The sequence below is a fragment of the Mytilus edulis genome, chromosome 13, assembly GCF_963676685.1.
Source record: "Mytilus edulis chromosome 13, xbMytEdul2.2, whole genome shotgun sequence".
NCBI classification, from domain to species: Eukaryota; Metazoa; Mollusca; class Bivalvia; order Mytilida; family Mytilidae; genus Mytilus; species Mytilus edulis.
Window position 1 is genome coordinate 68876407 of NC_092356.1, and position 144179 is coordinate 69020585.

The 144179-nt window shown below is 32.4% G+C and overlaps 6 protein-coding genes across 8 annotated transcripts in view; all 6 read right to left on the reverse strand.

Annotated features, from left to right (window-relative positions):
• Nucleotides 1-18641: 18641 nt before the first annotated feature.
• LOC139501189 (putative ferric-chelate reductase 1) lies at nt 18642-27949 on the reverse strand. Its single transcript, XM_071290180.1, has 5 exons — nt 27830-27949; nt 24240-24457; nt 21497-21627; nt 19627-19721; nt 18642-18809 (listed from the first exon to the last, which is right to left on the reverse strand). The coding sequence occupies exons 2-5, from the start codon at nt 24433-24435 to the stop codon at nt 18656-18658; spliced, it is 576 nt and encodes a 191-aa protein (XP_071146281.1). The 5' UTR covers nt 24436-24457; nt 27830-27949; the 3' UTR covers nt 18642-18655.
• An 8136-nt stretch (nt 27950-36085) lies between these two features.
• LOC139501191 (putative ferric-chelate reductase 1) lies at nt 36086-42668 on the reverse strand. Of its 2 annotated transcripts, none has more exons than XM_071290184.1 (5): nt 42641-42668; nt 39097-39319; nt 37895-38022; nt 37451-37545; nt 36086-36520 (listed from the first exon to the last, which is right to left on the reverse strand). In XM_071290184.1, the coding sequence occupies exons 2-5, from the start codon at nt 39290-39292 to the stop codon at nt 36361-36363; spliced, it is 579 nt and encodes a 192-aa protein (XP_071146285.1). In that variant the 5' UTR covers nt 39293-39319; nt 42641-42668; the 3' UTR covers nt 36086-36360. The 2 variants fall into 2 exon arrangements, with proteins under 2 accessions (XP_071146285.1, XP_071146284.1); XM_071290183.1 differs by lacking the exon at nt 42641-42668 and adding an exon at nt 40844-40954.
• A 1666-nt stretch (nt 42669-44334) lies between these two features.
• LOC139501326 (putative ferric-chelate reductase 1) lies at nt 44335-50402 on the reverse strand. The gene is made up of 4 exons (XM_071290360.1): nt 49960-50402; nt 48928-49055; nt 45326-45420; nt 44335-44596 (listed from the first exon to the last, which is right to left on the reverse strand). The coding sequence occupies exons 1-4, from the start codon at nt 50153-50155 to the stop codon at nt 44446-44448; spliced, it is 570 nt and encodes a 189-aa protein (XP_071146461.1). The 5' UTR covers nt 50156-50402; the 3' UTR covers nt 44335-44445.
• Nucleotides 50403-57913: 7511 nt separating this feature from the next.
• Nucleotides 57914-70524, reverse strand: LOC139501194 (putative defense protein 3). 2 transcript variants are annotated; one of them, XM_071290187.1, is made up of 6 exons: nt 70394-70501; nt 66695-66769; nt 65274-65493; nt 63631-63758; nt 60069-60163; nt 57914-58708 (listed from the first exon to the last, which is right to left on the reverse strand). In XM_071290187.1, the coding sequence occupies exons 3-6, from the start codon at nt 65464-65466 to the stop codon at nt 58555-58557; spliced, it is 570 nt and encodes a 189-aa protein (XP_071146288.1). In that variant the 5' UTR covers nt 65467-65493; nt 66695-66769; nt 70394-70501; the 3' UTR covers nt 57914-58554. The 2 variants fall into 2 exon arrangements, with proteins under 2 accessions (XP_071146288.1, XP_071146287.1); XM_071290186.1 differs by lacking the exon at nt 66695-66769 and having other exon boundaries at nt 70394-70524.
• Nucleotides 70525-75089: 4565 nt separating this feature from the next.
• On the reverse strand, nt 75090-79807 carry LOC139501196 (G-protein coupled receptor 157-like). Its single transcript, XM_071290188.1, has 3 exons — nt 79314-79807; nt 77154-77359; nt 75090-75776 (listed from the first exon to the last, which is right to left on the reverse strand). The coding sequence occupies exons 1-3, from the start codon at nt 79729-79731 to the stop codon at nt 75306-75308; spliced, it is 1095 nt and encodes a 364-aa protein (XP_071146289.1). The 5' UTR covers nt 79732-79807; the 3' UTR covers nt 75090-75305.
• A 56668-nt stretch (nt 79808-136475) lies between these two features.
• Nucleotides 136476-144179, reverse strand: part of LOC139500979 (uncharacterized) — a 25535-nt gene continuing 17831 nt past the window's right edge. Inside the window, exons 2-7 of the mRNA XM_071289916.1 lie at nt 143827-144101; nt 142922-143354; nt 141910-142077; nt 141231-141329; nt 137708-137799; nt 136476-137259 (exon numbers count right to left, since the gene is read on the reverse strand). Of these exons, the coding sequence (XP_071146017.1) occupies nt 137176-137259; nt 137708-137799; nt 141231-141329; nt 141910-142077; nt 142922-143354; nt 143827-144101 (1151 nt within the window). The 3' untranslated portion in view covers nt 136476-137175. The remainder of the gene's footprint in view (nt 137260-137707; nt 137800-141230; nt 141330-141909; nt 142078-142921; nt 143355-143826; nt 144102-144179) is intronic.

Consider the following 144179-nt stretch of genomic DNA (forward strand, 5'->3'; position numbering starts at 1 on the left):
ATCAACCCAACAATGTTAGATCTGTAAATTTGCTTTCACAAATTTTTGGTTCTTCCATCGCCGGGATTCGAACCCATGCTACTGTGATATCGTGACACCAAATCGCCTGCACTGCAGCCGTCCCGCTAGACCACATGACCACCTGGGCTCTCAAAAAAGAGCTTTCGGTGGGCATGTGTTACCTTTCCACGTCAGTTTTAATCTAGCGGCGTACTGCAGTACATGATATATAAGGCATGAAGATGTTATTGTTACAGATCAGCTAAATTATCTATAGTAAAGGATCCTACAAATTAATGTAAGATACAGTCACAGAAAATAATTATATTCATAAGTACGTCTGAGTCAGTGACAACCCTACAACAGATGTATCCATCGGATCGCCATCAATGATGGTGATACATGGCTGTGTACATAATGTATATACAACTCGTCTAAACATCAACCCAACAATGTTAGATCTGTAAATTTGCTTTCGCAAATTTTTGGTTCTTCCCTCGCCGGGATTCGAACCCATGCTACTATGATATCGTGACACCAAATCGCCTGCACTGCAGCCGTCCCGCTAGACCACACGACCACCTGGGCTCTCAAAATAGAGCTTTCGGTGGGCATGTGTTACCTTTCCACGTCAGTTTTAATCTAGCGGCGTACTGCAGTACATGATATATAAGGCATGAAGATGTTATTGTTACAGATCAGCTAAATTATCTATAGTAAAGGATCCTACAAATTAATGTAAGATACAGTCACAGAAAATAATTATATTCATAAGTACGTCTGAGTCAGTGACAACCCTACAACAGATGTATCCATCGGATCGCCATCAATGATGGTGATACATGGCTGTGTACATAATGTATATACAACTCGTCTAAACATCAACCCAACAATGTTAGATCTGTAAATTTGCTTTCGCAAATTTTTGGTTCTTCCCTCGCCGGGATTCGAACCCATGCTACTGTGATATCGTGACACCTAATCGCCTGCACTGCAGCCGTCCCGCTAGACCACACGACCACCTGGGCTCTCAAAAAAGAGCTTTCGGTGTGCATGTGTTACCTTTCCACGTCAGTTTTAATCTAGCGGCGTACTGCAGTACATGATATATAAGGCATGAAGATGTTATTGTTACAGATCAGCTAAATTATCTATAGTAAAGGATCCTACAAATTAATGTAAGATACAGTCACAGAAAATAATTATATTCATAAGTACGTCTGAGTCAGTGACAACCTTACAACAGATGTATCCATCGGATCGCCATCAATGATGGTGATACATGGCTGTGTACATAATGTATATACAACTCGTCTAAACATCAACCCAACAATGTTAGATCTGTAAATTTGCTTTCGCAAATTTTTGGTTCTTCCCTCGCCGGGATTCGAACCCTGCTACTGTGATATCGTGACACCAAATCGCCTGCACTGCAGCCGTCCCGCTAGACCACACGACCACCTGGGCTCTCAAAAAAGAGCTTTCGGTGGGCATGTGTTACCTTTCCACGTCAGTTTTAATCTAGCGGCGTACTGCAGTACATGATATATAAGGCATGAAGATGTTATTGTTACAGATCAGCTAAATTATCTATAGTAAAGGATCCTACAAATTAATGTAAGATACAGTCACAGAAAATAATTATATTCATAAGTACGTCTGAGTCAGTGACAACCCTACAACAGATGTATCCATCGGATCGCCATCAATGATGGTGATACATGGCTGTGTACATAATGTATGTACAACTCGTCTAAACATCAACCCAACAATGTTAGATCTGTAAATTTGCTTTTGCAAATTTTTGGTTCTTCCCTCGCCGGGATTCGAACCCATGCTACTGTGATATCGTGACACCAAATCGCCTGCACTGCAGCCGTCCCGCTAGACTACACGACCACCTGGGCTCTCAAAAAAGAGCTTTCGGTGGGCATGTGTTACCTTTCCACGTCAGTTTTAATCTAGCGGCGTACTGCAGTACATGATATATAAGGCATGAAGATGTTATTGTTACAGATCAGCTAAATTATTTATAGTAAAGGATCCTACAAATTAATGTAAGATACAGTCACAGAAAATAATTATATTCATAAGTACGTCTGAGTATATATATATAAAAAGAAGATATGACCATTTATGTTATTCAAGAACTTTTATACCATAACACGTATCTTCTACTGTGTCAAACGCTTTTTCAAGATCAACAAACGCACAAAACATGTTTTATTTTTTAAATTTCAAATTTCAAAGAAAGAATGCAGAATAAATATGCAAACTTCTGTTAAATATACACTTCTAAATCCAAATTGATTTTCATCGGATTTTTTTTTATAATCGTTGAAAAAGGATCGAAGTGAATAATTTCCCAACACAACTGACAATTTTGAAAGGTCAATAGTGCATTGGATCAAATTTGTTTCCCTTACTCTTATGAAATGGCTTCATCACCCAAAAGTCTGGTATAATCACAGTTATATTTGCCTATAATAGATTAGACGCGTTGGTTTTCCTGTTTGGATGGTTTTTCACTAGTTAATTTTTTGGAGGACTTACCTTGTTTGTATTGGATACATAAACTTCACAAAATTAAGTTAAAACAACGGTACATTGCAAGCTCATCTCAATGATCCACAAAAGAATTGTCCATTAGATTGACTAAAATTCTGTCTGCTGTGAAAGACGGTCTTCAGAAATACTATGAAATTGTTTACTCGCGTAGTAGTATTAACCATATGTGGATTCTTAAAAATTCCAAAGAACTTCTGGATAGTTTTATATCACGGTCTTTTTCTGATTTAAAAACCCTGTATACCACCATTCTTAATGCAGAATTATAATTTTGAAAATATTTTAAACGACAAAATTATTTTATTTTTATTCCTGTGTGACGTTTAAATTCTGACGTGAAACACGCCATTATACTAGACTTGATTTGAATGCAGTCACAGGACTTCTAATACTTCAATTCCTTTATGGGTCGATTTATATTATATATATATAAGTAAGCAATGACTGTTTTTGTTAGATTTAATGGATGCTTTTTGTGCTTCTTTGTAAAATATTAGTTTGTTTTTCTTCTAATTGATATTGTGACACAGTGATGACTGCTGTACCACATATTTTGACAATTTACCTATTATGTTTTTTTTATTTACGCATCGTTGGTTGTAAATATAATAGAATTTGATGCGACTGTCATACAAGTGAGAGGTTTGGCGCTATAAAACCAGGTCCAATCCATCATTTTCAACATTTGAATATGCCTGTACCAAGTCAGGAACATGAGAGTTGGTGTCCATTCGTTTAATATGTTAATCATTTTTGTGATTTTTTATTTTTATTTTTTATAGCTTGCAGTTCGATGTGAGCCAAGACTCCATGTTAAAGACCGTACTTTGACCGTACTTTAACCTTTATTGATTTACTTTTACAAATTGGGACTTGGATAGATAATTGTCTCATTGGCATTCATAAGATATCTTTTTAAATCCAAGTGAATTTGAGATTGCTTATTGTGAAAGTTCATGTTATTACTCCATATCATTTTTTGAAAACGTAAATGTATAGGGTGTTTTGACGGGAAAAATAGTCTTTGACTGTGCTGTGTCATGATTTTCTATGTCATGTATGTCGGCTTACTTTGACTGTATATTTAAACACATGATAATCAATTTACTGATGTTCCTCAGCAAAAACAATTAGATTTTACTTCCAATATAACCTATGGCGACATGGTCAATTTCTTGTTTAAATATCCCGAGATAATTTAGTTAGTGATTTTCCCATACATTAATTAATTTAGGCAAGTATTAATCATCAACATGTTAAGATTGGTTCTGAGAATATAACTGATTACACAATATTTCCAACGGCTATTATTTACTATTTATCAACAAGTTGAATATAAAATAATTGTAAACACTAATGATATGGTTGTTGATCTTACAATTAATGGTTATTGACAGCTTAAAGTTTGATCCGGTATTTGAAAATAAAATCCACAGGACCATAACAGTAACATCATAGGACAACACTAACAAGTCAATGAATATTAACTGCCGAACTAAATTTTCCTTGTAGTATTTGTTCAAGGCAACGGAAATGAAATAACAGAATATTTCTTCCACTTCAAAAAATGTCTCGTCCTTTTTCTAAAAAAAAGCATTGGGAGGTACCAGGACATTGTTGATAAGATTCACTATTCAGTATCAACGTAACAAATAATAAACGATGTTCTAACAGTATATATTCGAAGTACTGACGTTCTTTATCAAAACAGTAATGAGTTTAATTAATCTTTTATTTGTCTTTTTGAATATTGAATGGATAACAACTGTTAATATACATTTCATTAAATTTTATGGAAAAATGTAACTCGGAATTATATTACAGGAGAAAGAAGAACAAACTTTACATATGAGTTGACATAGTGCCATTGGAAATCGAATGTATAGTTGGTGCCAATTTTTTACTTTTCGTCCGTCGTTCACACACAAAGACCCCTGCAAAAGTTGTTATAATTGTGTTCCTTAAATTTTCACTCATAATCAGATACACTACCAAGTTTAACGAAAACCCAACTTGTCTACTTAATAAACAATACGAGTCACAGGCCCCCTCTAATAGTTCATTATAGGTTGGAAGCAGTCTTGAGGAATTAATAGTTGTTAAGATATTCAATATCTCCGAGAGTACGAATAAAATTGATATTAGTAGGATTAGCATAGCGGATCTTTGCGCTCTCGCGTTAGCAGTTGTATTTCTAATTCTGTGACTATATTTTGTATTTTTAAGAAGTTTAAAACTCAGATAAACAGTGCATAATACTATGACTATCACGGAAGCTAGCAGGAAAATATTCAATCCAGTATTGAATAGATCGATATCATCTTCTTCATATATATCACTGAAGCAGCAAACATTATTTCTTCCATTATAGAACATTTTATTGTCTATAACTATTTTCCATGAGAACACGCCGGTAAAAAGGACGGAAATTAGACACATCAAAAACATATTTGACTTGTTTTGTTTCCGCTGCAAGCTCCATAACGGAAATCGTAAAGCAATTACCTTTTGAATGCACAATGTAACCGTTATACTTATAGATATACAGTGAAATGCAGATGAAATATTTATCACATACATCCAAGCGTTACAATCTGGAAAATGTTCAAACCAAATCCATCCACCAAAATATTCACTACTTTCCTCGAGATCATCAGTGTAAAACACAAACCCAGCAAGTTTTGGTATTGACGCCAGGATCGCTGCTATGCTGTCTGATGCAGCTAACAATGAAAGTAAAACAGTTGATGGTGTCCGGTTTTTGGGACGATTAAATACAATTATCACAACTAGATTGACTACAACAGTTTCTGCAGCCAAACACATCAAGGTGACGGTGACCCATGTTGCTGGAATATATATTTCACTTTGTTCACATGTGTCTTCATCTTCATAACTTCCATTGGTATAGGAATCATAATGTCCGTTAGATAACATTTTCAGGTGTGTCTGTTTGGGTTGATCGTATTCTTTGTTACCTGATTAAAAATAAAATCAAAAGAAAAATACTTAAATTTTAGTTCAGTTTTGAAATAATTTGATAAATAACTCAATATAATACAGTGGTCAAAAAATACAAGCCAACTCTTTATTTTATCAACAAATCATGATATGAAGAAAACTATCCAAAGAACACGTGTGTTAAAAAGTTTGGAAATCGGGAGATATGCCATTCGGTATCGTTTTACCTTAAGCTGGGGTCACACATTCACGATTTTTACTGCCGTCCTTGACAGGACCATTCCCGATTAACATTTTTCAAAAGTCTGATCAAGATCCTGTGAATCGTGGATGGAAATTCGATTTGTATCTTTCGCCAGGTAAAATTCGACCGAGTCTGTCACGACTGCGTCCCGATTCTACCGAATGTAATCCGACAGAGATCAGATAGTGACAAGACAGTGAACCGACGCTGACGGAAGTTATCCGTTCGAAAACTGTCGGCATAATTGGGATGATTAGGTACTGTCGGAACGTAATCCTATCATGGTCCGCTCTATCGCATTGCAAACGGCTTTGTCTGGTCTCAGTCGTATTGTATTCTGTTATTGTCGGGACTTCTCCAGATCATTCCCGTTCCACAGGACACCGTCCCGAATACACAGATTATTGTTAGGAATTCGATCCGATACAGCAGAATCTGTCACGACATAGGCACGATTGTAATCCGACTAGACAAAATCGGCTGAGTTTCCCCGAATGTTACGGGACGCACCTAACTGGTGGGGTGCTTTGCCGAACTATTCGGACCCTTCCCGACCAGTAGGAATCTGTTACGAACTAACACGACTGCGTTCAGACAATAATAGGACATTCCAGATAATTGAGGATACTAATCCGACTTTTTCACTTTTCGTGTCGTATCGCTGTCTGATCTCAAACGGGAGCAATAATCGGCAATGTGTGAACCCCGCATTAAATGAGCCCCATTGCTTCATATTTTATTCAGATGAGTAAGCCTTCTCATAGGGCTTTTGATTATTTTTTTTGGCGGTTCTAAGTGATCATTTGATTACCGGACCAACTATTTCATTATTATCTTTCTAAAACTTCATTTGTTTTTATAATCTTATTATAAGATTAAAACACATTTAAAACCTAACTTTATACTTACATTAACAAGCAATGCATTAATAATTAGTCACTCCACATGAAAACGTAGTTTAAGAACATCAGAAACACCTGGTTGTCCTACACACACTTCTAATAATTAATACGATTTCTAATAGCTACTAACGTATCGGCATTCGCGGCAATGGATCTATATCATATTAATCAAATATCTCATTAAACTACCTCATTAATATCTAAAGTAAAATATCAACATATTTATATATATCTTCATTCTGTCAAACCTTTGCAATTGCCATGGTATACCGATACTACATGACACCAACACATACAGACATAAATACACAGATCAAAATATGTACACTATTTACAATTATATGTCAAAATAGTTATAATAATTTAATGTCTTTGAACTTGCAAACAAGTTTGAAAACAATGTTTGTTGAAACTGATCTTGAAGTGATTAAATTATTTTATTTTTTTTAACAAAAATGTGACAAACACATGTTTGAGATAACCACACCAAAAATAATCCCGTTTGAAATTCATAAAAAAACCTAACATTTCACATGATTTAACCAACTAAAATTTATATCATTTTCATTTGAAAACTTATACTGTAGTTTACAAGTGGTAGCTGCTTATTAAGTCGATAAACCAAATACTGATTTCATCCAAAGTAATAATCATATAGACTGTAAAATCTAAATTGATGGGTTATTGCCCAAGTTCACCATATAAGTGGAATTTATGTAGTAATCCCGCCATTAGCACAGTATCGTCTGCATATAGAGTTGCAACATCTTTAACATGAATATCTATTTTTTTCTTGTACACATTAATAGTGTTCTCACCAACTAAGTTTCGTTGATGATTTTTTTTTATAAAAATGTAAGAAAAGTGAGAACATTGAAATATCCAATTCTAAATCCAAATAGTTTTATAACCGTTTACATTAAATCGAACTGAAAAATGTCCCAACACAATATTTCATTGGATCAAATTTGTTTCCCATATTCTCCCATAAAAAAAAACAACAATGTGTCCCAAGTACACGGATGCCCCATCCGCACTATCATTTTCTATTTTCAGAGGACTATGAAAATGGGATAAAATCTCTAATATGGCATTACAATTAAAAATATCATATCATAGGGAACATGTTTACTAGGTTTCAAGTTGATTGAACTTCAACTTCACCAAAAACTACCTTGACCAAAAAATTTAACCAAAAAATTCTCACACTATCATTTACTATGTTCAGTGGACCCTGAAAATTGGATAAAATCTCTAATTTGGCATTAAAATTAGAAAGATCATATGATAGCAAACATGTTTACGAAGTTAGATGGTACAAGTGAATTTGAGGTTGCTTATAATAAAAGTTTCATGTGATAACTAGTACCTCATGTCTTTTTTTGAAGATTTATAAGTTTTGAAATGTAAATGTATGAGCGGGAAAATAATGTATTGTCTTTGACTTTGCTGTGTCTAACAGACTTTCTATTCATCTATGTCGGCTTATTTTAAATGTATATACATTAACATATTGTAATGAATTTACAGATACTTGTTCTCAGCAATAACACTTATAAATTTTATTTTCAAAATAATCTATGGTGACATGATCAATTGCTTGTTGGCATATCCCGAGATAATTCAGTCCTAAATGATTTTCCCATATATTAATTTATCCCCAATTAATTAAGTCATGTATCAATCATAAGCATGTAAAGATTGGTTCTGAGAATTACAAATAATTGCAAAATGTATCTTAGGGCTAGCTAGTGTTAACTATCTATCAACACGTTGAATATTGTAAACACTAATGATAAGGTTGTTGTTCTTATAATTTATGGTTTTTGGCTGCTTTATGTTAGACCGGGAGATGGAAAATAAAATCCACTAAACCATCAAAGTAACATCATAGGACAACACTAAACACTAATGAATATTTACAGACGAACAAAAGTTTCCTTGTAACATTTGTTCCAGACACCGAAAATGAAATAACAGAATATTTTGTCCCCTCCAAAAAAACGTATCGTCCTTTTTTTTTTAAAAATCATCGGAAGGTACCATGAATAAAGGTAACAGTAGTATATATACCGATGTTCAAAACGCACAAATCGATAGAAAAAAAACAAATCTGGGTCATAAACTAAAACGAGGGAAACGCATTAAATACAAGAAAATGACGACACAACATTAAAATATAACACACACAGAAACGAACTAAGCATTAGACAAAATCCGATGCGAATAACATATATATCATCAAAACTAAATGCATGAATTTGGGATAAAAAAGTACCGTGACATGTCTTATAATAATGTGAATTCACACTCAAATATAAGAGGAAACAAACGACACAAAAGAAACACAACGTTAAAATGTAACACACACAGAAACGAACTATAATATAACAATGACCATATTCCTGACTTGGTACAGGACATTTATTTAAAGAAAAAAATGGTGATTTGAACCTGGTTTTGTGGCATGCCAAACCTCCCTCTTTTATGGCCATGTGAAATATAACATTAAAATGACAACACAACATTACAGGACTACAATACAAATAAATAGGAAACACAATTGACAAAGAAACACACGAATAATAGCTAACAAAAGGCAACATGTTTAAAATTTGATACGCCAGAAGTGCATTTTGTCCAAACAAGACTTACTAGTGACGTCAAGATACAAAAGTTTGAAAGCCGAAACAAGTACAAAGTTGAACAGCATCGATGACCAAAAGTTCAAAAAAGTTGTGCCAAAAACATTGTACATTGTTGATAAGATAGTTATCAAAAGGTACCAGGATTATAATTAAGTACGCCAGACGCGCGTTTCGTCTACATAAGACTCATCAGTGACGCTCATATCAAAATAGTTATAAAGCCAAACAAATACAAAGTTGAAGAGCATTGATGATCCAAAATTCCAAAATGTTGTGCCAAATACGACTAAGGTAATCTATGCCTGGAATAAGAAAATCCTTAGTTTTTCAAAAAGTTCAAAGTTTTGTATACAGGAAATTTATAAAAATGACCACATTATTGATATTCATGTCAACACCGAAGTGTTGACTACTGGGCTGGTGATACCCTCGGGGACGAAACGTCCACCAGCAGTGGCATCGACCCAGTGGTGTAAATAGTTATCAAAATGTACCAGGATTATAATTAAGTACGCCAGACGCGCGTTTCGTCTACATAAGACTCATCAGTGACGCTCATATCAAAATAGTTATAAAGCCAAACAAATACAAAGTTGAAGAGCATTGATGATCCAAAATTCCAAAATGTTGTGCCAAATACGACTAAGGTAATCTATGCCTGGAATAAGAAAATCCTTAGTTTTTCAAAAAGTTCAAAGTTTTGTATACAGGAAATTTATAAAAATGACCACATTATTGATATTCATGTCAACACCGAAGTGTTGACTACTGGGCTGGTGATACCCTCGGGGACGAAACGTCCACCAGCAGTGGCATCGACCCAGTGGTGTAAATAGTTATCAAAATGTACCAGGATTATAATTAAGTACGCCAGACGCGCGTTTCGTCTACATAAGACTCATCAGTGACGCTCATATCAAAATAGTTATAAAGCCAAACAAATACAAAGTTGAAGAGCATTGATGATCCAAAATTCCAAAATGTTGTGCCAAATACGACTAAGGTAATCTATGCCTGGAATAAGAAAATCCTTAGTTTTTCAAAAAGTTCAAAGTTTTGTATACAGGAAATTTATAAAAATGACCACATTATAAGAAACACTATTCCGTATCAACTTTACAAATAATACACGATGGTCTATCAGTATATATTCTAAGTACGGACCGTCTTTATCATAACGTGTTTGATTATTCTTGTATTTGTCTTTTTGAATATTAATTTTACTGTTCAGCCTAATTTTGGTAATGTCCATTTGACATGGCTCGATACTAGCTTGTACATCCCGTTATTATATAAGTTGTGTGCTATCAATAATTTTTATATACCTGTCTTTCACTTTGGCTTAAGTGCTTTGTCTTGATGCCTTGTTTTTCTTTATTGCATATTTCTTTTTTTTAATTGTGATTAAGATTATATCACAATGTTGACTGTTGTACCCTTTTTTTGACATTTTTATCTATTATGTCGTTTTGTTGTTGTCACTTTAATTTGATGCAACTGTCATACAAGTGAGAAGATTAGCTAGAAATAACACCAGGTTTAATTTACCATTTTTGTTTACATGAGAAAATGCTTGCACAAAGTCAGGTACTGACAGTTGTTATTTATATTTGTGCTATGTATTTGAGCTTTTGATTTTGCCATTTTATACACTGTAAGAGACTTTCCGTTTTGAATTTTACTCCGAGTTCGGTTGTTTGTGATGTAACTTTCTGTTACTTATGTTATGCAGATACTCTTTTGTCACAAACCGGTACATTACAAACAAGAATTGTTTTCTCCGAAGATTGATGATTCAAGATACAGACTTTAGAAAGATGATTTTCACAACGAAACCTAGCTAGAATTTAAAATAATATTAGAACAGTATTTTATAGACAACAATAAAATTGAGAATGGAAATGGGGAATGTGTCAAAGCAACAACAACCTGACCATAGAAAATGACAACAGCCGACGGTCACCAATGGGTCTTTTATTTGGCGAGAAACTCCCGCACTCGGAAGCACGTCCTTCAGCTAGCTCCTAAAAAGTATAAGCTCCTGTTGCCTTTCTAAACGCTATTATCGCGATTCAGCACTAAATCACACGTGTCTCGTCACAGCTGTAAAGACTTGCAAGGGCTTTAAGGCAAATATCTTATTTAACCTTTAGTATCAATCAGATTGAACGAAGTTACTAGTAATAAAACAATTTCAGCTATAAACAAAGACCGATCGGGATAAGCTATACTAATTAATCTGAATACTATCTGCCTTAAAAAGCTTTCCCCATAATAAACTCCTATTTGGATCCATGACTAATGCATGCTATTTATGGAATATTCGTTATACAGATGATATCGGATGTGTTCCTCGTGTCATAACTACAATCCCTTTCCCTTTTCACAAATGTGACCTAACGAATTAGACTTTTTACCAGCTTTCTAACAACACGAACAACACGACGGGTCCCACATGTGGAGCAGGATCTGCTTCCCCGTCCGGAGCAAATGAAATCATCCTTAGTTTTTGGTGGGGTCCGTGTTGTTTTTGTACCCCTATTTGTGACATTTTGTTCACTCCTCACTGTCAATATAATGGAAAGAGATGCGACTGTCGTACAAGTAAGAGGTTTAGCTCTATAAAATCAAGTTTTTGAAAATGCCTTTACCAAGTCAGGAATATGACAGTTTTCGCCCATTCGTTTGATGTGTTTTATCATTTGATTTATGTCCACAAGAACCTTAAAAGAATAACCAAACCCAAAAGAGGGACGAAAGATACCAAAGGGACAGTCAAACTCATAAATCTAAAACAAACTGACAACGCCATGGCTAAAAATAAAAAAGACAAACAGAAAAACAATAGTACACACGACACAACATAGAAAACTAAAGAATAAACAACACGAACCCCACCAAAAACTAGGGGTGATCTCAGGTGCTCCGGAAGGGTAAGCAGATCCTGCTTCACATGTGGCACCCGTCGTGCTGCTTAAGTGATTACAAATCCGGTAAATAGTCTAATTCGGTAGGTCATATTCATGAAAGGGAAGGGGATTGTAGTTACGACGTAAGGAACATATCCGATATCATTTGTGAAACGGTTATTCCATAACGGTCAACCAACTCGTGATGGCGTCCGTAAAATTTACGAAGGGATGATTTCAACTTCACCATTTGGAACTCTTGGTTTAATAGCTTCCTTGTGAGCAGCAAACCTCTATCAAGAAAATCATGATAGGAAATGCAAGCACGGGAATATCGTATCAATTGGGAGATATATACCCCGTATGCAGGTGCTGCTGGAATGTTGCTACTTAGAAATGGAAAGTTCACAATTGGAAAGCTGAAATCATCTCTTTTGTCGTAAAGTTTTGTTTTCAACCGACCCTCATTGTCAATTTCTAGATGTAAGTCAAGATATGAAGCCGACTTAACTGTATCTGTAGTATCCTTTATCTCTAGTTCGATTGGATAGATGCGTTCCACATAGTCACCAAATTTTGAATTGTTTAGTGAAAGAACATCATCTATATAGCGGAAAGTAGAGTTAAAGGATATTGCTAACTTCTTATCTTTCTTCCTCCTAAGAAGTTCCTGCATGAAGTCAGCCTCATAATAATAAAGAAACAAGTCGGCGAGTAGAGGGGCACAGTTTGTTCCCATTGGAATGCCGACAGTCTGTTAAAAAACACGTCCTCCGAACGTAACAAATATGTTGTCAATCAAGAAATCAAGCATCTTGATAATATCAGTTTCAGAGAATTTTTTGTTTGAATCAGAGTGATTCTTTACAAAGTAGGATTTATCCCTCCCTAAGACAAGATACTTGTATCTACGTTGGCCATTCTTTTTTATGAAGCAAAGTAATATCAACTCTTTCAATTTGTCTTTTAGTTTGGAATGTGGAATACTTGTGTACAGGGTAGAAAAGTCAAATGTTTTAATACTGTTACAAGATGAAAGAGAGTTAGATTGTATGTACTCTAAAAGATCTTTTGAATTTTTAAGTATCCACATCTGATTCACGCCACCTCTAGAATAGGCAGTTTCACAATAACTTTGAAGCCCGTCTTTGATTGCTGATAAAATAGATGTTAATAATTTAGAAAGAGGTTTCGTGGAGCACTTGGAAGACCCAGCAATATACCGTTGTTTGTAAGGACACTTATGTAGTTTAGGTATCCAATACAGTGATGGAAGATCCAGTTCTTCATCTTTGGTTGAAATTCCAAAGGAACATAGAACAGACCTATGATTATCCAGGATTTCCTCTTTGGTAAGTGTCGTGAGGGTATATGTTGAGTTACCAAGTGAATTGTCAATACCTAATTCGTTTATCAAGCAGTTGATGTAGTGACTTTTACACACAAAAACGATGTTATTTGGGGCTTTATCTGCAGGGACAACAACATATTTGTCATGGAGGTCGGATAGGTGTTTTGCAACATTTGGGTCTTTAAAGATTGACGTAGCATGGGCATTGATGGACCCATTCAGTTTCTTAATTCTGATTTGTATCAACGACCTCACTGCCTTAATCCATTCGGAAAGAGTGTCTACGTCTTCCTTCTCGCGCTTAGCCCATTGCCTGGCATAATCCTCGACTGAATCCATCAAAATTTTTAAGTTGTATTTCCAATTGATGGATTTAGGCTCACGATATTTGGGACCTTTCGATAACACATTTCGTAGAGAAGTGTTATTAACAATGTTAAGGTCACCGGTAATAACGTGGCCAGCAGGATTATATGTGAATTTGGAACTAGCACAAGTGCAATCAGGAGGTTTAGACTTGAAGTCGTCAATATCGAGATCCTGCAAAACGCGTTTGTAATTGAAAATTTTAGTTGCAATAGGTTTGGTATAGGTATAAGAAATTATTGGTACTGACTGGTCTTTGAAATAAGGAGGTATTTTCGATTGCACTAATTTATGATGAAGGATATTGCCTAGGTTGACGCCATCGAGACCTTTGTTGGCAAAGGAAAGATTAAGAAAAGATCTTTTCTCTTTTTCATCTTTTCCAATGCGAACTGGCTTGAAAAGTCTGTGACTTGCAATATCCGAAATTATTGCTTCAAGTTTGTATTGGTTTGAATGAGGGTTTGTAACAGTGGATTCCAAACATAAATTGAACAGAGAATGAAGTTTCGAAAGGGGTAATGAATAAAGTTTCGTGCGAATGTGATGAATACCTAACGGCTTTTGTATGAATGGCAGCAAGTCATTAATAGAGACATCATGCAGAGAAGGTGATGTATAATGACGATGACCATGACTGCGTCTACGTCGAGGAGTCGAGTTGAAAATATTCATCACATTCACCGAGTTACACGAAGGACTAGATAGAATACCTATACCATCAATTTTGTCATTGCAGCCATAAGGTGTTGCAGTTCCCAATTGTCTAATCCAGTAGTCTTCTTTTTGTCTACGGAGAGTCGTTGAAAGATTAGGATTGTTAGAGCTTAGTTTAACTCTGCCTGCGTTAGTTATTCATATTATATAAAATTTCCATCACAATGACCATACTTGGACATATCGTTATTGATAATTGCTAGTGACAGCAGCGGAAGACAAACCGCTTTTTTATTCGAGTGTCACTGGTGAGTCTTTTGTATACAAAATACGCATCTGGCACAAATTTAAAAAATTTAATCCGGGTTTCTTTGATGAGTTTATTACCACTTTTAGAACCATATGTGTTAATTACTTTATCTTTGAAGTTTTCATCAATAATGTTTTGTGAACAATATTATATAATGTCTGTCTTTGTTTTGGCGGAAACCATTTGATTTTGTTATGATTACTAATGCTTTTAACCTCCAAATGTTTCTCTTGCATTGTTTTGATGTCGATTAGATATTAGGATTTAATATCAGAAATATTGTTTACTTATAAAATTGGAACCCTTAAACCGTAAAAAATAAAGATCTAAGGTCTTTTGATTTGAGGTCCTTTGTTGATCAAACTGAAATGAAGGTCAAAAGGAAGATGTGGTATAATGTCCAATGAGACAATTATCCAACAAAGTTCAACATAAGAGTATGCAAGACATTATTTGCAAACATACGACCTTCAACAATATGAAGAAAAAACACTATTGATTGTAAAAAAAGGATGTGATATGATTGACAATGAGAAAACTCACTACAAGAAACAAAATGACACAGAAAGCTTGAGTTTTCTATTATTTGACACTGGAAGTGACATTTGCTATACCTGAAATGATTGAATAAAAAAGCATTCCGAAAAAATATGCATGGCATCAGTGTGAGGTAAGATATCTCCTGACATTAAACTACTAACTTTTGTCAAATCATTGATAACAGATTAAATAAATTTTGATTGAAAAACCTTCAATATTTGTGCTCTGAACCATTTTTTTTTTATTGTTTAATTTTTTCAGAGATCATGTCTTTCAAAAAATCGTTTTATCTAAAGGTTAATCTAGGATTTGCAGCGGTGCAACAACGAAAACAAGTACTTTTTAACGGATTATAGGCGATTATCCTACTCAAATTTATAAATCAATCAATCATAATATCGGATTTTGTGTGTTGGCTTTTAAATATTTTGATATGAGCGTCACTGATGAGTCTTATGTAGACGAAACGCGCATCTGGCGTACTAAATTATAATCCTGGTACCTTTGATAACTATTCTTAAACTCATGCAGTACTGCTAGAACGAGGTAATTAGAAGTTATATGACTTTGGTATGCATCTTTGCCGAATGAAGTTTCCGAAATGACAAAAAAACGTCAGATAACAAAACAACACTAACGAAGTTCCTGATTTTATGCAGGTACATGAACAGGTGGGATACAAATAGTTTATTACAACCCTAACCGTCTCGCACACTGGAATAAGAAATGTACCAATTAACATTTTAATATATGTATATATTTTTTAGGGATGCCGTCACGAGTTAATTCACCGTTATAAAATACCTGTTTCACAGAGGATAACGGATATGTTCCTTATGTCATAACTTCAGACCCGTTCCCTTTTCCTGAACGCGACTTACTGAATGACACTTATATATAAGGGGTTTGTACTAGGAAGAGCAATACGACGGGTTATCTATCGTTTGGAGCACATGCGATCGCCCTCAGTTTAAAAAAGTTTTGATAGCTAGGGTTATTGTTCCTCAGTTTCTATGTTGTATTTTATGTACTACTGTCTATCTGTCTGTCTGTTTGTCTGTCTGTATGTTTAGTTTTTTAGTCATGACGTTGTCAGTTTATTTACAATTTATCAGTTCCAATATCCCTTTGGTATATTTTGCATCACTCACAAGCTACTAACAATAACTAATAATTTTATTTTATCCGTTTAAACGAGTTTACTTGAAGGTATGTTTTCATGAAAAAATACTATGTAAATGAAATTCTAATATGACGTTCTTCTTTAGCTTTGGGTACAAAGTCATGTTCTAATTCGAATATAATATAGGCTGCACGTAATTGACGTCGCAATTGAAATTGTAACGTCAGATGAATTTTGAACAACGCCAGAGATCAAAATGGACATTTCGTTGATGTGCTCATTAGGAAAATAAATAAAAAACTTTCTAAAATAAAGTTTAAATGTTTCTGTTCTTTTTTTATTGATAAACTGTTGATTTTTCTATAACGTTTTTGTTCATCAAATCAAAATGGCGACATTTCGAGCGTCTACTATAGGTCCGCTTGAAGGTACAAAAATTCAAAATATTCCTATTAGAATCGAAATTATTCTATCATGCCATGCTCTATGCTCATTTTAACTAGGGTAGGCATTATATCTGTAAACATTTAATACCTTGATAATGCTCGGTATTAAGATATTAACAAATATAATGCCTACCCATGTTAAAATGAGCATAAAGCATGGCATGAAAGAATTATTTCTTAAATTATCATGTTAAACTACTCTAATTAAATGACTTACTAAAGGTAGTTTCAATAGAGGAGAATTCAGAAAATATTGTCTCAATAAACTATTATAATTGCCTCTAACATAAGCCTAGTCCCACTAGACCACGATCGCACTACGCTCACCGCGATCTAAAATAAATTCAGATCGTGGTGAGGTCGCGGTATGCGCGGCATGAAAATGTACATTTTCGTTGCTTTCACGATGCTTCTACGTCCTCATTACGCTTCTACAACGATCCCGCTACGATTATACCACGTTCTCGTAGCGCTTATTCTGCGACCTCACTACGCTTATCAAGATCTTTCTACGCTCATCACTTTCTCACTACGACCATACCACGAGTTATTCGATTGCAACACGATCTAACCACGCTTCTACGGCGATTATAGTACGTTGTTACCACGATTATACTATGTTCATAACGTGATCTTACTACGTTATCAGTAATAACGTCAACATTGTGTCCCATATCAGTACAATTCCATTCCTTCTTTTTCTAATTAATACATAGATTTCTCGGAAACAATACAGTCATGCCACAAAAATCTTCTAGTACACGTAGAGGCAGAGAAAGCTCTGACAGTAACGAATCCTGATCAAGCAGAGATTTCGAACCGACCAATCAAACCCAAATTACAACCTTTTGCGGGTCCATAAAGCTCAAATGACGATATTTCAGTGAACGATTGCAGAGATGTGTTAATACTAAATAGATATAGGGAGATGTGGTATGAGTGTCAATGAGACAACTCTCCTTTCAAGTAACAATTTATAAACCATTATAGGCCAAGGAACGGCCTTCAACACGGAGCATTGGCTCACACCGAACAGCAAACTATAAAGGGCCCCGAAAATAACGTCTAGTGTATAACCATTCAAACGGGAAAACTAACGATATAATCTATATAAACGAGAAGCATGGTTGAGTCGTTAGAGAAAATGGACAAGAACTTCATACAGACAAACAAACCTGGAGATATATAATATATTTTATGTGAAAATGACAATGAGAATAATGGTCGTAGTATGAACGTAGTCAGGTCGTAAGAAGAGCGTGATGAGGACGGCAAGGGCGTGTTAGAATCGTACTATGGTCTTGAACAGCGTAGTGGAAACGTGGTAAAGTCGAAGTGGAAGCGTAGTTTGGTCGCGGTGAGAACGTGATGGTCGTAGTGAGGTCGTAATAACGACCGCACCACGATTGTTTTGAACATGTTCAAAGTTGGCCACGCTCATCACGATCTTGTAGACCTCACCACGACCGTGATACGACCTTACTGCGATCTACACGATTGCACTACGATCATTAAAATTTGCATTTTTTTCACAGATCGTAGTGCGATTGTGGCCTAGTGAGACTGCGGTATTATGATGTGTGTAAGATACCTCGACGCTTACACCATACTACACATTGAATGTCAATTGTTAATACTTGGAAAGATTTAAACAGACACCAGCAACAATAACTGCTACAACATTTGGTAAGATCGCAGGAGAAGCACCGGTAGGTGCCATGTCAACAATAGTTTCCGACTGAATCTTCACCCAAAAAGTGTCTTTGTTTTCCACAGCTGTCGCGCTGAAATCAGAGATACAAAAATCATATATTCTAATATCTGTTGGTATAGTATTTTCTCAGTACGTTTTCGATAAGGAATTTTTCGAAATGTTTGTTTTGCTAAGATCGCATATGGTAAAACAATAAAATGCTAAGAAACTTTAAGTTAAACAAAAGAGTCAAATATCTCTTTGTGTGCCTTTTGTGATAACAATATTATAAAGATAGGCGCCATTTCTGAAATATGATTTTACACCCTATTTGTTTTGTTTGTTATTCTTCTGCTCGAAATGAAAATTATCAAAACATAATATCAGTTGACCATGTGACATACCGAATTAGACCTTTTAACGTGTTTGTAAGTACACGAAAAACACAACGAGTGCCACATCTGGAGTAGGATCTGCCTTCTATTCATGATCACCTGAGATCACACTTAGTTTTTGATAGGGTTCATGTTGCTCAGTCTTCAGTTTATTTTTGTGTACAATTGTTTGTCTATAAGAAGTCCTTTTCTTTTGTAGACGTTTTCTGCTTTTTTTCGACATATGAGTTTGAAGATTTTGAAACGATTTAGCGCCAATGAAGAGGTATATAAAAGCAACAGTAGTATACCGCTGTTTGAAAGTCATAAATCGATTGCATGAGAGAAAACAAATCCTGATTACAAACTGATAGAGTGGGAAACACATCAACTAACAGACATTTGGTTGTTGTTGTCAAAAGTAATGTATTGACCCCTAGAAGTATTTTCTCTAGTTATAATGCGTTAATTGACGTATTTCTTATTGTTGTAATTCCCAGATCTTATTATTTATATTACTAATTAAATGCTTACAAAATTGTTATATTCCCTCTAGATGTGACCGGAGCAGTGAAGTTAAAAGTAACACTGTCTTTTGGAGAAGGTTCTGTGTGTGTAACGGCATCATTCTAAAATATGAAAATGAAATATTTTATTATCCTTTGGACATCATTCGGAGCAGAAAATATGGACCGATACAATAAATCAATTTAGGAAAAGAATGTAAAATTGACATAGTAGATCATGCTCTTAGAATTTCTGCCGTTTCTGTGATTGAAAAGAAACTAGGTGAAATTATATATTTTTTCTTTTGTGTACTTTAAGACACTCAAAATTTTCAATCCTCATATAAACATGTTAAACTGCAGCTGCAATTTTGATTAAAACTGGCCTCAATATGGCAATGAAAATCATTAAGATGTATTTTGTGATTGTTATAATAACAAATGCATATACAATATAAAGTCAACAGTAATATACCGCTGTTCAATAGTTACAAATCGATTAAGCAAAGACAAACCCGGGTTTCAAACAACAACCGAGGGAAGTAAATAAACTATAAGAGGAAAACAACGGAACAACAGAAACACTGAACTGCATAAAAAAAAAAACGCAAACAAAATATTCGACTACCATATTCCTGACTTTGTTCAGGACATTATAAGAAACAATTGGAGTATTGAACCTGACTTTTTGGCTAGCTCCCGCGTATATGGCAGTGGTAAAATACCGTTTAACTATTTTCTGTTCTTGATGTACTTCTGTCTGTAATTTATTTCTACTGATAAAAGTTTGAATTTTCACGAATAACGTAATATAATTACATAGACTTGTTTGAAAAACACATCCTTTGTTTATACGATATGACACATCAAATCCTAACTTATCTCCATTTAATCAAAATCATAAAATCGATCTATATTCATGTGTACAAATCTGTAATATCAGTTGGAATAATACTATATCATCATAAACATTTAGACATTGACCTGAAAAGTTGATCGAAGAAAGTGACATGTAAACATAAACATGACTGCATAATTTCCTTAAGGTGGTACATAACACTACAGGGAGATCACTCTGTGATAGAGTTGTTGGTTCAAATTTTAGAAATTTTTACATTTTAGTCAATGGGTCAAAGTAAACATTTTGTGAAAATTAAACAAGCCAAATTAATTTTAGTCACAGTGTTGGGTACCACCTTAAAGTAAAAGAATGGGCCCATGCCATAAACGAATATATACCATTTTTATAATTTAAAAGTAAAATCACAAAAATACTGAACTCAGAGGAAAATCTAATCGGAAAGTCCATAAACACAAGGCAAAATAAAATTACAAAACACATCAAAAACGAAAGGACAAGAACTGCCATATTCCTGACTTGGTACAGGCATTTTCAAAATTAGAAAATGGTGGATTGAACCTGGTTTTATAGGAGATAGGATATGATTGCCAACGAGACAACCATACACTTTAGTCTTAATTACGTCGATAATATAGACCACAGTATGACATTGAATAAAGAAGGGCAACAGTAATTAATAAATCGGTGTTCAAAAGCAAGCAATCGAAAGAGAAAAAACAAATCCGGATAGTAAACTTAAACCGACAGAAACACATCACTATAAGAGGAAAATAACAAAACAACAGAAACACTGAAGTGCAATAAAAACAAATGCCAACATACATAGCATCTGACTATTTGATAACAACAGCCATGTTCCTGGCTTGTTACAGGATATTTTAAGACATTTCGTGATTTTGTCATGGTAACATGGCTAGCCAAACCTTCGTCTTATTTGGCAATGTTAAACAATATAACTAAAATGACAACACCACGTGAAAGAACTATAGGTCACAAAACAACACACACAGTAACAATGAGCAAACACCCCACTTACTAGATTATTAGAACATTGCAGGAAGGTAGAATTCTGTATCAGTTCAAAGCCTGGAATTTTTGTTCCATCCTGATTTCTGGCTTGAATTAAAAATCCTTTAAACTGGTTTGTTGAGGTTTGCACTAAGGTTACTAAGAAAGAAGACAATTATAATTGATTAAAACAAAACCATAAATGACTCTCTATAATTTACATGCGATTACTACATTCTTAAGAGTTCAACATAAAAAATTTTATTCATCCATTGGACAAATCAGAGATCCTGAACAATCATTTTGCTGATATAGCTAATATTGATATAGAACCAGAAATTCCTGATAATAATGAGCCTCCTCCATGTCATTTAAACAAATTTGTCATCACTGAGAAAGAAATTTTAGACCAGTTAAAAATTTTGAATGTTAATAAACCAGCTGGACCTGATAGTATCAGTCCTAGAATTTTAAAAGAGGTTGCTAGCTTTATTTCTAAACCATTAACTAAGTTATTTAATATGTCTCTATCAGTTAAACAGGTTCCACTGTTATGGAAAATTGCACATGTTAATCCTATTTTTAAAGGGAAAGGTAGCCCACATTCAGCTCTAAACTATCGTCCAATATCTGTTACTAGTATTGTTTGTAAGATTATGGAAAAAGTTTTATTTAAACATTTGTATAATTATATGAGGAGTAATAACCTTTTGTCAAAGTTTCAATCTGGATTCCAACCAGGTGATTCTACTGTTAATCAGTTAATTGAAATATATCATAAAATTATTAGTAATATGGATAGTGGTAGGGATGTAAGGTTTGTATTTTGTGATGTATCTAGAGCTTTCGATAAAGTTTGGCATAAAGGACTTTTATTTAAACTTAAACAATCTGGCTTAAATGACCAGCTTTTATCTTGGATAGAAAGTTATCTTTCGGATCGTCAACAAAAGGTAGTTTCAGAAGGCTTTTCGTCAACTCTAAGAAGTATACATGCAGGTGTCCCCCAGGGATCAGTTTTGGGACCCTTTCTGTTTCTTATTTATATAAATGATATAGTACATTGCTAATGATATTAGACTTTTTGCAGATGACACCTCTTTATTTGTCATAGTAGATGATGATCATGCTGTAGCGGCTGCTTCTTTGACTGATGACTTGGATGTTATCTCAAATTGGGCAAAATCATGGGCTGTTCAATTTAATTCTAAGAAAACTAAAAATATTGTATTTACTAGAAGGGAACGGGAGCATCCACCTGTATTTTTTGGGATAAATGGTGAAGAGGTTGAGAAAATAAATATTCACTGTCATCTTGGGATAACATTTCAGTCATCAGCTTCATGGCACACGCATATTGATATTATTTATAAAAATGCATGCTCTCGTCTTTCTGTGCTTCGTCAAGTTAAACACTTATTAGATAGGAGTTCACTTATACGTATTTATTATGCTTTTATTAGACCTATATTAGAATATGGTGATGTTATTTGGGGCAATTGCTCCCAGCATGAGACTGAGCTTCTTGAAAATATTCAGATAGAAGCTGCTAGAATTATTACAGGATTACGACGAAATTCCTCCAGACAAAAACTTTATATTGAATTAGGTTTAGAAACTCTGGAGAATAGACGTAATAAACATAAGCTTATACTATTCTACAAAATATTAAATGGGATGACACCTGCATACTTATATGAGTTAGTTCAGCCATATCTTCCCAGACAAACCCCTTATACTTTGAGGAATGAAAATAACACTTTTCACCCGCCTCTTGCTAGAACTAGCTCTTATTTTAATAGTTTCATTCCTTCCACTATAAGACTTTGGAATAGTCTTCCTTTGAGTTTACAAAAATCACCAAGTTTGGGTATATTTAGAAGTGGACTAGATAAGTTTTATAGGACTGATGATATATTTAAACCTTTCAACTATGGGATAAGGAAACTAAATATAAGTCATTGTCAACTCAGAAATAATGCTAGCAACCTTAAATCTCATTTGTTTAATCAGTTCTTATCCGAGAACACTTTTTGCACAAACTGTAACCAACCTGTTGAGGATAACCAACATTTCTTTTTTATTTGCCCTAAGTATAATGATGTAAGACAGATCCTTCTTGATTCCATTTACTCCATTGTTGATAATGTTGACATAAATATTGAATTACTACTTTTTGGAAACAGATTATTTTCATATGATATGAATATTGCTATTTTTAAATCTGTTCAGAAATATATCAGTGACACTCAACGTTTTGTTTGAAACTTACTTTAATTTTTGTTTCATCTATTTTTATTTTTTATTTTTTTTCTACTCCAACATTAATTCATTTATTCCACTAAGCAAGCTTAGTGTCTCTTTCAAGCCATATATATATTTCTAATGACTTATAAAGGATATTTGCATGTTTCAAGGTACTTTAAATAACTGATGATTAATTGCCTATATATTTAAATATATTTTGCATTTAGTAAGTAACACTGTTAACATATATTTGCTCGTGTGTGCTCACAAGTAGCATGCATGTTCCACTATATTGCATTATTTTAAATACAGTTGTTGTGATTGAATTATACCTTGTACATGTAATATGGAGAGAGCTTTTATAGGCTGTGCCTGTTGCTCAATCCTTTTCATATCTTAATGAATAAAATATGTTTAAAATCAAATTATTCGACACAAATAGTCATATATTTGTTATAGATTGATGTTTTTTAAATGTAATTTAACATGACTATTTAAATTAATTTTCTTTGTAGATCAAATACCTGCAATTACATCACTTCCATTGTAGCTAGTCTTATCTAAAGTTACTTCGAATGGGGCTGTATTAATGTTCTGAGCTTGAACCGAATGTACAGGAACCATACTATCACAGGAGTCTTTCAAAGCACCCTTTGATGTTCCATATACAAAGTAGCAACATGAGAACAGTAAGAAAAGGTGACGGCTTAATACTTCCATTGTACTGCTGTTAATATATGTTCTGTAAAAGAAAGTGTTTTAAGATGTTGTACAGCAGTTTCGTATGAGTAGTATAGAAAAAAAAAGATAGGAATTATTAAATGAAACATGAGACAGAAACAATGCATTCATGTCCAGTGCAGGATGTTCATTCAATATTGTCGACATCGCGATATCTACAATGTTAACACTATATCGTGTCAACATTGTATACATTGTTTGAACCCTTATATAATGCTTACATCGTTGACATCGCGATGTATACAATGTTAAAACGATGTTGTGTCAACATCGTTTACATTGTTTGAACCCTTATATATTGTTTACATCGTTTACATCGTTAACATCGTGATGTTTACAATGTTAACACGATGTCGTGTCAACATCGTTTACTTTGTTTGAACCCTTATATATTGTTTACATCGTTGACATCGTTAACATTGCGATATATACAATGTAAACACGATGTCGTGACAACATCGTTGACATTGTTTGAACTTTTATATATTGTTGACATCGTTGACATCGTTAACATCGCGATGTTTACAATGTTAATACGATGTTGTTTTAACATCGTTGACGTTGTTTGAACTCTTATATATTGTTTACATCGTTGACATCGTTAACATCGCGATGTACATAATGTTAAACCGATATCGTGTCAACTGCGTTAACATTGTTTGAACTCTTATATATTGTTTACATCGTTGACATCGTTAACATAGTGATGTATACATATAAAAAGATGCGGTATAAGTTCAATTGAGACAACTGTTTATTTGAGTTACACGTTTTATAAGTAAACCACTATAGGTCAAAGTATTGTCATTAACACGGACTTTTGGTTTTTATCAAGTATCTATAAAAGGCACAAAAACACTAGTGTAAAACTATTTAAACAGGAAAAATAACGGTCTAATACATGTAAAAAACAGGAAACCAGAAACACGTATAAACAATTCAACAAACGACAACTACTGAACAACAGATTCCTGACTAAGGACAGGTGCAAACAAACGCAGTTAGGTTAGCGTGTATATACGTACCATAGACTCAATCTAAAATATAAACACGATTTTGACACAATATTGTTACATTGCTATGTGAACAATTTAAACAGAAAGGTATATTTAAAAAGGAGAGGTGGTATGATTGCAAATATTTCCAGATCATACATACTAAATGGCACATTTATAGATAACCGTATGGCCTTTAACATTGAGCAAAGTATATATCGCATAGTTAACAATAAAAGACGGCGACATGACAAGTGGAAAATAATTTAAACTATATAACTAACTGCTTAACTTATTAAAAAAATGTATACGATGTGAACGATGTAAACAGAGAGGTATAGACTCTATATATACAATATAAACACAATGTTGACACAATATTGTCAACATCGTGATGTATACGATGTGAACGATGTAAACAGAAAGGTATAGACTTTATATGTATATATACAATATAAACACGATGTTGACACGATATTGTCAACATCGTGATGTATACGATGTGAACGATGTAAACATAAAGGTATAGACTCTATATATACAATATAAACACGATGTTGAAACGATGTTGTCAACATCGCGATGTATACGATGTGAACGATGTAAACAGAAAGATATAGACTCTATATATACAATCTTAACACAATGTTGACACGATATTGTTAACATTGCGATGTAGGCGATGTGAACGATGTAAACAGAAAAGTATAGACTCTATATATACAATATAAACACGATGTTGACACAATATTGTCAACATCGCGATGTATACGATGTGAACAATGTAAACAGAAAGGTATAGACTTTATATATACAATATAAATACGATGTTGACATGATATTGTTAACATTGCGATGTACACGATGTGAACGATGTAAACAGAAAGGTATAGACTCTACATACACTATATAAACACGATGTTGACACGATATTGTAAACATTACGATGTATGCGATGTGAACGATGTAAACAGAAAGGTATAGAACATATTGATAGGATACAATGTAAACACAATAACGACACTATAAAGTTGACATTGCGATGTTGACAATATCGACAAAACATCGTGCATTGGACATAGTTCAAACAATGACCTAATATCCTAAATCTAAGACGATATCAAAATCTGCTAAAAACTCACAAGCAGTTTCAGGTATTTTAAAAAAATATCAATAAAAATATTTCATAGGATATGGTAAAATTTCTCATTGCTATAACAATAGGCTGTTTATATCATAAGAGTTACCAACATATTTTGTCTTTAAAAGACCTCTCAGTGGCGCCAAAAATGAAAACAGTTCCGTTTACTGTTAATTTGTTAATCCGAAGTGTATGAGGTCATCGTTTTTTATTTGGTTCCTCCGTTCATCAGTTCATGCATAAAGTGCTCTATCCATATCGTTCATATTTATACCAAATTTCAAAACTGGTTTCTATGATGCGTTTATCATAAACTACTCTGTATACATCTTTTTCTCGATTTAAGTAAATCAATGCAAGTATCAAAACATTTTATAGCTTGGAATATATGTGAATGACTAACACACCTCTATTTTCATTGACGAGGGCCACCGAGATTATTTGTAGTATATACACAAAAAAGTACCTGCAGTGCAGTGATGTTTAAACAAACAACATTTAAATAGACATTCTTTAGATATTAAAAATGATTACATTTCAGTCATAGGGATGGTATATTAATGCATGAATTCAGAGATTGTATTTACTTGAGTTAAGGCTAAGTAGTAACTATTGTTGTAATGATTGTACAAAAAGCGATCACCAAATATATGCACACCCTCTTAAATCGAAAAGGTACAAATACATTAATGTCGAAATGCGCAATTGGTGCATAAAAATTGTTATTCTACTGAACAATGATAAGACAGAGCCTCGAATGAGGACTCATTATGCATTTGATGGCGTACCCAATCAATTTGTATTATTTGTTAGTGTCATACTAATATACTCAGCTTTGTCCTAAAACCAACACGGAAAACAAATATCTTTGAAATTCAAGTTAACGAAATAACAGTTCGGAAAAGACACGCTGACCATCATTGGCGCTGTATCCTTTATTCGAGCCGCTTTGCATCGCGAAGAAAAAGGGAGAAAATCCAGGTAAAATTGAATTTCCCCCAGTTTTAGTTTGTATTTTATGAGTTTCGAACAGCGGTATACTACTGGTGCCTTTATTGCTTAAACGGTCTGCTGAAGGTACATGTACACTCGCTCGAGTCTAATTTTAAAATCCAGTTAAAACATTCTTAGCATAAAAGGTTATGTAATTTTTATCAAACAGAGCAATAAACCATGTGAAATTTTATCAAAAATGTTCTCCGTCGAAAATCACTTATATTTAAGTTAAAGGTCTTACCGTGTTCTTGATTTTCACTAGAATAGCATAAACAAATAGATAATATATGAGTGTGTGCGTGTACAATGACTAGATACTTTTTTTACTACGTAATACAGACTTCTTCCGCATATATAAAACACATTGTATACAACATGCAACACTGTAATTTAATAATACATCGTTTATTTTAGTGTCATCCTTCACAATAGACTATTTTCATATTACCGACTTTACACTCCGATATAATATTTCGAAATTTAACCTGCTCTATTGTTAGACATTATGGTAATCAGTCATGGAGAGCATTTGAAAAAGCAAACAATTTGTGCAATGTATGGTGAAAATAATATTCTTGTATGTTTTTGTCATGTATATGAATCTTTAAACAGATGATACTGTTGAAGAACCACATTCTTGAGAATGAATTGATACATCTGTAGGATCAATTCTCTCACAAAAAGACCGTTTTTATACAGTTTTCAAATCTTTTATTTGAATACCACATTTCACCTGCTTCATATATTTGTTTTGAGCGTTTAACAATAGTATGTATCTTAGCTTCATGCCTAACAAAATAGAAGACCACACAAAACTGCAAATCTGATGGATAGTCTAAATTTTGTAAGTTTAAAACAAAAATCAATTATATCATATTGCCAGAATCTCTTCTTCAAATTTTAATGAACCCCAATGTTTTGACTTGATTATAGAAATAAGTTTAATCTTGGACCACTCCGGCAGCGCAACTCATTCTGTGGTTTTTGTGTCTGATTTATAGGTCCGAACGTAATGATCACGTTAAATTCGATGCCTCATAAAGGAAAAGTACCACGAAATCTGCATGTTCCTTCGCTGCAAGTCAATGTTTCTTCCGCTATCTAGATTACTCTCATTTCCAGTGGTAGTCAACATAAACCGTCCATCTTACCGGTTGGTCGCCATAAAATGTTTTGTTAGCTTTTGAGGTGAATGCCGACATTTTTGTGTTTATTCTGTAAAAATGGGATTTGAAATACCTGAACGTATAAGATGTCTGCATGTTGATTGACATCTACAAATGATGTACCGAAGATAAAATTTAGTAAATGTTCCAACTAGTTTGTGATATCGAGTACCCTGGTGTTATATTTTTTAGTATTTCATGCAGGGGTTTATTTAGTAAATAAATACACGTCATCAGGGATCGCCCATTTGGGGGAGAGCTTTCTGTATAAAACTGAAGTCATGTTCTCTTCTTATTGGAAGATAATGTTTGTCATCAATATTTTTTGGTAAATAGGGATGCTGAATGTACTATTTGTTTAACTACAGGGTTGAAAAGTTTTTGGGGTCAGTATAGGAATCTACATTGTTTGTAAACAATGCCATGTGAATACCCAAAAATGCCGCATGACCCTATGTGTTCATTGTTGCAAAAGATAGGGCTACATTTGTACTTTCGTGAATGATATATGAAAGTTTCTAATTTGTAAATGTAAATCAGGTATAAATTTAATTCGATACATAGATTAGCATTAAAGTCAAAGATACTTTTTACGAAATTTACCCCCATAGGAAAATATGCACTCTTTTAGTGTACTTGTCCATGTCCACACAAGAATTACAAAACTCATTTCCTGTAAAATGTTAATGTAATGGAAGGATTTTGGAATTATTATAAGTTGTTTTTTTACACAAATTTCTATCTTTAACTGCGGCTAAACAGGATGCACTTAGTGTACTGTGAGAGGAAGCATGGGGTATATGATATTGATAAAAATCAGTGTTTGTGTCCAGATTGAGAGAATCAATAGAATTTACACTTGAGAGTTATGATATCGATGAAAGGCATAAATATTCTCCCCACTTACATCACATTTTGCACACATTTCTCCTCATAATGTATAAAATCATATGAAAAAAATGGATTAGCTCCCTTTGACATAGTGGTTTTTTTAAGCTGTGTTCCCCATGTTTAGTTGTAAAACAAGTGGTTTTAATAAGCACTTTTTTAGTATTTTAACACTCAAGTAATCTGACCGCATGAAGGTATTCATTTATTTTTACATTACTCATTATAATTGGATTATTATGTTAAATAATTGCTTTTAAATATTCTAAATTGTTACTTTAATTTTCCAAATGCAAAGTTTGGTCATAACTAGTTTTATTTTTTCATATTTGGCACTTTTTTCTACTTCCGTTCTGGCAGTCTAGTTTTGGCTTAGAACCCATCCCTGTGTTTGGGTAAATGATATTTTGTGAACCCTACTAGTAATTAAAATACAGATTCAGTATAATGAAACATATTTGTTGTTTTATTTGGTATGAAACTGCTTAAAAACGCCTTTGAAAAGTCTTTTTTGTGGTCTTTTCATGGTATTTAATCAAATGCGTCCATATAAGGAAAAAATTAACTAAGAGTACACCAGGACTTTAGTTTCTAGATGTACTGGCAATACTGGTCAAAGCAAACACAGAAAACAATTCATATTTATTAAACATGGTATTTTACATCGTTCTTTTAAAAACAGTCAAACTTTATGTACCAAATATACATTGGCCGCAGGATGGACTGTAGTATAGATTTTGCTCAATCTTTACAAGTTTAGCATTTATGAATGTTGTATATATATTGAAACTGGAACTTGAAAATTGGATACATTACATGTTTATAACAAAAAAAATGAAACAGTCCCTTATAGGGGAAAATTCAGTAAATAAAAATACGTCATCAGGGACCGCACATTTGGGGAGAGCTTTCTGTATAAAACTGAAGTCATGTGCTCTTCTAATCGGTAGATAAATTTTTTCATCAATATTGTTTGGTAGATGGATCAAAACAAGAGTTGAAAAAAAAATAAGGATGCTGAATGTATAATTTTTTTACTACAGTCCTAGGGTTGAAAAGTTTTCGGGGTCAGTATAGGAATGCAGTGCGAATCTACATTGTTTGTAAACAAGGCCATGTGAATGCCAAAAATGCCGCATGACCCTATGTGTTTATTATTGCAAAAGATAGGGCTACATTTGTTATTTCATGAACGATATATGAAAGTTTCTAATTATTTGCAGAGGTAAATCAGGTATAAATGTTATTTCATACATAGATTAGCAATAAAGTAAATGTAAGATTTTTTACTAAATTTACCCTCTGCGGAGCCTACCTATTACATGTTTTGTTTATAATGTCTTCGTCTGGATATTTATGAAATAATTATCACTGGCAACAATCCATTATCTATCTCATGTAAGATTAAACAACCAAATTGAATGTAAATCTTTCATGGCAATAATCATTATGTTTATAGGTATATATAAATATTAGGGGCTAAATAATTTGTTCAACATTTCCTTGAATATGAATTTTTAAACTTCCTAATGGATAAATGTAACATTGTAATATTTTGATGCGAATGTCGCTACTGCCACTTTTTCAATAGCATTTATATAGTATTACATACAAAAATGTATCTTCTTCCTAATTTGACTGGATAAATATCGAAGTATCATACTCCAGGGGTTCGATTACTCTGTTTTGACTAAATCGAAACAAGGATTGATATTCGATGTGTCTGTTTATGTGACCTTTTTTTTTTATCCAAGGCATTTTTTTTAAGTCATAAAAGCAATACTTTTTCTTTCTTTATGTATCTGTACAACAGTTGTTTTTATGTATTTTGTAGAATTCCTTATTTATCGTCACCTGCAGTCGTAAATCTAGGAAAACGGTACTCTTACATTTTCCCAGCACTATGTTGGCCTTTTGTGAAGGAAGTCAACTTAGAAGCACTGTGATTGGATTTAATTAAGGGTGCAATATATTTTTTGATTTTCTATGAATAACGGTAGAGTGTATATTTACAATATAAATGTTGAAACCTATTGATATATTTACTACAGTCTTATTCGAAAAGACTTCCAAATTTCATAAATTTGGTGTGAAATGACGATGAGCATGGATAGCACAAACAAGCTCCGTTAGAAGTTGGTCATGATTGTATTTGGCTTCAATTGTTTTTTTTAGCTTAGCCATATTTGGCACAACTTTTTGGAATTTTGGATCGTCAATGCTCTTCAACTTTGAACTTGTTTGGCTTTGTAAATATTTTAACATGAGCGTCAGTGATGAGTCTTAAGTAGACGAAATGCGCGTCTGGCGTACTAAATTATAATCCTGGTACTATTGATAACTATTTTTAACAGACTAACAAAGTACTTGCAATACACATAATTGTTTTATCCAGGTTTTTATGAAAAAAAGTGTTAAATTTAGATGATGGTAGTGTTGTCGCCTATTGCAGAATAAATAGTACCATTTTCCCTCTATAAGTTGCACTTGGAAAATACAGCTGTTTCTCAAAACCTTTCATTCGAGGTAGTGGTAGTTAAGATTATTAGTGTTAGTTTAAACTCTGAGAAGTTCAGGGCATATAAACGTTGAAAATATGCTGCACAGTCCTATATTTGGACCTTTGAAAAAAATTGTGGTGCATTTGAACTTTCAATTCTAGGTTAAAAAAAAATTCAAAACTTCAACGTAAAAGTGGTACATTTTTAGCCGTAAAAGGAGTTCAATATTTTCAGAAATGCAACCTCTAAGGGTTATCCTAGGTATATCAAAATCTCATTATATCATATTAATCGGTCACCTAAGAATCGACTGTGACATCTCGTGTTTTGGAATATTTGTTAGTGTTTTGGGCTTTGGTTTGTCTTTTTGGCATTATTGCGTGTAGTATTCGTGTAAACTGTTATACTGTCATTTGTACTCCAATTGATAATTTAATTGACGCCATTGGTATTGTTTTTCTTAAAACGTTCTGGACCAAGTAAGAAATATGGCAGTTGTTATCTTATAGTTCGTTTCTGTGTGTGTTGCATTGTCGTTTTTTTGTTGTTGCACGTTAATGTTACTTTTGTTTCGTTGTTTTCCTTTATATTTGATGTGTTTACCTCAGTTTTAGTTTATAACCCGAATTTGTTTTCTCTCAATCGATTTATGACTTTCAAATAGCGGTATTATACTGTTGCCTTTATTTTGCTGCTAAAGACAACGTGCGATCGATAAATATAAGTTATGGACCAAAGTAAACTATCCGATAAAGATGATCTCATAATATTATTTTGATAACAACCTTTTTCAACGTCAATTGTCATGAATATGAACGAATAACTGTTACAAATACACATAGCATTGGCTGACATAACTGGTGTAAAAGAAGGTCGAAAGTTACCCGAGGGAAAAAACCTGAAGATTAAGCAACACGGACCCCAAGAAAAAACTGGAGGGATCTAATAATATACTGCTACTATTTGTTTTACAATGATACAAGTATTTATCATGTCTAACCGTTTACGGAACCAAAAACCCTTATGTCCATTTGTGAGAGAGATCACCACACCGGCTTAAATTTTACACTGAACATATACACGGGGGTCATTCGGTTTAACGAGAGTAAAGATCGTGAAAGAATATCTAACGGGGTCAAGTATTGCAAGGCGATCGTGAAAGCTCTGGTACCGGATCGTGAAAGAATTTTAATGTAAATTCTAGTTCAGAATCTGTGAAAAAAAATCGCTTAATTTTCAAAACGCGGAACACATTCGAACAAAAAAATATGTTTGACAAAATGGTTCAATTTCCTTAACATAACTATGCAATAAGATAAAAAAAAAATGCAGTACTTTACGAAAAAACCCAAAGGGCAAAATGCATGTCTATGGAATTAATTTAAAAAAAAGCCATTTGTACCTAAAGTGGTCACATTTCAATATATAATGATATATTTGAAATTTAATCTTTGGTGTATCTGATAGTGCAGTAAAACAAAAGTATTCTATTCCCTTAAAAGCGTTAATTTGTTTAGGAAAACCTTGAATTTGTGAATTTTCATCAATTCTGATCGTGAAAGATCAGGCAACGCATTATTTTGATCGTGAAAGATAATGCGTGACCAGACTTAATACTATTAATCAGAAATCAATATTTCTTTGACTATTTGATATACCTGCAACTGGTTAAAGCCTGTTACTATTTTGATAAGAATGAACATTAAAGCTATCATTTTTTAATTGATCACTGTACCTCGAAAGTTAAATAAAAAACACAACTAAAAACGTGTCTAAATCATTGTGAAAAATTCAGCTCTGAGAATTGGTCTAGTAAAATTCATACAGAACGCCATCATTTAACCAATAATATTGGTGTGAAACGTTTAAAACAAACTGTTAACCATCAAACAAAAACTTATAGCAAAAACATCATCTTTCTGAATAATTTGAGATTGAACGATAACCAACATTTTGTGCAACAATTCTATGTCAAGGTCAGATGTACCATGCCAAGCATCCCGTACACAAAATATAGGTGTTCCGATCCTTACAGTATCGTAGAAACTGACAAATGTTAAAGTTATGTTTGGGCAATTAATTTGGAACATAAGGCCGAAATTGATATATGAACCCTGACCGACAGCCAGACATAGACAATTTACTATCACTCAATATATTAAATAAAATTGACGTCATATATGAAACATGCTGACAGACATGTACACAATACACCAAATCCCGTGGCGCTATAGCATACAGGTAAAATGTACTTAAGCTAAAGGCCAAACAACATAAAACGAACATTGCCAAATGATGCATGATAATGAGGTCAATGTTATTTGAAACCTTGCAGAAGTCGAAAATGTACACCTTACAATCATAACAACAGACAGTTATCCTCAAGCTTAACGAATCCGTGATACGGACTTGACCAAAAACCAAAATATTCATTAATGAAATCAGGCAAGTCGAGGTCAAATGAACGGACACGTAGATTATAGGATCAAATATACAAAATTTAGTTATCCTATAACTCGTGATAAGTGAGTACTTCACATGACAATAAAAACCTTCATCCTACAATGCTACAATCAGCCAACTATTATTCAAATAACATGCTCACGAATTCACAAATACTAATTTGTTTCTGAAAATATTAATACTTTGAAATGCTTAAATTTAATGGGGATCTTGGCCAATCCCGTTTTTTCTCAATAGCAATAACAAATATAAATTATCATATAATGAAGAATAATTCATGTTTGTTTACATATTTTATGTCATTGAAATGTCGAGAAGGAATCTGGCTTTTGTTGTTTTATAAAAAACTATGTACTTTTAAAACTGGATTTTCTCACATAAAAACATGATAAACCATTTTGACAGACAGTTTTACTTTGTTGTAAGATTATTTGCTGACCTTTCATATGTCTTCTCGATTAAATTTCTTTCACGATCCGTTACCAGAGCTTTCACGATCGCCTCGCAATACTTGACCCCCGTTAGATAATCTTTCACGATCATTTCTCTCGTTAAACCGCATGACATCCGTGATATAGTATAATTATCCAACGAATTCCCCCACTCCCAAATAATGTTATATAAATTGTTGATTATTTCATGTTTTAAGTATTTGATATCTACAGCAGCTGTCTGTTTCATAGTAAAAATACTTATCATATACTTAGACTAAATAACATATGAATTTTACCGTATGATAATAGCATTAAATTAACGTATATTTCATATTTTTTCCAATTAGTGCTTAGCGGGCTGATATGAAAAGTTTATCACATGCTTCGATTGTTATCACATGCCTTTCCGTAACGTTATCACATGGCATTCCGGTGATACTCGGCAAATTCCGGAAAATACACCTCAATACTACGTTTTCAGTGAAAAACATTACAAAGTAGTGTACAAAACAATTATTTGGATACTGGAAAATATATATTGTGTAAAATAATAATAAAAAAAAAAAATATTTATTTAATAAATGCATTTTTTAAAAGTTTCAAACATAATTTAGAAAGTTATTTTAAAAAAGGTTGACTTTTCCAAACAATGTTCATTATGTATATTGTTGAATTATTTTTTTTTTTATCGATTCGTCCATGTTAAAATGGGTTTTTTTCTCTGTTGAGGCATATGTTAGAAAGACTCATATCGAATCCCACGGTACCAAAATTTGGGTCCGACGTCCCTGAACTTTTCACTCTTTGAACTTCTTTTCTAAAAGGATCATTATATGAATCTGTTATTTTTCTTTACTGTTGTAGCATATGATAAAAAGATCATAACATGTCATTTTTCATATCGCATGTATTATCAGCCCTCGGTCAATATCAGCCCTCGAGCCATGCGGCTCTTGGGCTGATATTGAACCTAGGGCTGATAATACATGCGATATGAAAAATGCCATGTAATAATCTGATAATATATAAAAAAATAAAAAAAACATCATTGAAATCTTTTATGGTATTTATTGTAGAAAATATTACATTGATGACGTAAGACAATGTTATGTATGAATAATGAAATACATACTGAGTGTGCTTAAAGTTAAGAAGCGCGATACTTATGAGATTGTATTGTGACAACTTATATTTCTTTGTCCTTTTCAAATATTTCAAACTGTACTGACATTAAGACAATGCTAAAATTTATCCTTATTAATGATAGAATTACAGGAAAAAATTTCGGCGATTACTTCCTTAAAATAGCGAATGACATTTCTATTGTTGAAAAAGATATATGTAGAGTACAGTCACAGTAACTACAACAAAGTTTGGTAGGATCGTAGAGGAAGCTCCAGTCGGTGCCGGTGCCAGGTCAACAATCGTTTCCGAGGGAATCCTCACCCAGAAAGTGTTGAAAGACTCCACGGCTGTCGCTCTGAAAATAAATATACAAAACATTTGATTTTTTTTAGTTTAAAAATTAATAATTTTTGTTTTAGGCACACATGTAAAAAAAACTGTAAATTGTTTAGAAACTGAATTGTTAACAGAAATTTCAGAGAAAAAAGATAATGATAAAAATAAGATTTGCAATTTCTTAGTACATAGTACCAAAATTCATTTGAAATTAAGGTTATCAAAGTGGTTCGTGACACAAATGATCTTTCACATTGTAAGATTTACGTTTATCGCTATTTAGTGCTTTTTTGTGATATTTTTCATATAATGTTACTCACTTGAGATGGAAAATTATCGCTAGAAACTAAACAGGCACGTGGCGTTGCTAATGAAATTGACACGTCGTCATAGGTAAAATAGCAATAAACAGATTATCATTGGTAATCTCAACTCAATTGCTTTTCTCGCTTTCGCCCTACCGGCTCAAGCGAGAAAATCAATCTCGTTGAGATAATCAAAGATAATCTATAATTTCCCAAAAAGCTGAAGTCATTTTTAAACAGAATAAGACCCAAATACACAAACAATTTTATAGGTTAATACAAGGAGGTGCACATGTCAAAATAAGTGGCACCTGCTCCTAGGAGTACAAGTTTATTATTTTAATTCAATTTTATAGCAGCAATATATGATTGCTAATAGACAATCTTACAACCAAATCAAGTATTAATCATATTAGATATAAGCTAAGATGTTGGCGTGTATAGATTTAATATATGTTATTTAAAAGTGGTAAAAAAATCAGCAACTTTGATGTACAGTGATGTAATGTCAAATATTAATTAAGTGAAAACTTTGATGAGTTGACTATATATTCTCTTATTTTGTTTTGTTATGTGTTGATTGGATGTCAAATTAATATCATGGAACCAAAACTTTCAATCAACTATATAAAGTGTATACTTACACAATTGTTATATTCCCTCTGGATGTGGTTGGTGCGGTAAACTGAAAAGTAACACTGTCTTTTGGAGAAGGTTCTGTATGTGTAACGGCATCATTCTGCAAATATAAAAATGGTGGTTATTTCATATCATTTATGCATATGAATATTTTTTTACTGCTTGCGGAACAATCGAGTAAAAGAAGTTGTCATCAATTTTTTATGAATTTGTAGAAAATCATGACAGTATAAGAAAATATATATGACGCTTGAATCTTATATACTTGTATCTGTAATTAATTAACGGCTTATTCATTGGCCATCATACCACATCTCCTTATTATATAAAATAACTATCTATATTAAAATTTTATTTGTACATACCCGTAAATGATTTGGTTTGCAAACTGCTATATGAAATAGCCTATTCAGGATAAAGTTAATTCGATTTAATATCTAGTAACTTACCGGAGTATCACACTGTAGGAATTTAGAGTTCTGTATCAGTGTAAAGCCTGGAATTTTAGTTCCATCCTGATTTCTGGCTTGAATAAAAAATCCTTTGAACTGGTTTGTCGCGGTTCTGGATAAGTTTACTAAAAAACAAAATAAATTTCAGTCCATAAAACAACCCTAAAATTGATAGATTTAAAAAAAAAACCATATATACACCTTTCAAATAAACCCACAATGCGTTAAAACTTCCCGAATATTGGCCGACCTATCACATTTCGAAACATGTTATAAGTTATTTCCAGATGTCATATTTCTATGGAACTTGTCCATATTTAATTTGTTTATAAACCGAATTTATGATAAAGAAATTATTCTTTTTAATTATCAATTTTTGTCAACAAAACGCTAACTTTTTAAGTAATCCAGCATATAAGTTTAATCTTTTTTGTACTGTTATAAATAACTGTAAATTTGGTTGTTGGTATATACAAATCAATCGTTTTAAAATCTGGCGTTTTGATAAGTTTATGGTGGAAATTACGGTATTTCACATATGACTCTTAAGGTTCAGAATAAAATCACAGAAACAAATGATAGATGAGTTAACAGTTACAATGTATGCTTTACCATTGGTGAATTTACATGCACACATATATATAAATACACGTAGGCCACATTTGCTTATCTACACTGCAGCAGAGAGTGTTAAAAAATTTTCTCAAGAATATATTCTCCGAAAGGGCCATTTTCAAAATGTAATAGCTCTTCACAGTTCTAAATGCGTAATCAGGTGTACTTCCTAATTCGAAGAACATCAAATAATAATCTACGAAAGATAGCTAAACACTGGCAATTAGGAAGATTTGGTTAACTTTATTTGTGACTATTCATAAACCATTTACCAATGTAATGTATCATTTATTTTTCTGGTAAATTTTCTGTACATTGCATATTTCAAAGGCATATCAAATACTATTGTTTGTACTAAACCGACAGTGAAATTAAAAAAAAAATGGCTTTTTTTGTATGTTGCTCTTTGTGTCGACCCGAGACTGTGAGAGTTCAAACCCCATTATTCGACACTTTTAAAATAGTCCGAAACAAGAATAGGTATTACCCTCAATTAACTATTAACAATGTTATGAGTGTCTGCTGTTAATAAAACGATAGTTTCTTAACATGAATTATGTAAATTATAAAAGTCAATTAAATACCTGTTATAACATCACCTCCTTCGTAAATTGTCTTATCTACCGTTATTTGGAATGGCGGTGCACTGGACTGAGGGCTGTTACCCGAATGTTGTGGGGTCATATCATTACATGCTCCTCTCAATGCTCCTTGTGATGTTCCATCTACATACGAACACCATGACAATAACAAAAGAATACTCAGACATGATAATTCCATTGTGGTGCAACTTTGTTGAGAAAGTATCTGTAAAATAAAACCGTTGACATAATATTTAAACAATACTCTCCAACAGATTAGGTATACCGGGCTAGTTGTCAGTGGTTGTCGTTTGTTTATGTGTTACATATTTGTTTTTCGTTCATTTTTTTACATAAATAAGGCCGTTAGTTTTCTCGTTTGAATTGTTTTACATTGTCTTATCGGGGCCTATTATACCTGACTATGCGGTATGGGCTTTGCTCATTGTTGAAGGCCGTACGGTGACCTATAGTTGTTAATGTCTGTGTCATTTTGGTCTTTTGTGGATAGTTGTCTCATTGGCAATTATACCACATCTTCTTTTTTATTTTTTTATAGCATCATTTGCTGTAATTGGCAAATCTTTAGGAATGTTTTGTCCTCAATGCTCTCCAACTCCGCCCTTTATTTGACCTCTGTAACTTGTTTTGATTCGGGTGTCACTGATGAGTCTTTTGTGGACGAAATGCGCGTCTGGCGCAAATACAAGTTGTCAATCCTTGTATCTATGATAAGTTTATTTCGATGTATTACATTGCTACTTTAGAACTTTTTTAAATGAAGAACGGGTCGCTATTTCTTGCTATCAGAAAATGAAATAAGATTAAAAAAATATGTTATTTACATATAATGATTAGGAATTAACCTTTTATTTATATTTTGTTCAACAAACAAGTTCACAATGATTATCATATTACAGGGATAGTCAATTTTGTCAGCTACATGTACCTTTACACGATAAACTTAAGAATCTACACTGCCATCTTTGATTGTAAAAACAGAGAACCTAAGGTCCAGATTTTTAATTAAGTTAGCAAAATGTGATGCAGGATTGCAGATAACTAATGTTAATGTTCATTTAAAAGATCAAATGTATACAATTATAACTTTTAAATATTACTATTGGCAAAAGTGAAGATAATTTTTACTTGATTTTTATTTTTTTGAAATTTGCATTATAAGGGGAGGTAACACTAAAATAGTGCATTAATTTTTCTGAATGAATCTACAGGGAATTTTGCAATTTTGTATTCTTGCCAGAAAAAAAAACGTACGGTGACCCTGTCATTTATTTTGATATGCTCAAAGCATTTAGCTATCTCTCATATTTTATTTTACAATTCTATCATTTAGTTACGCTTTTAATCACATACTGATGTTTTTTCCTGTATAATCCATACAAAATGTGTCATTTTGTCAAAACCTGTAGCTTGTGAAAATGCGCGGTGACCTATCATTGTTATTATATTTTTGAACAAAGATCAATAAAAACTACATGTTGGCAAAGTATGAACAATGTCTATCATTTTTAATTTAGACACCCATACCACCTTAAATCGAAATAAATTAATCTTTATTTATTACATTAAACTATATTCTAAAACACAAACACATTTCACAGTTATTTTCGTGATAAATGGATAGTAAATTTTGTGTATGACTTTTGGTAAAAAAAAAGATTACATAAGAATCTACACCTCCATCATTAATTAATTTACATTTAAATTAAGAAAAAATGTCTGAACAAACCTTTATGAATCTGTATGTTAGCACAAGTACCTAACACTAACTAAGCTTGGAGTGTTATTGATACACTTAACGGGAGATTGTATGATTGGGCATATTCATAAGGATATACACATGATTATAAGATGATCAAAACGGAATTCAAACTTTAAATTATATCCCTACACATAAACGATTGTTTCCTACGTCAAAGATTAGTCTTAGTCATATACTTGAACATCTTAATTAACATGACCCTTGTGTCCTTATAAATGTAGTAAATTATTTGAAAACGAAAATTAATCAGTCGATTGTTCGAAAAGCTTGTAATATAAAAACAAGGCGATGTGATAAGTTAAACTAAGAGTCCAGATGACATAGATGTACACAACTGTTGGTCACCGCATAAGTAAGCTATAAACAATCCGGACACAACAAAATAGGAACTTGTGCATGTTGTGTTTGTACCTGTCCCAAGTCAGAAACCTGGTGTTCAGTAATTGTCGTTTCTCGTTTTATTTTGTACATAAATTAGACCGTAACGCTTGGTTTTCCTGTTTGAATGATTTTACAAAATGTAATTTTTGTGCCCTTTATGTTTAGCTTGTTGTTCGGTGTGAGCCAAGGTTGAAGGCCGTAAAGACCTATAATGGTTTACTGTTACCAATTGTGAATTGAATGGAGAGTTGTTTTCATTTGCACTCATACCACATCTTCTTTTATCTATTAACAATATTTATCAGTCGAATAAAAAAAATTGCAATATAAAAAAAGGCGATGTGGTATGTTTACATATTCGACAACTATCTTTGTATACACTTTTGACCATTTTTTTCACGAAATGACGAGGATTTAAACAACTAGAGGTCACTGCATGGCCTTCAACAATGTGCATACCGTATATAGTTAATTATAAAAAGACCGACATAACAAATATTAACTTTTAAAGGTCATGACTGGAGTATGTGTGAAATATTAATAGTGACTGCTAGACAGTAAACATTTGCAACTTTTTAGTCATATTAAACTTCTTAATTCTGATAACAAATTCCTTTTGTAACATGTGTAAATCTATTTCGATTATGATATTTCTAGCTTAATTGATTTTTATTGCATGCACATCGTAAATGTATATACTAAATTGATGTCAAAGTTTTTAACATTAGTGTACAGTAACTACAAATTCAGAAATTATTGTGTGCATTTATTATTACTATTTTTGAAAAATAGACATACATGTACATTTGTACATGCGAGATTATAATTAATGAGATTTCAGGCTTTAATAAGCTAAGCCTGTTGTTTACAGGATGTGGACTAAAAATTAAAAAGTTTTTGTAGTAAATGAATCCCGCTCCCCTTTCCAGGTGTTCAACCTACCTAGTTACAGTTACCACCGGGCTTCGACATAAGTAACAAGACGGATTCCCAAGTAGATCAGTTTCTGCTTTCACTTCCGGAGTACCAACCGTCCCAATTTTTGGTGGTGTTCGTGTTGCTCATTCTTTAGTTTTCTATGGTTTTTTTTGTGTCTTTTGTTTTCTAGCCATGGCGTCGTTAGTTTATTTTTGACTTATTGATTGATTGGGTGTTGGTTGCTTGGTGTCAAGAGACAAGTATTTCATAAAATTAGTAAAACCAAAAGTTAAAAAAAGAAGGAATGACTATCGTATATAGAACACGATAAAACGATTTGAAAGGATTATACATTGTTACTGTAGCTATTCTGCTGATAAGGGTTGTTGTAACATTCTCGTTGCGTTTTGTTGTTAATTTTGAGAATATAGATATGAGAGACATATTTAGCACAATAATACTTACGTGTTTGAAACACCTGCTGGAATGTCGTCACTCAAAATCAATTATTGTTTAACAGTACGATATTAATGTATATATCGATTGTTTTTTATTACATGGATATATAGTTTTATAATATGATGCATAATTGATTTGAATTGAATATGATACATGTATAAAAAAGCTCTTATTGCATCAAAGTACATTTTCAATTTCTTAAACTTATTACTTACTTGTTATGCTTGAAGTGACACATCAAGAATATCAGCTATATGTGTTTCAGACGCACATGCTTCTGTGATTCCCTATATAATCAACCAAATTTTACCCGTGACGAAATGGGAGGGGGGCAGTCCCCCCTGGATCCGCCTATGCTGTCATCAAAGTTAAGACCGAAAGATTATGATTGCATTATTACTAGATTGTAAAGAGATCTCCAGAGAAATGATTTAATGGGCCCGGTTCAAAAGAATAGGCCGAATAGGGTGATTTGTCTTCTTGTGGACTTTTCCTTTTTCATTGCGGAAGGCTGTACCAGTCAAACTATAATTTTTTTTTTAACTCTGGTGAATATTTGTCTCATTAGAAACCATACCCAATCTCCTTATTTTTTATTTTTATAAAACACTTATAAATCTGTGTAGGCCTATTCCAAAGAACCATGTAATGTACAGAGGAGGATAAACTCATCTCTAATAACATCTTCTTTAATGTATCTATTTAATCAATATAATTTACAGAAAATATTTTCACGAAATAACAACACAGTTAGACTAAATATAATAGAAATTATAGTCAGGGAACACAGTTATCGTCCTTCGATTTTCGTTGACAAATATATAGTCCATTGTGTGGAGTGTGTTACTTGTAATTTTTTATGTCCTTTTCAAATTAATTTCTCATGTTTTATGCCTCAAAAAGAAAGCAGTGGGATGAAATTAAACTAAAAAATTGGGTCATGAATTTAAGTAAAGTAGTGTTTTTTTTCTAGCTGAAAAAGGTTGAAAACTAGTATTTTGGAAGCTGTCAAAGGATTTCAAGACCCCCTTGACAAGAGATTTTCCCATTTTTCGAGTTAGAGCTGATAAAGTTTTCTATAATTTTGATATAATCTGTACCAAAGTAGTACACAACATTGTAAAATGTTATTGAGAAAGCGATTGATGGATTATTTTTAGATTTCATTTATTGTCTGAAAGAAATGAACTACGAAATAACTGTGGTCTCGGAACTTCTATAGCATTTAAATGGGGGGAAAACTAGCTCCAAATCTAATGTTAGATTAAGGTTGTTTGCTCCTCTACTTTTTGAATTTTTGCCAGATTTTCGGAATCCTCTGGTTTTATCCATGTATTAACATTAAAATAATTTGCCCACTAACCCCTACTTTTCTTTTCATATTTTTATTACATATTATTTAAAAAGCCATATCTCAAAATCTTTTGAAATCCTTGTTATTTTTTCATAGTTTTTTGAACAAAAAAGGTGCCAATGTTAAGTGAAAGAAAAATCTAGAGAGAATTATTTCCCGCCAAATTTTCAATGGCTTATATCTAGAAAACAAGCACAGGGACCGGACCCTCCATTTTTTCTGCTTTTCTAGTTTCTATATTTATATACTTTCAATTTATAACAGTCTTTTAAAAAGCTTGTTATTTTTAAACAGAGTAGCGAACATCCTTAACATTCACCAACAATTATGCTTCATATACTCATTGTAAGTTAAGAATTTTTAATTTTGGCTAAAAGAGTGTAAACTTTATTTTCTAGATCTAAGTATGAGGTAGATAATACATTTGATAAAATAAATTGAATTTTAACGTCTGTTTTCAATATACGTATGTCCTTATGAACACAGCCGTAACGACAGCCAAAGTGTTTGGTAAGAATGTTGATGACGCTCCTGATGTGACTCTGTCGATTATCAGCTCGGACTGAATCTTTACCCAGTAAGTCTCGAAATTATGTACCACAGTTGCACTGAAACAAAAAAAAAGTATTCGTTGAATTTAAGACAGTTGGATAGTAGCATATTCTTATTCATCTTCGATACATCTTCTTATATCTATCTAGTTGTCACCTTTTAGATGTGATTTTATTTAAAAAAAAAAAATAATAACAGAGATATCGAACTCCAAATAAAACTCAAAATCGAAAGCCTCTTATCAAATGGCGAAGTCAGAAGCCTAAACACATCACACGAATTTATAACAACTGTCATATTCCCGACTTGGTACTTATTTACTTTTCTTATGTAGATATAGTTAGCTAAACCTCTTACTTGTAACGAGTTTATTGTTGCATATGCGTGCTTGGATTGAAATAATCTTTTTAATTTTTCTTGAAAAAGTTAAATATTTGTAATAATCTCTAATCGATATCTCAATCGTGCCTATATAATAAATATTTGTAAGAGGCTGACAAAAAAGAAAGAAAGACAAATGTATGCTTAACATTGTTCAGATCTAGTAGGTACTATTCATAGTCTTATTATATTTGATAATGACTACAATTGTCTCGCTGTGTTAAAGACCCATTGGTGGCCTTCTGCTGTTGTATGCTATTTGATTGGGTTGTTGTCTCTTTGACACATTCCCCATTGTCATTCCCAATTCTAATGTACCATATTACACAAATTAAACAATGAGCGTATAAGAAAACTGATCAGCGTCTGCCAAGAAAGGAAATAAAAGTAAATTATAAACTCACAAAATAGCTATATCCCCTTGTGACGTATTGGGTGCAATGAACACCGCCATGTAACTTTGTTTTGCTGAGGCCTCTGTGTGGGTAACAGTATCATTCTGCCAAAACAAAGTTAAATCTAATTATAACATTGGTTGCAATGAATTACATTGATTTCACAGATAATTTCACATGTGAAATAAACATGGTTATTTCACTCTCTGACGTCGTACAACAATAGGCGTTGTCAAAACAAATTGTGAATGCGTAGAAAAAAGATATAGTCCCTTACGTGTTTTACACTAATTTCTATTAAAAAAAAGCCATTTGCCAATGTAATAACAAGAATAACTAATTAAAGAATTCAAATATCGAAAAATATTCAACTCGTGACCGAAGAACACTGATATTCGTGAATTAATGTGGTGTTCGGTCACTCGTTGAATATTTTTTCTTTATTTGAATAATTCTATTAGTAACTGTTATACTCTAAACAACAACCATAATATTATGATAATTATTCCATTTCCCAACGTTCCTTACTCATGGTTGAACATTCATGTAGTACTACCGAAAGTTGACAAGGCAAACATTTAGAAGATTGTTGTTCAATGCGAGTCATACGCTTGCTATCAGCTTATAGTTAATTCAGTCACACCGACCTATTCAGACACAATTTTATAGAATTATGGCAATGTGGTAAATGTATGATTGCAAAAGGAGACACTCGTATCCACTAGAATTCAAATGATATAGATGTACAGGCTTTCCATATGGTGAAAGACATGCTTCATGTAAGCACACGTAGCTCTTCAGTCATTAGTTAACCCGTACCATCTATGTGTTTCTATTTTTCATTGATCGGTTGCTGTCTCTGTTTAGATTTTTAACCATTTGTTTAATGTTTTATTATCTATATTTCATATATGCCTTATTTCTTCTTTTTTTTTAATCATTTTTATGTAATGCAATAAGCAAACGTGTCAAAAACAAATGAAATCAGCAAATAATTAGATACACATAAACGTTTCATGTCTTTTGGAGCTAGCGTTTATATATAATCAATACACATTTTGGTAAGCGGGTTGCTGTATTTTGTTTTTCACATATAACCCCTAACTATTTGTATTCACTAGTATGTCAACACCGAGTTTGCTCTTTGTAATCACTAGTATGTCAACACTGAGTTTGCTCTTTGTATTCACTAGTATGTCAACACTGAGTTTGCTCTTTGTAATCACTAGTATGTCAACATTGAGTTTGCTCTTTGTATTCACTAGTATGTCAACACTGAGTTTGCTCTTTGTATTCACTAGTATGTCAACACCGAGTTTGCTCTTTGTATTCACTAGTATGTCAACACCGAGTTTGCTCTTTGTATTCACTAGTATGTCATCACCGAGTTTGCTCTTTGTATTCACTAGTATGGCAACACGGAGTTTGCTCTTTGTAATCACTTGTATGTCAACACTGAGTTTGCTCTTTGAATTCACTAAAATGTCAACACCGAGTTTGCTCTTTGTATTCACTAGTATGTCAACACCGAGTTTGCACTTTGTATTCACTAGTATGTCAACACCGATTTTGCTCTTTGTATTCACTAGTATGTCAACACTGAGTTTGCTCTTTGTATTCACTAGTATGTCAACACTGAGTTTGCTCTTTGTAATCACTAGTATGTCAACATTGAGTTTGCTCTTTGTATTCACTAGTATGTCAACACTGAGTTTGCTCTTTGAATTCACTAGTATGTCAACACCGAGTTTGCTCTTTGTATTCACTAGTATGGCAACACCGAGTTTGCTCTTTGTAATCACTAGTATGTCAACACTGAGTTTGCTCTTTGTATTCACTAGTATGGCAACACCGAGTTTGCTCTTTGTATTCACTAGTATATCAACACCGAGTTTGCTCTTTGTAATCACTAGTATGTCAACACTGAGTTTGCTCTTTGTATTCACTAGTATGTCAACACCGAGTTTGCTCTTTGTATTCACTAGTATGTCAACACAGAGTTTGCTCTTTGTAATCACTAGTATGTCAACACTGTGTTTGCTCTTTGTATTCACTAGTATGGCAACACCGAGTCTGCTCTTTGTATTCACTAGTATGTCAACACCGAGTTTGCTCTTTGAATTCACTAGTATGTCAACACCGAGTTTGCTCTTTGTATTCACCAGTATGTCAACACCGAGTTTGCTCTTTATATTCACCAGTATGTCAACACCGAGTTTGCTCTTTATATTCACTAGTATGTCAACACTGTGTTTGCTCTTTGTATTCATTAGTATGTCAACACTGAGTTTGCTCTTTGTATTCACTAGTATGTCAACACTGAGTTTGCTCTTTGTATTCACTAGTATGTCAACACCGAGTTTGTTCTTTGTATTCACTAGTATGTCAACACTGTGTTTGCTCTTTGTATTCACTAGTATGTCAACACTGAGTTTGCTATTTGTATTCACTAGTTTATCAACACTGAGTTTGCTATTTGTATTCACTAGTATGTCAACACTGAGTTTGCTCTTTGTATTCACTAGTATGTCAACACTGAGTTTGTTCTTTGTATTCACTAGTATGTCAACACTGAGTTTGCTCTTTGTATTCACTAGTATGTCAACACCGAGTTTGCTCTTTGTATTCACTAGTATGTCAACACCGAGTTTGCTCTTTGTATTCACTAGTATGTCAACACTGAGTTTGCTCTTTGTATTCACTAGTATGTCAACACTGAGTTTGTTCTTTGTATTCACTAGTGTTTGTTCTTTGTATTCACTAGTATGTCAACACTGAGTTTGCTCTTTGTATTCACTAGTATGTCAACACCGAGTTTGCTCTTTGTATTCACTAGTATGTCAACACCGAGTTTGCTCTTTGTATTCACTAGTATGTCAACACTGAGTTTGTTCTTTATATTCACTAGTATGTCAACACTGAGTTTGTTCTTTATATTCACTAGTATGTCAACACTGAGTTTGCTCTTTGTATTCACTAGTATGTCAACACTGAGTTTGTTCTTTGTATTCACTAGTATGTCAACACTGAGTTTGCTCTTTGTATTCACTAGTATGTCAACACTGAGTTTGCTCTTTGTATTCACTAGTATGTCAACACAGAGTTTGCTCTTTGTATTCACTAGTATGTCAACACAGAGTTTGCTCTTTGTATTCACTAGTATGTCAACACTGAGTTTGCTCTTTGTATTCACTAGTATGTCAACACTGAGTTTGCTCTTTGTATTCACTAGTATGTCAACACCGAGTTTGCTCTTTGTATTCATTAGTATGTCAACACTGTGTTTGCTCTTTGTATTCACTAGTATGTCAACACTGATTTTGAATCTCCATAGCGGCAGATGCACTCGACTCACTGAAACCTTTATTGACTATGATTGTCACTTTTCTTATGTTAGGTTTTTGGTTCTCTCTGTCACTCCGGCTTCCTCCACCAATATAAACTGACATCCAAAAAAAAATGTACAATAGTTAACCACCAATTAATCAATCAATCATCTTTGTTTTCAGATGTATGAACATGAAGTATTCCTGTTTACATGTACTTACTGCATCGAACAAATTATTTAAATTATACATTGTTCATATTAACAACAAATTTGTTTTACTTACTGGACTATCGCACTGAAGAAATTTGGATTGAGCCGAAAGTCTGAAGCCTTCTATCTTTTTTCCAGCCTCGTTTCTAGCCTGGATTAAAAATCCTTTGAACGATGTGTTTGATGTTTTTGACAATTTGACTAATAAATGAAAGAAAAATAACAAATTTTAAGATTACGAAAATATTTCCAGTGTTGGTTAAACATTGATAAGCAAACACACTCTTGCTCACATAAGATAATTCGTATGTTTGGCGATTTTATTTTTACTGCGATAAAAATCAAACATATGATCGTAAGTTTGTAAATTTTGTAAGTTCTACCTGGAGACATTTATGATAACAGTGGCTTTTTTTTTATTGTAAAAAACAGAGAGAACGTACGTGTTTTCGTGTCGAAATGTCCTATTGTAATGTTTATTTGTGTATTTCTCCTCCGTAATGTTCTTGCATTAATTTGACCTGTAGTCCTGTCATGTAATGTTATCATTTAAGTGTTATATCTAATAAATGCCATAGAAGCGGGAGGTTTGGCTAGCCGCAAAACCAGGTTCAACCCACTATTTTTTTATTAAAATGTCCTGTACCAAATCAGGAAAATGGCAGTTGTTATCGTATAGTTCGTTTCTGTGTGTGTTGCATTGTCGTTTTTTGTTTGTTTGTTGCAGTTCACTGTTTCGGTTGTTTCATTGATTTCCTCTTATAGTTAATGTGTGTACCTCAGTATAAGTTTGTAAGCCAGATTTGTCTTCTCTCAATCGATTTCCTCTTATAGTTAATGTGTGTACTTCAGTATAAGTTTGTTAGCCGGATTTGTCTTCTCTCAATCGATTTCCTCTTATATTTAATGTGTGTACCTCAGTATAAGTTTGTAAACCGGATTTGTTTTCTCTCAATCGATTTATGACTTTCAAACACAGGTATACTACTGTTGTCTTTTTTCACTAATTTACAGGATCATGTCATATTTCAATATTTCGTTATAGTTTTAACCGGCAAACAATATATAATAGACCCATTGCTGCCTCAATATTTTTACGATGTACCTATAATGGTTTCGTCTCCTCTGTACTCAGTTTTATCTACTGTTAAACGAAATGGTGCTGCTACAGTTTGAGCCTTGACTCCATAATGATGTGGCGTCATGTTGTCACATGCTTTCGGTAATGCTCCTTGTGAAGTTCCGTATACATAGGAGAAACACACCAACAAGAAAACGCACTGAAGACATACCGGCGTCATTCCTATATAATAAAACAAAAAATTGTGGACACAAAATCATAAACCTTCAATGACTGTTGCTGTAATTTTCGTCGATGTCAATTAACAAAAATAGCCACCGTGATAAAAAGCAAATAGTGGTCAACTATATATATAACATTTAAAAACTAGAGGCTCTAAAGAGCCTGTGTCGCTCACCTTGGTCTATGTGAATATTAAACAAAGGACACAGATGGATTCATGACAAAATTGTGTTTTGGTGATGGTGATGTGTTTGTAGATCTAACTTAACTAAACATTCTTGCTGTTTACAATTATCTCAATCTATAATGAACTTGGACTAGTAGTTTCAGTGGAAATTGTTAGTGAAAATCTACAAATTTTATGAAAATTGTTAAAAATTGACTATGAAGGGCAATAACTCCTTAGGGAGTCAATTGACCATTTTTTTCATGTTGACTTATTTTTAGGTCTTACTTTGCTGTACATTATTGCTGTTTACAGTTTATCTCTATCTATAATAATAATCAAGATAATAAAAAACAGCAAAATTTCCTTGAAATTACCAATTCAGGGGCAGCAACCTAACAACCGGTTTTACGATTCATCTGAAAATTCCAGGGCAGATAGTTTTTGACCTGATCAACAATTTCACACAAGTCAGATTTGCTCTAAATACTTTGGTTTTTGAGTTATAAGCCAAAAACTGCACTTTACCCCTATGTTCTATTTTTAGCCATGGCGGCCTTCCTGGTCGGTTGGCCGAGTTATTTGACACTTTTTTTTTAAAAATATACCCCAATGATGATTGTGGCCAAGTTTGATTCAGAGGAGAAGATTTTTCTAAAAGATTACTGAGATTTACGAAAAATGGTTAAAAATTGTCTATAAAGGGCAATAACTCCCAAAGGGGTCAACTGACCATTTTGGTCATGTTGACTTATTTGTAAATCTTACTTTGCTGAACATTATTGCTGTTAACAGTTTATCTTTATCTATAATAATATTCAAGATAATAACCAAAAACAGCAAAATTTCCTTAAAATTATCAATTCATCTGAAAATTTCAGGGCACATAGATCTTGACCTGATAAACAATAATACCTCTGTCAGATTTGCTCTAAATGCTTTGGTTTTTGAGTTATAAGCCAAAAACTGCATTTCACACCTATTTTCTGTTTTTAGCTATGGCGACCATCTTGGTTAGTTGGCCAGGTCACCGGACACATTTTTTAAACAAGATACCCCAATAATGATTGTGGCAAAGTTTGGTTAAATTTGGCCCAGTAGTTTCAGAGGAGAAGATTTTTGTAAAAGTTAATGACGACGACGGACGACGACGGACGCCAAGTGATGAGAAAGCTCACTTGGCCCTTTGGGCCAGGTGAGCTAAAAAGCAAAAATACAGCAGTTAAAGAGCATATAAAGGTGAACAAAATTCTTTGAAAACTCTTTGGAAATTCAGTTAACCCGTTTTAGAGTTTTGATCCCGAATTTATTATTATTTTTTTTTTTTTTTTATCTCAAACTTGTTTTGCAGTTCGTGACATTATGTTGAAATTTATTACAGACAAAAGCTAGGTAAAATGTGTTAATTGCAAAACATTTTCAGCATGGGGGGTTCTATATCCCAGAAAAGTTCAAAAGCTGCTAGTACATCTAGACTTTGCTTAAATGTAATGTGTATCATGCTATTTTGAATATACAACGGAGAAAAATGACAACAAGCTGCTTTGAAAGCTACATGTACATCTGCGAAAACTTATATGAGTTGTCTTCCTTATATAAGTCTGATTTTTATCAATGAATAATTGTATACCTAAAAATACTATAATTTAATAATAACATAAACTTAAAGCTTTGTAAAAACAAAATAATTGACTGCTTTATTTATTGTAAACGTCTTACTCGTTTTAAAGATGGGGCGAAAGAATAAAAACTTATTGTCAGAAAAAAAATAAATTATTGTCCATATTTTAATATTTAAAGCAAACGGAGTAAATCGGAGAACAAATTAAAAGGTCACAGTTCATCTTAATCACCTTCGACCTTCTGTCAAATTTCTTAATCACCATCGACCTTCTGTCAAATTTCTTAATCAATAACCTGAAGTACAACCAAGGTTTTCATAATTTGGTTGAATATGAAATGATAAAAATGAAATGCATTATCTGGAAAAATATATTTGTTTGTGCTTTGTACACAAAACAGCCCGTTGGTTTTCTTTGTATTATGATTATTTTACAGTTTTTCTTGTAGGAACCTTACATTACGGTATGTGTTTACTAACTTAACGGAGGCCGTTCAATGACCTACAGTTACTTATGTCTACATCATTAGGACTATGGTGAATGGATGTCTCATTGGCATGAATATCACATCTTATTTGTATATAGTAAATGAAACATTTCATCGTTTAACGACAAAAAGTAAACGAGCCAACATTTTTAATCTAACAAACACGCACTACCTATATAAAGTCTACAATGCTAACCTATCAACATCTCTATAATTTATTCAATATCAATTTTATAAATGGGTAGTAGAAAGATAAATATGCAATACAATTTAACAATCTGGTCATAACACCGCAATAAGGTGAAATGATCCGTGATTCGGTACATGAACTCGTGATGATAAATGCAGATTATTAACATATTATTTGTATGAATTTAATTTGAGAGTATAGTTGGATTGTATATTAACGGACGAATGATAGAACTTCTTTGACACATTGAAATGTAAATTGTAAATTCTTTATTGCTCGGCTACACGATTAACACGAAACAATACTTTTCTCGTATACGTGTATAAAATGAGAATTTATAATTGACATATCTTATTGAAGATATTTTATAGACGCATTATTTTGACCTCGAGTTTCTTGAAAGTTCCTTACGTGACTGCAGATTATAATTATTATGATCACGTGGTTGTACTTCCAAATTACTACTATACAAAACTTAAATTATTGTTCGTATATATAACTATAAAAAAAGAAGATGTGGTATGATTGTCAATGAGACCACTGTCTACAAGAGACCAAAATGACACAGACATTAACAACTATAGGTCATCATACGGCCTTCAACAATGAGCAAAGCCCCTACCGCATAGTAAGCTATAAAAGGCCCCGATATGACAATGTAAAACAATTCAAACGAGAAAACTAACGGCCTTATTTATATGTAAAAAAAATAGGTGACATATGTTTTTGTATTACTCGAATAGAAAGGTCAATAGCGGAATCAACTTTACCAGGTCCGAAAGCGAACGACATTCAACAATTAATAAAACCCATACCTTACAGTCGGCTATGAAAGCCACAACATGGCAACAAGCGAACCAAATTAAAACGAAAAAATCCCAACGACCTGTAATCAGTTTCACAAAATGATCTTACGACTAAAGTTGATCGCACATGAATTGTTCATGACGACCAAATTAAGACGTAATTAAGATTATTTTGTCACATATATTTGACATTTTATAAACGAAAAAAAAAATATAATAAATACCAGTCATTAACACACAGCCATGACTGAATAACAGATTCCCGCCTTTAGACATAAGCAGAAGACATAAGCAGAAGGCATAAGCAGAAGCAATATTGCGGTTCTGAACCCGATTTTAACCAAGTACAGCGGTGTTGTAGAACACCTTTCGAACAAACGAATAAATCAATGGCTTGCATTGGCCCGTTTAATAATTACCACGAAGTACAGAAAAAAAACCACTGCCTCTAAGAGTAGATATAAATGACACCAAGAGTCTATAAAGGAAACCTCACATTTACTAAGAGCTAGCTCAAAGCAAAACGCAACTAATGAATATAATTATCATGATTTCATTATAAGATTTGCTTTTAATACAGAATGTGTATACATGAAAAATTAAATGGCTTACATAAGATTATACATACTTTGAACTTTTTCTGTTTGCGTATACCTAGTCTGCAGATACAGCTATATATATATATATGTTACGAGTCACAGTGAAATATAAAGCAGAAGAATACAACTTTTTAAATAGTATTCTAATGAAATTAAACGTGCTCCCTTGACAGGAATGTGGACACAAATATTTGGCAAAGGTTAAACAACACCACTAAGTATTAATAAAATGTGCTGCTCTTGTAGTGATCGAAATTTGAATTTGTAAAATTAAATCAAACTTTTAATTATTACATCCCCGGATATTAACGTCATTATATTCACTATTGGTTAACACAACAGCAGTAAAAGGGGTAATAATACGGTGCTAACATCGGTGCAGTCTACTTTATTTACAGTAACAAAATATTTATAGTAAAATGTCGCATTAAATAAACATATGATATGTAAATAGCCATGTTAAATGTATATTTCATCATATATATCTAGTTTTAAAACTGCATAATTTTTCACAAAAAGACATACTGCTTCTTTATACGCTAGTGATGTTAACGTTTTCTTTTTAAAGCTCCATTAATAAATAAAATTGGCTTTTTTCAATAGATCATGGAAAATCGAAAGGATCCAATTTGATATATTGATGCAGTTTTAAAAAGAAACCCGTTTCAATTTATGCGTTGAATCACAAGACCATTCATAAGCAAACTGTCTATATAGGAACAATTATTGTTCAAAACAAGCTTATAAGATATGATTTCTAAATATTGTCCTTCTTTTCAATGTCACATGGTTTTTTTTTCTATTCCAAGCACAATATAATATTCTTCCGCGGTATTTTTATAAATTGCACATTGCCTGCAAATTTTATGAATGTATGCGTCAAATCACTAGCATATACATATAATTACATTAGATGTAGGTTTTAATATAATACGTTATTCTGATTGACTAACTGCACATCACGTGTTATTCCTTAAGCAATTGCATTACTCGATAAAACTTTTCATTTATTATAACACGAGGTCCCACAATAAAGTGCACAGGTGGATTAAATAAAGAATTGATAAAATTCGTGTTTTCATGATCCTATAGCTATTATAAAATGTAATTATAAGTATTGATTGTTTTTTTTTGTAACTTCATAGGTTTGTAAAAACGTTAACCGTGAGCACATTTTTAGAAGGAAGCGCTTGCGCGGCATTGGAGGCCCCAAGACCCCTCGTCATTTTTTTTTTTTTTTTTTTTTTTTTTTTTTAACTGCATTCACGGTCATCTCAAGATGTCGGATGAAAAATTAGGTCAGTATTTGTATTGTCTGTTTAAGTGTTTCTATATCATTTTCTTTACAAAGCATTGGTAAAGAAAATGATTGGTACGATGTAAAGTTATAAAACATTCACAAGGAAATCACAAATTACTACCAAGAAATGTGTATTAAACAGGAAATTGGATTTGAAAAAATCGCTAAGATGACCGGAAATCATAATCGAGATGACCGTAACAGGATCAACAATTCATAACAAGGGTGACCGTAATTGGTTAAAAGATGACCGTAATTTGTAAAGGATGACCGTAACTTTTAAAGGATAACCGTCTATTCTAAAAAAATATCCATATATTCATAGCTTTGTGATGAGTTTGTCTCAATAGGGGCTCGGTTAGCGGATATAAATATAATTACTCAACTTCTTTTAACTATTTGCCGTATTTTGAGTTTATAACAATGATAGTAGATTGCATATTTCTCGTAAATAATTAAATATTTATTGATAACGACATTAAAATTTGAATACAAATTGACAGCGATACGACGAAAATTTGAAGAAATAAAAAACATATTTTAATATATCATATGAATATCCAGTAATCGACTGGTATATGGTTCCAGAGGAGGCACAATAAAATTTTAACATCTGACAAAAAAAAATAAACATTCCCTTGACTACACCGGATCCGATGGAACTGCAAAATTTATTCTGGATTCAGTTGGTTTTACTGGTATGTTTTCAGCTGATAGTCCTTTAGCTTTATAACCCTGAAAAATAACCCTCTTACCCTTGAACAGTTTCTTGATAGTAATCCAGAATGCCAGCGTTTCTGGAACATATCTTGTAGAGTATATTGTTGACTGGTAATAAAACCTTCCGACATCCAGTAACCAATGAAAAGCAACATGTTCAGTAAATATTCCATTAGATATGGATTTCAATACGGAAATGGTCTTCGTATCGCCCTATCTCTTTTAGTTTTGCTTCTATATTTGGCAATAGTTCATAAATATGAAAAAAAGAAGATGTGGTATGAATGCCGATGAGACAACTCTCCACAAGAAACCAAAACGACACAGAAATTTACAACTATAATAAGTCACCGTACGGCCTTCAACAAAGAGCAAAGTCCATACCGCACAGTCAGCTATAAAAGGCCCTAAATGTAAAACAATTCAAATGAGAAAACTAACTACCTAATAAAGTTCATTTTTTAATTCCATTCGACACCCTTCTTCTACCGATGATAATCGCCACCGACTTTCAAATTTGAGGAGCATCTTTTGAATGATATAGTTTGTTCTTCTACATTTATGTTTGGCGTATAACCGAAATGTCCAGACCGATATGGAGAATGACCAGTGTTATCATTCAAAACTTTCTTTCTAAAACTAAATGTTTGTGGACAAACATGATTGTCTTTGGTGTATCAAAATGCTGTCTACATTAAATGACGTGAATTTGCAGGTAGTAATGATAAGACATGTACTTATCTCAAATAAAGAACACTTGCAATGGAAGTTGAAACGACATATTGTCGATGGGTGTAAATGTTTTGGCATTTTTAAAAGGAAGTATTTATTATATGATATTAATAGGAATCCCTGAAATATAAAAAAAACAACTTTTGGCGTGTTCTTGGAGGCTACATATGGTGAACTGTATTTTCTTCTACCTATAGGATAATGCAGTCTTATACGTACGTTTTATTCAAACACGATTTACTATTTGATTCAAAAAAGGTAATACAAATACGGATATTTCTTTGAATTGATGGTTATGCTTTAAAAGAGAGACGAAAGATATCAAAGGGACAGTCAAACTCATAAATCGAAAACAAACTGCCAACGCCATGCCTAAAAATGAAAAAGACAAACAGACAAATACTAGTACACATGACACAACATAGAAAACTAAAGAATAAACAACACGAACCCCACCAAAAAACTATGGGTGATCTCAGGTGCTCCGGAAGGGTAAGCAGAAATTGCTCCACATGTGGCACCCGTCGTGTTGATCAATGCTCGACCATCCCTACAACCGAGATCTAGTCGAGATCAGGCTGATATCGAGTATAGTTGATTTGGTCTTGTTAGTCGAGTGAAGATCGTGTAGAGTTCGTGGATTGGTCGGAATTATCTAATATTTGATCAATTAGGGGTAGGGTTGGGTCGTGATGGAGTCTTGAAGGGTCGAGTTAAGGTCATGTACATTCGGATAGCAGTCTGATATGAGTCGTAAACAGGCCCGATCAAAAATTTGGTTACGCTTGGTCGTGGAAATTTGAACAATCGGGATCATCGAGTTGATCTGATCGGCAGTGTGAAATGGTGCGTCGTGTGTTTAGTGGAGAAGCAGCATGTTACAGTATTTGGTTTGATTCTGTCTGATTTCTAACCCACGATCTTCTCGTAACGAATACGCTACAATGAAGAGACCACAGAAAACAACAAGAACTAATTTTGTTTATTAACATTGGCTGGAATACCAATTCACTAGACTCTTTTTATGAATAAAAAAGTCAAAATTGTCTACCGAAATGCGTATACTATTGGTTTCTATATACCGGTTTTGTATACTCAAACTCAGCATACCAAATAATTAAAACAATAATAACATAAATTTGATGGATTTAATTTTGTCTATAAGTGTTATGATCGATGAAGAAACATAAACATAACATATTAATGTACATACATGATTGATTGATTATTGTTTGCTTTACGTTCAGTGGCAAACATGTCACGCATCTTGAAACCATTTAGATACAAAAGATGGACTTGTGAGTTTGTACAAGAATTTGTAAATGTGCTATAACTGTCTTTTTGTGTAACTTTAAGTTGCAACCTTATTTATAAAAAGGACAAGTATGATAAAAAGTATTTGGAATAAAAAAAATGAATAAATAAAAAAAAGCACAATGAAAACAAACATTTGTGTCAATAGTTTAAAATCTTTAAGTCCAAATCTGTTTCACATTATATCAATATATGAAATACGTTAATCATAATCATATTCTTCATTCAATTTTAGCGTAAAATCAACAATCCATTATATAAAAAACGTGATAAACATTCTTTCTTTATGTAAAAATATTTTATACAAAACTAGCTTAAAACGGGAGATAACTCTAAATGGACATTACTCTTGTAACAACCCTTGTCACGTGAGGACATGGTTACAAATCAAATCAGACTACAAAGTTATTTCTCAGTCTTTGAATGCGTCAAAAATTCCCTTCTGAACTTTTCTGCTTTCTTCAGTGTCGGTTCAGGTAAAAACAACACAGAGCAACGACAACTAGAACACAACTAGGAAGCAATCTTGATGAGACACCAGTGGCTGCTGAGTCTATTATTGTATCCGACTTCATCATCACCCAGTACGTATTGTAATTTTCAACGGCAGTTGTACTGAAATAAAAACAAACAAATTCTGACATGTATTTTTACAATTCAACTAGCTTGATAATACGGACTCTTTTATGAGCATTTCCGGTTATAAGAACCATTTAACTACCGGGTACATTTTTATACAATTAGCTATAAAATGATGTAACATATCACTGCAGTGCCAATGTAACGATACGCATTGATGTGTCAGATATACGCCACTTCAACGTAAAGATCGTCACTCGGATGTGGCAGGTAGATGCTATTCCAGTATCAATAAGCACTGGCGTTGCAGATAAACGCCATTATAATGTATTAACCATAAAACAAACTGAGGTGTCAGATTTACACCATCCAATGTATCGGTAAACACTGACGCGTCAGTTATAACCCGTTCAATGTAGCGATAATCGCTGACGTGTCAGCCATATACACAATCCAATGTAACGATAAACATTGACGCGTAAGTTATACACCATCCAATGTAACGATAAACATTGACGCGTTAGTTATACAACATCCAATGTAACGATAAACACTGACGCGTCAGTTATACACAATCCAATGTAACGATAAACACTGACGCGTCAGTTGTACACCATTCAATGTAGCCATAATCACTGAGGTGTCAGATATATATAATCCAATGGAACGATAAACACTGACGTGTGACTGTTATGTATACACCATATTAATGTAATTGTAAGCACTAACGTTTCAATTATACACCATTCACTGAAGTGCCAGATATAAGCCATTCTAATGCAACAACGTTTGTAACGTTCAATTTGATTGGATAACGTCACTTTCTTACATGACATCAATTGACAATTGATGCTATCGGATGTACGCGCAAGCGCAGACGGCACATGGCAGATTTTAAATACATGTTTTAACGTTGTTTTCTGTCAGTTTCATTGGAATGGAGATAACAATATTGTATTTTAAGCTCTGACGGCATCAATTTGGGATTTGATGGTCGCAAATACCCGTTTACTGTCTCCGCTAACGCGTCGCCAGTAAACTTAATTTGCGACCATCAAATCCCCAATTGATGCCGTCGGAGCTTAAAATACAATACAGTTATCTCCTAATTCCAATGTAACGATAAACACTGACGCGTCAGGTATACACCATACAATGCAACGACTAGCACTTACTTGTCAGTTACTATTACACGCCATTTCAATCAAACATTGCAGTTTCATTTTGACCTTGTACTTTGGTGTACGTGTGAAGATGATGTTTGAAAAGTGCAAACGTGTGTATTTTCGAACTATTTCAATGGCAGAGAAAATGTTCAGACTGTCAACAAATCGCTAGTCTGAATAGATGTTTGATTAGTGTTGCACTATATGTATTCTTTAAAAAATATACTTACAAGATTGTAATATTTCCCTGTGATGTTTGTGGGGCTGTAAATTGAAAAGTAACGCTGTCTTTATCCGAGGCTTCTGTGTGTGTAACGGCATCTCTCTGTTGATAGTAAGTATGTTATTCACGTTAATGGTGTGGTTTTAAATAATCATACATGTATGACATATTTAATAACAGGTTGTACAAAGTTTCCCGACTAAAGTACGAAATAGTTCGTATGACTTTGGCCAAAGACTGCGGAACAGGGGACAGGATAACAAATGTTGACACTCTAAAAGTCATAAATTAAACCATTTAAGTTATAAAGATGAAGAGCCGTTAGTGATGTTGGGCTATTTTTTGCTCTTATGGATGGTTTGTTGTCTCCTTGACACATTAAACGATTCCGTTCGCAATCGTATATCGACTATGTAACACATCTGTGTTTTTTTTTTATCGCTTTTTATCTTTTGCCATGCCATTTGTCTTTTGCCATGGCATTATCAGTTTGTTCATACTTATGTGTTTGAAAACCAGTCCTCTTTGCATCTTGTGCCTCTCTTCACATGGCAAACGTAGATGTCGAAAATCAAACAAGGGCTGTATTTTGTAACTATAACGGCCACCATTACTAACACAGTTATTGACTACATGTTTTTTGTAAAGTTTTATTAACTTGTTGTTTTAAATTTTGGTGAGACATTTTTTATTGACTGTTTATTGATTGTTTGGTGCTTAGGGTCCAATGACAAATAAATCAGGACGAGAACAAATATATAATGAATGCAATAGTTAGGACCTGCAAAAGTGAAAGTCCGGGATGAAAATTCGGTAAATTTTGACCATTGGTATATGAATGAATATTGGATGAAGACAAACATTTGCCATGCAACATGCCACCTATATAGCTATATATACGGACTCAAATTAACTTACTTCCTGTTTATATTATTAAGATGTGGTTAAAAAAATAAGATAGATGTGTAAGTGACAATAAAACAATATCTAAAATGTGAAATGTCTCAAATTGTCACGTTTCTCAAATTAAAAGTGCATATGATTGATCACGTGGTCATAGATCCGGGATGTAAAATATATGTCATTAAATATGAGATGTATATTTTGAATTGTGTGACAGGTGTTGGAGTCATACATAAGTTGTTAACCTTGCTTAAGCCTTGTCCTAGATCTTTGGTTGATATTTGTCTTAAGGGTGGTCTTAGCATACAACAGTAACATGTATATCTTCATATAAACTTAAGGTTTCTAATACTTGTTGAATTAAGTGACCTAGGAACTTCAAATGATAATTTCTTAATTATTTGAAAATGCTGAATTGCATCTCGGATACTTCCGACATTACTCGTTACCTGTTTGTATGCAAATTTATCGTTTGTATTTTAATTTCCCTTGATTGGTTGATAGAAATATCTGTTCACTTCTGGCAAATTTCATATATTATTATTTCAATTAGGTTACTGGTCAATTCAACAAGTTTAGAGTGCGCTTCTTTCTAACAAAAGTAGAAAAAAAATACATTGTTTAATCAGTGTTTACTGACCATGTTTGAACTTTCAATAATGCTTGCACATGTTGCTGGTAAACACACTTTTTGACAAATGTAGAAACAAATACATATAGAAACAAATGTAGCGTTTGTACTAACAAACGATGAACGACAAACTGTAGACACATTTCTAGCGATAGCATAGTTTGTCAAAGTTTACGTAAACTTTGCAAACGTATGAGAGAAACAAAAGACCAAAACGGCATGTGCGCGCTTAGTCGTTTGCATCGTCTGTGTTATAAAGAAATGCATCTCGATTTATACAACCTCCAGCCCATTTGTTTTTGTATTACTTGAATATTTTTTAATCCTGCAGTTAGTCAAATATTGTACAAATAACAGGTATACCAATAATCTTTTGCTTTATGTGTACTTGTACAAATAAAGTCTCCTGTTACCCCACTTCCGTGTTGAGCAAACGGTAATATAAATAGTTCTGTTTCCAGACTAGTTCATTTAGGGGTCCTCTTCGCGGTCCGCGTTTCAACTTTGAGAAATCAGACAAAGATTAATATTTTAATAACTAAATGTTCAAGTATTGGGAGTAATTTCAGGATAAACGGAATATATGTTCATTGTCGACACATATAAATTGTATTTGTACTCGCTGCGAAACAGGAGAAAAGCTCAGCAGAGCCTCGCTTTTCGTCATGTTTCTAAAGCTCATACATATACAAATCAAATTTATATTTTCCGACAACATACATATATTGTATCTGTACATGCGTTATACCTTATTAAATCGAATATATTAGTCATTTTCAAATAATCCAGATTGATGAATTTGATGTCTGTTTCGGAAGTGACTGGTGCATTTATATATTTGGGAAGTTTTTATAATTAATATGGACTTTTAATTATATGAAAAATATTCATGACATATATATGATGGCAAATGCTCAGGCCTTGCAGTCATAAAACTTTCGAGTCAGTTTTTTGTACTCGTACTCGAAAATCAACCAATGAAAATGCTGGATTTCATGTTTCGAGCATGATTTTTGTGCTCCAAGCACTGAGCAAAGTTTTATGACTTTAACCCCAGGTATGCAAAAATATGATAATCATTACTTATGTGCTGAGTTTCGTTTTACAACATCGAAATGGGAGTGGAGGGAAGTACTGTTCTAGTGTGTTGGTCTAGTACAAAGAGTGGAGGGAAGTCCTGTTCTAGTGTGTTGGTCCAGTACAAAGAGTGGAGGGAAGTCCTGTTCTAGTGTGTTGGTCCAGTACAAAGAGTGGAGGGAAGTCCTGTTCTAGTGTGTTGGTCCAGTACAAAGAGTGGAGGGAAGTCCTGTTCTAGTGTGTTGGTCCAGTACAAAGAGTGGAGGGAAGTCCTGTTCTAGTGTGTTGGTCCAGTACAAAGAGTGGAGGGAAGTCCTGTTCTAGTGTGTTGGTCTAGTACAAAGAGTGGAGGGAAGTCCTGTTCTAGTGTGTTGGTCCAGTACAAAGAGTGGAGGGAAGTACTGTTCTAGTGTGTTGGTCCAGTACAAAGAGTGGAGGAAAGTCCTGTTCTAGTGTGTTGGTCCAGTACAAAGAGTGGAGGGAAGTACTGTTCTAGTGTGTTGGTCCAGTACAAAGAGTGGAGGGAAGTACTGTTCTAGTGTGTTGGTCTAGTACAAAGAGTGGAGGGAAGTCCTGTTCTAGTGTGTTGGTCCAGTACAAAGAGTGGAGGGAAGTCCTGTTCTGGTGTGTTAGTCTAGGGATTCAAACCTAAAGCACGTCAACATTGTTCGAATCTAAAAAGCATAGAATATTTGTCCCTAAGCGTATAACCCATCTATCTATAAAAAAGAAGATGTGGTATGATTGCCAATGAGACATCTCTCCACAAGAGACCGAAATGACAGAGAAATTAACAACTAAAGGTCATCGTACGGCCTTCAACAATGACAAGGCCATATCTATCTATCATTTTTTGTTGTTTTCATGGATTAATGTTCATTCGATGTCTTCAATTATTCATTTAAATACAATCAATACTATTATTACAATGTATAACTTCATTTATAAAGTAACTTACTGGGCTATCACACTGCAGATATTTGGAATTCGCTATAAGGTTAAAACCAGCTATTTTTTTCCCGGCTTGATTCCTGGCCTGCATCAGATATCCCCTGAACTGATTTGAAGCAGTTTTTTGTAGTGTTACTTAAAAAAAAGAACACATACAATTGTTACATCAAGTAATTAGCTACATTGTAGATAATATTTTTTGTTTTTTTTTGTTTACCGATACAGCTGTAGTTTTTTTTTAATTTTGTTTGAAATTTTTCACATTTTGACACGACTGGACCTATACAGCTGACTATAATACTGTATTCCTATTGCTCATTACTGATAAAATTATCTAGAAAAAAAATATCTAGAAAAAAACTTTGTATAAAGTACGATGACCTTCAGTTGCTTTAAATCCACTTTATTTTGTGCTCTACAAATTTCTTTTCATTTTTGTCTCATTGCAATCATACCACAACACATTATGTCATAGCATAGCTAATGGCCCGAGAACAAAGTTAAATCGTAGTGCATTTTATTTAGAAGATAAATTCAAATTAAAAAAAGACACTTGCTCTATCTCAAAAAGATTTTAACAGTAAAGTTTACTACTATTGGGACAAATAATGTCAAAAATTATAGAAAAGTCTACCAGCTCTAACTTCTATGTTGAGGGGGGTCTAAATTTCAGTTTGACAGTTTCAAACATACTATTTTTTTACTTTTGTTTTTGACTAGACCAAATCATAACTTAACATAAAGATTCTGCACCAAACATTTTAAAACATGTAATTTCATCACCTTACTTAATATTTCATGCATGAAATATCAAGAAATAAATTAGGAAAGTGTAAAAAACAAAAATGTAAGTTATACACTGTTTACATTAGGGAATAAATCACATGGAGCATCTTAAAAGTTTCGCATTTGTATAAAATCAATTTAATACAGTTCAATATATTGAATTAGTAAGATAAGTATTTATATACTACGCTGTTTTATACAAGCACTGTCAAGTTCGTGTTTTTAATATCAAGTTTGACTTCTTAGACTAAATGAATGATATATCGGAACTCGATGTAAATTATATGTACCCTAATTGATATTTAATAGGATTTTTTTGTTTAGCTAATGTTGTCCGATTGACACACATATCTTGCTATGCGGCATAGAGTTTGCTCATTATTGAAGGCTGTACGATGACTTATGGTTAGTACGTCATTTTAACTCTTGTGGATAGACAGATGTCTATGGAAGCCGGCCAGTGTCAGGGTGGTCCTGGAGTTTTATTTTTAGGTCGTTATAAAGTCATAGCTAACTTGTTATAACGACTTAACTTACTTGTGAAAACGACTTAGCTAAGTTGTTATAACGATTATCTAAGTTGTTATAACGAGTTAGATAAGTTAAGTCGTTTTAACGACTTAAAAATAAAAACTCAATCCTGACACTTACTGGCTTCCGAAGGTGTCTCATTGCCAATCATAATACATCTCCTAATTATCTATAATATTACAAATTCGATAAAACTAGTTTAAACTTCAAGTTACAATTAAGGATGATTTTTGAATAAGTGTGCTGTTGTACATTGTAAATAGCATCCAAACTTATGTAAAGATTAGACTTTTAAAAATCCCTCTTTTCCAACATGTAAAACGTTGATTATACCTGAGATAGTGTCTCCTCCAGTATACTTGGTTTTGCCTACTACCACTCGGTAAGGCGCAGGACTAGTCTGTGCAGTACCTGCATGTCCTGGCGTCATATTGTCACATGATGATTGCAACGCTCCGGATTTTTTCCCATGTACATTAGAACAATACAGTAAAATAACAACACACTGTAGATAAATCATTCCCATTTTTGAATCTTTTTTTGAGGAAGGAATCTACAAGAAAAACGGTTTGAATAAAAATAGTGTCACTCAAAGGAGGAGCTCACCCAAAACATATAACAGCTCTTCATTGTTTTCGATACATACACAAACTTGGCTCTCAAAGATTTGGCTTTGAACATTACAGATGAAGAGTAGTTTTTTGTCTGTTTGTGTTGTTCTTTTTCGTTGTTTATTTTTGACTTGCGAGGTGAGTGTCCCAGGCTCTAGTATCCTTCGCAGCTCTTGTAAAACATACTTCGGATTCATAATATTTTTAAGAAGTAGTTTTGTTTTTTGTTTTTAGCTCAATACAATGTTTGTAGTTAGTTTGTGTTTGTGCAACTCACGAATTGTCATTAACGGTGTATTCAGGATAAAATAAGATAGCAATGCAAGGAGCCGCCACAAACAAAGGTCATAAAGACATCCGATAAAACCTTGGCCGAAAGAAAAAAAAACATCCATTACAAATCAAATGCTGTTAATTCTTTTGCGGAAATCTATGGTGTGTATCTTTCACAATTTGTACTGTTTCTTGATGCATGATTGATTGAACCTTGTTGTTTAACACTACCATTATGACTATTGCCTATATCGAGAGAGTTAGTTACAATTTGTAATTGAGATGGAGACGAGAGTGTCTGGATATAACGACGATCAGTTTCTATTGGGAGCGGAAGCTAGAATGACCAGAGAACAACCGACCTTTACTAGGTAAACTGATGATCCTTGACAATTAAGATTGGAGTTGAAAACACCTGACAGGATTTAACTTGCAACGTTCTTCAATATTTATAGGTTATTTACTAGTATATACCAATGTAATGTAAACTAACTACTTACATCTCTCGTCACCGAGACCCCCTTTTCTAAAAATCTGAAAGGTAGCCTTTTAAAATAAAAAAACTGCAAATAGATCATGACTTAAGGGTTAAATATTCTCTAAGGCAATGAGAAATGTCAATGCTTTAGAAATTGGTTTGCTTAAATTGATAGCCTGTTATCTCCCTTTACTCAGCTTTTAGTGTACATATAAAGCGGTTTATATAGTGATAACAATATCATTGACTAAAGAAAGCTTTAAAAACAATGGACGAATCCGTAAAATAATTGATAATTTGTCAGACCTAAATAACGGTGCTAATCTATGTATTCAACTTCAAAATTTTTCACACTGAAATCAACTTAAAATTGTGACTAATGAAAGACTCACCTAAAGTGCAAAAAGACAGTCACTCCAGAAAAATGAAACCTTGTTTATTGTCAAAATCCAGTAAAAATACTTGTACTATATGTAAACGGAACAAAATGTCAATTAAATATATTTTGTATAACAATATCAATGAAAAGATCAGTAGGTTGACGATGTTCGTGTACATAAAGACAAAATGACCGGAGGGAAGAAAATATGATCAGTATATCGTTAAATAATATCATTACTGGTGTATACCATTCTTTGTGTGAGTGTACTATGGTACATGTATAGCAATGTTTTAGGGCTTAGATTTGTCTAACATTTAAATTTTGATATCAATTTAGCTGGGTTTTTCATTCCGTCAAATGTGAATTTCTTTAGGTGCGAGAATGCTCTGGTAAAACATGGATTTTATTACGTACTGCATAGATATAAGAAGATGTGGTATAAATGTCTATGAGATAACTCTCTACCCAAGTCATACCTTGTACATGCTTATAATTGTGTAAAATAACTAATTTTAAAAACGAAATTAGTCAGTCAATTCTGTTACTTTCTTATATATTTAAGGAGATGTGGTGTAACTGACAATGATACAACCATTAACCAGCTCCAGAGATCAAATAAAATGAATATAATTTGTTTGTAAAGGTGCTTACTAGAAAGAAGGTTTATTGACAGGATGACTGTCGACGGATAAGGGTAGGCATATGGGTCATTTTCAAAAAATGTCGAATTTTGAAATTGAAAAATTTATTAAAAGTTACTTATTCAAACAACCCTCTACATAAGCAAATCAAAACAAACAGTACGTTAAGAACAACATATTAAAAGATGCATTCTTAATGATGTCATACAAGAATATCTTGAAACATTTTTTGATCGGTGGTACAATATTTTGTCTATCCTGTTACCATTTTCAAAAGAAATTTTGGGTTATTAAGAAAAAGTTTAGATAAAATGTTAAGCTTGTTTTACGTTACCAATTAGATGGTTTTCAAGAGAATAAACTTCTATATATATTCATTCTGTAAAATAATAGATTATTTGCCAATTTTCTAGGTTGTACAGAAAAATGGCTCTAAAAATTGGTTTTCAAAGGTTGTAAAAATTACCAACAGTAATGCAAGTCTAGTAAGATAGCAATTTATATTGTTCGGCCTTTTTTCACCCTTTCAAATAAACCCAACATCAAGTAAATCCCTCATAAGTTAATTTACTTTTCTCTTTATTTCGTTGGTAACAGGAACGTACGTTTCTGATATATCACTATATATATAAAAGTCTATCCTGTTACCTTTTTGTCTATCCTGTTACCAATATCAGTATTGCACCTGCAAATGCTTAATTGGGAAGATTAAGACGTTATAACCTTAAGATGAGTTCAAACAATGAAATATTTCATTCGTTTTCCACCTACATGTTAAGATAAAAAAATTAACGACGTTTTTGTCTTAATTGTCTATCCTGTTACTGTAACCATAGCAACAATAGTAACAGGATAGACATAACAGGATAGACAAATTTCTTCGTTTTTGATTGCTGTTGTGAAATAACTACTCCCTTTGGTGAAGTGATTATGGTTTTCTATTGTGAATTTGGTTTCCAACACGTTATTGCACTTTTTACAACCATACTGTTAGTGTAATTAATCAAAATGGTTGGTAACAGCATGGACATAAAAAAAAGTACGCTCTATTTTTTTCACTAAATGTCTTGAATTTCTTTTCTCTACACTGTCGTTCAAGAAACGAGGCGTTTAAATGTAAAGATTAATTTGCACTGACTGATTCAATATTCATAGGGATAATAATTTAACAACTGATTTAAGTAGCGGTAACAGGATAGACATGAACCTTCTGTACACTGATTGAATTTAATTTGTAGATAATCTGTTACATACAATGATAAAGAAGCTACGATTTTTCTTTAGAATTATAATTAACGTTCTTAAAAAGTCCCTTTTGCAGATATCAAGGCGATCAGAAAATCGGAAAAAAATCATTTGAAATGTGTTTTTCTGACAATGTACGCACACAAATACCCCCAAAATCGGACTTAAATGCAGTTTAATCTTATCAAAATAGATGTAAGGTGTGTTTATTATTGATGTTCTGAATCACAAATCCGACAAGCTTTCATTTAAACCATTACAACTGAAATTTCCATAAGAAATAAAAATTTTAGCATGGGTGTACTGAAAATTCGACATTTTTTTTTAAATGACCCATATATGGTCCGGACAGGCAAAATCTTCATTGTGCATTTAACAGTAAACAGTAAATTATGCATCGGTTTATGACTTTCTATGTTGTGTTTTGTATACACTGGTGTATGACTTTTTTTTTGCCATGGCATTGTCACATTATCTTTGACATGAATCTGAATGTTCTTTTGCCAACAATAGCAATTAAACGAATATGTTAATATCGGATATGTTCCTTACGTCGTAACTACAATCCCCTTCCCTTTCATGTTACCATAAGCAATTAAACGAAAAAGAAACCCACCAAATATGACAGAAACGAACCAACACCCCAACTGAACTACAGGCTTCTAGGCGAAAGGTTGACCAGAAAGCTCAAAGGCGGAAACTTCATGTATGCATCCTATATAATAGTACTTTTTTCTGAATAATTTTACTGATTTACGCCACCACTATAATGGCCTTAGAACACATTATGGTATACGTTATCAACATTTAACGGATAAAGGTTAGTTTACTTTATTATACTTCACTAGATGTAATTTTGTACTTGTAATTATATTCATTTGACATAAATTATTTAAAAAAAAAATATCGCTGAAATTATTAAGATAAATTTACAGAAAAAAAAATGACAATAAAGAAATTCAATAACATGGGACAATATATACTAATATTATTAATTCGTATATTTTAACAAATTTGATTCGTTTAGGGATAGTCACATGTTAAACTATATTTTCGAAGGTAGAGAGAAAACGGCGGATAGCAAAAAGCATATTGACCGGGAAAAAGCATATCGCACGGTTATTTTTAGAATATCTAAAAACCGATATACTTTGTGACGTCATGTAATGAATTTCAGGATATTGTTAAACGTTTTGAAACACATGACATCTGTGATCGATTATTTGACGAAAAAAATCTTCAAATACATAAGATGTCCAAAAAAAGAAGTAAATGAAATAACAACTAATATGTTGTTATTGTCAAGGAGACAATGTAATATCTATAAAATCCCAACAAACCTAAATGACGATTTTGATACAAATATGGTCGGAAATTAATAATATAACAAATATAGCCTTTGTATGAGGTCAATACAGGATATATCGACCCAAAGAAGTATATCGACCTCGGACTTCGTCCTCAGTCAATATACTTCTTTCAGGTCAATATATCCTTGTATCGACCTCATACAAAGGCTATATTTGTATAATATCATGAATACTTTTAGAGAAAGACAGTTGAAAGAGAGGGCGGTCAAGTTTTTTTCCCTGTTCATTCTTATACCGTGTAAGTATATTTTTCATGTTCAACAATTTAATGGCACTAACTTTCAATAAAAAAAAAATCTTTTTCCCTTCCATGACCAAATTCTTAATATCATTATTTTTAGAAAGAAACAATAACCCATCTTGTTCAATGTTTAATGTTCAGTCTCTAATTTGAAATTATAATGTAAATATTATTTTTGAAATAATTTTAAAGGTTAATATTATAATACTTACATTTCGTTGCATCCAAGCTAAATTATAATACATGTATGCTTTCACAAATCCCATGTGATAATTAGGATTTAGGTGTTTCACGGTTGGGGAAATAATGCATAATGAGTTGCAAGTAAAATTGTAGTCACGAATTATATTGAATATGCTAATGTCTAAAATAGACGTTCTTTCTACTGTGGTAAATAAAGCGTGATTCACCTAGGTGATGGAATCTGAATCATATTCTTTTTTAGTGTGAACTATGTTTAACATATTATAGTGTATTGATCATCAAAATAAACAGGTACACCTTTTTGTTTGTCATGTTCAAATAGGATACTATTTTACATTGTACATGTTACATTAAAAACAGAAACATAAGCTACACTCAACTTCTGATATCAACTTTTTAACAATGTTTTAAGAAGAAACACACTGTAAGACCTGTGACACAATCTATTAAAATTTTCGACGGTAGTCTAAACTATTTGCTATCGTTTTCATGCTGGACCACTAAAACACGTCTCTAAATCATAAACACAAACTGTAGAATTTTTTTTGTACATAAATTAGGCCGTTAGTTTTCTCGTTCGAATTGTTTTACATTTGTCATTTCAGGGCCTTTTATAATTGACAATGTGGTATGGAACTTGCTCATTGTTGAAGGCCGTACAGTGACCTGTTTTTGTTATAATTTATGTGTCATTTGGTCTCTTGTGAAGAGTTGTCTGCTTGACAATTAATCCACATCTTTTTTTTTTTTTTTTTTTTTTTATATATACACAACTTTTTCAAATCACACTTGATGAACTGTGTGACATTTTAAATTTGTGTCGCTGAGTGTAACTCTTACGAATGATAACTGAGATACATTATAGTTCGAAACGCACCAATACGTCAGGAAAATATCGCACGTAGCTGCAGCTGCTGGTTCAAAACTCCCACTAATTAAAAATTACACTTTTGTATCCTCAATCTAATTAAAAAACAATCTCAAATCTCGACGGGTTTTTAATTAAATTGATGTATCCTTACAGGTTCAATGAAGTGTATAATATTATCGAAAGCGTAAATTGATATGTACAGTATTTGAAAGAGAAGACTACGTTTTAGCTAAAGGTTGCACTTTATAAATACAACTGCTTCTCAAACCACGCCCCCTTTGGAGAGATTTTGAATATTCGTAGCGTAGATAATTAATTTTATTTACATACTGATTTTCAGTTCTGATTTGTAGGTTGTATCTCATAGAGACATAAGTTGGGAATGTAACCAGTAAATATACATGTGAATATTGTTTATATCAAAATCTATGGTAACCGTACAGTCGAGATAGGGTAGTTAAGAAATTTAGTGTTAGTTTATACTCTTAGAAGTTTGAGGCATTTAAATGTTGAAAATATGCACAGCCCTATGTTTTGACCTTTGAAAAAAATAGTAGTGCATATGAACTTTCAGTTCTAGGACTGATTTGATTTTTTTCAAAACTTCATAGTAAAAGTCGTACAGTTTTAGTCGTAAAGTAAGTTCCTATGGGAATATGCATTGTCAATATTTACAGAAATGCAACCTATATGATTGACTCGACAGACTCGCATTGAAGATCCCTTTCCTACTACAAAAGTAAGATGCAATACGAAAGATCGACAAAACTTCATTAGTTATTTCTGTGTAATATCTTTTAAGCAACACCTGTATATTGAGAACATGTCTTCCAGTTGTGGCGATATCCCAGATTAAGAGCTTGTGTTTTCTATCATGATTTCCTGAATAAAAGGTTGCAGCTTACAAGGCAGCTTTTGGTCGTCATGAAGTATTATCCGAGTGACCATGAATACTGTCTAATTGTTGTAATGACACTCATCTTGGCCTCGTTTCCTCGTTTCCTAAATTTTAACTTGAATCGGTTTTAGAGAAATTTATCGAATTTACACTAAGCATGAACTATATACAAAGGATGCCACATGTAGAGTAGGATACATTTCGATGTATCTGAGATTCATAATCCTCAGATTTTGATGGAGCTCGTATAGTAGCGGAAAAATAACGATGAGATGTTTTTGTAGCATTTAGAAGCTGGATATTGAACAAATCACTCGTATGCATTATTGAAAGCCGATGAATTCTTTAGTAATGTCTCTCCATTGCCTAATCTTTACATGTATACTTCTAGAGGATGATTTTTTGTATTGCATCATTCTAGATAGTTAGTTGGTTGTTTACGCTCACTGATGATAGGGTTTATAAGTAGACTATTAATTAAACAGGACACCACAACAATAGTTTAAACAAAATACGCAAAGAAATAAGCTTTATATGTTTTAAAGGCACGTGATGCAAATGTCAGGTCAGTCAGAATATGTAATGTCCCGTTTTACAAGTCAATATTCGTAATGAATTAAAAAAGTTATTTGTCAACGCGTATTTATATATTAAGTGACATATTCTTATACACATGAGTTTGTATTCGTTTACTTGGTATTTTTCTATAAAATCAAATCTGTAAACAAATAATCAAACTAGATAACCATAAAAAATAATGACATTCTTATAATATATATTCTTTGGTATAATGAAGATAAACGTAAACAAACAATATTTCATGATATAATGTCCATGTTTCCACATCACGTATAACATTTCTGTCATTTTACTGTTCCAAAGGTGTCAACAGAAACAATCCCTGCCTCATTGTAAGAGAAGTTGATACCAATTAAAACTTCGCGTTCACTGAAGTAAAATAAGTTAACATCATCTTATAACGAAGGGCAGTACGGTGACATATAGTTGTTTTAAATTTCAGTGTCATTTGGTCTCTAGTGGAGAATTGTGTCGTTGACAATCAAACATAGGCTGTCAGTTTTCTCAATTGAATTGTTTCATATTTTTCATGTCGGAGCTTTTTATAGCCAATAATACGGATTGTTAGTTTTTCATTGTTTTAGGCCAAACGGTAGCCTTTAATTGCTGACATCCACTTCATTTGAACTTGATGAATAGCTGTCTCAGTGGCAATCGGACCATGTACTAGTAATCTCCTTTCGTACACCACAGATTCTTATTTATATTTGACTTATCTCCCCTTTTACCTATATAAAATATCGACGAATGGAAATGAATTCATGTCTCATACTTGACTGATTAGTAAAATGATGTCGCTACATTGTACTTCATTAAACAGTCCAAAGATTCAAATTCAAGTCAATGAATGTTTGCTTGGACAAAAGATTAAAAAAAAAATCAGATTAATCTATTATATATTTAGGCAGCACAAACAAAAATTGTTTCAACCACAATCAGACGACCTTCAATGAATGTCTTAAAGACAAGTTGAACCCTCAAGTTTATGAATGAATAAGTGTTATTTCTCAATAGTTATGATTTTACTGTTTCATGATTTTTACATTATAATTATTATCTAAAAACATTCCTTAATTGCAATGTACACCTTTGATTAGTTTTTTGTGATCTATAGCTTCAACAAACTATTTTATAGATTTTTATTTAAAACCTGATCAGTAAAATTGTGTCGCTTCTTCATAAACAATTTCAAATTAGACATGGAAAGGCACCTGCTTAGGAGCTAATTCCATTAAAAAAACCTACATGTTACTAACAAAAAATGAATTATGCGTTAAAGGCGTGTTTTTGTCCTTGTATTTCATATGATAAATTGTATGCTCCCCCCCCCCCCCCCCCCAAAAAAAAAAAAATTCCTAACAACACAATTGATGTTATAACAAACTAGAGTTCGCATCATAATCGGGCTAAATAGTGACCTTAAACAGGTCATTATTTCAAGCCTTGAAGTTATTTTTATTGTAACTAGTTAACGCCTGGGTATTTATTTAAAATAATGACATATCGTCCCAAAAGGACATAACTCCATATATGTATATACGTTCTGGACAGATACTAGACGAGGCTTATGCACACTTATAATAACTGGGTTTATCCTCCACATTGTGTACAAAGTCGAGGAATCTGAATCATGTGTTGTTGTTTGTTTGTATATCTATTCGGATGGCTTTGATATTCGTGATCGGTTGTTTTACCGTCCACCCCATTTTGTAATTTTTGATTTGTCAGTACAAATGTATTATATATGTCTTTTTGACATTTTATTATATTTTGTTTATTGATATTGCCAATAACGTAACACTATTTGAATATTAAATGCTACAGAAAACGAGGTATGTACAGTAAGATATATCGAATTAATTAATTTGTCAGGACTTTGACAGTTTTTATCCATTCTTTTGATGTGTATGAGCTTTTGATTTTGCCATTTGATTAGGGACTTTCCGTTTTAATTTCCTCGGAGTTCAGTATTTTTGTGATTTTACTTTTTACAATAACTACTTTTTACTGTTCCATTATTATGATATATGTTATCATGCACTGCAATATCATAACTGGTTTTATATGCATTGTATTATTATTATTATTATTATTATTATTATTATTATTATTATTATTATTATTATTATTATTATTATTATTATTATTATTATTATTATTATTATTATTATTATTATTATTATTATTATTATTATTATTATTATTATTATTATTATTGAAGGGAAAGAAATATGATAAAACGATAACATGTTTAAAAACAACTTCTTATTTAATGTATTTAATACTGTCAATTTTATCCAGAGGTATGACAGCACACATATTTGTCAACATTTATTAGAGGATTAATAGTTGATATAAAACAGACCTTGATATTTATTGTTACCTGTAAACAATGATTAGATAAGTTCATTATCTGATCATAAAGCGGAAGATAGATAAAAACGAACAGTACCCGTTTCACACGTGATATTTGTCAAGCCATAAAAAATAAAAATATATTATTCATTTAATTAAAAGGTATAAAAAAAAATAATGAACTACTCGCCTTTAGTCTATATACCATATTATAAATCTAGACAGAGGTTGTTAAGTTTTTGTGTGAATGAGCAACACTATGAGTAAGTTTCCTGCTGTGTAACAGTGGTTGTTGTTCATTGTCTTTCTGTAAATTGGTGTTTGTATTTTCCTGGGGATTGGAATGAATATCAGCACTATCAGTAGATACTTTTTTATGATTGTTCAAGGGAATCAAATTATCTAAACTAAACGAACGTACAGTGTTATCACAAACACAAAATAAAATGAAATTCCAAAAAGCTTGAGCACTATCTCCATATGATTGAAGAAACAATAATGCCACTTTGAATTTTTCAACATGCGCGTTTTTTATATGATTGCCATCCTCAATAATATCTATGACAAATCTTATCGTTCCCCATACCCTGAGACAATAAAGGATCAACCAAGTGAAACAAAAAAGTTCGTCCTCTCTACGAAGTCCGTTGCTGACTTGATTCCAAAGATATGAATTGTGGCGTCCTCTCTGAAATGAAATATAAAAAAATCATTTTGAATGTATATGAGTTTGATTGTGGATATTTTTTATTTCAAAGTATATCATATTATGCCTTTTATTGAACAGTTATATGTTCTACTAAATACTGGCCCGATTCATATTGATTCCTTGAATAGAATATTGAACGACTTCTATAAAATCAATAGTTTTAATTTTATGGTGACTGTCATAAAAGTGAGTGGTTTAGCGCTATAAAACCAGGTTCAATCCAATCCACCGTTTACTACATTTGCAAATGACTGTACCAAGTCAGGAATATGACCGTTGTCCATTCGTTTGATGTGTTTTATCCTTTGATTTTGCCATTTGATTAAGGACTTTCCGTTTTGAATTTGCGTCGGAGTTCAGTATTTTTTTTATTCAACTGTTTACTATACTTTGCAGAGCTCGTTCTAAGATTTAATGTTTTGAAGCCTTATAAACGCGATTTGAAAATGATTGGTTTTGAACATGAAAATATATTTAAATACAGATATAGAAAGATGTGGTATGAGTGCCAACAGGACAACTCTCCATCTTAGTAATAATGTATAAAAGTAAACCATTATATGTCAAGGTACGGCCTTTAACACGGATCCTTGGCTCCCACCGAACAGCAAGCTATAAAAGGCCCCCAAAATAACTAAAGTAAAATTATTCAAACTGAAAACAAACGATCTAATCTACATAAAAAACAAGAAACGAGTACCACGTATGAACTACACAAACAGACGGCAAGCACTGTACATGCCTTTTTTTTGCAGCACATTAAACTAAGTTCATTGTGATATATGGAGTAAGGTACATATTATAGCTTGCAAGGTGTACTCGATCGACAGCATTACGTCATTTATATGTGTTTTACATATAACATGTCATTGTTAAACAATGCAGTAATAAAACAAGGCAATATATCTTTAGTAGCCACCATGACAATTCACCTTCTATTATTTTTAGCTTTTCAAAATTTAGACGTTATGGTTACCTTGACCAGAAATCGTATTTATAGAAAATAAGTCTTCACCAAGTATGCCGCAAAACAAAAAATCCTTATAATCAAATATGGTAATCATTGAAATCAAAAACCGAACGCCTTCTTAAATAATCATAGCGTTTGCACGTTAATAAGTCGTAACCTCAGTTTTATAAATACTGGTATACGTTTCTACATATATTGATTGATTGATTTGTTTTTAACGTCATGTTCCATACTATAGTGCTATTTTATGGAGGTCAGATTTTAATTGTGGAAAATGACGGAGTTCCTGGAAAGAACCACCAACCTTCAAAGAAAAGGGAGACATAACAATTCAGTAATGCCAATAGCCGAGCAAAACGAATGGAAAACATGATTTACTGACATACCTTTAAAAATGTTCTTATTTTTAATGATGTATATAGCGAGGCTGTAATCAGGTAAGTGAGTATTTCCCAGCCTTTTCCTGTAAGTAACATCCAATGTAGGCCGTACTTGTCTGCAAATGTTTTATCAAGCCAACACCACACTCCGTTTAAAGCAAAGCCATTATTTCCGAGAACTCCATAAAGTAATGCTACTGATGTTATAACTCCTGTAAACATTTTAGGTAAAACATGTATTCATTTATATAGATAAACTATCATTGCCTTATTTGCCACAACTCTTAATAAGGGGAACGACTAGACAATAAAACAAGATATAAATTCTTTGTATAAGACATTCAAGAATGTTAAGTCTGAGATACCGGTATTTTATGCTTCATTCGGTATTTTTTTCAAATATGTTTTGTTTCTACCAAGTCAGTTACAAGACAACTACAAACTTAAGGTGGTTATCAAATAATAAGATACAAACACTGATCCATCATCCAAATTCTGAACGATGAAAAGATTTGTTTCGGAGTAGAGATGGGTTTAATCTAACCTCAATCTAACGCAAAAACTCTTTTATACTGATTTTAAGAGCAAACCATCATAATACGGAATCATTTACAGAATTATGATTTAATGATATCTTACTTTCGTTGCTATATGAAATTTTTTATTTTGGCATAAAGTTGCAATAGATAGTTTTCGAAAAAAATAGTATTTTGTCTCATAGTTATTATTTTAAGAGAAGTTGTTGTCACTCAATATCATGCCTTTAACACGTCAATCAATAGGTCGTTTATTTAACGCAAAAGCTTTCTACATCATCTAATACAAAATTATATTATATCGTTTGTTTTCTCGTTTGAATTGTTTTACATTGTCTTATCGGGGCATTTTATAGCTCACTTTGCGGTATGGGCTTTGCTCATTGTTGAAGGCCGTACGGTGACCTATAGTTGTTAATTTCTGTGTCATTTAGATATTTTGTGGATAGTTGTCTCTTTGGCAATTATACCACATCTTCTTTTTTATATTGCAGGATGATCACAAAAAAAAGATACCATCTGTACACAGGCAAAATTTGCTCACATAAATTTCACGTGAATCTCACATGAAATTCACATGAAAAATTTCACGTGAGATTCACCTCAATCGAGCTTATACATGAAACTCACGTGAAAATTTTCATGTGAATTTCACGTGAATTGAGATTCACATGAATCTGATGTGAAATTTTTCACATGAATTTCACGTGAAATTTACAAAAAAAAAAATTGATATTTTCCATGATTTTAACTAAATTTGAAAATTAAGATGTTATTTGAAATACTCTTTTTTTAAATTTCATGTGAATTTCACATGAAAAAAATTTACGTGATTTTAATGTGAAATTCACATGAGTTTCACATGAGATTCACATGAAACTCACAAAAACTTGTTTTCACGTGAGTTTCATGTATAAGCTCGTTTGAGGTGAAATTCATGTGAATTTCACGTGAGATTCACATGAATTTAAATTCATGTGAAATTGATGTGAGTGAAATTTGCCTGTGTATATCGTATTTTCTGGAAAATTAAGATTTGACATTTAATATAAGCAACAGGACTAATGATTGATATTTTGGTAATACGTTCTACCAATCTATTTTAAACTGGACAGTTAATATAGATAATGTTCGGTTAAGAATTGGTTATACAATGGATATAGAAGAATAGCCTCAGTTGACCCCATAATCAAGGCAAACCGAAATATCTTGAAACTGTCCCAAACTACCGTTGTACAAAGTACTAAACGTTAAGTACTAAAATATAATCCTGGTAACGTTGATAACTAATTATATATGTTAGTATGATATGATCCCACATTAAGTGTATTTCAGTAATGTAGTTGTTTTCGTTTGTTGCTGTATACCATATTTGTTTTTCGTTTACCATTTAATATATAAATTAAGTTTTAAATATGCCATTTCGGGATCTTTAATAGCTGGCTATGCGATATAGACTCTGATCATTGTTGAAAGCCGTACGGCTAACATATGACTGTTATTAGTTTATGTCATTTGGTCTTTTGTGGAGAATTGTCCCATTGACAATCATACCACATATTTATATTTTTTTCTTTGAAAGTGTTACTCTCGGTATTGACGCAGAAAATATTAAGATTTGAAAACATACCTGGAAGTCCCCATGCTATACAGTGCAACCAAAGACGTTGTGATCTAGACACCTGTAGATCGGTCGAAAACCAAACGCAATGGAATAAATAAAGTGCTATAAATGTTGTCCAAAAGAAAGATGACATACTTGAAAATGTTGTTAAAAAACTTTGAGCTTTGCAAAATATATCCGATGTATCGGAGTTTTTCATACCAATGGTGTACCATCTTAAACTGGATATCTCATAACCTAAAGCAGTCAACATGTCAGCAACAGTTAAAGCAACTAACATGGCACGAACTTGATTTTGTGTTGCAGGAATATATCGGTATGACAAGATTATTATAATTCCTCCTACTAGTGACATAGAAGAACTTACTGTAGTAATACGAGCCGATATTGTCAGATCAAATACATCAAAAGTAGTTTGATTCATTTTTATGAAAACGTTTTATAGCCATAGACACAGTATGTTGTTTGATATTCCAAATTAAACTGAGAGCATAGGTATAAACCACCAAATTAAAATGAAGTGCAACGAACCTTTCGACGTTTCATCCAAAGCAGTTCAGATAATGAAGTAATTTTATCAAATGTTTTTATTAATAGAGATCAACTCATACTTCATTTGATGTCAACACATATGTGTAGATCACCTATATGTAAACCAGGGAACACTAGATAACATTATGCACACTTCCTCATTTGATAACATTTTGTTTGGACATATTTCATATGAATACAAAGACAGGAGGATTAACTATAGGAGTAATTAAATTCCGACAGTTTGTTAAAATGTTTTACAAACACAAAAGTCGATGTTTCTATCATTTATTAGGAATTTTAGTTTTTCGTTAAATCATAGCTTTTTATATTGTTGAGGATTATTGTGTGTAAATCTGAGATATTTCTGGAATGAAACGTTGTTTCGAGTCAAGGAGCATTCATGTATGTCAGTGTTTATATAACGAAAATACATGCACGATGTTTGATGTAACTGTTGGTGGACGTTTCGTCCCTGAGTGTATCACCAGCCAAGTAGTCAACACTTCGGTGTTGACATGAATATTAATAATCTGGTCATTTTTATAAATTTTATGTTTACAACACTTTGATTTTTTTCGAAAAACTAAGGATTTCTTATCCCAGGCATAGATTACCTTAGCCGTATTTGGCACAACTTTTTGGAATTTTGGATCCTCAATGCTCTTCAACTTTGTACTTGTTTGGCTTTATAAATATTTTGATATTCGCGTCACTGATGAGTCATATGTAGACGAAACGCGCGTCTGGCGTACTAAATTATATTCCTGGTACTTTTGATAACTATTACATGTATTAGATATTTTTTAAGTATATAATTTAAACGTTTATTGCAAAGTACTGTGTACATAGTTTATGGTATGATACAGAGAATAAACAAAAGAGGTTGAACATACTAACCAAAAAAATAAAGAACTTCAAAGGAAATTCAAAACGAGAATTCTTTATAAATTTCAAATAACAAGAGCTCAAAAACATAAAACAAATGGAAAACAACTGTCATATTCATGACTTGTAACAGGCATTTCCTTATGAAGAAAATGGTGGATTAAACCTAACTGTATAGCTTGCTAAACCTCTCACGTGTATAACAGTTGTATTTAATTTCAAACATTTCAGAGCAATACAAACACATGTGACATAGGGATTTTGAAAATAAGTTACTTAATGTATCTTTATTTATCACAAAGGAAATGTTTGTCATCCATCATGTAAATGTAAGAGTACAATCGCATCATCTAATGATGATCTCTGGGGGTTGTGATTCAAAAGGAAAATAGAGCTATGACTATATCTCAAGATGTGTTTAAAAGACAATAACAATCAAAACCAAGGAGTAAAAAGACTCACAAAACCATTTGACATTTACATCAACACGAACTCCGCTAAAAACCGGGAGTGAAGTCATGTGCTCCGGAAGGGTTAGCATTTCCTGCACCGTATACGGCAACCGTCGTGTTATTTCTTTGTTCAGTTCGGTAATAATTGAAGGTTATTATGACTGAGGAAGAATATCAAATATGATTGCTGACTTTTTTCTATATCATAAGCCTTAGGAGTTTTAGCTTCACAAAAGGTGATCAAAAAGGTAAGTCAAACTATAACATTAAAAATCGTTTTCAGTTTTTCTGTAGTCCGGTTTCAATTTGTGATGGCAATTTATTGATTTTTACAAAGCACAGTTTTTAGAGATCTATAGCGGCATACACGTAAGACTTTTGAAATGGACACTTCTATCCTTGAATGAATGTAATAGAGGAACGCGAATTCCATTTCTTGTTTTTTTTAGATAAGATACATCAATCTGTCTTGATATGAACTATCAATACCCGGTTTCTTATCAAGCAATTTATCTAATGTAAAACAAATATAAAAAAATGGACTTGATAATATGTTCTTCTATAGTGACACAATATATGTCATTTTACTCAGTACCTATCAATAATTGATCAACACAATGTTTCTTTATAGGAATTATCCGTTAAACACCACGACGTATGTTTACTAAAAATTGTACCTAGATAAGATCATTGGTTATCTTTGTCAGTCTGGTGCAATTGTTCAAATAATTTTGAAATGTCAAAATTCTAAGGATTTTCTACCCAAGGAATACATTCCTGCAGATGTAGTTAAAACAGTATGGAATATCCTCTCCTGAATGCTCTTCAACTTGTACGCTATTTGGCCTTTAGTATGTTTATTTATATTTTTTAAAACAACACAATAAATAATTTATTGCGTCAGCGCTTTTCTGGATATACCCAAGGAACGCTCTAAGCCAAATATTTGAAATTCGACGATGTATAAGTACCGAAACCGTTGAAAAGCGATATCTCAAAAATGCCGAGAATAAATAGCCAAATTCATCTAAAGCCAACTTTGTCTGAGCGAGTTGAAACCTTAGTTTCTTAATAAGGTACAACTTAATAAGCCAGATATTGTGTTGATAAATAAATGACACTAAGCACAATGGTTATGACTTTCTTTTCAAGCTCTCAGGGATGTATCGGTATATGAAGTGTGTCTTACATAAATATTTTATTTATCGATAAAAAAGCAGGTAGTATACCGCCGTTCAAAAGTCATCACTTTTGCATAATACGTGTGACAATTTGTACCAGTTCATTTCATTATTTAAACTAGCTATAGTTTTCCAAATGAAAAAATGAGGAATTGCTCATTTGATGTATGTTTACAAATAATAAATCTGATGCAATTGTTCGAATATCATTGAAATTGATATTGTGTTGATGAATAAATAACACTAAGCAGAACTGTTATGACTGTCATAAATGAAGTGTATCTTACGTAAATAACTTGATTATCGATAACTTTGCCATAATACCTGTAGCACTATACCCGTTTATATCTCAAAAAACTAATTTTCCAAAGAACCAATGGGAATCAAACTAAAACAAAGAGGCGTGTTTAACGTAGAAATTAGCTTCATAGCAATTGTTCGATTTAGTTCAACCAAATAAAATGAACAGTGTTAAGTTCATAAGGCATAATGTAAAACCAATATTACAAAACATGTCACAAATGGCGATAACATGGATATGTGTCATCATTTAAGTTGCTGAATGTGGTATTGTATTTTTCTTGTACATGTTGCATTCAGTTTGTATATTTCTAAAATGACCTGCTTTTTGATAAAAAAAAATATGGGTGTTTACATGTACAACCCACTATTTTTCAACATGTTCAATACCAAGTCAGTAATATGGCAGTAATTTGTCTTTATGAATAATTGATGTTTTTTTTTCAGTTCTGTGTTTCAGTTTTCCCGTTGGTTTCCTCTAATAGTTGATATGTTCCATCGGTTCTGATTTGTGACCAGGATTAGTTTTCGCTTAATTGATTTTATGACTATTAAACAGCGGTGAATCACTGTTGTAATTATTTTAATGGTCTATTGGCTTTAAAGCATCTGGTTATCTTTTATCCGAAACATTTCATTTCAGGAATATAGTTCATTACGAGTATATGACAAAATATATGAAAATTCTGTAGAAATATATCAATTTTTTTTCCAGTTAAAAGCAAACAATTTAATGTATTTAATTAGTATTATTTTAACTATCGTTCATACTATAAACGTAATATTTTATAAAAATCATTGTTTCTGTTTTTAATATGCTTTTGAAATTAAATCCAGTACATCAAGTACAATTTTTGTTTAGAATTATTTGTTTTTCTATAAATGCATCAAGTTATTGTGTCTGGTGCTGTAGATGGGGATTATGAACAGTATCTAATTAGTTCACCAATTTATTTTACACATACATCTGCTGGAGATGAACCGTCATGGTGGGTAGTGGATCTTGGTACAATTTATGACATTGTTATCTTTGGTAGAACTGACTGCTGTAGTAAGCTTTATTTCATAGCACCGATTTGGTCTTGGATGAGATAGTAAGAGTTGGTCCCTTTTTGCACACCGTTATGCTCAAGCAATACTTATAAATTAATTTATATTGAGTAGCATCCAGATGACGTCTGACTGAAATTATATAAGAACGAAGATGCAAGACTACAATAACAATTGATTCACATGTATTAACCATTCATATCGAATTTCTTTCAAAATAGCTATGTACATCATTTGAAGAAGGATTTTCCAAATTTAAAGGCGAGTCCATTTTGTTGAGATCATGTCAATTTCCCTTTTTTTTATTATGGTATTTTTCTTTTTTTTTATTTGAAGGTGGTTGTGGTTGTCAAGCTTTCATCTGGTTAATCAGGAAAATTATGATAAATTTAATAATAAAATAAAGACATGGTATGATTGCTAATGAGAGCATTATCCAACAAAAGAAGTAGATAAACAATCGACGGAAACCGTCACCCCTCCAACAATAACAAAAAATTCGTAACTGTCAAACGAATTGACAAACTTCTTTCTATATCAATTTGACGAATGTTAAGGATATATTAAGTTGAGGTTTTAAAAATTGTTGTCAGTTGTTCGGACTCCTTGTGTTTTTCCCTACAATTACAATACAAGATAAAATATTTCGCCCAATAACACCCATTTTTCTTTTCATAAAAGACTACATTATTTGTTACACGTTGATGACTGCTGTACCCTTATTTTTACTATTTTATTTATCATGTCTGTTTAGTTCACGCATCATTGTAAACATAACGGAATTTGATGAGACTGTCATCAAAGTGAGAGGTTAGTGCTCAAAAACCAGGTTTAATCCACCATTTTCTACATTTGAAAATGCCTGTACTAAGTCAGGAATATGACAGTTCTTGTCCAGTCGTTTTTGACGTGCCTTGTCATTTGATTTTGCCATGTGATTATGGACTGTCCGATTGGATTTTTCTCTGAGTTCATTATTTTTGTGATTTTACTTTTATTTAGCTCCTATAATGTAATTTTCTAAAGTTTAAGAAGATTCTTCCATGTCTCAAAAACGAGCTCCACAACCAATGTTTTTAGATTCTTTTGTTCCTTAACTGTTCCTCTTTCGAATAACAGTATCAATTTTAATGTCTTGATGTTTTCAAATTTTACCTAAATACATCCTTAATTCATTCTGAAACATTGGTCATGATATGTAAAATAAAATGGGGCAGTCATAGTACATTTACTCATAAACAATGAGATTATACTTTAAGGAAGACTGTTCATATTTTTTTATCGTATCAATTTGATAACCAAAAACACAAGAGATAAATGTATCTGTTTCTCTCATACTTTTACAACATTTATTGATTAAATAGCCGGTAACTCACAAAATATATAAGTTTGTTTCATAATAAGTTCATATAGTTTGATAATCATCAATATATATCGCTTTGTCGCATGTTAATTGATTTAGCAGTAATAAACTTGTTATGGAGAGTGAATCCAGATCGTTATCAAACTTACTTTTAAAAGCTTTACATGTTTTTTTTTTAATGAAAAACCGCTCATCTGTTGACATATATATAAATATATATTCTCGATTTCTAATAATCAGTTGTAATGCCAAAAGTATTATTATTTCATAAATGTATTTATGTCTTTTATTATATATCATTTATTCCAAAGAAAACAGATAATCTAAAAATATCAATGTAAAAGTAAGAAGATTTGGTATAATTGACAATTGGATGAATCATCAACAGAGACAATATGACATACAGTTTAAAACTTAAAGTCACCATACGGATTCAACAATGAGCATAACCGATACTACAAAAAAGTCCAGACATTACAAATTTAACACAATTACTAAAAGAACAATATGCGGTCTTATCATTCTACAAATGATAATGGTTTACAGCAATATACAACAACTGAATTACAGGCCTCAATTATAGATAGACATAAACAGAATGTAGCTGGGATTAAAAAGTTTGATGGCGCAAAACAATGTTTATTACCTTGGACAGTGGTGTAATATTACAATACAAAATCGCACTATCAGTTGAAAAGAGTCTAACTTATCATAAAAATTCACAGAAGAAATTACTTCAACATAAACACATACCTAACATGGCAGGGTATTTACACATTCAAATAACAACAAAGGCACACAATACTGATCTTAGAATGCACATAGTTACTAAGAGCTCGTTCAAAGCCATTAACAAGTAATAAAACATTTATGCTCCTAGTACTAAAAGTTTGTTCCCTATTAAGTCATTCTTTTTAGTTATTAATATTTTTTATCACATTCTTTTTAGTTATTAATATTTTTCATCACGTATTGTCATTACGATACTATTCTTACATGTATTCTCAATGTTTCTTACATGACTGGCGTACTGAATTATAATCCTGGTACCTTTGATAACTAATTAGGATTGTTAGAAAGTATCCTGAAGTAAATTGTGTAAAGAAAAAAATCCTGTTTTTCGGTATCTTACTTATAAAATTAATGGACTTTCATTCTTCCAGTTAACATTACATAATATCTGCAGTTAAAGTTCTTAAATGGTTTATTAGAAGTAGGCGAGACACTGGGAACCCGTGCACATTTTTTATCTTGAGTATAAATATGCAAACTTTAGTTCAAATCCGACACTCTATTGGACTAAAACATTAACTTAGTTTGTCAAAAGCAGTGAAATGTGCTTAACCATTATACAGTCGGTTATACATTCAAATAAGATATAAGTGTACAGGAAAGTATTCGGGTCTAGAATTTCGCATGATTTTACTTCTAAACACGTCTCAAAAGTGACGGTTACAAAATTTCCTTTACCGACTTTGACTTTTCTCTTTCGAAAACAAAATATCGTACATGGGAAAGGGTTGATTGTTTTGAGTATGTTCTAACGACAGTTCATTTTTTTTTTACTGCTTATTTTTTTTAAATGTTCTGTTCCAAGTTAGGAATATGGCCATTATTAAATTATAGTTCGTTTCTGTGTGTGTTACATTTTAACGTTGTGTTTCTGTTGTGTCGTTTCTTTCCTATTATATTTGAGTGTGAATTTATATTACTATAAGACGTGTCACGGTACTTTTCTATCCCAAATTTATGTATTTAGTTTTGATGTTATATTTGTTATTCTCATCGGATTTTGTCTACTGCTTAGTTTGTTTCTGTGTGTGTTACATTTTAATGTCGTGTCGTTATTCATTTAATCAAATAGAAAACTCTATAAAATCAATTTTTCTCACATTTATACTCATTTACCAGAATTATAACAAAGAAATCACTGTGTAAACTCTAATTTATCTTTTACTGTACATTTTATACTCCCTCCCCTGTTTCAATTTTTAAAAGAATTTGAAAACAAGACTTTGATTATTGCCAGCTTACCCTATTTTCATATTTTTTGATATAAAAAGCCTAGAAACTGTTTAAAACTGTTTTGATAACATATTGAAAGCGTATCAGAATACTACAAATGTTATATTTAGAAGTCAATCATTATAACATTCAAGATTATATAAAGTATCCAATCCTGCCTCTGTCTCCAGTCCACATCTTAATGTATGCCTATTTGTCAATTAAAGTTTACATTTTCTGCCTAAAATGGTTAATCTAGAATTATTGTCACAACAGTATCATCTGCAACCATATATTTGACACAATTTGGCTAATAAATATACTAGAAGTGTTCAAACAAAGCCATATTTGCAATAGTATGCAGATACAAGTCTGAGATATAAATTCACTTAAAATGTTATAGAGATAACTGCTAACATCTGATTTTTGCATAACTCTCATGCATAGTTATTGCTTTCTATATCAAGAACTTTAAAATCATAAAATCAAAGCATTTGCAAGTTACATTATTTGTTTTATGACCCACGGGGTGGCATTTTTTGTGGGGTCTCAAATTTTAAAAATTATTCTGCTATTTCTTGTAGTTTGGAATATTTAGTACCTATTCAGGATAGAACACACTATTTTAAGTTTTATTGAGATTTTTTTGTAAATCTAGCTTCTATTTTTTATGCCATGGTGACAAAAAAAAGTAGATTTAGGTGTTATGGCTTACTTTTGGGTTATCGACAGGACGGAAACACCCCATAAATAATATTCAGGAAGAATCGATGAGTTTCAATGACTGCGAAGAGTAAATATAAGAACTTCTAAACAATTTAACTTACATATATGCAAATATTATAAAATAATTTGGTATTCGCATAGGACTTTAAGTAAAATATGAATACTGTAAACTGTGAATTAATGAGTTATCATGTCTAAGTCCCAGGATTTTATCAATCTTAAAGAAATATTTATAAAACTTCATATTTGAGTTAATTTCTTTAAAATATGTGAAACAAAGCAAATTTGGTTAAATTCTGAATGTTCTCTCTTTTCACCCTTTATAGGTTGCATTTCTGTAAATATTGACAATGCAATTTCCCATAGCCACTCCTTTTACGGCTAATACTGTTCAACTTTTACTATGAAGTTTTGAAAAATCTTATCCTAGAATTGAAAGTTTATATGCACTACAGCTTTTTACAATGGTAAAAATATAGGGCAGTATGGCATATTTTCAATGTTTATATGACCTGAACTTTTCAGAATTTAAACTAACACTAATTTTCTTAACTACCCCTACCTCGAATGAAGTTACCACATATTTCAATGTAAACAATATGCACATGTATATTTACTGGTAACATTCTCAAGTTATGTCTCCATGAGATGGAACACAGCGAGCACAACTCGGAACCAGTATGTAAACAAAATTAATTTTCTATGCATTTTCAAGATCTCTTTAAAAGAGGCGTGGTTTGGGAAACAGCTGTATTTACAAAGTGCAACCTATATCTATCTGGTTTGACAAAGTGCAACCTATATCTATCTGGTTTGATGACAGTATTATCGCAGTCTGTCATTACAAGCAAAAAAAAAAAAATCACTTATTAAGATGCTGCATGCCCGGAGCACACAGTTGTAGGTATATTCGCATACGAATCAAAGATCGAAATGCATTGGCACTTTGTAAAGTTGAATTACACATTCGTTGAAAATGTTTATTCGAGTATGTTTGTCGTGAAATATTATATGTGTCATATTTTTCTGATAAAATTTAGAAGCTTTAAATTTTCGATAATCCTAAGATTTTTATGTTTATCTTTATATGCTTTAAATAGGTGATTTGTATCTGCGAGCTCATTCTCATGTGAAGTAATATAGATGGTGTTCAAAATTCAACTCCAAATTGAATATACTAATAAAAAATTAAAACATCAAAGAGGAGCAATATTGAGTTCATCGAGGGTCGATAGAGCATTCCCTGACCATTCAATGTCAAACTCAGTTTACATGAAACGATACTACAATAACAGTCAGTATTGTATTATTTATGACTAAACATAGCATGGAAAGCGTAAAAATAAGTATATTAAATGTTATCAGGGAATTAAGTTGAACTAATAAAATAAAATAAATGTTGATTAAAATATCAAACAAGTCATTATTGTTTAATTAGTGCTAAATGATAACATGACGAATAAAATGATAAAATGTATTTATTTTAAATAGCAACCTTCCCTTACATCAGTGGATTTCAAGGTCACAGCTACGATGGACAGGACGAAGTTCTCTTGAGAGTAATAGCCAACAGTGATATTCAGTGTACCTATATGTTATAGATAATGCATATTTTAAGGTTTTTCTTGTCGTAGAACACACCTCGGGGTGTCAGGATTGTTCAAAGAAAGACCTCCCTCCGGTCGGTCTTTCATTTGATCAATCCGGACACCCCTCGGTGTGTTCTACGACAAGAAAAACCTTAAAATATGCATTATCTGACTTATATACCGTCAAAAAATTATTAATTTTATAAAGATTTGTAAAATTAAGTATCCTATTTTACCGACAACACTAAAGTGGAATATTCCTTTCTAACGCGTTCAGGTTTTAATACGCCCTGCAGCTGGGAAATAAAACTCACTAAATAATTTAGATATAAACCTTTTAAAAATTATTAGCCATACACAATAAAAATATTACTGTAACTGCATGAAGTAAGACACAAATGTATTGTTACCATCCAATAACGGTGTATGACAAATACAAGACACATTGTAAGTAATTTATTGTACCACATAGCATATAGAAAAGGGGGAGTGGATATGTTTTTTTCTTCTATTTGTTATGTTATTTCTATCGCGGAAAAGTGGTTATTGTTTTAACAATTTTACTTGAATGGAATGAAAAATTCAGAAAGATTGTCTTTTGAATAGCAATACATTTTATTAAAAGATAATCAGGATATAATTATATACCCTCCGCACCCGACCCTTTCGTGAGTTACGTTAATGTTATTCAATAGACTATAAAATTATCTTATTAGTTGATCATTTGATAGAGTAAAAGGTATACATAAATTTTAAAAAGTTACTGACACGAAGACGAATATAAATACATGTAGGTCACAGTATGATTTCCTATTCAGTGTGTATCGTTCTGAACATGCATGAAATACTTGCCACTGGACGTTAAACAAGCAACCAAAAATCAATCAACCTATTCAGTTTGACTCAATAAGATTTTCAAAATCTTACACACCAATATGTTTAATCTTGATTTATTTTATGAAAGTCTACATTAAAAATCATCTGACATATATGATAATGTTTCTTTATTGTAGCGATAAATTAACAAAACTTAACGTTATTTGTTTCTAAAATTAAAATGCGGGACTACAATGACGATTTCCTTTACACCTATCATCGATTGAACTTTTAAAAATAAATTTCCAAATCGGCAACAATAAACTATTAGACGAATAAAGTTTTGAGGTAAATCATAGATTGCATGTTTATCAAGGAAAATAATGACCTCACACAGGTCATTACTTTATGCCTTTGAGCATATGTCATGGAAACATGGTATGGTCCGGGTTGATTCTGAAAAAGAATGACCTGTCGTTCTGAAAGAAATTAACTCCATATAGCTTACACGAATGACATGCCTATCAAGCAGCTGACTTCAACAATGTTGTGGTAAATTCTGAAAGTAATGTGTTTCTCGTCAATAAACTTTGTTACTCTGTTCACTGATATGTTGTCATTGTAACTAATATAAGTTGTCAAAGGTACCAGGGGTATAATTTAGTACGCTAGACGCGCGTTTCGTCTACATAAGACGCTCATATCAAAATAGTTATAAAGCCAAAAACGTACAAACTTGAAGATCATCGAGGATCCAAAATTCCAAAAAGTTGGGCCAATACGGTTAAGGTAATCTATGCCTGGGATTACACACTTTGCAATCTTTTGTTGTGATATGTTTTGAATATTTCTTGTTTGATCAATTATAATAGTTTTTAAAACAAAAATTATTTAAAAAGTATGATACCAAACATACCGGATTCAAAGGAAAATTCAAATTGGTAAAAAAACCTCATCAAGTGGCAAATCAAAATCTAAAACACATCAAACAAATAGAATATAACTGTCTTATTCCTCACTTTATCGATCAAATGCGATAGTTTTTTTTACTTAAAAAACCATGACATAAAAACAAAAGAACGAAAGATCAACAATTTACTAGAGAAAGATTTGTTGTGCTGTTGACACACATCGTTTTGTTGATGCATATCAAATGATACATCAGTCCAACAGAGCAGATTAAAAATGTTGTCTTTAAAAACTGTGAAACATTATCACTTTATAAATCATCAGCATATGTCATTTTTTGTTGAGTAAACAAACATAATTGCTTTAATGAAGGAGTAAATTATGGTTCTGCAAAAAGAGAGAATTGTAACTGTTTGACGGAAGAAAACCCGTGACTTTAACATAACTCTAGCCTCGTTTTCCTTTTTATGTGAATTTGCCATTGACCGTTGCCTCAATTAATTAGCAATGACACCAACATATAAGTTAATGAAAATGATAATCTAAGGAAATATAATGCTTCATGTCAATGAAGCAATATTTTGATAAAATGTATCGTACTAGACTACATATTTATTTTATTTCAAATTCAATATAAGATACCATAAAAGATAACAAATTGGGAGGAAATCAATTTATACGTAATTTTATATTGTATATACATGTGATATATATAGAGATAAATAGATGTACCAACTGATCGAATTTTGATATGCCTTTAATAATATTTTATTATAATAAAATATGAATTTACGATATGTTGTCTATTCGAATACTAGTAGCTAAAATTGGACAATTCGACAATGAGCAAAGCACATACCGCATAGTCAGCTATAAAGGGCCCTAAAATGACAATGTAAAACAAATTAACAGAGAAAACTAACAGCCTAATATACGTACAAAAAAAGAAAAACAAATATGTAACACAAAAACAAACGACAATCACTGAACTACAGGCTCCTGACTTGGGACAGGGACATGCATAGACAATGTGGTGGGGTTAAAAAGGGGTTTTATATGATATGCACACATTTTCGAAATCGAAATGTAAAAACATTAAAGAGAATAAAAAACCAAGAACCTCAGATAAATTCAAAATAACAAAAAAAAAAAAAAAAAAAAAAACTGACCTCAGAGAAAAATTCGAGACGAAAGTCCCTAGAAAAAATACAAAATTAAAAGCTCAATCACATCCATTGAATGGTTAACAAGATATCAAAGGTACCAGAATTATAATTTTTTACGCCAGACGCGCGTTTTGTCTACATAAGACTCATCAGTGACGCTCATATCAAAATTGTTATAAAGCCAAACAAGTACTAAGTTGAAGAGCAATGAGGACCCAAAGTTGCAAAAAGTTGTGCCAAATATGGCTAAGGTAATCTATTCCTGTGATAAGAAAATCCTTAGTTTGTTTTTGAAAATTCAATGTTTTGTAAAAGGAAATTTATAAAAATGACCATATAATTGATATTCATGTCAACACCGAATTACTGAATACTGAACTGGTGATACCCTAGGGGACGAAACGTCCATCAGCAGTGGCATCGACCCAGTGATGAAAATAGTTATCAAAGGTACCAAGATTATAATTTATTACGTTAGACATGCGTTTCGTCTACATAAGACTCATCAGTGACGCTCAGATCAAAATAGTTATTAGGCCAAACAAGTGCAAAGTTGAAGAGCATTTTGGACCCAAAATTGCAAAATGTTGTGCCAAATACGGCTAAGGTAATCTATTCATTGGATAAGAAAATCCTTAGTTTTTTTTCGAAAAATTCAATGTTTTGTCACAGGAAAATATTCATGTTAATACCGAAGTGCTACTACTGGGGTAACAACTGTCATACTCCTGACTTGGTTAAAGCATTTTTTTTTATCGTTTATGTATTCTTACGCAGTACGAATTGTTACACAAAGGGTGCGTGATATTTAAAAAATCTCGTATATGATTCTGGTAAAACAAAAGCAAAAGGAAGTTAATAAAAAATACTGTAACTGTTAACAGACATTTGAACCAACTACATTGTAAAGTTATAGAATGCAGTGGATGTAATTGAACGTGTTGTACAATCATTTTAGTTTTTATTTATTGCCATTTGAACGATACAAGAGAGATAAATCAAGGTTTGATCAAATTATCTTTAAAATACTTTTTAAACCTTTTTAGTCATTTTACTAAGGCCGTCTTCACATTGACCTCAACTCGGTGTTCTGTTAGTGTAACTCACACATAAACTAAACATAATTACGTTCCCATTGATAGAACTCAATGTTTACATGTAGTTTGAATCCTGTTTTGTCTATATGCAGGCGATAGTCGATGTAGGCCTTGTGTAGGTTAAGTGTACACAAAACTAGGCATTCAGAAACGATTTTAATATACAATTAATATTAATAACACTTATTGAAATATTTGTCTAAACTTGATATACTTATTTGTTATAAAAACACTTTACGTAGCTTTATTAATCCCTTATCGTCCATCATCATTGCTGAACACATAATTCATTTTAAAACGTCTTCCCGAATCGACTGGAAGTATACACTGACAGAAATACTTGCCACTGGTCTTTACTCAAATAACGATTCACTCGTAAATGCATTACTGAAAACGGTGCGGTTAATTATTTTTTTGTCTCAGATCCGTTAAAATACAATTAGAAATTAAAAAAAAAATCATTACCCTCTCCCTTTGCCAAATACTCATTGGAGAAAAAATACCATTTGAAACAAACAGGAAAGATAGAAATGCAGTGATCCTTTACATCACAATTCTTTTTCTTTGTCTGTTAGCACGCTGAAACAGCCTACGTTTTTAATGGGCAATCGAAACATCTTTAAACTACTACATATCATCCAAAATGACTTTCCGAAAGGAGCAACCACTTTACTTCAAAAAAAAAAAGGGGGGGGGGCGAATATTTTTTCGAGGGTACCAAGTCAATAATCAACACTATAATGTATGGAGAAACTTTAAATTCAGAATATTTGTTCATTCTAATTGTTTCCTTACTCATTTCATGCTATACATCATCTGTCGGAAAGGGATGATTCGCTAACGTTTGACATACATAAACGCCCCTTGCGATGTTAGACTAAAACCATTTCACCAGGCTCCGTACACTTTCAATATTTAAACAAAGAGTTCCAAATGGTGAAGTTGAAATTATATCTTCATAAATTTTACGGACTCCATCATGAGTTGGTTGACCGTTATGGAATAACCGTTTCACAAATGATATCAGATATGTTCCTTGCGTAGAAACTACAATGCCCTTTCCTTTCGTGAATGTGACGAACCGAATTAGACTATTTAAATGATTTGTTATAATATAAGCAACACGACTGGTTTAACATGTGGATCAGGATCTGCGTACACACACGGAGGACCTGAGATCATCCTAAGTTTTTGTTGGGTTCTTGTTGCTTATTCTTCAGTTTTCTATGTTGTGCCATGTGTTCTATAATTGGTCTGTTTGCCTTTTTTATTTTTAGCCATGGCTCTGTTAGTTTATTTTTGATTTATGAGTTTGACTGTCCCTCTGGTATCTTTCGTCTCTCTGTTTAACCCGTATCGAAAATCCAATATACCATACAATATAAGCCAGAACATCTACACCTTAAACTACCCATGATTTCCCTTTCCACTTGCTATTTAATTCTTTCTAGAATTACACTTTTTAAAATATTCCAGAATGTAATTCTTTTTGAGTAATAATTTTGTTTCATTCTTTTACAAAACGAATTTGAAATTAAAAGAACAAATAGTGGTCTCCGAGAAACATTCAGGTTGACAGTATCGACAAAACAATGTGTATTGGACACAGATCGAAATGACAACACCACGTGACAAAAATACCTTAGAAACAAACACAAGACTGATTATCACTAGGTAACTAACAACTAAGAATAAAAAACAAACATCTTCCATTAACGACAGACAGCACAGGACATCACAAATGTGAAATACTTAAGTACAGAATTCTAATTACAAACTATAAGACATTACACGTTATCCGACCAAAACCACAAAAGAATCATTATAAATAAAAACGTGTTGGCTGTATGAAAAAACCAAACACGTTGTATACCAATACAAATTTATACTCCGCAAACCGTCATTTATTGGAAAAAAGGTCACATTCTGTACTAAGCACACAGACAAAACAGATTGTATACCACAATATAGGACGAGGTAGAATGTGCATTCTTAGTTTAGACACAAACACTTGGTATAGATCAACTTATTTGCGAAAGTGTCTATAAAATTTACGGAGTGTCATTTTGAATCTTTCCTCTTCATAACTCTGTTTGAGCGGTTTCTAAAAAAGGAGGACACTCCTGTATATAAAGTCCGTATAATGTGTACATGTAAGAGTAAAACGTACCATTAAAGAAATGTCACCACCATACGATTGAGCACATGGTATGTTACTGCTGAGAAATTACAAATTGATATTAAGAAGTCAAAATCGTCCTTTTTATAATAGATTTTATCGTGAAGTCTCCAGATGTGCAAATACTGACGATTCAGTCATTGTATGAAGCAGTCGTTCTAGTATCAGTCGTATTTTTAAATTCAAGCTCACTGGAATGTATGACACGCAAGTACTGTACTATGTGTACTATTGTTTTTCTGTTTGTCCTTAACATTTTAGCGTTGTCAGTTTATTTTTGATTTATGAGTTTGACTGTCCCTCTGGTATCTTTCGTCCCTCTTTTACTGACTAAAATATGGGTATTTGTACCGATGTTTGGTCGATCAATTTCAATTTTTGTTACTAGGACATATTCAGTGACAATTTATCACAGACGATCACTTGACCCTAGTTTAAACTATTTTTTGAATGATAAGGAAGTGTATCAAATTAGGATAGGAGGTGATGTTGTGCAGATCAGAAGTTATAGATGTTTTACTATTAAACTTTTGGAAACAAGTATGCTTGAATACGCAATTTCGGAGGTGTTGATTTTTTTCTGCACTAGTTAGGATAAGGTATGAAATGACTGCCACTTTATATTGCGAAAAAACAACCACTTATGCTTGAAATGGAAGATGTAAACATAAAAGGACGACGAATAAATGTATTCATATCTTTTAGGTTTATCATGTTTATGTTGATGCATAAGACTTAGTATAAAAAATCGACATTTTTTAACCAAATATGTCTTTTAGATACTTAATATATATTCAAACAAAGTCGCACAAAACCTGATAACGCTTTGCCAAAAAAGCAAAGACCAACAAATAAAAGTCCACAAACCAACATAGAACAGTTGCATAGTAATATGTATGTAGTATTATGCAGACCGTTAGATATTATTTTATTATTGTGTCATCAATTCCCGACGAAAAAAAATATACCGCGTTTATCTATCACCGATGCAGTTTCAATAATACAATATGTTCTCAGAATGACAGTACTTTACTTCCATTAATAACCTTGACATATTTAATCTCAAATAAAAGCATATAAAAATGTGAGACAAATGAAAATGAAATAAGAATATCATAAAAAAAAAAAATTCTGACTTTGAACGGGTTGATGCATTATTTTCAAAGAAACGAATAAATCTTTGCTATGATTCAAATAGTAACGAGTTTAAAAATTCTCCTTAAAACGAACTAGTATTACATTATGAAGGATTTCCAATCCATCATCTAATCAATGAAATGTATTGTCTACGGCTTAGATTTCAAACGCTATTGTAATTTAGAATAAAACTGAGATATAATTTTCACGTACCGATATCTCGTAATTTCTCGTTTATGTTTACATATGCACGAGTATCGGATAAAAAAAAATTGAGAGGTAAAACACGTTAATAATTCATACTGTTTTGTCTTTTGCTACTTGACAATCTTGTTTCGGAAAACCTTTGATTTTTTAATAATGGTATTTTTTCGCTGGATTCATGTGTGTTGCTTGTTGTTGATGTGTATCTACATATAGATGTGTTACCACAGAAATTTAAATTACGGCTAAATATATAAGAACGAACAGTTTTTTCACCGTATAACTGTTTATAAGTAATACAAATTCGACATTGTAATCATTACAATTTGCAACATCTAGAAAGAATCGCAAAGTACACAACATTCTACGACAATATAGGATCAACCACGTAAAGCAGAATACAAATGGGAGATAAAAAATATCCTTACAACAAATTCATCTCATCGACCAATCCTTTTCATTTGATATACACTCTTCCGGCACTTATTTTGTCAATTAAGAAATAAATGTAGCTAAAACATTGTATTTCGAAAACACGCTAGAAAATCATTTTGATTCATTTTATCTTTCTCAAGGCCCTCCCAAGAAATTGCAAAGCAAATTCGAAAACTGACTCCAAAAATAAATAACATATGCTTTACTCTATGCATAGTAAACTCTTGACGAAAATGTTGATCGTTGAAATTTAGACTTTATAAGAGTATCTGTTCAAATTAAAAGATTTTTTGTTTTATACTACAACAATTTCATATTCGAGACAATAGTTTACATGTTAATAAAGTACATACCTGGTATTCCACATGCTACAACATGCACAAATAAAAACTTAACTCCAGATAAATCTACAACTCGGGAAAACCAAACGCAGATGAAAGATAAATTGCAATGAATGAGGTCCACAGAAATGAAGCAATACCAAAAAACGTTGTTATAAAACTTTGAGCTATACAGAAGTCATCCGATTTAGAAACACTAGTGACATTAGTGCTGCCGTTTTGCATGCCAATCGAATACCCCCTAACAGTTGCCATTAAGTAGCCTATTGCAGTAAATATATCTGGTAATGTTAGAGCTATTAACATCAAACGAACAATGTTACGAGTAGACGGCACAACATAACATGACCAAATTAATAGTAATCCTCCACGTATTGACAACACAGAACTAATGGTGGTAATAACAGATGATGCGTTGAGTTGTACCGTGCTAAATTTAGTGGAATTTTGTAAAATCTCCATGTTTACTTTTTATCTTGATGGTACCTAAATAAAACTGTACACGTACATCAAATTTCACAATACACATAACTTAACTGATTATTGACATTTTCAAATTATCTTATCAGACGAGATACCCAACACAAAGATTACATGTTAAAATAACATCGTATAGATGTAGTAATATTTATTTGTTTATATTAGACATTTGTGAATGTGAAAAGTCAAGGGTTAATAGTGTTGGGTTGTTGTCTCTTTGACACATTCCCTCTTTCCTTTCTCAAACTTATTGGCCTTCCCTATACGATTAAAACATTCTACTTGAAATATACAATGGATTAACTGAAACAGGATTCAACTAATTAACTATACAATTTTTCACTACTGGGTATATGAAAGGATGTGATTTCAAAATGTTGATATCAGACAAAATTTGTTTTTGTCCGTTTGTAACTGTATATATTTGTCGGTTAACTAAGGATTTTCTACCCATATGACTCAGGAATAGTTTACTATAAATGTATTTGACAAAACCTTTTGGAATTTTTGGGTCCACAATGCTCTTCGACATTATTTGATATTTTTCTCTTTTTTATCGAGCGTCACGAATGAGTCTTGTATAGAAGAAAAGTAAGTATGTTGTACAATTATTTTTATCCTGGCCAGTTTATAACATTTTTTAAAATCACTGTCTTAAATGTCTGAATACCTTTCCATACCAAATAAGTACGTTTTGAATGTGTAAAACTTACACAAATTGTTCAAATACTCTAGTGCTTGCAAGTTGTCTTAACTGATCGGACACGTCATGTTCTAAAACGGATTCTTCTGTTATATGATAATTTAAATCTAAATCGCTAAGGATTTTTGAAGGCGAGTCCAGGGACTCGTCATTTTTGGCCATGATGAGTCCAACAGCAAGACGAAAATATTTTATTGCAATATTATGTAATATTTTAATCTCCATTTCCTTACAGAGCAATGAAATGACATTAAATTCGGATCACTTTTAAACTTTTGCTATAAAATGATGATATATTTGTTTAACTGGGTTCAGTTAATACAAAATATTTCAATCTTGATGCATGTGTGGACTCACCAGTTTTGAAATGGTGAGTCCATACAGATTTTGATGAGTCCAGAACTCATGGACTCACCTTAGTGAGAACCCTGATACAAAGTACAAACCTGCTTGAGAGACCACCCGTATTAAGCTAAATCCTATGTTAAAAGACCACCAATTCTAAATCCCTCTGTAGTACATTTCATGTTAATTAAACCTTACCAAAAGATCACATGTCTCAAGGGATCACCTTTTTGCTCTCCCTTAAGTGATCTTTTAAAACAGGTTGACAGTATATACTTTAAAGAATACAGTATTCAAATGAAATGTTATAAAGCTTGACAAAGCGGATTGACAAAAGTTTTGTACAAACCTACAAAAAAGTTTAAAAAAAAAACAACAAACCCACGTATCTAATATCAAGTTATGTAACTTAATCAGGTATTGTAATGATAAAGAAAGGATATTAATGTGAACGTTTCTGATCGTTTATAAGACATAAAGGATATATCGGTGGATTATGTGTGGCTTACATTAATGATTATCGATGACTTTTGCATAATACGTGTAGCACTTATAATCCTTCCATGTCTTCAAAACTAATTTTCCAAAGAACCAATGGGACTCAAAATATATCAAATAGGCGTGTCTTATGTGGAAATATCATTACAGCCCCCTTTGATTAAGTTCAAACTAATAAAATGAACAGAGATAAGAACATGAGACAGAATGTAAATCCAACGTTAAAAAACATGTCACTAATGGAGATTGGATGGATATATGTTTTCATCTTAATTGCTGAATGTGGTATTGTATTTTTTTGCAATCGGTTAATTTTACATTTGGTTTCTATATTTCCAGATATATTGAACTTTTATATATAATAGAAATGTGCGTTTAACATTTTGATTGTATTTTTATTGCACTCTTTATAAGTTGATCGGTAAATGGTCCGAGTACACAGTTATTTCGTAGTGCATTTCTTTTAGACAATAAATGTAAATAAAAAAAATCCCACCTGCGCTTTCTCAATAATATTTTTACAGTGTGTTGTACTACTTTTGGGACAAATTATATCAAAATTATAGAAAACTTCATCAGCTCTAACTCAAAATATGGACAATTTTGTGTTAAAGGGGTCTTGAAATCTTTTGACAGCTTCCGAAGTGCTAATTTTTGACCTTTTTCAGCTGGACCTAATCACTACTTTACCTAAATATTTATGACCCAAATTTTTTTACAGTGTCATTTCACCCCCCAACTTGCTATATGAGGCATAAAACATGGAGAATTAAATTTGGAAGGGGTATAACAAAAATTGGCAAGTAACACACTGTCCACACTAAGGACTATATTTGTGGACAACGAAAATCAAAGGACGATAACTGTGTACTCGGACCTAATAGGATAGAAAAAGTTGACCAATCTTTATAAAACTTGGTATGACAAAAGCTTAATATATTATAAGACTGCTTACAAAGTTTCATAGCAATAGGATATATATTATAGACACTATGATTAATTCTATATTCAACTTAACGTGTTAAATTTGGACGTTAAAATTGAGAAATTTCAACTATCAACATTTGGGGCTTTTAAAATTAAAATATTACAAAAAAATACTTTTAAAATGCCTTAATATATAAAACATCATGTATTTAAAGCAATAGAGTACTCATTTGATATATCAGACTTAGCATAATTTTTCAAAAGTCAAATTCATATGAGCCTGTGCCTAAAAATGGAGGTTTTCCAATGAAGGGGAGCCTTACATGAAGATGTAATATTGTCCAGCAATTTTAAATTTGTGAAGCTTTTTGATTATAAATAATCCTTACATATGTACTTAATGTACTTTAAATGGAAAGAAAACTTACAAATAACATATCATATTGGTTTAAAAGGGTCTTAGGCCAAGTATGACTAAAAATAATTTTGGGTCAATTTAGCCTGTAGCACATATTTACATTTAAAAATGCATATTGAAGCTATAGGAAATAAAAAATTGTGTCTTTTCTATCATTTCTATACTCAGGTGACATGATACAATAAATCTGAGCACAAAAAGGCTCTTACATTCAACTTTTTGAGCAGACAGTATGGTCTGGTACAAAGATTTTTCACTTTTAAGTGAAAAACTTGCATGCAATTTTAGTCTCAACAGGCTTATATTTGAACCACATGGTATCCTACAGAGGTAAAGAAAGATATTATATGAAATGAAACAGGTACAAAAGACATTATCAAATGCTTTTTATACAAATTTAGTGAGGTCTTTATTATGGACTTCAACTTTTATGTGCCATGCTCCTCATATTTAACTTGATCCAAACAGGGCGTTAGATGAGGGTCATTTATACATCACACTTTGCTAATATTGTCTGAGATAATCTTCTTTTCTGTAGATTCAGAGTTCACAAATGAGTAATACAACTGGATTAAAGCATAGAAACACAAAAATTGACACATGAAAACATGTCAGATAGAAAGTCAAAATGCCACTTATGCATCAAAATTGAAAAAGCTATGAAATGCAAATTTTTACCATATAATGCCAAAATTGGTAATTTTTGCAGAAATTCTATCAAATAAAAGTTTAAATCCTTTAGTTTTATGCTATTTGACAAATTGACACCATCAAATCATTCAGGGAAGTTGCCAAAGTACAGATTCTATATTTCCTGATTTCACCTCTTAGGTCCGAGTACACAGTTATTTCGTAGTGCATTTCTTTTAGACAATAAATGTAAATAAAAAAAATCCCACCTGCGCTTTCTCAATAATATTTTTACAGTGTGTTGTACTACTTTTGGGACAAATTATATCAAAATTATAGAAAACTTCATCAGCTCTAACTCAAAATATGGACAATTTTGTGTTAAAGGGGTCTTGAAATCTTTTGACAGCTTCCGAAGTGCTAATTTTTGACCTTTTTCAGCTGGACCTAATCACTACTTTACCTAAATATTTATGACCCAAATTTTTTTACAGTGTCATTTCACCCCCCAACTTGCTATATGAGGCATAAAACATGGAGAATTAAATTTGGAAGGGGTATAACAAAAATTGGCAAGTAACACACTGTCCACACTAAGGACTATATTTGTGGACAACGAAAATCAAAGGACGATAACTGTGTACTCGGACCAAATAAAGCTATCATTAGTTTAAATCTAAGTATGACATCAGACACAACAAAACCTATAACAAATGACATATGATCAATCCGAATTTCAAATGACGGCATTGCAGTCCTGCATTACAATTAATTCATTACATAAAGTATTTCAACAAGAAGTTTTTATTTAGATGTGAACAAAATGTTTATCCTGATACAGAGATGGGTCCTATTACTTTCAATGTAATTGATTAAATTACAATTACTTTGTCATTTGTACGATTAGATTAAATTACTGATTACATCATTTCTGAAAGTATCTGATTAAATTAATGATTACTTTAGCAATGTTATCATGATTACATCTGATTACAATGAATTAAAAAAAAATTTGAATGATGCGAATAATTAAACGTTTAATATAACAATAGCATATTTGAGAAAGGATTTATTTGATACGTTTTAAAATAATAACTTTCAAACTTCATCTATTTAATAAACCACGAAAAATTCACAACATATATACATGAACATAATGTCACTGGTTATGACCCATTACACTTTATCATCAATTATTTCTGAATTATTTTGAATTCAATTGAATAAAGGTCTATAAAGAATTTGATGTTTGTCTTCTGACCTATTCCAGACTTTATATGTACATCAAGGTGCAGTTTCTAGGAGTTAAGATATTGATGACATGTCCAGTTCAAACATCTACCAAATATTTTCCAACTTTTAATTTAGTTTGTGCTAATTAGATAATTTTTCAAATGTCTAATTTATCTTTTATCATATATACTGCCCTACAGCTATACACAACTGGTAATTGCAATAAAAACAAACCTTAATAGGTCTCCTACATGTCAATTCAAAGTTGACTAAAATCACAATATTTACAAAAGATATAATTCAGGGGTTAAACTAAAGAATAGTATTACTTGAATAGAACAGTTATTATCAAATATATATGTACATCTTTAAATTGTGAATATATGCACAATATCTTTTACAATAGGCCAGTGATGACTTTTCAATACTGTATCAGTTTATTGTTTACTGAAGTATACATATCATTTAATATGCTAAAAGTAAACACATCTATTTTAACATGTTAAATATTTATCAAATATGAATAAAAAAAGTTCTTTTATTGACCAAAAACACTGTTTTAATTTTTTTTTCATTGTAATCAGAATGTAATCTAAAAGTAATCAGGATTACAGGGTATTTTGAAAAGTAATTGATTAAATTAAATTACATGTAATCAGATTTGTGGCTGATTAATGATAACAATGATTACTTGAAAAATTGTAATCGATTACAGCTAATTAACGATTACAATTACAATTACCCCAAGTCTGTCCTGATATCAATTATGACTTTATTTACTAAACACAACTAGGTTTGTATTATTCAACTTGATCAGATATTGTGTTGATAAATAAATAAAATATATCGGTAGAAGATGAGTGCCGTACATTAATATTTTGATTATCGATGACTTTTGCATAATACGTGTAGCACTTATTACCCTTCTATGTCTTCGAAACTAATTTTCCAAAGAACCAATGGGAATCAAAATAAAACAAATGGGCGTGTTTTATGCGGGAATTATCATTATAGCAATCCTTTGATTTAGTTCAAACTTATAAAATAAATAGAGATGAGTTCATAAAACACAATGTATATCCAACGTTACAAAACATGTCACTGATGGCGATTGCATGGATAATTTTAATTGCTGAATATGGTATTGTGTTTTTTCTTATCTGTTAATTTTGTCTTTGGTTTCTAGATTTCTATATTCACCTACTTTTTGACAATAACAAATGTTTGTTTTACATTTCAATTAAATCTCTATGTCATATTCTTTAGCAGTTCATTGATATCTAAAGCTATCATTATGCTTGAGAATTTAAAAATCAAAACTTTATAAAGTTTTATGATATATCACATATGATCAATCCAAATTTTAGGATTAAATATTTGATTCTACCAACGTTTGCGTTCACGCCCACTTCTCAGATATGGCTGTCATGTCATGATTAAAATTTATGTTTATATACACATCTATTCTCCGCAATGTGTCATTCTCTAAATGCTTATACCCTCTATAACAAATATTTATGTTAGGGAAAACTTGTTCTCATCTTTTTTACAAAACATTCGATACTCTCCGGTAAAATCATTCTCATTGTGATACAATTTCCCGCGCTTTTTACGTAAAGATGACGAAAAGCTTCGAGGAACACAGGAAAATGGAGAGCACGTGGAACTCCACGGCAACACTTCCGGTAATAACCATGTCGGATTCCACCATACAAAATAATCTTGGGTTTTGTGAAGGTCTGGATTATACTTTGCAAACACAATAAAAGGTAGGACAGTAGTGGATATTTGGACAGGATTTTTCATCCGCTAATTGAAAAACATGATCTCGATTAAACGCGGTCGATATTTAAAACAATTTTGACAAAAATTATTGTGCCAATTTTACGTGACGGCGACTGTAGTTTAGAAGTTTTTGTTTTTTTGTAAACGCATCAATAAGTTGTGGTATTTTTCAAAAATGTTAATTGATTATTTTGTCTCAGACCGGATACAACATATAGACCACCTACGGATGAAATGATGGTCTTTGATTATCTTTTAAAAAACCACATGAACTCCATTACACCTCTCTCTTATAAATCAGTAAATTGCAATAACAAACAGCACAAACATTTTCTTTCTAGTGAACTGTTCCAATTTCGCTAGCTGTTTAACATTGTTTTCCATCAATATTTATAGCTACATTTGAAGTTGCTAAATACAAACAAACAAAGCAATCAACGAATTACGACCCAACAAGGAGACATTCTTCTAATGCAGTAGATGGTGACTATGATCAGAATCTAGCTTCTTCATGGGACTATTGTTCACATACAGCTGCTGGAGATGACCCGTCATGGTGGGCAGTGGATCTTGGTGCAATTTATGACATAAGTAACGTTGTTATCTTTGGTAGAACTGACTGTTGTAGTAAGTTGTACTTGTCACTAGTCTCATTTCGGGGCCTTTTATAGCTGACTATGCGGCATGGGCTTTGTTCATTGTTGAAGGCCGTACGGTTACCTATAGTTGTTAATTTGTGTGTCATTTGTTCTCTTGTAGACAGTTGTCCCACTGGCAATCTTACCACATCTTCTTTTTTATATCAGTCAAACCAAATATAGGTTTATCATACGGATAATTTTGTGATAATAAAACCATTAAATTTAAATAAATATCAATGGCTTATTTAAATGGCTGCCAAATTCCCATTTAACCATTTAAATAAAATAAAATAAAAATGTGTCATGAAACTAGGAATTCATAGTAAATAGCAAACAAATGCTGATAGTATACATATTGTTAGTCTTATATTTGTTTAGGGGCCAGCTGAAGGACGCCTCCGGGTGCGGGAATTTCTCGCTACATTGAAGACCTGTTGGTGACCTTCTGCTGTTGTTTTTTTCTGTGGTCGGGTTGTTGTCTCTTTGACACATTCCCCATTTCCATTTTCAATTTTATACAAATGCGAAAAAAAATGTCTTGTCCCCAAAACGTACATGTACGCAAATCATGTGAAGACAAGTCTGTATTTGACTTAAAAGACCGCCCAGACGACTTAAATAACCCAAACTGAATACTCCTATGCGATAATGACAAATTCGAATATGCATGGTACCTATAGGATACAGAGGCATAATAAGTAATTTATTGTGGTATGAAGTTAAGCGACATAAAAATAAGGTCTTCTCATTTACTAGTATATATAGAAGTTATATACATTTGTGTACATGTATGTTACTATTGCAAAATCTCTTAACACTAATGCTCTAATCAGTGAGTGACTAAAAAATTGGAAGTACTCACATGTGCGTCTTATATTCATTACGAAATTGTGGGAGTGTCGTGCAATATGTATTGACAAATGATTACTTTTTTTTATCCTGCGTATCAATATGCATAATAATCTCTAAAATAAAGAGTTCAAATCCGACAGTCTCCGGAATTGTAAAACATTTACATTTTCGATTTGTCAAAAGCAATCAAACTTTCTTCACCTTTATAGATATTCCGGTCGGTCCGAAGACTATACATAATTTAATTTTTAATATAAAAAAAACTGAACTCAAAGGAAATTTTAAACGGAAAGTCCGTAACCAAATAGCAATATCAAAAGCTAAATAGCTTCAAACGAATTAATAACAACTGTCATATTCTTGTCTAGGTACAGGCATTTTCTTATGTTGAAAATGAAGGATTACACGGGTAGCTTAACATTTCTTTTATTGTCTCAAAGGTTACAGTAACACATTTGGATTTAACCGAGTTTGATTTGTTTCTTTCTAAAACAAGATATTGAACAACAGGAGTGTTGATTGCTTTAGTTTATTCTGGCAGTTGTGTAATTTACCCTTCCGGGTATTTTCTTTAATTACAGCTGAATGGCTATCAAATTTTGTCATTGAAGTATTTAGACCATGCCAAAATAAAACCTCCTGGTTTGATGATAGTATTGTCACAGTCTGTCATCATCAACAGAAGAAAATCACTCATTTAGATGCTACATGCCCGGAGCAGACAACAGGGAAGTATGTTCGTATACGACTCAAAGATCGAAATCGGTTAGCACTCTGTGAAGTTGAAGTACACGGAACATTCGTTGATAATGTTTATTTTGGTATGTTATTCACGAAATATCATATATGTCAAACTTTTGTGGTAATATGTTAGACCTTATATATTGTAATAGTCATAAGATCCTTATTTGTCTTTTTACGCTTTGAAAAGGGGATTTCAATCTGCGACCTTCTTTTACATATGAAGTTATATAGATGATGTTCAAAATTAATTTCCATTTTGAGTTTAACTACAGACTGTTAATTCCATTCTAAGCACGAATCCCCACCATATAATGTTAAACTGGGTTAAACATAAAAATACTAAGATATGAGCGAAAGTTATCAGAGGGACAAACTGAGGTAAAACGTTTCAATGCTAGCATAAAAGACTGGTATTTTGATTTTATAAGACTAAACATAACATGGAAACCATAGCTATATGGTATTTATAAGGAAATAAGTATAAACATGGAATAAAGATGACAATCCAATGAAATTCGCGTCCAAATTGACGTGGGTTAAAACATAACAAAATTGTTCCTAGATAATAACAGGGTCTTTACAGAAGTCAAAAAGCACAATTATATTTCTTGTTTAATATGACTAATACAATGACATGATGTTTTTATTTCAAAAGCCACTTTTCCTCACACTTGTGGATTTCCAGGTCACAGATACGATGGCAACGGAAAAGCTCTTGGGAGCGCAATAGTCAACAGTGAAGTGCAGTGTACCTTTATGTGCGCCATCACGAATATCTGTCACGCAGCAAACTTCAACATGAAGACCTCCATTTGTTGTTTAATGGAAAGAGAAATTGGAGCTAACGTCGTTGTCAAACGTGACCATACCGTCTTTCTGGTCAATTAAACACTGCTATCACATGGTTATTATTTCTTTGTAACCTTTTCTTTTGCTACGATAATGTTTCATATGTAACTTAGTTAAAAAATCAATAAATCTTGTTAGGTGACATCAGACTTGTGTACAATTTGGAAATTAGTATGGCGTTCATTATCACTGGACTAGTATATATTTGTTTAGAGGCCATCTGAAGGACGCCTCCGGGTGCGGAAATTTCTCGCTACATTGAAGACCTTTTGGTGACCCTCTGCTGTTGTTTTTTATTTGGTCGGGTTGTTGTCTCTTTGACACATTCCCCATTTCCATTCTCAATTTTATTGATATTTCATATTTGATTAATCATAATAACAATCCTTGAAAATCGGTATGCTTTGTCTCAAATAATTCATAATTCAAAAAGTAAAACAACAACCATACCTAGCTACGAGTATTATCATCACAATCACCTTAAATTGGAAATTCCATTATCAAATAATAAAATCAAAAGCTCAAACACATCAAACGAACTGTTATATTCATCACTTGATCGGTCATAAGCGATAGTTTGAAGAAAAACATAAAAAAAAACATTACACAATTGTAGAAGAACAAAAGATCAACAACAACAACAACAACAAAAAATGGGCCACGATTCGTTCTAATTATAAACTCATCATAGATACCAGGATGGAAATTTAATATTTACGCCAGACGCGCATTTCGTCTAACAAAGACTCTTACAAAGTCAAATAAACGTTTCTATATATAAAAAAAAACTGGTAATCGTAGTTGCATCCATGGTTCACATTAGGTCTTTGTGACAAAAAGAATTGTATGATAAGAGACTCTTTAGTATTATTTACGTGATTTACCATTGAAAGTTGCCTCAATAAAGAATCCATCGTATTCAATATAATAAACATGATGATTTACAGTGGATGGGGTGTCATAATTATATACCATTTTTCATACACCTATTTAAAAGGCCATTTAAAATGTCAGAATGTGAAAACGTATGTTCAAAGTCTTTAAGGTTTTTGTAGTAGCCACAAACAAAATAACTATGTCAATTGGACATGCTTTGATACAATAACTGCCCTTGAATGTTTACCAGATAACATTTTGTTTGTTCGCTTTGCATATTCTGTATATTGTCAAGTTATCATATGGTGGGGTTCGTGTTGTTTATTCTTTAGTTTTCTATGTTGTGTCATGTGTACTATTGTTTTTCTGTTTGTCTTTTTCATTTTTAGCCATGGCGTTGTCAGTTTGTTTTAGATTTATGAGTTTGACTGTCCCTTTGGTATCTTTCGTCCCTCTTTTATCGGAATTCCAATGTGACCTAACTGTGCACCACTCCTTGCTGACCTGTTTTTGTATAGTTATGAGTTACAATTTATGATAAAAATGACCAAAGACCCATAGAAACAATATCTGATACAAAAATTTAACAAATTTTATAGATATATGGATGATATTTTTGTTGTCATTAATGACGACCACAGTATGTACACTAAAGAGATTCATCATGTTGAACTAACTTTCAATAAAGGAGGGACGAAAGATACCAAAGGAACAGTCAAACTCATAAATCTAAAACAAACTGACAACGCCATGGCTAAAAATAAAAAAGACAAACAGAAAAACAATAGTACACACGACACAACATAGAAAACTAAAGAATAAACAACACGAACCCCACCAAAAACTAGGGGTGATCTCAGGTGCTCCGGAAGGGTAAGCAGATCCTGCTCCACATGTGGCACCCGTCGTGTTGCTTAAGTGATTACAAATCCGGTAAATAGTCTAATTCGGTAGGTCATATTCATGAAAGGGAAGGGGATTGTAGTTACGACGTAAGGAACATATCCGATATCATTTGTGAAACGGTTATTCCATAACGGTCAACCAACTCGTGATGGCGTCCGTAAAATTTACGAAGGGATGATTTCAACTTCACCATTTGGAACTCTTGGTTTAATAGCTTCCTTGTGAGCAGCAAACCTCTATCAAGAAAATCATGATAGGAAATGCAAGCACGGGAATATCGTATCAATTGGGAGATATATACCCCGTATGCAGGTGCAATAAAAACAACCCTTTCCTGGACCTTGATTATATATCATCAACGGGAACTTAATAAAAAATATTTTTTATATCCTATTGAAAATCTTTAGATGTTGAAGTTCCCTTGTCACCACCTCGAGATGTTAATATATTTCAACTTGTTCTAATCGCTCGTGGATGTAACAACGTATTATGTTTAAACGAAATCGATCTATGTATTACTTAAAAAATACATTAGGGTTTTCGATATTACATCAATTTCTATTAATCATAATTAGGAAATTACACTTAATATATGTTATGCGTTAAAAGCATTTTTCTTGAATGATCTTCCTGTTGAATTTCAAACTCTAACATTTACAAGCAAAGGAGGTACACACAGGTTGAAGCTTTAGGAGCATTGATCTATAAAAGGTAAAATCCTCAAAAAGCTAAACTCCGAGAAAAATTCAAAACATATCAAACTAATGGACAACAACTGTCATATTCTTGACTTGACACAGACATTTCAAATGTAGCAAATGGTGGATTGAACCTAGTTGCATAACGCTTTACCTCTTACTTGTGTGACAGACGCATCAAATACCATTACATTTACAATGATGCATGAACAAAACAGAAATAACAAGTAAAGTTGTCAAAATAGGGGTAGAGCAGTCATCACTGTGTCATAATGTGTAACTAATTGATCTATCACCGATGCAGTTCAAATAATAAAAGATGTTCACAGAATGACAGTACTTTACTTTCGTTAAAAAACTTGACATATTTAATCTCAAATTAGAGCAAATTAGAATGAGAGACAAATGAAAATGCATGAACTAACATAACAAACACGTTTTCTAAATAAGTTTTGTAAAATTATTCATCACAAAGATCCCATTGAAAATTAAGATACAATTTGTCCAATGCACTGACGATCTCCTGAGACATATTTTTCAGTTGAAAAATTAGAGGTGTCAAGTTGTAGACTAGTGTATTTCTTTTGGTCTTTTCGTTTTTAGTCATCACATTGTCAGTAAGTCCGACTAATGAGTTTGTATATATATTGGGTTTATAAGAGATTTGGAATTGCAAACAAAAATAATTGTTTAAATAATTCAATTAACAAATTTAAATACTCTTTTTTAATTAAACTCCGACATGATGCATATATGTGTAGTATTTTGACACATACATTTAGATATGGTAAAAAAAACATATTCTTTTAAAAAGAAAAACGAGATGGAGTCATGAAATTTTTGAAATATGATGAAAAAATAGTGTTTTCTTATTTAAAAAATTAAAGAAGATCTCCCTTGAAGGGAGATATGCATCATAATTTTACAGAAATTATTACCTTTGATATCATTCAAACCGTCACGAATTTCAAAATTCTCCTTAAAACGAACTAGTATTACATTATGAATGATTTCCAATATATCATCTAATCCATGATTTATTGTTTACAGCTTAGATTTCAAACGTTATTGCAATTTAGAATAAAACTGAGATATAGTTTTCACGTACCGATATCTCGTAAATTTCTCGTTTATGTTTACGTATGCACGAGTATCGGATAAAAAATATCTTCCGAAAGGTAGAACACGTCAAAAATTCATACTGTTTTTGCTCTTTTGCTACTTGACAATGTTGTTTCGGAAAACCTTGATTTTTTTAATATTGGTCTTTTTTCGTCGTCTTTATGTTGCATATCCGGTCTTTCAATGGATTCCTGTGTGTTATCGAGGTAGTTTCTAGATATAGATTTGTTGCCAAAAGTTAAATAACGGCTCAACATATAAGAACAAACAGTTGGACCACAAACACAAAATAAAACAAAGTTCCAAAAAGCCTGTGCACTATCACCATATGACTGTAATATAAGTAATACATATTCGACTTTATCATTATGACAATTTGCAACGTCTAGAAAGAATCGCAAAGTACCCCACATTCTAAAACAATATAGAATCAACCACGTAAAACAGAATAATTCATCCTCTCTGCGAAGTCCGGTACAGATTTGATTCCATAGAAACTGGCGTCTTCTGTTTTTCTGTAAGTATAAATATTTTACCTTTCAACAATGTTCACACTTGAGATTTACATGGCCGGTGCTAAATAATTGAAAAAAGACTTAATATATTTCATTTGTGCGAAGTGCGTTTCTAAATTTATCTTCAAAAGGTATTCCAGCATCCGATTATTGGAAAGAACATTATATATCAGTGATATATGATATATGGTATCAGCCAATTGTTGTAAAATTAAACAGTAAAACACAGCGGTTATACATTGCACGCGTCCGAAGTGCTTTTTATAGATTCACCTTCATTAGGAACGCTCAGAGCCGAAAATTGAAAAGCAAAGTATGTATATGAACCGAAATAATTGAAGAGAAAAAAGAAAAATATCCCCCAAAAAAAACATAATCCGATGAAAATTCAAAACGGAAAGTCTCTAATCAAATAGCAAAATCAAAACCACAAACACATCACACGAAATGGTTACAATTGTCATATACCTGACTTGGTACAAGCAGATTCTTATGTTGGAAAATGGTTGATTAAACCTGATGTTACTGCTAACTAAACCTCTCACTTGTTAGACAGTCGTTTGATGTGTTTGAGCTTTTTATGTTGCCATTTCCTAGATGATCTAGATTTCTTTGCGAGTCATTATGATCACATGTTTCATATCTGCAAATGTTTTGATTTTTGATTGAAATAAAAAGATGCGGTATACATATTTAGTTTCTGAATAATAACTCTCATCAAGTGAAAAATAACATGCGACATTTCCATTTTTCACAGTACTGCTTTGCTAAAATTGAACAAAAATTGAACAAAATAAACAAACACAACTATTTTGCATTGTTAACATATTTATTGTGTATTCCTACAGTACTTACGTTAAAAAATCCTTTCCCTTGGCAGTAATAAGGTATGTTAGTATTTCCCAACCTTTTCCCGCCAAAAGCATCCATAAAATTCCGTTTTGATCATTAGACTTTACAGATAGCCAGCACCACACTCCATTTATTCTTTGTAGTGATTCGCTCCTTCCTAAAACACGCTTTTTTTACGCTACGGTTGTTATGCCTCCTTAAACATGTAGAAAAAAAATGAAATAAAAATTAAAATAAAAGTTGAATTTGCATGTTAATTAAAACATAATTCAGGAAGAAAATATAATAAAAGGGATAAAAAGGTTAATACACATAGTAAGTGAATGCAGGAAATTTGTATGTGGATTTTTGCTATGAATCTTAGTTTGTGACCAAACGCGAGCTCAGTGAAGACAAGTCATTTATACATTTGGTTGATACATTCAACAATACATACCGTTATCTGGATGATATGTTTTCGTTAAATAATCCAGAGTTTTTTAAATATACTACCGACATTAACCCAAAAGAACTTACTTTAACTGAATCTAACATAAACAGCAGCAGTTGTCCTTTTATGCTAAACTTCACGACAATAGAGACAATTTTTCATTCCCTAAAAGATAATTTTACTTTTACTTTTAGGCGGCGATTACTTTTTACATCATACGGTGTTTATATATCTCAACTCGTTCTTTATGCTCGTGTGTGTAGCATAGATTTTAACGAACACAATCAATGCATCACTGGTAAACTATTAAGTCAGAGATTTCGTTACCATAAATTACTTAAAATTTTATTAAATTGTTTCATAGATATAAAGATTTGATTAGTAAATTTTGATGTACCTGTTGTAAACTTCTTTGCATCGGAACTAAACACATTTATTTCTAAAAAAACAGTTGTTGGCATGACACGGGTTATGTTCTTCTCATATATTTTATGATAGTATGATACTAAACCCCTAACGGGAGGGATTGTACCTGATATTCATATGATGAAGACATAATCTTTCAATCAGTTTAATTGAGGTCTGGAGCTGGCATGTCAGTTAACTGCTAGTAGTCTGTTGTTATTTATGTATTATTGTCATTTTATTTATTTTCTTTTGTTACATCTTTTGACATCAGACTCGGACTTCTCTTGAACTGAATTTTAATGTGCGTATTGTTATTCTTTTACTTTTCTACATTGGCTAGAGGTATAGGGGGAGGGTTGAGATCTCATAAACATGTTTAACCCCGCCTCAATTTTGCGCCTGTCCCAAGTCAGGAGCCTCTGGCCTTTGTTAGTCTTGTATGATTTTAAATTTTAGTTTCTTGTGTATAATTCGGAGTTTAGTATGACGTCCATTATCACTGTACTATTATGCATATTTTAGGGGCCAGCTGAAGGACACCTACGGGTGCGGGAATTCTCGCTACATTGAAGACCCATTGGTTGCCTTCGGCTGTTGTTTGCTCTATGGTCGGGTGGTTGTCGCTTTGACATATTCACCATTTCCTTTCTCAATTTTATTTTCAAAAAAAATATTGCACATCCTGAATGTTACGGTAATGTTGTTCTAAAAGCGCGGAAATCACTATGTGATCCATTGGTACTCATCAAACCTTTTAACACCTTTATTAGTAAAGGTTATCTTACCATAACTATTTACACCGCTGGGTCGATGCCACTGCTGGTGGACGTTTCGTCCCCGAGGGTATCACCAGCCCAGTAGTCAGCACTTCGGTGTTGACATGAATATCAATTATATGGTCATTTTTATAAATTTTCTGTTTACAAAACTTGGAATTTTTCGAAAAACTAAGGATTTTCATACCCCAGGAGTAGATTTTCTTAGCCGTATTTGGCACAACTTTTTGGAATTTTGGGTCCTCAATGCTCTTCAACTTTGTTTTTATTTGGCTTTTTGAACTATTTTGATCTGAGCGTCACTGATGAGTCTTATGTAGACGAAACGCGCGTCTGGCGTATAAAATTATAATCCTGGTACTTTTGATAACTATTTGCCAATGTTGTAATTAAATTTCTTAATATATAGTTTACGATGGCACTAATATCAATTTTATCATCAGCAAAGTAAAAGATAACTTAATTTGTATTCTTTTCAAACGGGATGTATAAAGACACACACACATTCATTTAGAGGTTGTCTCCTAACTATTCTACTGACTATCAATACATTTATTTTTTGGCATTGTCTTCTTTGACTGTCCATGTCGTTAAAACACGGAATTCCTGGGATTTGTTTCTGTTTATTTTAATTCTGATGCAAGATATTTTATTATTGTTATTTTTTGGCTTTTAACTAGCTGTCAATAACTGCAGGTACTCTCAAATCATACTTTCTAGTTAATTTGACCTGTTGATACTATTTGTAATGCTTTTTTGTTATTTAACTTATACTTGTTTCGAGATATATCTGGTCTATAGACTAACAGATGTGGTAATTGTTTGGTATTACAATACGTTTTCACTTTTTCGTACTATGAACATAAAAATTATTCATTTTGTAAAAATATGTTCGTTCTCCATTTAAACTGAAAACATCTTTATAGTTTTGTTCATATGTTATTAGTTTTTTTTCCAGAACTGTTGAACATTTCACAGCAGGATAATACTATTACTTAAATTATTCACCCTTTATTTTATTGATTTCGTATTTAGATTGGATCATATATCAAATATATTCGTTCAGAGTATGTTCACTTGTGTTAATATGTCTATTGATTTATATTTGGTATTTTATATTGTGTCTTTCTATGTTGTGTTGTTACACTATTGTTTCAGATAAGGGTGAAGGGTTGTACGTTTAAACCCGAGGCAACTGTTAACAGATGTCTTAAGTGATGAATCTGATGTTCAGCGGTTGTCGTTTGTTGATGCGGTTCATATTAGGTTTTTCTCGTTTCTCTTGTTTTTATATAGATTAGACCGTTGGTTTTCCCGTTTAAATGGTTTTACACGTCATTTTTGGGCCCTCTATAGCTTGTTGTTCGGTATGAGCCAAGGCTCCATGTTGAAGACCGTACTTTGACCTTTAATGGTTACTTTTATGAACTGTGACATGGATGGAGAGTTGTCTCATTGGCATTCATACCACATCTTTTTTTATCTATATAATATGATTCCTTTTTTTACCTTATCAGTAGATTCATATATAATGGAATGGCAATGTAATGCTAACGAATGTAATTTAAGATAACGTGATACAATATACACTGACCAAACGACTTCTCCAAGTAATAAAACATTCGTTTGGTATTTCAGTAAGCGAAAACGCATTTAAAACAGTGCTTTTGATTAGGTAGCATGTCTCTCATACGTCAACTCCTATCAGCGTAAATATGTGATGTCGATTGCTAAAATACATGCATTGGTCAATTATCAGTTAAATACAGATCTAACAATCTGTCCAGCAATATATATTTAGGTGACGTTAAGAGAGCATGAACGTTTTTAAAGTATTTGACATGCCCTTTAAGGAGTTATAAAGTGACATTATAATATAATGAAACACATGAACTTTATTCGAAAACAAACTAGACAGACTGTACAAAGGTAAGCTTTCATATTTGTTACATCTAAACCTTCCATCATTACCGAACTGAACAAAGAAATAACATGACGGGTGCCGTATATGGTGCAGGAAATGCTTACTCTTCCGGAGCACCTGATTTCACTACCGGTTTTAATTGAGTTAGGGTGTTGTTTCATATTTATTCTTTGTAACTGTTGATGTAAATATCATTTGGTTGTATGAGTCTTTGTTTACTCCTTGGTTTTTATTGTTATTGTCTTACAACTATATTTTATATTAGCTAACTGTTTGCTTTGATTTCATACTTCTAAATATCGAATAAACTAGTTACAGTGAATTGAATTTCTACAGCGAATGTACTTCTTTGCAAAACTGGATCAATAAACATGATCAACAAATAAACTCATCATAGATACCAAGAATAAAATTTAATATTTACGCCAGACGAGCTTGTCTTTTACGAAAGACTCGTCAGTGACGCTCGAATCCAGAGATGTACATATATATAAACATTCAAACAAGGAAGGATATACTATTACAAAAGATAACATGTTATAAGTTTTGTTTAACGCTTTTTGTACATCTGGCATACGCGTATTCGGAGTACAAAGGAATCGTATATTTAACACAGCTGTCATATCTAAACGTTTAATCATTTAAGGGTATAAAAACCGGAACATAAACAAAACATCAATGAAACATTGATTTATTTTATAGTACAAATGGGTGATTATTTTTATTACTACTAGAACACACCCGTGATATCTCGGGTCCGTGACTGATATATAACTATGCGTATGCCTTATTTTAGTATTGGTTTTGTCATCTGATAAAGTCATGCCGATTATAACATGTATAAGGTGCACAGTTTTCTTTGCTTTCAAAATCTTTCTGTTTGAACCCGTCGACCTGGATCCTATCAATTATTGGTAATATTAATAATTTTGGAAAACAAAAGGGCCTGGAATGGAATATTTTTTACTCAACAGTATACAGAAAAATTCTAAATACACTGTTTGGTGGTGCGCCTGTCTGATGCGGAACGTACAGATAAGGTAATAGGTAACAGGTGAATATACTATTGGTATCGGTGTCGGACTCGATCCGGAACTTCATAATTATTGGCAATATTAATTACGTGGAAAACAATCGGGCCTAGAGTGGTGTAATTTTTAATCAACACCATTGTACTATATTAGTTATATATAAAGTTGAATTCTTTGATTCATCGTTTTTACGTGATGACGGCTGACAAATTGGACCTCGTAATTTTAGTATTATAGATACAAAAATCATCTCATCTACAAGCCCTTTCCCTTTAATAAACACTTTTGCAGCACAAAGGTTTTCAATTGTAGAATAAATGTAACTATGAACATTTGTATTCCGAAAACACATAAGCAACAAATGGAGGGTTTTAACGACCTTGACTGGCTATACAGCCCTTGCGCGGTCGGCTAATGAGGTAACAACATTAGAAAATCATTTCGATTCTTATATCCTTCCCAAAGCCCTCTCAAGAAATTGCATAGCAAACTTGAAAACTGAATCGAACAATGAATAACATATACTTTACTTATGCATAGTAAACTCTTGTCGAAAATGTTGATCCTGAAATTTTTTACTTTTTATAAAAATATTGTTTTCTGTCCAAAGTAAAAAAATAAATAATACTGAAACAATTTCATATTCGAGGCAATAGATAACAAGTTTATAACATACATACCTGGTATACCCCATGCTACCACATGCATACTTAACTCCAGATAAATCTACAACTCAGGAAAACCAAACGCAGATGAAAAGATAAATTGCAATGAACGAGGTCCACAAAAACGAAGCAATACTTGAACACGTCGTTATAAAACTTTGAGCTTTACAGAAGTCATCCGATTTAGAACCATTAGTGATGCCATTAAGTAGCCTATTGCAGTAAATATATCTGCTAATGTTAGAGCTATTAACATCAAACGAACAGTATTACGTGTAGACGGCACAACATAATATGACCATATTAATACAAATCCTCCAAGTATTGACAACAGGGAACTTATGGTTGTTATAGCAGATGCAACGATGAGTTCCCCCAGATTAAATTTAGTCATGTTAGTCATGTAAGTGGTACTGTGTAAGATCTCCATTCAAACTTAGTTTTTTATGCTACCTAAATAAAACTGTACACGTACATCAAATGTCACAACACACACCACTCAACTGATTAATGACATTGCATTTTTATCTAATCAGACGAGATACCCAACACGACGATTACATTTTAAAATAACATAAGTACATACGTAGTAGTATTTATTTGTTTATACTGGACATTTGCTAATGTGAAAATTCAACGGTGTATAGTGTTGGCCGTTCCTTAAAACAGAGAATGGTATAACTGAAACATGATTAAAAAACAAAATAACTATACAATATTTTTATTAATGCGTATATGAAAGAATGTGATTTCAAAATATTGATATCAAACATAATTCGTGTTTGTCTGTTTTGAACTTTATACATTATATCTTTTGATAATATTCGATAAATTAAGGATTTTCTACCCATGACTCAGGAATAGATTACTTTAGCTGTACATGTATTTTACAAAACCTTTAGACATTTTTGGGTCCACAAAGCTCTTCGACATTATTTGTTCAAGCGTCACGAATGAGTCTTTTGTAGAATAAAGTGACTCTGTTGTACAATTATTCTTATCCTGGCCAGTTTATAATATTTTATAGAATCACTGTCTTCAATGTTTGAATACCTATCATACAAAATAAGTACGTTTTGAATGTGTAAAACTTACACAAATTGTTCAAAAACTCGTGTGCTTTCAAGTTCCCTTAAATAATCGGACACGTCATCTTCTAAAACTGATTCGTCTGTTTAAAAATCCGAAAAATTACAAATACAGAGCAAAATATACCAATATGATAATTTAAATCTAAAACGAAGTGAGAATGCCATTGCACAAGTTACTAAACCAAATAAAATAGAACAGTATGCAAAGTACAAACCTGCTTCAGAGACCGCCCGTATTCAGCAAAATCCTGTGTTAAAAGATCACGAATTTTAGATCCCTCTGTAGTACATTTTATATTAATTAAACCTTATTAAAAGACCACATGTCTCAAGGGATATTTGTTTTGCTCTCCCTTAAGTTGTCATATAAATCATATAAAACAGGTGTTACTGTATATACTTCAAATTTTAATAAAGAATACAGTATTCATATTAAATGTTATAAAGCTTGACAAAGCGGGCTAACAAAAGGTTTGTACGAATCTACAAAAAAAAAGTTAAAAAAAAAACAAAAAAAAAAACAAAAAAAAACCCACATATCTAATATCAAGTTATGTAACTTAATCAGGTATTATATTGATAATAAAGTAAAGTTTCTGATTTTTTATAAGACTTAAAGGATATACATGTATGTGTGTCTTACATTAATGATTATCGATGATTTTTGCATAATACATGCAGCATTATCCTTCCATGCCTTCAAAACTACATTTTGTTCAAATTTTCCAAAGAACCAATGTGAATCAAAATGAATCAAATAGGCGTGTCTTATGAGGAAATATTATTATAGCAATCCTTTGTTTTCAAACTAATAAAATGAACAGAGATAAGAACATAAGACACACTGTAAATGTGACGTTTTAAAAACATGTCACTCATTGAGATTGCATGGATATATGTCATCATTTTAATTGCTGAATGTGGTATTGTATTTTTTCCTTATCCGTTAATTTTATATTTGGTTTCTATAATATATCCAGATATATTGACCTGTTTTCTATAATAGAAATGTGTGTTTAACATTTTGATTAACTTTCTATTGCAATCTTTATCAGGAAAATTACCATTGTTATATTATATATGTAGTTCATTTCTAGTATGTTACATTTTACTGCTGTGTTTCTGTTGTGTTGTAGATCTCTTATATTTGATGTGTTTCCCTCTCTTTTCGTTTGTAGCCCGGATTGTTTTTTTCACTCAATTTATGAATTTCGAACAGCCGTATACTAGTGTTGCCTTAAACTTGTTTGTATGCACATTGAACGACAATGCTATGTGACGTTTAAAATTTTCTGACGTCAGACACACAAATCAATGGATGTGTGTGTAGATAGATGTTTTTGTGTTCTGATAAATTGTTCCTTTTAAAATTGTTATACGATGATGACTGATGTATCCATATTTTGAATATTTTTTTTATTGTGTCCGTTTAGTTAACGTAATGTGAATCAATGTAAATATAACGGAATTTATTGAGACTGTTATAAAAGTGAGAGGGTTAGCGGGGTTTAATCCACCATTTTTTACATTTGAAAATGCCTGTACCCAGTCAGGAAGATGACAGTTCTTGTCCATTCGTTTTTGATGCGTTTTGTTATTTGATTTTGCCATGTTATTATGGACTTTCCGAATTGATTTTCCTCTAAGTTCAGTATTTTTGTGATTTTACTTTTTTATATATCAGTTAATTGGTATATAAGGCTATCACTAGATAAAATCTAAGTTTGACATCAGTTGTTGCGACGACATGTGTTCTCGGTATCGTTTGGGAATTTGAAAAACAAAACTTATAACAAATGACATATGATCAATCGGAATTTGAAATGACGGCGCTGCAATAGTTATCAAAGGTACCAGGATTATAGTTTAGTACGCCAGACGCGCGTTTCGTCTACATAAGACTCATCAGTGACGCTCATATCAAACATTTAGAAAGCCAAAACTATCGTGTCAAATACGGCTAAGGTAATCTATGCCTGGGTTAAGAAAATCCTTTTTTTAATTAATTCATTACTTAAAGTATTTTAACAAGAGGTTTTAATTTAAATATTGTTTTGTGCGTAAAACGGTTCTAATCTTTTTTGGTGTGTTTGACTTTTGTGTGTTATATATCTTCTTTACGATATCATCGTCGAAACAGTTCTTAAATCGTTTTTTTGAGGATATTTGCGTACAATCCGACTTCTCAGATATGGCTGTCATGTCCTGATTCAAAGTTGTATTAACCTTCACATATATTGGCCACGATGTATCATTCTCTGAATGAGTATACCCTCTATAGCAACTATTTCCGTTAGGAATAACTAGTTCTAACCTTTCTTAGCGTTTACTCTATTTACAAATTAATTGTTACGAATGGTCATTTCAAGACGACATACACAAACCTCATAAAAGAGGGACAAAAAATATCAGAGGGACAGTCAAACTCATAAATCGAACATGAACTGACAACGTCATCGCTAAAACTGAAAAAAAACAAACAGACGAACAAAAGTACACACAACATAGAAAACTAAAGAATAAGCAAGACGAACCCCACCAAAAACTACAGGTGATCCCAGGTGCACTGGAAGGGTAAGAAGATCCTGCTCCGCATGTGGCACCCGTCGTGTTGCGAGTAAATAGTCTTATTCGGTAGGTCACATTCAGAAGGGAAGAGGATTGCAGTTACGACGTAAGGAACATATCCGATATCATTTGTGAAACGGTAATTCCATAACGGTCAACCAACTTGTCATGGCGTCCGTAAATTTTACAAAGGGATGATTTCAACTTCACCATTTGGAACTTTTGGTTCAATAGAATAGTAACTGTAATTGTAAAAATACTCCCAATACCATAACGACAGCGTATGTTTTATAAGGCATCTGGTCTATGTGAGACAATAATTTATTTCTTGTTAAATATATCATAAACATTTTACTAGTTGAAAGCGAATTATTGTATATATTCAATTTGTATTTGTATAATTCTCTTTTATGCTGTACTGTTTTACCACTGTCCCAGGTTAGAGAGGGTTAAGATCCCGCTAACATGTCCACAAAATTATGTATGTTTGTACTTGTCCAAAGTCAGGAGGCTGTAATTCAGTGGTTGTCGTTTGTTTATATGTTACATATTTCTTTTTCGTTCACACTTTTTTTTTAAATAAATAAGGCAGTTAGTTTTATTTTTTTAATTGTTTTACTTTGTCATTTTGGGGCCTTTTATAGCTTACTATGCGGTATGGGCTTTGCTCATTGTTGAAGGCCGTAATGTAACCTAAACCAAGAGTTATTGAACCAAGATTTCCAAATGGTGAAGTTGAAATCATCCCTTCGTAAATTTTACGGACGCCAACACGAGTTGGTTGGCCGTTATGGAATAATCGTTTCACAAATGATATCGGATATGTTCATTACGTCGTAACTACAATCCCCTTTCCTTTCATGAATGTGACGTACCGAATTTGACTATTTACCGGATTTGTTATCACATAAGCAACACGACGGGTGTCACATGTGAAGCAGGATCTGCTTACCCTTCCGGAGCACCTGAGATCACCCCTAGTTTTTGGTTTTCAGAATGATTGACGGTTTGGTATTGATACCCTAGTTTTCCTAATTATTTATAAGACGCCCAACAATCAGTTATTATTGTACTTCCCTTTTTAACACATTGTTCTATGATTGGAATTATATTATCTTTATCTCTCTTCTCCACTTTCATAAGAAAAATTTCTTTGGTCTCTCTACAAATCCCACCTAGGACCCAATTTCCGTCCACAACTCTCCACCTATTGTACTTTCTTTTGCCAAATTTAGGTTCGTCTATTTCAACAATTAAACCGGTTTCTTCAATTTTCTGCGGCTTGATATTTTCAACTACATAACAACCAATTCCTCGACAATAATTGTAATTGTCATTTACAGTTTCTTTAGAACTTTCTAATTTTCTTCGTTGTCTGAGTCAGATGTTGGAGAAATAGAAGTTTCACCGATAGATAAATCATATAGATATTTGTGTACAAAACAGTATATGAGTAACAAGCTTTTACGTAAAGAAACATTAGCATTTTCAAACCATGTATTTTTACGCAAAGGAATATGATTTTTATTTGTCCGTTTACACTTTCTTTTATTACACTGGAATCTGAACTGTTGTCACTACGATTGATTTTGTATATTTTACTAAGTGTATCTCCGCATTGAGTGCATTTTACAGATTTAGGCAATAAACCATAACTTCGACAAAATTCTTTAGTGCTGTCATAATCTGTTAGAATTTTTCATAATCCAAATGAATTCAAAGTTTTATACTTACCGCGCTTTTTATTAGATCTAGTATTAATATTTTCACCACCATCTATAATATTTTCAATATTATTATTGTTAAGGTCACCAACAATGTCGGGCACAAAATCAACATCATTGTTGTTTGTATCAGGGACATCTGCATCGGATTCTTCAGAAGTTGAAAATAAACTTTTACTTACACCAAAGTAAGATCGAAGACACTGATTTTTCAACTACGTTGCTAGTTTCTTGTTGACCACAAGCAAAAGGCGATGATCCTTCCGACATTGAAAATAAACTTTTACTAGGATCATATTCATTGTCACTTTCCAAACTTCTATTTATATTAAACTGTCCACATTGAAATTGTGATAAATCTGATGATACTTCCTCATTTATATAATTTTTCGGATTATGAATAACCTTCCGTTTTCTTAAATTCATGTATGCATTATCCTTACATGGACTTGAAGAATCTCCCATGTTAAATCAATATCAATTCCAAAGTAACTATATGTATAATTACAGGGATCAATCCCTACCAGATCAACCCAGTTTCTTTGTTATGCATGCTTTCCTTTGTTCGGTTATATTTTGGTGGGAATGTCAAATCCACTATAAAACTTATAATCAATTATACGGAAAAGAGTATCTCTAAAAATTCACGTAGAAATAATCGATAGGATTCGAACTCAAGACCTTTAGCATATCAAGCCACGACACATCACTACACCAGGACGACTGGATACGAACTGTTAATAATTTAACAAACTTAATGGAAGCAAGATATTTTTATAAGTGGGGCGAGCTGGCAGACTTTTATTCAGTGGGGTTAAATCCTTTTCGTTGACAAGTGAGTTGTCAGACTGATTGTTCAATTTGATTTTTACACTTTTTCAAAAGTGGGGCGAGTCGGTAAACAAGAGTAGGCGGTTTTTCATAAAGTGGCGATATAGTGTGGGCCGATTGGCCAGTGGGGCGAGTTGACATTGTTTGATATCTCCTCATCGTGTTCAAGGGTTATAAAGGGTATACATAATATAGTAATATATAAAGTATATTATAATGGTTGTGTGGCGTTCTAAACTAGATTTTATGAATTGTAAATGGTTTTTCGTCTAATCTAAAACAACTGGGATGTAAAAAAGTTATCCCATTTAGACTTGGTGTGTCAATGTTAGATCACCATCTGGCCTCCGGTCATCGGGATGATCTTACACTGACACACAGCGTCCTAATGGGATACTTATTAAGGAAATAAAATAAATTGTGAGTACCTTTCAATTGAAAAGTATACTAATTATAGGTTAGACAATACTTGGTCATGTTTTATGAAGATTTGATCCCAAGACCAAGTATTGTCTGACCAATGTAGAACATATTCACTTTTTCGAGTGACCTTACAAAACTATCCTTTCCCATTGCAATATTCAAACCTAAATAAGAGATCACTTTTTATAATGATCTAAATATAAAACATAGCTAGTAATGATCATTTCATTTGATGAAATGAAATAGCACTGACATAGTTTGTGAAGGATAAATTGTTTTTCTTCTGCTTCAGGTAAAATATAATACTTATATATTTTTTTTACTTATATATTTTTTTAATTTTTAAAAGCAACACAATGTTATATAAATCCCCTTTTTAAAATTTTATTTTTTTTATAAATATAAAACTCTCTGTATGAATATTTTAATTCAGACCATTCAACGTTAAATGCTTACTTTTTATTGATAAATTTAAATGTATTGTGTTTCTCTGAAAACTATTCTTTGCTTGCTATATTAGCAGTTTGGCATTGTGTTTTTTTTAACATGTTTAAAGAAAAAGAAAACAATTCCCTTAAATGTAAGGTATATAAATTAAATAAATATCATTTTGTTTATCCTTACCAATTAGGTTGTGTTCTCTATATATGTCTACCATTAGAAAATGCATGAAAATTTTGCAAAATTCAAAATGTTTTTATTTTAATCTTTGCTCTCTCATCTTTCATCAGAAGACTATTTTCACAAGTAAAATGCCATAGGGGATTGTACACTCCATAGAGTAGCTATTAAGATTTCACTTTCATAATTAACTGACAATGAAAAGTCATTCATGTATATCATTTCATAGTGCATGGAAAACCATGTACTATGAAAATTAGAGGGCAAAAAACTAACTTTTCATTGGACAAGAAGGGGTGAATATGTTCTAATAAATATTGACCAGTGTAACTACTGGAGTGTGAAAAATACCCATTTCACTGTATTGCTAATTACATTATATAAACTTAACAATATAATTTGTTACCTTTTTAAAAGAGCAAAAATAACCCTGATTTCCCCATATAGAATTACCTTTAAGGATATAATCATTTTTAAAACAAATAAGTTCTAAGCCTAGTGGATTAGACAGTGGACTACCAATCCCGAGATTGAAGGTTCGAATCTCAGTAGGGTATATAGGTATATATATATATATATATATATATACCTATATATATATATATATTTCTTCAAAATAATGTTATAAATGTGTGTACAGATATCTTGTAAATATGGGAAGGTGTAAAAGGAAATGGGGTTGATGAAAGGAAATGGGGGTACCAAAAGAAAATAAAAGCAACTAATATCTACTATTTTTTATTCTAAATTTAGAAAAAAAATTTAACCTCCAAAAAAGCCATGCCCCATTTTTTTTCATAAAGCTCCACTTTAAAAAAAACCTTTTTAGAATGTTTTCTAATCGGGAAAATATATTTTTGGATGGGGTGCCATATGGAACACTTTCCGCTAGTTCAAAACCACTAACAACTAATATAATAATTCGGGGCTTTTTATAGCTGACTATGCGGTATGGGCGTTGCTCTTTGCTGAATACCGTACGGTTAAAATTGAGAATGGAATGGAAATGGTGAATGTATCAACGAGACAACAACCCGACCATATATAGAATAGACAACAGCAGAAAGTTACTAATAGGTCTGCAATGCAGCGAGAAATTCCTGCACCCGGAGGCGTCCTTCAGCTGGTCCTTCAACAAATATATGTACTAGTTCAGTGATTATGAACGCCATACTAAACTCCAAATTATATACAGGAAACTAACATTAAAAATAACACAAGACTAACAAAGGCCATAGGCCCCTGACTCGAGACTGGCTCAAAAATGCGGCAGGGTTAAACATGTTTATGAGTTCTCAACCCTCCATTTATACCTCTAGCCAATGTAGAAATGTAAACGCATATCAATACGAACATTAAAATGCAGTTTTAAAGAATTCCGAGTCTGATGTCAGAATATGTAACAAAAGTAAATAAACAAAATGACACTTATGAATAAATAACAACAGACTATATATAGCTTCTTACAATTTACTGAAAGATTATAACATAACCGGTGTCATGCCAACAACTGTTTTTTTTTAAATACATGTGTTTAGTTCCGATGTAAAGACCCTATAAGTGAATCAATAGTTAAGCCAAAATATGCAATGTTTAATGACCTGACAACAGTATCGTAACTAATCCCTTCTTGATAAGTATATTTAAAGGTTTTGTTAGCTTCTGAGGTGAATACTGACATTTTTGTGCTTTATAAAGAATATTACCTTAAAAGATTGAATGTGAAATACCTGAACGTATAAAAAGTCTGCATGTTGAGTAATATTTACGAATGATGCCCTTGTACCGATGATAAAATTTAGTAAATGTTTTGACTAGTTTGTGATATCGAAAACCCTGGTGTCATAATTTTTCAGTAATACATAAATTTCTCTCGGTAAAATCTAACACGTTGTTACATACACAAGCGAATCGTACAAGTTGAGATATATAAACACTGTAAGATGGTGACAAGGGAACTTCACCATCTTCAAATGGATAATTAACGATAGAAAAATCATCTCTTTTATCATAAATTTAAGTATAAAACTGTCCGTCAATGATATAGATATCAAAATCGAGGAAAGGGCATTGGTAATTGCTAGTATTATCCTTATTTAAAGTAAGTTCAACAGGATAAATTTATTCAGTATTCATACTGAAGTCGATGTTATTGATCCAAATATCTAAAAGTATTATTAAAGTTTTGTATAAAATGTTATAAAATCTCAAAAGTGAACAAAAGTATTATCTAGTAAAAATTCAAGGGCAAATGCAGTAGCAAAGCATGTCCAATTGACATAGTTCTCTTGTTTATTAATACTAAGAAACTACCTAAAAGAGTTTGAACATATATATTAATATTCTCACTTTCCAATTGCCCATTGAATAAGGTTTTTTTCTTAATGAGAATTTGAGGCAATGTGGTATATCGGGTAGAATAATCAAAACTTTGAACAGATTCAAAATCACCAAAATAAGCATTCAATTTATCGAGTACTTCCAACGAGTTTTTGACACTCCAACATTAATGAAATCATCTATTTTTAAAGGCCTTATTTGAACAAATTATCAGGTTTTTTTTATTGTACCAAGTGTACTAGTAAGAAGAATAGACAATTAGGAGTTGAAAATGGCTTGCAGACGATATAAATCTATATTTGTAAAGTATTTGATGTAGCTCCGGAAGCAAATACATTTCATTGTATTTGGATCTGCTTGTAAAGAGATAGCAAAAAGTTTATGCTTATTACAGATGTCATGAAAATGGAGTCAGTTGGAATGTCAGTGCATTGGTGATTCCTTTTTTCGTATACGTAGAGACCATCTTGGGATAACACTTTTATAAATGAGTACACCGAATAACAAACAAGTGTTCTTTGTTGTAAAATTTTTCGATTTAGTAAGCTGTTAAATAATAATTTGTTTTTTTTATGAATATTGATAGCTATATTGGAAGTTGCTAAATACAAACCAACAAAGCAATCAACGAATAAAGTCCCAACAAGAAGACTTTCTTCTGATGCTGTTGATGCAGATTATGACCAGCTTCTAACTGATTCACATGATGCTTGTTCACATACAGATATTGGAGATGATCCGTCATGGTGGGCAGTTGATCTTGGAGCAATTTATGACATAAGTAACGTTGTTATCTTTGGGAGAGCTGACTGCTGCCGTAAGTTTTACTTGTCACTAGTCTCATTTCGGAGTCTTGTAAAGCTGACTATGTGGTATGGGATTTCACGAGCCCGTTATTCAGTGGTTGTCGTTTGTCTAGTGTTACATTTTTTTTCGTAAAATGTTTATACATACATTAAGCCGTTAGTTTTCTCGTGTGAATTGTCATTTCGGGACCTTTTAGAGGTGACTATGCGGTATGGGCTTTGTTCATTGTTGAAGACTGTACAATTTTCTGTAGTTGTTTTAAAATGTCTGTGTCATTTTTGTCTCTTTTTAGGAGTTATTACATCTTCGTTTTTGTATTTGCTAATTGTTGCAATTGTAATGATCTGTAAATAAAAACAAACACTTCATGTATTGTATATAATTCATCACAGTACATTCAGAGAATTGTCCTGTCCAAAACTATGTGTTATTTAACCACCAAACAGGACACAAAATGAAAAGTCCTTAACCAAATAAAAAAATAAAAAGCCAAACGCATCAAACGAATTGGTAACGACTGTCGCATCAAACAAACGAAAAACAACTGTCATTTACCCCACCTGGTACAGTCGTTCTCTTATGTCGAAAATCTAAGATTAAACATAGTTTTAAAGTTAGTTAAATCTCATATATTGTCTTCAGTTTCACGATAACACATGTGTCTTTTAATACCTAGCTAGATTTGATTCCTTAAAAAATAATATATTGTAAAACAGAAGGGTTGGTTGTTTTGGTTTGTTTTGGTGACTGTTATATTTATCCGTTAGGTTTTTTTTATTATTTCAGCTGAACGACTGTCAAATTTTGAAATTGAAGTATTTAGACCAAGCCGAAATAAAACTTCCTGGTTTGATGATAGTATTGTCACTCTATGCCATCACCAGAAGGAGCAAATCACTCATCTAGACGCTACATGCCCGGAACAGACAGTGGGGAAATATGTTCGCATACGACTTAAAGATAGAAATTATTTAGCACTCTGTGAAGTTGAAGTACGCGGAACATTCGTTGAAAATGTTTATTCTGGTATGTTATTCATGTAATATCATATATGTCAAGTTTTTGTGGTAATTTGTAACACTTATATGTTGTAAAAAAAATATGAAAACTAAAGGTTTATTAATGTAGTGCGTCCATCAGGAACGCCAAAAGCCAAACATTTGAAATCCGAACATGCATAAGTAAAAGTCATACTTATTTGTTTTGTTACGCTTTGAAAATGGGATTTCAATCGGTGACCTTGTTTACTTATGAAATTATATAGATGGTTTCAAAATTAATTTTCAAGTTTTATAAAATTCAAATGAATCGAAAAACTCCAAAAAAGAACAAAATTTAGTTCAACGACGGACTGTAAATTTCATTCTAAGCATGAATCCTCACCATACAATGTTAAACTCAGTTAAACATAATGATACTAAGATATGCGCGAAAGTTATCAGAGAGACAAGCTAAGGTAAAACGTTTCAATGCTAGCACAATATACTGGTATTTTGATCTTATAAAACTAAACATTGCATGGAAACCATAGCAATATGATATTAATAAGGAAATAAGTATAAATATTGAATAAAGATGGCAAATTCAATGACATTCGCGTCCAAATTGACGTGGGTTAAAACATAACAAAATAGATAATAACAGGGTCTTGGACAGAAGTCAAAAAGCACAAATATATTTCTTGCTTAATATGACTAATACAATGACATGATGTTTTTATTTCAAAAGCCACTTTTCCTCACACTTGTGGATTTCCAGGTCACAGTTACGATGGAAACGGAAAAGCTCTTTTGAACGCAATAGTCAACAGCGAAGTGCAGTGTACATTTATGTGTGCCATTATGAACATCTGTCACGCAGCAAACTTCAACTTCCCTCGTCACCATGTTATGGGGGTTATCATTGATTTTTTTTATTTCGACTTGATCGATTCGCTCATGCATGAACCTGGTTTTATGTTTGGCAAAACCTCCGGATTATACCGCAATATTATACAAATATAGCCTTCGTATGAGGTCGATACAATGATATATTGACCTGAAAGAAGTATATTGACTGAGGACGAAGTCGAAATATCCTGTATTGACCTCATACAAAGGCTATATTTGATATATTATTATTTTCCGACCATGTTTGTATCAAAATCGTCATTTAGGTTTGTTGGAACTTTATAGATATTACATTGTCCCCTTGACAATATCAACATATTAGTTGTTTTTTCATTTACTTTTTTTTTGGACATCTTATGTATTTGAAGATTTTTTTTCGTCACATAATCTATCACAGATATCATTTGTTTCAAAACGTTAAACAATATCCTGAAATTCATTACATGACGTCACAAAGTATATCGGTTTTTAGATATTCTAAAAACAACCGTGCAATATGCTTTTTGCCGGTCAATATGCCTTTTGCTATCCGCCGTTTTCTCTCTATCTTCGAAAATATAGTTTAACATGTGACTATCCCTAAACAAATCAAATTTGTTAAAATATACGAATTAATAATATTAAAAAAATATCGCTTAAAAGACAACACTACGTGACTGGAAGAAAGTACAAACAATCATAGGAACATTCAGCACAGAAAAATGCACATAAGTAAAATCATTAAAACATTGAACTCTAAGAAAAATTCGAGACGGAATGTCCCTAATCAAATGGCAAAATCTCAAACACGTCAAATGAAGGGATAACAACTTGCATATTCCGGACTTGGTACAGACAATTTCCCATTGTCGATTGAATCTGGTTTTATAGCTAGCTAAATCCCTCACTTGTATGACAGTCTCATCAAAGTCCATTGTATTGACAATGATGCGTGAACGAAACAAACAGACATTAAAGGTAAAATGTCAATAATAAAGCAATCAACATAATGCTACAATCCTAATCACTTAAAAAAACCCATACAAGCATGTAACAAAGAAGCACAAAATGGCATGCACACCAAAAGACAAGAATACACAAATGTATCATAGTACAATAACACAACGCTGAAATGTATATCTACGGAGTCACGTCATACATGTGTTACGGTCAGCAATCACCTTTAAATTGTAGCCAACAAAAGGCAAAAATCAATAATAAAATTTATCAAGATTTATTATACAAAAGTTTAGAAGAAGTATTATACAAATATTACTGTTTACTTAACTGTCAAAATATGAGGCCAATCTTTTATCTTTATCTATATCCGGAAGTCTTCTCGGAATCCAATCTGAATATTAAGTCCAAGGATCATTCTGGAAACGTTATGTAAGTCAAATGGAAAGTTCCAATCAATTCAGCAGTATTTGAGGTTGTTCCAGTGATTTCTAAACTGCAGAGTTATAAGATTATTTTGTAAACAACTATCAGGCAGCACAACACAAATTAGGCCAACATAAATAAATATGATACTAACAATATCATAACATATGTAACAAAGAAACATGAAAAGCCATATAGACAAAGCTCATAATTAAAAAGAAAGACAAGCAGCAAACAAGTTAAATACAATAAGGTATTATTTTTTAACGAAAGATATCTACGTACTCTCGGTTTTTTATTCACCAGTGGTTTCGATATCACATCTTTTTTTTTTATGTTATATACACTTATGAAAATTACACTTAATAACAGTTATGCGTTCAAAGCATTTTTGTTTATTTACTTTCCTTTCGATTTCAAACCCTTACATTCCCAAGCAAAGGAGGTATAAATAGTGTTAGGAGCATTACCAATGGATAACAACTGTCGTATTCCTGAATTCATTGAAATTAGCACAATCATTTTTTTCATGTTGAAACGGTTAAATAAACCTGGTTTTATAACTAGCTGAAACTTTCACTTGTATGACAGCTGCATCTATTTCAATTATATTGACAACGATGTGAAATCAATCAAACAGACATAGTAGGCAAACATGTCAAAACCAGGAGTACAGCGGTCAATATCGTGTTTCAACCTCAATCACGTTAAACAAAAGCTGAATTTGGCTATTTGCTTCAATAGTTCAACAGTGGTGTAAATAGTTATCAAAGGTACCAGGATTATAATTTAGTACGCCAGACGCGCGTTTCGTCTACATAAGACTCATCAGTGACGCTCATATCAAAATATTTATTAAGCCAAACAAGTAAAAAGTTGAAGAGCATTGAGGATCCAAAATTCCAAAAAGTTGTGCCAAATACGGCTAAGGTAATCTATGCCTGGGATAAGAAAATCCTTAGTTTTCGAAAAATTCTAAGTTTTGTTAACAGGAAATTTGTAAAAATGACCACATTATTGATATTCATGTCAACACCGAAGTGTTGACTACTGGGCTGGTGATACCCTCGGGGACGAAACGTCCACCAGCAGTGGCATCGACCCAGTGGTGTAAATAGTTATCAAAGGTACCAGGATTATAATTTAGTACGCCAGACGCGCGTTTCGTCTACATAAGACTCATCAGTGACGCTCATATCAAAATATTTATTAAGCCAAACAAGTAAAAAGTTGAAGAGCATTGAGGATCCAAAATTCCAAAAAGTTGTGCCAAATACGGCTAAGGTAATCTATGCCTGGGATAAGAAAATCCTTAGTTTTCGAAAAATTCTAAGTTTTGTTAACAGGAAATTTGTAAAAATGACCACATTATTGATATTCATGTCAACACCGAAGTGTTGACTACTGGGCTGGTGATACCCTCGGGGACGAAACGTCCACCAGCAGTGGCATCGACCCAGTGGTGTAAATAGTTATCAAAGGTACCAGGATTATAATTTAGTACGCCAGACGCGCGTTTCGTCTACATAAGACTCATCAGTGACGCTCATATCAAAATATTTATTAAGCCAAACAAGTAAAAAGTTGAAGAGCATTGAGGATCCAAAATTCCAAAAAGTTGTGCCAAATACGGCTAAGGTAATCTATGCCTGGGATAAGAAAATCCTTAGTTTTCAAAAAATTCTAAGTTTTGTTAACAGGAAATTTGTAAAAATGACCACATTATTGATATTCATGTCAACACCGAAGTGTTGACTACTGGGCTGGTGATACCCTCGGGGACGAAACGTCCACCAGCAGTGGCATCGACCCAGTGGTGTAAATAGTTATCAAAGGTACCAGGATTATAATTTAGTACGCCAGACGCGCGTTTCGTCTACATAAGACTCATCAGTGACGCTCATATCAAAATATTTATTAAGCCAAACAAGTAAAAAGTTGAAGAGCATTGAGGATCCAAAATTCCAAAAAGTTGTGCCAAATACGGCTAAGGTAATCTATGCCTGGGATAAGAAAATCCTTAGTTTTCGAAAAATTCTAAGTTTTGTTAACAGGAAATTTGTAAAAATGACCACATTATTGATATTCATGTCAACACCGAAGTGTTGACTACTGGGCTGGTGATACCCTCGGGGACGAAACGTCCACCAGCAGTGGCATCGACCCAGTGGTGTAAATAGTTATCAAAGGTACCAGGATTATAATTTAGTACGCCAGACGCGCGTTTCGTCTACATAAGACTCATCAGTGACGCTCATATCAAAATATTTATTAAGCCAAACAAGTAAAAAGTTGAAGAGCATTGAGGATCCAAAATTCCAAAAAGTTGTGCCAAATACGGCTAAGGTAATCTATGCCTGGGATAAGAAAATCCTTAGTTTTCGAAAAATTCTAAGTTTTGTTAACAGGAAATTTGTAAAAATGACCACATTATTGATATTCATGTCAACACCGAAGTGTTGACTACTGGGCTGGTGATACCCTCGGGGACGAAACGTCCACCAGCAGTGGCATCGACCCAGTGGTGTAAATAGTTATCAAAGGTACCAGGATTATAATTTAGTACGCCAGACGCGCGTTTCGTCTACATAAGACTCATCAGTGACGCTCATATCAAAATATTTATTAAGCCAAACAAGTAAAAAGTTGAAGAGCATTGAGGATCCAAAATTCCAAAAAGTTGTGCCAAATACGGCTAAGGTAATCTATGCCTGGGATAAGAAAATCCTTAGTTTTCGAAAAATTCTAAGTTTTGTTAACAGGAAATTTGTAAAAATGACCACATTATTGATATTCATGTCAACACCGAAGTGTTGACTACTGGGCTGGTGATACCCTCGGGGACGAAACGTCCACCAGCAGTGGCATCGACCCAGTGGTGTAAATAGTTATCAAAGGTACCAGGATTATAATTTAGTACGCCAGACGCGCGTTTCGTCTACATAAGACTCATCAGTGACGCTCATATCAAAATATTTATTAAGCCAAACAAATAAAAAGTTGAAGAGCATTGAGGATCCAAAATTCCAAAGAGTTGTGCCAAATACGGCTAAGGTAATCTATGCCTGGGATAAGAAAATCCTTAGTTTTCGAAAAATTCTAAGTTTTGTTAACAGGAAATTTGTAAAAATGACCACATTATTGATATTCATGTCAACACCATTGTGTTGACTACTGGGCTGGTGATACCCTCGGGGACGAAACGTCCACCAGCAGTGGCATCGACCCAGTGGTGTAAATAGTTATCAAAGGTACCAGGATTATAATTTAGTACGCCAGACGCGCGTTTCGTCTACATAAGACTCATCAGTGACGCTCATATCAAAATATTTATTAAGCCAAACAAGTAAAAAGTTGAAGAGCATTGAGGATCCAAAATTCCAAAAAGTTGTGCCAAATACGGCTAAGGTAATCTATGCCTGGGATAAGAAAATCCTTAGTTTTCGAAAAATTCTAAGTTTTGTTAACAGGAAATTTGTAAAAATGACCACATTATTGATATTCATGTCAACACCGAAGTGTTGACTACTGGGCTGGTGATACCCTCGGGGACGAAACGTCCACCAGCAGTGGCATCGACCCAGTGGTGTAAATAGTTATCAAAGGTACCAGGATTATAATTTAGTACGCCAGACGCGCGTTTCGTCTACATAAGACTCATCAGTGACGCTCATATCAAAATATTTATTAAGCCAAACAAGTAAAAAGTTGAAGAGCATTGAGGAACCAAAATTCCAAAAAGTTGTGCCAAATACGGCTAAGGTAATCTATGCCTGGGATAAGAAAATCCTTAGTTTTCGAAAAATTCTAAGTTTTGTTAACAGGAAATTTGTAAAAATGACCACATTATTGATATTCATGTCAACACCGAAGTGTTGACTACTGGTCAAGTCTTTTCTGGTCATAATGCTTCCAACGCTTCTAAATATCTATATCTCTTTTGCTTGTTAATGTAAGGGCTCGAAATTCAAAAGGAAAATAAATGAGGAAAACTGTTTTGAACGCATAACTTTTACTAAGTGTAATTTTTATAATTCTATCTAATAAAAAATGTTGTGGTAATTTTGCCAAAGATGCAACTATTCACATAAGAACGATGACACAGAAATGTACAGCTATAGGTCAACGTATGGCCATACCGCATAATCAGCATGACATAGATAAAACACAACGCTATACATAACGCCTATATACAGGAAGGCCGATTAGAAAAACATCGAAAAACAAATATATTCATGTCAGTACCTTATCACTTAGTAAATAAAGTACAAAACACAGAGGACATATATCATATGTTACCTTGCATGTTCCAATATTTTGAGTGATTCTCAACGTTGGAGAATGTATTAGAGCAGTTTTTTTCTTAAAATTTTACTTTATTAACAGTTAATTTTGTTTTTCATGTTTTGTATCCTTGATGTCTCCCATTATTATGAGGCCATGAACATCATGAAAATGATTGTTATATCTCTTTAAATAATTTATATGTATTTAAAGAAATTCAACGTTTTATCAGAGTTTTAAATGTTTTGTCATTGTTTTATTGTACGGCTTAAAAAAACAATAAGGTTTTGAGTGCAATTTATTCCACATGAATTTCTGGATATTTGCTCTTCTTGATGAATTATACCAATGAGGTAACCATTACCATTTGTTACCCAATTAAACAAACTAATACATAGAATACTTCATAAATGTTCGTCGATTCTCGTTTTAATATAAATTATACCCTTGGTTTTCCCGTTTGAATGGTTTTACATTTGGGGACTTTTATAGCTGGCTGCTCGGTGTGAGGCAAGGCTCCGTACGTTGACTTTATTATAAGGTTTACATTTACAAATTATGACTTAGATAAAGAGTTGTCTCATTAACAGTCATACCACATCGTCTTATATCTATAAACATTTTTCTTAGGAATTAGAGATTTGTTATAACCTGACTATATTTGTCAGCTAGTCGTTTTTAAAGTTTGAGATGGGTATTGTGAAAAGAGCATAAGTTGATAATTTATGTGTTTATATATAAATGTTCTTTTGTCCTATGACTATTGTGTTACACTTGAAACCCTGAAATCGTTCTTCTGTGTCCTGAAGTGTTTTATCTAGTGAGCAATCATTGTGGCGTTGAAAAGCTCTATAGTGTACACATGAATGTGTCCTGAATATATATCCCGTTTGAAATAATTTTGGAGTTTAAACTATATGAACAATATTTTATCATAAAGTGTTTTAGTCATTGAAGAATCGCAATGGCATTTAAACGCAGTACTCAATATTGTATCATTAATTGCTGTTTTCCGTGATAAATGACTGAAGCATTGACACTGAGTTCCTCATAATGTGTCTTTGATTCCGTGAATGATGACTGTGGTGCTGACACTCTGCTTCCTATAGTCTGTTTTGAAGTGCTGTATTCCATGATGTATAATCGAGGCATTATAACTGTTAACCCACTCCTTTGTCGTCCTGAAGTGTTTTATTCCGTGAGGAATAACTGTGGGTTTGAAACTCTGTATTACTGTGTCCTGAACAGATTATTACGTTAGGAATAAATGAGGCGTGGAAACTCTGTAGCCATTATTATGTCCTATCAGCCAGAAAGTCTTCATGTGACCCTTTCCCTGTAAACATAAAATTGTTTGCATAAAATACATGTTTGTGGGCTTGTAATGCTAAGTTTTTAGTTTGAATGTACGGCAGTTGTCTTTTTAGCGGTTTTTTATCTATGATTTTCTAGGTAAACATTAGACAGATTAGATTTCATTTTCTTTGGGTTTCCTCTGTCTCTTTGTTGAAATCTGTCTTTTTCTGTGGATGTCCAAGACACACGGTGTGAATGTAGTAAATATTAAATCAAAGAGTAGTCACAAAAACTAGCCACAAACAGTTATTTCATATGAATAAATGTATTTATCTTTAATTTCAATATATATTTTTGCATACAATGGAAACCGATATAAAAAAGTCCCTGATTAAACGAATGTGAACGTCTTAATGCGATATAAAAGTCAATAAATATAGGAAACTAACAATCTATGTAATTGTTTGACTGTAGCCAACACGTTATACCTTTATTGTCATGTCACCTCTTTCTCTAATGAGAAATTCCGGGTAAGCTTCTAAAGCTTTTTTTGTTGCAGACGATATCTGAATCATACCAGCTGAAAAATAACCAAGTTAAATTTTATATTTGTGATAATTAAAACAGTAATGCAGATATAGGGAAATTACAGTAAACGAGGGACGAAAGATACCAACGGGACAGTCAAACTCATAAATCTAAAGCAAACTGACAACGCCATGGCTAAAAATGAAAAAGACAAACAAACAACAGCACACATGACAAAACACAGAAAACTAAAGAATAAACAACACGATCCCCACCAAAAACTAGGGGTGATCTCAGGTGCTCTGGAAAGGGTAAGCAGATCCTGCTCCAAATGTGGCACCCGTCGTTTTGCTTATGTGATAACAAATCATATAGTAACTTTTGAAATATGTTCTTATAATGTTACTGCTGTTTTGTTGGCTTTGTTTTTTGTTTGACGGGGGCCACTGACTTTCTGTTTATTATAAATGAAACGACGGAAAGATTGCATTTTCTATATTATGTGTATAGTAATTGAGCTATTTTATAAATTGTGTATTTTTTCATAGATTTATATTTCACAATTTTTTGTCGGGCAAAATTACGTTTCTTATACACGTTGAAATAAGTCCTTATAGTTATTAAAGGTACCTGGCTGATAACTCAATACGCACGCGCTTGTTGTCTACATAAAAACTCACCAGTGACGCTCAGATCAAAATAGTTATAAAGGCATAAGAGTATAAAATTGAAGAGCATTGAGGACCCAAAATTCCAAAATGTTATCCAAAATACAATGTACGACTAAGGAAACAACTTATGTCTGGGATAAGAAAATCCTTAATATTTCGAGAAAATCTTAATTTTGTCAACAGAAAAGTTATAGATAATGACTACGTTATTGACATTCATGTCAACACCAAAGTGATAACTACTTGTCTGGTGATACCATCGGAGTCGAACCGTCCACCAGCAGTGGCATCGACCCAGTGGTGTAAATATTTATCAAAGCTACCAGGCCTATAATTTGATACGCCAGACGCGCGTTTCGTCTATATAAGAATCGTCAGTAACGCGCAAAAAAACTCTCTGTTTCAAGGAAAAATTGTCATGCTCACATCACAACGGATTCTTAATTTTTCTGTCATGCTGGTTGTTAAATTAACATAAGTTACATTTAAGATAACTGGAAAATCTGAGTAAGTTGAACAAGTTTGTTAATATTAAACGCTTGTGTTCAGACCTGATTACTACACATTCGTTTTTACTAATTATACTGCATAGACATCTACACATGGATTGTATAAATACACTAACACCTGTTTTTGTATTGTTATGAGTTACAATTTATGACTAAAATTAGGTAAGACCAATCGAAACAACATTTCATACAGAAATTTAACAATACTTTTAGATAGATGGATGATATATTGGCTCTAAATAATGACGACTTCAGTATGTATACTAAAGAAATTTATCCTGTTGAACTTACTTTAAATAAAGCTAAGGCTAACAAGACCCCTACCGTTTCCTCGATCTGGACGTTTATATCATTAACGGGAATCTTAATACAAAAATTTATGATAAAACAGATTATTTTTCATTTCCTATCGTTAATTATCAATTTTTCCTTGTCACCATCCTATGCTGTTTATATATCTCAGCTTGTACGCTCGTGTATGTAACAACGTTTTAGATTTTAGTGAGAGAAATGTATGTATTACTGACAAATTATAACACCAGGGTTGTCGATATCACAAACTAGTCAAAATATTTACTAAATTTTATCATCGGTATAAGGAAATAATTCGTAAATATAACTCAACATGCAAACATCTTATACGTTATGGTATTTCACATACAATCTTTTATGATAATATTCATTAGAAAGCACAAAAATGTCAGTATTCACATCAAACTTACAAAAGCTTTAAACAGAATTATTAAGAAGGGATATAGTTACGATACTGTTGTCAGGTCATTAAAGATTGCATATTTTGGCTTTAATATTGATTCATTTATAGGGTCTTTGCATCGGAACTAAACAAATTTATTTAAAAAAAAAACAACAGTTGTTGGTATGACACGGGTTATGTTCTTCTCGTATATGTTATTGTAGTATGATACTAAACCCTTAACGGGAGGGATTATGCATGATATTCATATGATGAAGGCATAATCTTTCAATCAGTTTAATTGAGGTCTGGAACTGGCATGTCAGTTAACTGCTAGTTGTCTGTTGTTATTTATGTATCATTGTAATTTTATTTATTTTCTTTTGTTACATCTTCTGACATCGGACTCGGACTTTTCGTGAACTGAATTTTAATGTGCTATTGGCTAGAGGTTCAGAAGGAAAGTTGATGTCTCATAAACATATTTAACCCCAACGCAATTTTGCGTCTATCCTAAGTTAGGAGACTCTGGCCTTTGTTAGTCTTGTATGATTTTTTTTTTGTTTCTTGTGTATAATTCGGATATTAATATGACGTCTATTGTCACTGTTCTAGTATACATATTTTGACGGGGCCAGCTGCAGGACACCCTCGGGTGCGGGAGTTTCTCGCTACATTTAAGACCCATGTGTGGTATTCGGCTGTTGTGTGCTCTATGGTCGGGTTGTTGTCGCTTTGACACATTTCCAATTTCCTTTCTCAATTTTAACAAACAAATACAATTTTGCCAATTACGGCGCAGTTATAAACAGAAAAATAACATTACAATTTTCTTATAAAATTGAAAAGTAGAATACCAATGGGTAAATAAGGTAAAGCAGTAGAGATTTGATTTACATGCTTAACATATAATATTGAAGTAAATGCAAAAAGTAATACGTATTTACAACAATATACAATATGAATCATTGTGTTCTCCTATAAATATCATTATCAATTAATGCAATCTAAGGTATAACTGTCGAACTTGTTTTTGCAAACTTTACCTTTTAATTTGAATTTTCATACAGTATTGTCCAAAATAGTATAGTATTTGTATGATCTTGTGAGTTCTAGTTTGCTCTTGTTTTGTATTGTTATTTCATTTTCACAAGAGGGTTTAGAGCTCACGCAAACAACAAACCATCCACATTTTTTATGTCCTAACAAAGGAGTCTGTAAATCAGCATTTGTCGTTTGTGACTGTTAGTTGTAACCCTTGTTAGTGAAATGCTCTGGTTTGAATCAAACCGTTGGGTTTTTGTTGTTGTTGTTTGATTCACATTTTGTCCCCACCTTTCTTTTATAGTGTTTTAAACGGTATTTATTTTGCTCATGTTGTCTAAACTATAATCGCTTTAATTCATGTTATGTTTACAAGTTGTATGGTATTCACATTGCAATCATACAACATCTCCTACTTTTTATATCATCGCAGTTGTGATTTTGCTATCTAATCAAATACATGGTTTGACTTATTGAGACTATTTTGATAGCTTTGTTTAAGTTATTAAAATATAACTATGTTTAGATCAAGGCAAACCATTTCATTAAATATCTTTATGCTCACGTTTCCCAGACGATTCCATTCTCGATGCTACATTTACAGTGTCACCAAACAAACAGTACCGAGGCATCTTAGTACCTACTACTCCAGCTACAACTGGACCTATAGACCAAGAAATATATATAAGAAAATATGATACGTGTGGTAATGAAATAATTTTCGGGAATGGAGTTTTCATTGAACATTCTTTAGACCATTATTCATGAGTTATTATCATTGCTTTATCAGTTTGCAATTATACTCTATTCTCGATTTTGACACACTCCATTATTCTCCTTTATCATGGTAACACTATCAAAGTCCGCGGTAATCATGTCAACTGTATCTTGAATGAAAGTTTACAGCACACTTGTACATTTGGTCACGTTTTGAAAAATAAAGTTGAGAATGGATATTATTATTATAATATTATCATTATCATTATTTTTATTATTATTATCATTATTATTATTATTATTATTATTATTATTATTATTATTATTATTATTATTATTATTATTATTATTATTATTATTATTATTATTATTATTATTATTATTATTATTATTATTATTATTATTATTATTATTATTATTATTATTATTATTATTATTATTATTATTATTATTATTACTATTATCATTTGAATTATTATCATCATTATTATAATTATAAATGTTATTATTATCATGATTATTATTACCTGAATTGATACCTATTCTCACTTTCCATTTTTCCTGTGGTAAATGAGGAACTGTAGCTTCACTGACTGTACTCATGATCTCTAAAGACATTGATGCCACTTCTGTTGCATGTCTTGTTCTGTTCTTTGCAGCTACTGGTAAGCCCGAGGCAACCATGTAGGCATCGCCTGGAACAAATCAGCTGTACTAGACATATGACGAAAGATAATCCGGAAATAAGTTAATAAGAGAACGTCATGATATTTCATGTCATACATCGGCTCTAAAACATCCTTAGGCACATTTTCAAAGTCTTTAACTAATTTAGCACAAGAAAAAATTCTGTAATAAGCTCGTGAAGATACAACAGAAACAAAAAAGGAAACCAGATAAACTATATTGTTTTAATGCAATTAGTTTAATTAGAACACAATGAATTTCCTAAATAGTAATAAGTAAACTGACAGACATAGACCTAGCAATTGACAACCTTAGTATATGTGCACAACAATGCGGAGAGAGTGTCTTAATTCAACTTGACGTGACTGCATGTTTACAATGTATATATTCAACACACACAAAATGGTGCCCCTTTGAAACATGAATATGTTCCACTAGATGTTAATAAACAAACACTTTTTTGTTTGAATTGTTTTACATTGTCTTATCGGGGCCTATTATAGCTGACTATGCGGTATGGACTTTGCTCATTGTTGAAGACCGTACGCTGACCTATAGTTGTTAATGTCTGTGTCACTTTGGTCTTTTGTGGATAGTTGTCTCATTGGCAATCATACCACTTCTTCTTTTTTATACTTATTGATTGATTTACTTATTTTGTCATTTGAAATATACAGTGTTTTCCTCTGATGTCTGAAAATTTATATCTGAAAACATTTTTAATAACTACAAATTAAGTTAAGGCAATTGGACATTATCGGTGTCATTGTGTGTGGCAATTTGAAGTTATAAATTCCTCAATTTACGCAGTTTTATAAATGTATTTCATTTAACATGTTTGTGTATACATACCTATAGTTTCCACTTTATAGACGTCGAAGGCCTCAAGTTTGGCGTCTATCATAATATATAATATGTTTAACATATAGATAACCTGCATCGGAGAACTTTTTGAACAAATGTCAGTGAAACCAACAATATCAGAAAAAAATACTGACACAGAATCATAATGCTCCGGAATTATCGCCATCTTTTTCATCATTCTCCTGGCTATGGATATAGGAAGCAGCTGATACAACAATTGTTCTGAACGTCTACGTTCCTTCTCAAGGTCATATGTTTTGTTTTTTAGTGAATTTGCAAATTGTTGAAGTTTGTTTGTGAGTCTGTATACGAGGATCACAGTTATCGGAAACAATAATATCGCACACACCATTTTTATTACATTTATAATTAGATTTGTTTTTAATGACGTGACGTAGTCTTCCAGCATTTCTATTATTTCCTGAAATAAAAAAGATCATTGTATATAAGCCTCCAATGTTACTTAACACGTAAGACTTATCATCGGCTTTGTTGTTACATGGACATTTACAACCTGACGGTGGAAACAGTTGGAGCAGGATATGTTTACACATCCAGGCATCCAGAGATTCTCCATGTTTGTTTGGGGTTTGTTTTGCTCAGTATTTTGTGTTTTTGTTGTGTTTTATATACCGCTGTTTGTCTTTTGATGTTTTTTTAGTGTTTCTAATAAAATTTTCAGGTTTTTTTTCGACTAACGATTTGTATATTCATTAGGTATATATCTTTCTTCTCTTTTTCAAGAAAAATTCATGGATATCTCTGAAAATACATGTAAATAAGTTCTTAAAGTCTTCATGTCTAGTTCCCCCTTTCATGATTTTTTTCTTTAAAAGTAATGTCTTTCATTATTAAGACACATAAAAACGCTGTCTTTCCATAATATTATCTACCTGCGATAAGATGTCTTGTATTTCTTTCAGCAAATCTATATAACTAGTGATGTTATTGAACCATGAGTTACTGGTTTCAACAGATCCATGAGTAGAATTATTAGCCAATATGTCTGACCTCATGATGTTAATAACTGATTCTAGTTCACTTGAGGTATAACGACTATTTATTTGTTGTTGTACTGTGGTAGAATATTGCATACTTCTTGCTAAATAGCTTGCACCAAGTGTTGCTTTTTCTTTATACCACAAAAGTTCTGGTAATACAACACTACCTGCAAATATTTTTTCTCTCAGTTAGTTATGATGTCTATACATAGCTAGAAGTGTCAAATAGTTATTTAAGAAAAAGT

What these genes read in the sequence shown, in the direction of transcription:
- LOC139501189 (XM_071290180.1), bottom strand. Translation starts at nt 24,435, where the DNA reads ATGGAAGTATTAAGCCGTCACCTTTTCTTACTGTTCTCATGTTGCTAC. An exon ending in TGGAAGTGATGTAATTGCAG is followed by an intron (nt 21,628 to 24,239) that starts GTATTTGATCTA and finishes CTTCTTTCTTAG; the next exon opens with TAACCTTAGTGCAAACCTCA. An exon ending in TGCAATGTTCTAATAATCTA is followed by an intron (nt 19,722 to 21,496) that starts GTAAGTGGGGTG and finishes TTCATATTTTAG; the next exon opens with AATGATGCCGTTACACACAC.
- LOC139501191 (XM_071290184.1), bottom strand. Translation starts at nt 39,292, where the DNA reads ATGGAATTATCATGTCTGAGTATTCTTTTGTTATTGTCATGGTGTTCG. An exon ending in TCCTACAGTGTGATACTCCG is followed by an intron (nt 37,546 to 37,894) that starts GTAAGTTACTAG and finishes TTATATTTGCAG; the next exon opens with AATGATGCCGTTACACATAC. An exon ending in AGAGGGAATATAACAATTGT is followed by an intron (nt 36,521 to 37,450) that starts GTAAGTATACAC and finishes ATTTATTTTCAG; the next exon opens with AGCGACAGCCGTGGAGTCTT.
- LOC139501326 (XM_071290360.1), bottom strand. Translation starts at nt 50,155, where the DNA reads ATGACGCCGGTATGTCTTCAGTGCGTTTTCTTGTTGGTGTGTTTCTCC. An exon ending in AGGAGACGAAACCATTATAG is followed by an intron (nt 49,056 to 49,959) that starts GTACATCGTAAA and finishes TTCATTTATTAG; the next exon opens with TCAAATTGTCAAAAACATCA. An exon ending in TTCTTCAGTGCGATAGTCCA is followed by an intron (nt 45,421 to 48,927) that starts GTAAGTAAAACA and finishes TTGTTTTGGCAG; the next exon opens with AATGATACTGTTACCCACAC.
- LOC139501194 (XM_071290186.1), bottom strand. Translation starts at nt 70,447, where the DNA reads ATGGGATTTGTGAAAGCATACATGTATTATAATTTAGCTTGGATGCAA. An exon ending in TGGAGGAGACACTATCTCAG is followed by an intron (nt 63,759 to 65,273) that starts GTATAATCAACG and finishes CTTTTTTTTAAG; the next exon opens with TAACACTACAAAAAACTGCT. An exon ending in ATCTGCAGTGTGATAGCCCA is followed by an intron (nt 60,164 to 63,630) that starts GTAAGTTACTTT and finishes TACTATCAACAG; the next exon opens with AGAGATGCCGTTACACACAC.
- LOC139501196 (XM_071290188.1), bottom strand. Translation starts at nt 79,731, where the DNA reads ATGAATCAAACTACTTTTGATGTATTTGATCTGACAATATCGGCTCGT. An exon ending in TATAGCATGGGGACTTCCAG is followed by an intron (nt 77,360 to 79,313) that starts GTATGTTTTCAA and finishes AAATGTTTACAG; the next exon opens with GAGTTATAACATCAGTAGCA. An exon ending in AAATAAGAACATTTTTAAAG is followed by an intron (nt 75,777 to 77,153) that starts GTATGTCAGTAA and finishes ATTTCATTTCAG; the next exon opens with AGAGGACGCCACAATTCATA.